This window comes from Coffea arabica, chromosome 2e (assembly GCF_036785885.1).
Source record: "Coffea arabica cultivar ET-39 chromosome 2e, Coffea Arabica ET-39 HiFi, whole genome shotgun sequence".
In the NCBI taxonomy this organism is placed as follows: Eukaryota; Viridiplantae; Streptophyta; class Magnoliopsida; order Gentianales; family Rubiaceae; genus Coffea; species Coffea arabica.
In genome coordinates this window covers 18,225,475-18,362,420 of record NC_092313.1, presented here as the reverse complement: position 1 = coordinate 18,362,420, position 136,946 = coordinate 18,225,475, and the positions used below count along the sequence as shown (strand labels likewise).

The 136,946-nt window shown below is 36.8% G+C and overlaps 14 protein-coding genes, 2 long non-coding RNA genes and 7 other non-coding genes across 47 annotated transcripts; 13 read left to right on the top strand and 10 right to left on the bottom strand.

The window, feature by feature from the left end:
• Window positions 1-9,013: 9,013 nt before the first annotated feature.
• On the bottom strand, window positions 9,014-11,292 carry LOC113731537 (cyclin-D4-1-like). Its single transcript, XM_027256857.2, has 5 exons — window positions 10,767-11,292; window positions 10,530-10,616; window positions 10,060-10,396; window positions 9,810-9,922; window positions 9,014-9,576 (listed from the first exon to the last, which is right to left on the bottom strand). Exons 1-5 carry the CDS (start codon window positions 11,004-11,006, stop codon window positions 9,295-9,297), a joined length of 1,059 nt encoding a protein of 352 aa, XP_027112658.2. The 5' UTR covers window positions 11,007-11,292; the 3' UTR covers window positions 9,014-9,294.
• Window positions 11,293-12,760: 1,468 nt separating this feature from the next.
• LOC113731536 (nucleobase-ascorbate transporter 7) lies at window positions 12,761-17,396 on the bottom strand. The gene is made up of 14 exons (XM_027256856.2): window positions 16,988-17,396; window positions 16,540-16,637; window positions 16,256-16,432; window positions 16,043-16,143; window positions 15,839-15,914; window positions 15,433-15,492; window positions 15,137-15,321; window positions 14,884-14,980; window positions 14,528-14,614; window positions 14,379-14,437; window positions 13,943-14,034; window positions 13,763-13,840; window positions 13,414-13,574; window positions 12,761-13,282 (listed from the first exon to the last, which is right to left on the bottom strand). The coding sequence occupies exons 1-14, from the start codon at window positions 17,082-17,084 to the stop codon at window positions 13,064-13,066; spliced, it is 1,587 nt and encodes a 528-aa protein (XP_027112657.1). The 5' UTR covers window positions 17,085-17,396; the 3' UTR covers window positions 12,761-13,063.
• Window positions 17,397-26,874: 9,478 nt separating this feature from the next.
• Window positions 26,875-28,524, top strand: LOC113731535 (uncharacterized). Its single transcript, XM_027256855.2, has 3 exons — window positions 26,875-27,080; window positions 27,210-27,381; window positions 28,265-28,524. The coding sequence occupies exons 1-3, from the start codon at window positions 27,032-27,034 to the stop codon at window positions 28,308-28,310; spliced, it is 267 nt and encodes an 88-aa protein (XP_027112656.1). The 5' UTR covers window positions 26,875-27,031; the 3' UTR covers window positions 28,311-28,524.
• Window positions 28,525-34,728: 6,204 nt separating this feature from the next.
• On the bottom strand, window positions 34,729-39,617 carry LOC140036785 (telomere repeat-binding factor 1-like). Its single transcript, XM_072079531.1, has 7 exons — window positions 39,404-39,617; window positions 38,230-38,438; window positions 37,844-38,061; window positions 37,428-37,512; window positions 36,228-36,311; window positions 35,676-36,038; window positions 34,729-35,105 (listed from the first exon to the last, which is right to left on the bottom strand). Exons 2-7 carry the CDS (start codon window positions 38,377-38,379, stop codon window positions 35,091-35,093), a joined length of 915 nt encoding a protein of 304 aa, XP_071935632.1. The 5' UTR covers window positions 38,380-38,438; window positions 39,404-39,617; the 3' UTR covers window positions 34,729-35,090.
• An 859-nt stretch (window positions 39,618-40,476) lies between these two features.
• LOC113731532 (uncharacterized) lies at window positions 40,477-49,381 on the top strand. Of its 9 annotated transcripts, none has more exons than XM_072079528.1 (18): window positions 40,477-40,703; window positions 40,871-40,943; window positions 41,399-41,492; window positions 41,605-41,713; window positions 41,792-41,830; window positions 42,037-42,120; window positions 42,631-42,692; window positions 42,881-42,983; window positions 43,702-43,851; window positions 45,020-45,088; window positions 45,216-45,272; window positions 45,354-45,635; window positions 46,288-46,371; window positions 46,445-46,555; window positions 46,929-46,999; window positions 48,068-48,289; window positions 48,443-48,536; window positions 48,775-49,381. In XM_072079528.1, exons 2-18 carry the CDS (start codon window positions 40,883-40,885, stop codon window positions 49,066-49,068), a joined length of 1,986 nt encoding a protein of 661 aa, XP_071935629.1. In that variant the 5' UTR covers window positions 40,477-40,703; window positions 40,871-40,882; the 3' UTR covers window positions 49,069-49,381. The 9 variants fall into 9 exon arrangements, with proteins under 9 accessions (XP_071935629.1, XP_027112652.1, XP_027112648.1 ...); XM_027256851.2 differs by having other exon boundaries at window positions 40,478-40,703; window positions 40,874-40,943; window positions 41,610-41,713; XM_027256847.2 differs by having other exon boundaries at window positions 40,478-40,703; window positions 40,874-40,943.
• A 448-nt stretch (window positions 49,382-49,829) lies between these two features.
• On the bottom strand, window positions 49,830-51,714 carry LOC113731533 (LIM domain-containing protein WLIM1). The gene is made up of 5 exons (XM_027256852.2): window positions 51,184-51,714; window positions 50,937-51,033; window positions 50,782-50,825; window positions 50,537-50,620; window positions 49,830-50,337 (listed from the first exon to the last, which is right to left on the bottom strand). The coding sequence occupies exons 1-5, from the start codon at window positions 51,316-51,318 to the stop codon at window positions 50,116-50,118; spliced, it is 582 nt and encodes a 193-aa protein (XP_027112653.1). The 5' UTR covers window positions 51,319-51,714; the 3' UTR covers window positions 49,830-50,115.
• Window positions 51,715-52,768: 1,054 nt separating this feature from the next.
• On the top strand, window positions 52,769-52,840 carry TRNAP-UGG (transfer RNA proline (anticodon UGG)). The gene has a single exon. It is a non-coding gene; the product is annotated as a tRNA-Pro (tRNA).
• Window positions 52,841-53,798: 958 nt separating this feature from the next.
• On the bottom strand, window positions 53,799-58,863 carry LOC140036784 (uncharacterized). The gene is made up of 4 exons (XR_011840339.1): window positions 58,666-58,863; window positions 56,495-56,639; window positions 55,507-55,691; window positions 53,799-54,124 (listed from the first exon to the last, which is right to left on the bottom strand). It is a non-coding gene; the product is annotated as an uncharacterized lncRNA (long non-coding RNA).
• On the top strand, window positions 53,984-54,055 carry TRNAP-UGG (transfer RNA proline (anticodon UGG)). Its single transcript has one exon. It is a non-coding gene; the product is annotated as a tRNA-Pro (tRNA).
• On the top strand, window positions 54,498-54,569 carry TRNAP-UGG (transfer RNA proline (anticodon UGG)). The gene has a single exon. It is a non-coding gene; the product is annotated as a tRNA-Pro (tRNA).
• TRNAP-UGG (transfer RNA proline (anticodon UGG)) lies at window positions 55,551-55,622 on the top strand. Its single transcript has one exon. It is a non-coding gene; the product is annotated as a tRNA-Pro (tRNA).
• Window positions 56,843-56,914, top strand: TRNAP-UGG (transfer RNA proline (anticodon UGG)). Its single transcript has one exon. It is a non-coding gene; the product is annotated as a tRNA-Pro (tRNA).
• A 3,402-nt stretch (window positions 58,864-62,265) lies between the features above and the next one.
• On the bottom strand, window positions 62,266-62,337 carry TRNAG-UCC (transfer RNA glycine (anticodon UCC)). The gene has a single exon. It is a non-coding gene; the product is annotated as a tRNA-Gly (tRNA).
• A 369-nt stretch (window positions 62,338-62,706) lies between these two features.
• LOC140036136 (endo-1,4-beta-xylanase 5-like) lies at window positions 62,707-65,900 on the bottom strand. The gene is made up of 4 exons (XM_072077433.1): window positions 65,829-65,900; window positions 64,724-64,822; window positions 63,409-64,188; window positions 62,707-63,075 (listed from the first exon to the last, which is right to left on the bottom strand). The coding sequence occupies exons 1-4, from the start codon at window positions 65,883-65,885 to the stop codon at window positions 62,707-62,709; spliced, it is 1,305 nt and encodes a 434-aa protein (XP_071933534.1). The 5' UTR covers window positions 65,886-65,900.
• A 6,216-nt stretch (window positions 65,901-72,116) lies between these two features.
• LOC140036783 (DNA polymerase kappa-like) lies at window positions 72,117-79,509 on the top strand. Of its 3 annotated transcripts, none has more exons than XM_072079526.1 (16): window positions 72,117-72,309; window positions 72,533-72,705; window positions 72,897-73,070; window positions 73,179-73,302; window positions 73,394-73,494; window positions 73,632-73,718; window positions 74,401-74,496; window positions 74,639-74,759; window positions 74,850-74,978; window positions 75,748-75,839; window positions 76,136-76,247; window positions 76,555-76,886; window positions 77,117-77,451; window positions 77,733-77,910; window positions 78,082-79,006; window positions 79,106-79,509. In XM_072079526.1, exons 1-14 carry the CDS (start codon window positions 72,195-72,197, stop codon window positions 77,854-77,856), a joined length of 2,115 nt encoding a protein of 704 aa, XP_071935627.1. In that variant the 5' UTR covers window positions 72,117-72,194; the 3' UTR covers window positions 77,857-77,910; window positions 78,082-79,006; window positions 79,106-79,509. The 3 variants fall into 3 exon arrangements, with proteins under 3 accessions (XP_071935627.1, XP_071935625.1, XP_071935626.1); XM_072079524.1 differs by having other exon boundaries at window positions 77,691-77,910; XM_072079525.1 differs by lacking the exon at window positions 72,117-72,309 and having other exon boundaries at window positions 72,567-72,705; window positions 72,897-73,017; window positions 77,691-77,910.
• A 721-nt stretch (window positions 79,510-80,230) lies between these two features.
• LOC113731528 (uncharacterized) lies at window positions 80,231-84,292 on the top strand. The gene is made up of 4 exons (XM_027256840.2): window positions 80,231-80,411; window positions 81,622-81,892; window positions 82,834-82,894; window positions 83,537-84,292. Exons 1-4 carry the CDS (start codon window positions 80,341-80,343, stop codon window positions 84,130-84,132), a joined length of 999 nt encoding a protein of 332 aa, XP_027112641.2. The 5' UTR covers window positions 80,231-80,340; the 3' UTR covers window positions 84,133-84,292.
• Window positions 84,293-86,234: 1,942 nt separating this feature from the next.
• LOC113731526 (uncharacterized) lies at window positions 86,235-90,170 on the bottom strand. Of its 4 annotated transcripts, none has more exons than XM_072079520.1 (8): window positions 89,840-90,164; window positions 89,553-89,702; window positions 89,021-89,150; window positions 88,436-88,570; window positions 87,922-88,026; window positions 87,511-87,680; window positions 87,293-87,392; window positions 86,235-86,812 (listed from the first exon to the last, which is right to left on the bottom strand). In XM_072079520.1, the coding sequence occupies exons 1-8, from the start codon at window positions 89,935-89,937 to the stop codon at window positions 86,573-86,575; spliced, it is 1,128 nt and encodes a 375-aa protein (XP_071935621.1). In that variant the 5' UTR covers window positions 89,938-90,164; the 3' UTR covers window positions 86,235-86,572. The 4 variants fall into 4 exon arrangements, with proteins under 4 accessions (XP_071935621.1, XP_071935622.1, XP_027112635.2 ...); XM_072079521.1 differs by having other exon boundaries at window positions 89,553-89,715; window positions 89,840-90,163; XM_027256834.2 differs by having other exon boundaries at window positions 89,021-89,131; window positions 89,553-89,715; window positions 89,840-90,160.
• Window positions 90,171-90,300: 130 nt separating this feature from the next.
• LOC140036782 (uncharacterized) lies at window positions 90,301-96,602 on the top strand. Of its 11 annotated transcripts, none has more exons than XR_011840338.1 (9): window positions 90,301-90,937; window positions 91,056-91,180; window positions 91,455-91,518; window positions 91,669-91,820; window positions 92,965-93,046; window positions 93,185-93,291; window positions 93,905-93,960; window positions 94,053-95,359; window positions 96,077-96,602. It is a non-coding gene; the product is annotated as an uncharacterized lncRNA (long non-coding RNA). The 11 variants fall into 11 exon arrangements; XR_011840337.1 differs by having other exon boundaries at window positions 91,665-91,820; XR_011840330.1 differs by having other exon boundaries at window positions 91,455-91,545.
• A 5,681-nt stretch (window positions 96,603-102,283) lies between these two features.
• TRNAN-GUU (transfer RNA asparagine (anticodon GUU)) lies at window positions 102,284-102,357 on the top strand. Its single transcript has one exon. It is a non-coding gene; the product is annotated as a tRNA-Asn (tRNA).
• Window positions 102,358-102,375: 18 nt separating this feature from the next.
• LOC113731525 (probable beta-D-xylosidase 5) lies at window positions 102,376-105,988 on the bottom strand. Its single transcript, XM_027256833.2, has 5 exons — window positions 105,040-105,988; window positions 104,435-104,604; window positions 104,170-104,267; window positions 103,305-104,072; window positions 102,376-103,182 (listed from the first exon to the last, which is right to left on the bottom strand). Exons 1-5 carry the CDS (start codon window positions 105,811-105,813, stop codon window positions 102,527-102,529), a joined length of 2,466 nt encoding a protein of 821 aa, XP_027112634.2. The 5' UTR covers window positions 105,814-105,988; the 3' UTR covers window positions 102,376-102,526.
• Window positions 105,989-109,267: 3,279 nt separating this feature from the next.
• Window positions 109,268-113,538, top strand: LOC113731523 (uncharacterized). Its single transcript, XM_027256832.2, has 4 exons — window positions 109,268-110,328; window positions 110,776-111,021; window positions 111,117-111,208; window positions 112,189-113,538. The coding sequence occupies exons 1-4, from the start codon at window positions 109,537-109,539 to the stop codon at window positions 112,964-112,966; spliced, it is 1,908 nt and encodes a 635-aa protein (XP_027112633.1). The 5' UTR covers window positions 109,268-109,536; the 3' UTR covers window positions 112,967-113,538.
• Window positions 113,539-125,137: 11,599 nt separating this feature from the next.
• LOC113728683 (vacuolar-sorting receptor 3) lies at window positions 125,138-131,038 on the top strand. The gene is made up of 12 exons (XM_072079517.1): window positions 125,138-125,752; window positions 126,595-127,287; window positions 127,367-127,455; window positions 127,575-127,644; window positions 127,720-127,803; window positions 127,886-127,962; window positions 128,037-128,118; window positions 129,084-129,166; window positions 129,250-129,316; window positions 129,566-129,694; window positions 129,777-129,886; window positions 130,471-131,038. The coding sequence occupies exons 1-12, from the start codon at window positions 125,443-125,445 to the stop codon at window positions 130,567-130,569; spliced, it is 1,893 nt and encodes a 630-aa protein (XP_071935618.1). The 5' UTR covers window positions 125,138-125,442; the 3' UTR covers window positions 130,570-131,038.
• Window positions 131,039-131,410: 372 nt separating this feature from the next.
• LOC113731522 (uncharacterized) lies at window positions 131,411-134,243 on the bottom strand. Of its 2 annotated transcripts, XM_027256831.2 has the most exons (5): window positions 132,948-134,243; window positions 132,435-132,719; window positions 132,250-132,315; window positions 132,076-132,141; window positions 131,411-131,802 (listed from the first exon to the last, which is right to left on the bottom strand). In XM_027256831.2, the coding sequence occupies exons 1-5, from the start codon at window positions 133,635-133,637 to the stop codon at window positions 131,710-131,712; spliced, it is 1,200 nt and encodes a 399-aa protein (XP_027112632.1). In that variant the 5' UTR covers window positions 133,638-134,243; the 3' UTR covers window positions 131,411-131,709. The 2 variants fall into 2 exon arrangements, with proteins under 2 accessions (XP_027112632.1, XP_071935620.1); XM_072079519.1 differs by lacking the exon at window positions 132,250-132,315.
• Between the last annotated feature and the right edge of the window lie 2,703 nt (window positions 134,244-136,946).

Here is a 136,946-nt window from a genome sequence, read left to right as displayed (position 1 = left end):
TTGCTCTTTCATTTGTCAAGTTTGACATTGTACAAGCAATGGTTGCTTTGAAAGTACATGGCCATCGTGCTCTTCCGTGACACGCCCATGGAAGCAGAGATTTCGAGCGCTTTTCTGTGACACTGTTTTGTAACCCGCCCCTGGAAGCAGAGATTGAACCTCTCGAAGAAGGGATGGCTAGAAAGAATGATGGTTAAAGATTATAGTTGTCGGGGATTACTCGCACAATTGCTAGTTTGCTACAAGGTCAATCCAAGACCAACTACATTGAGTTTGCTCACCCGTAATAACTTTTGTTGGACTATTTTGATAAAAAAAAAAAATTTATTTTATTTTAGAGTTAATTGCATACGTTATAAAGAGAGACAAGTGGTGATGGTTTTTTGAGTAATTGGTACTTGAATGACTTTAATATTCAATAATATTAGGAATTAAACCTATTTTAGTTACTAAATTTGGTAATTACCTATAACCTTAATTTAATTAACCAATAATTCACGTCTTATTGCTAATGTAACTTATGCTTTTGAGTAGTCTTATCACCGCGTATGGACCTTGACTAGAAACTGCTACTAACACTAGTGAAACTACACCTAGTAAGTTTTTGAGAGTTGGAAGAAAGAAACATTTTAAGTATTAGTGGAGCTATAATGTTTTAGTTGAGCAATAGTTATCTTGAGCGTTATAATGTTCAGCCTCTCCCGACCCACAGAGGAATAGTTGGATCGTACGATAACCAGTCTATGGACACCAGATACCCCTGTGTTGACAAAAAAAATAAAAATTCCCATCTCCAATGACCTCATTGAGCTCTGACTAATCCGGAATCGAGTATTGTCGAACCTTTTTGTGAGATGGTATTGCCAAAGTTGTCATTTCTAGATATCTTGAACTCGGCCCAAAGCCCAATAGACCAGGAGGGCTATTTTTGGGCCTCGAGGTTTTGAACCTAAATGGGTCTGAGGTTGTGCCAATGGAAAAAAATTTTAATTGGGTCAAACATTAAAGGCTTGTGAGTTAGACCAATTACAAGCCCATTGAGAGGATAGAGAACAAAGAAAAGAAATTCGAAAAATCGACCTTTCTTAATCATTACAGCAGCAACAATCATTGTACGTTGTCAATGTGCAACATTGTGGGAATTGGTGGAACCAGAAACTTTCCAGTGTAGCATTAGTTGGTCACGAACAACAGCATTTGAGGTTTGTGTTTCATTGCATGAGCGGTTTTGTCTCTTTGCTTTTCTTATGCTGAATTCCAACTACATTAGTATTTAACAAATGCATGCACGGAAGAGATTTCTCATTATTCCATGCACTTAATGTCTTGATTAACCGGTCAATTACTTTTTCCAGTCGTGGTGTCGGAAATCATTACTTGTAATTTAAGCTAATTTGGTCTGCTTTGCTCGAGTGCTGCTACTTTCATGGGGTCCAGGAAAATTGTTGCATTCTCTGATCTTCTAGACTGATCTGGATTAGGTAAGTCGTAACTCTGCAGTGTCAATTGCACTTGCTCGTTCATGGATGGAAAGAAAGAAAGAAAGAAAGAAAGAAGAGCCCAGAAACGCCATTAAGGGGGTATGTAATATGTATGCTGGTGGAGAATGTTTTCGGGAAATGCGATCCTCTCAATGTCTTTGGTCTCTGAATGTTGAAAATTTTTACTTGAAACATATTGAATCTTTTAACGTAGACTAGTTTAGCATACATAATGCACCGGAGTCTTAAATTTTCATCATATCTCTTCAATCAATTTTAGAAAAATTTATTCTGTTCTATGATGAACATAAATAAAAATCACGAAAAATCAGGAAATGTGAGAAATTTTGAGGGCCAGAGTCTGAAGACCAAACACAGTAGTTGGTACAGACCTGTGCAGAGGTTTTAATGCTGATTTGTCTCATCTATTGGCCCTTTCTGATTCCCAGTTTGGGACCCCTGGACTCCCTCTGTGCGTAAGTCTGTAAAACTGAGAAGAGGCCAAAGTGAGGCTTCACAGACCCCTCTCCTGTTTGTACAGTACTGTTTGTTTGGGATGTTATGGTATGGGTATGGTATGGTAAAGCCGGGAATGATTAGTACCCTTCCACTCTACTAGCTCCCACAAGCTGTGGGGACTTGATGCCTCTCTGCTCCAATTCTTGGTCCTGCTCGATTCTCCTCCTGCGCTGCAGGAAAGAAGAGCTTTTAATGCAAGATCAGTTACACAGCTAGCTCAACCTCCAGCTGGATTCCCCACTCGTTTTGACCAAGAAAAATGCTTTGTAATTCAGGGTCCGCATTCAAAGAAAGTAGCAAAACAAGTTTAAATCTGTGACCGACCAAAGAAAAATTGAATCAGTACTGGAGTGCATGCAACTTGAGAAATTATATATGCAAATACTAGGTCCTAAAGATTATTATAAAGAAGAATATGTCCTGCTGTCAACTGTACGCCCACATATTCTCCAGTGTTGCCGTATTACTGCAAGTAGCCTTGTGAATGATCTTTTTTTAATATGTATGAAAAACACATGTTTCATTCTTTACATTTCGCAAAAATATTCTTTTCATCTCTCACTTTTAAAATGAAGTAAATTCATCCCTAGCATTTAAAAATTGAAGTTTTAATATCCCTGAACCCAACTTTCAATATGAATCAAACCATCCAATAACCTAGTAATAAATTTTGGGGATAGAATTGATACATCATTTGGTTAATTCCATCACATTCACATGACATTTATTGAACCAAAAAAGGAAAAAAAATTTTAAAAGTTATAACATAAAAAGGTCGTTCTTTGCCTTGCACTAGTAGAGTTTCTTTTTTGGATAAATCTTTTCATACATCGTTAGTATATGCACTTGCGAGTAGATGTATACCATACATACAAATTTTGGTATTTAAATTTAAATTGAAATGATGTGACAGGTCAGTGTATACAATGATAATATATGAAAGATTGATCCTTCTTATAATTTTTTATTTTTCTGTTTTGGATTCATTAAATTTCACGTGAATATTAAGTTGAATTAACCAACTAATCTACTAATTGTATCCCCGAAATTTGTAATCGAGTTGCTAGGTGATTAGATTCAGATTGAAAGTTGACTTCAGGGATGTAATAACTTTAGTTTTTAAATGTCAATGATAAATTTGTTTTATTTTAAAAGTGAGGGATGAAAAGAATATTTTTGTGAATTGTAAAGAATAAAAAAATAATTATCAAGTGGATGGAAATTATAGAGAGTAATTTAAAAGGAAAATTTGACCAATAAAGGAAAGAGATATAGGTCAGCTTGCCAGTTACGGATACAGCAAGACAAAAGATGCATGAAAAGTGAAAAACAAAAAGAAGAAATTTTGACTAAAAGGCCAAAAAAAAGGGTAACAGTATACAAATTAAAAAAGAAGAAGAAGTAGTAGTCGCAGCCAATGCAATTGGTTCATTTGATAACGTGGGGTTGCTTTCAACTTTCTCAGCAAAAGTCACATATTCGAGTGTTGTTTGTGTGAACTGAGGACTGCTTCCTTCTTGAGAACGTTCATGAGTGACCTGCGACTTTTAATGTTTTGTGGTAAACTAATCGGAGCTCAATAATTTTTTACTGCTAAAATCTACGAAGGCGGAGGAGATAGATCGTGGATGAACAAGAAGTCGGCATCTCCCCGGAAGCGAGTTATGGCTTTTGGAGGGAGCGGCCCTGTTTCCGTACAGTCCATCGCTGGGACGGACGTAGGATGTGACGGGAGACAGGAGACAAGAATGAAAGCTTTGATGGACATGAAATCTTCCTCTTTACAGCTGGAAGTCCGTCATTGGTATATCCCAGCTGTCTCCCATCCCCAGACCCTCCCTCATATTTCCCACTCATATACTATGATATAACCACCCCCCCCCCCCATCCACTGGCGGAGGGAGGTTCCGCCATTTTCATTCTTGAAGTTGAGGCCGCCTCTCCAGTCTCCACTTCCCACGTCACGGCTCATGCATGCATTTTGGAGTATCATTTCTCCAATTGCGTTTGCGAGTTGAGTTGAGACTACTTGACAGAGTGAGACCCCCATTATTTATTATAAATACTAAAAAAGGAACAAGAAACGCGCTCATTTCCACACTGTTGATCAACTCGGGCAGCGTTGCCCAAATCTTCTCTTTGCGTCGAAATGTTGCTCAAACCTAAAACAAGAGAAACTGCATCACTCGCATCTTCTCCTACCTACTTTTTGCTCTCCGGTCGTCGCAGAGCAGCATGTATCCAGATCCGGGGATTAATCCATTTAGCCAAGCAACAAATTAAAACTGGTTAAACCCTTTCATGCACAGGATTTTGACATTCATCCTCAGTGGAAACTCTGGGGATTATGTTTAGTACTGATTAGCTGAAATGGTGAATTTCTGAAGCTTCATTTGCTCTTGTTTTTCCGTTTCTATATATTAATTGGCTTTTTAAAGGCCTAACTAGAATCCCAGAACCAGCCAAAGGCAGCAGCAGAGTTCTTAAAGATGGATTTCTTCCTTAACCTTTCATGTCGAAATCCAGGGTGAAGTGATTGAACTAGACCTGACAATTATACCCAAAACCCAATAATCCACCCAACCCACTCACTAATTTGAGAGGTTGGATTGGGTAAATTGGGTATTGGGTCAATTTTAGGTTGGGTAATAAAAATCCATACATATTTTGGGTGATTTGGGTATTTGTGTTGGGTATTCATTACCCAACTTAAATTAAAAAATAAATAAACAAATTAAACACAAAATGCATGATCACGCACGCAGGAGTTGATCTGTTAAGTCAACGACTTTCCCAATATGTGGGGCCTCACAGATCGTATAATCAGGTGTAACCCCAGTGCACGAAATCTTGACCATCCAAACAAGATCATATCCGCACGTCGGCTTTTAGTTTTAGCAAGCGGGAATCTCATGTGGCTAAAGTCTTGTAACGGCTCGATGGGATGCAACCTAATGACTATTAAATGTTGGTGTTTGTGAGTTGTGTGCACTGGGAACATAAGATCATAACGGTGTCCAATTGCTACACAATACAAATCCAATGGCAGCCCAATGTGAGATACACGCGCCTTAATGTGTGTATTGTTTAGATGTTTCTAATTTCTCCATTTTACAATTGCTCATATGTGTTATCATGCATAATTCTTTTGTGTTTATTTTTTGGGTCAAAATTTCAGTTTATAACTTTCTTTAAAGTGTGATTGGGTCCAAGTAGTTTAAACAGTTGCTATGTGTGTGTATTTATGAAAGTATATTAGTGTATTTGTATGTGTAAAAATAACAATGTATTTCAAAAGAACTTAAAAAGTGAGTGTGTGAAAATATATCTATCTATGTGAAAATGTATTTATGTGTGTGATTTTTTTTTTGTATTTTAAAATATATTTGAGAGAGTTTATGTATCAAAATCTATTATTTAATATATTGGGTCATAGGTTTGAGACAACCCAATATGACCCAATTCAAAATTAACCAAATATAAAGTTGGGTCGATTGGGTGTAACCCATTTAAATGAAAACCCAATATCAACCCGCCCAATTGCCAGGGATAGATTGAACTTGTTATAGAAAATGCGAAATAGGGCATCATCAGGGGTGGCAATCGGGTTGAGTTCGGGTTGGCGGGTCGAGATGAGATCCGAATATAACAGAAAATCCAATGACCCGAACCTGACCCGCCAACCCGAAACGGGTCAGGATACCTGACACGAATCCGAAAATTTCGCGTTGGCGAGTCGATCCGAAATGACCCGAAATTTAAATTTAAATTTTAAATTTATCACTGTAATTTTCTAATAAAATATTAAAATCAATTTCTGACAAAATTAATTACATAATCAAGTAATAAAAATTTAAATAAATAATTTCAAACCAAATCTAAATTAAATTAAACACCGTAAAAGTGTTTTATCCCAAACCAAATATAAAATAAATTAAAACAGTATAAAAGTAAAAAATAATATAATATATTATTTGTTCAAATATAATAATTTCAACTTCACACAAGTTAAATAAATTCATTTAGGATTAAGTAATTAATGCCTTTGAAAAAAAGAATAACTTAGTTTAGTTAGATAATAATAATTTTTATGTTTATTAAATTATTTTTAATTCGTAAACGGGTCATATCGGATCATATCAGGTCACAAACGGGTTGACCCGAAATCGACATGTTTTCTTTTCGGGTTCATTGGGTTCGACCCGATTCTGACTCGAACTCTCGAAACCTCAATCCAAACCCATTAATTTCGTGTTAGATACGTACCGTGTTTTCGAGTCGTGTCGAAAATTGCTACCCCTAATCAGGAAGAGCAGTTATAAATAAATTCCATCAACTTGCACGGTTTGCTTGTTCAATCTCTCATATATATCCAAATCATTCAATTTCTTTCCAAAACTCCCAAACAACATTAAAATCTCTTCTCTTCTTTTCTTATCCTTTATTTTTTCTCATAACTTACCCTTTCTCTTCTTTTCTTTTCTATCCTCAACTCACAAACTAGCTATAAGAGATCTAAACTAAGCTATTGCAAAACTCGCACTTTTGAAATGCGAGGTCTAGTAGTCTTTTTTTTTGACTTTGTAGGTTAAAAATTTAAAATGACTTCACATTTAGCAAATGCGAACTACTACTGAATGCGAAGGCCCCTCGACGAAATTTCATATTCAAAATGACCGCTTTGCAAATTTTTTTTAAAAATCATCATAATTTTAAAAATTTCTCTTTAACGAGTCCTTGCGATATGGGTAAAGACATCCAATGGACTAATGGAGTAATGTAGTCCGAAGGAAAAGAAAAGAAAAAGGAGGAGAGAAAAAGCAAAGAGAGTCGATTGGGTGATGGACGGGGTTGGAGAGAGGATGAGTGACTACACGAAGAAAACAGAAAGCTGATGGTACAGTTCAAGCGCGACATTCACGTAGATGGTACCCTACGTTGACGTACTCAGATGTCGGAAACGTGGCAAATCCCCATGCATTTACTCATCCACCACCAACGGACTTCTCTGTTTCAGCCTCAAGCGTACAGACAGACGAAACTGTAAAATTTATATTAAAGGGGCAAATTTAAATATATATATATATATCTAAAACTAAGACTAAGAGTATAACACAATATAATTTCAAAAATTTTGTGGCGTAATGTTTTAAAATTCTAAAGGCAATTTTTATAAATTTCAACCTTTTAGGAAACAAAATCATATTTTCCAAAACTTGGGGACACTGAGGGTCCGCCCTTGCATGCACACGAACTAATATGTTTTCTTTTCATGCATTTAACACCTAATCTAGTACCATTCCACCCCTTCCTTTTTAAAGTTTTTCTCTGTCTAGTACAGAGTAAGTGTAGGTGTAGAATAGATTCCATCATATATGAAAAAAAATTCAACTACTCTTAGAGTAGTTCACCGTTAAGAAAATTTTGAATCTATACTTGAATGAAGGTTAAATGATCAAATCTTTTAACCTGCATTCTAAAAATCCAAATTTTCTTAAAGATTTCATCAACTAGTGCATAAACACTCATCTAAACCGGCGATGATTCAGTTCCTTTTGAGTTCTCCTTGGACCTCTTCACGTCTATCTTCCCTTTAGTATAAAGTAGGCCGATCATAATTCGGTCTCCTCTGAGTTCTCCTTTGACCTCTTCACGTCCTCCTTCCTTTTAGTATAAAGTAAGAGTAGATTTAGAATATATTGTATCGTGCCCGGGAAAAAAACAATAATACCAGTTGCTTAAAGACAAGGATAAGTGTTCGTTAGGAGGTGTGATGGCTTATTAAAAAGTATTTCACGTAATAAAGTTTTCAATAAAAGCACTTATTTATGCATATTTCACGTAATAAAGTTTTCAATAAACAATAATAAAGTTTTGTTTAGATGCATATTTGAAGGAGTGCTTATTTATGCTAAATAATGGGTGATTTTGAACTTTTGAGATATATTTTATTTTTTAAAAGACAAAAACTGTTTTAAAAGAACTAATTTCGAACTTTTACTAAAATTACTTTTGACACCATAATATTTACTTCTAAATTTATAGAAGGATAGTTACCAAACACTTTGGAAATATCTTTATCATCTAAAAGTACTTCTTTAGCAAAATTATCATACTCAAAAATAGCTTACCTCATGACAATTTGGATGACCATTTTTTTTTAAACGCTCAGCTCATGACAAATTGGTTTTTTATCATCTGAAACAGGGCCTTAGGCCCTCCTGAAGACCCAAAACAAAACAAAAAACACACAAAAAAAAAAAAGGCGTGACAACTTGGATGCCCATTTTTTCAGCTCACCTCGTCTAGTTATCCTGGCAGAAAACCATTTCATGTATGGGAATCAATCAGGACTGCAAAACCTCAAATTTAGTAGGCTAATTCATGGTTATTTTCTTTGGTAGCAGAAAAGGGCATCGAATAGATTGGCAACGAGCCCAATCGCTCTATAATGCCACTTGGAGCGTAAATTTCATCGAAATCCACTGGTTAGTGGTCAAGTACCATTGATAAACTAATGGAGACACTGACGAAGCCATTTCCCTTGCTCCGCAGAATGCCTTGCACATTTATATTCTAATTTACCTTAAACGAACAATTAACTAATGACACACATGAATTACCAATAAAAGTTAAGCTGAAATTATCTTTTGGGGAACATCCTTTAGCCTTACATCACCCTTGTTGTAACGTTGTGGAACTCTACATATCGATAGGAAAGAAATGCACTAGAAACGGATTCACGTGAGCGTAATGGTATGACACGCTAATACCCCTCGGATGGAAGGATTAGATTGGATGATAAGGTAACAAAGATCGAAAATAGGAGATTTTAGTTTAAGATTCGAAAAAAAAATAAAGGAAAAAAAAAAAGGGACCAAAAAAACATGAAAGAAGATGCCATTGAAATTTTTTTTTTTTTAAAAAAGAGGAACCAAAAGGTATCAATCATAATATGATTGGAATGGAGAGCATAATTGAAACATCAGGAGACCACATGCAAGCAAATATAATTCACAAAATGGGTCCTTTTATATAGGCTAATCCACTGACTCAGCCTGGCCAAATATGGCCGCCATAAGACTACAAAATTCATACAGTTTTTAAGAAATTACTGAAGATAAAATATACATATTTCCTCTACTCTCCTTCAATCCAAGCCGTCCAAGGTGTTATAATCCAACGGCAAAGAGAGCTACGAGCGAAAAAATATTAATAAAAAATAAATAAAATTATTAACTGTAGATTGCAAACATGAAAAGGAAGGGGAGGGCAGCATATGAATACGGCTGGTCTAGCGTTGCAATTCCTGTATATCCCCAACAGAAGATCGCAACCGCTTGGGTTGCGGCGGCTCATGCTCTTGAGCGGCGCCAATAGTCCCGCTCCCAGCCGCCGAACAAGGATTCTCGGAACGCGTGTCGCAGCTAACACAAGCCGCAGACTCGAGGACGCCGACTGGGCTCGGCGGCGCAGCAGCTAGAATCTGCATCCTTGACCTGACTTTACGGTCAGATCTCGGACAGGTGTCCACCAAATACTCTTCCATTAGTTGGTGACAGCTTCTCACCATTTCCTGTCCCCAAGAAAAATTACGACCGGACCAACACAGAAGAGGAAAAAAAAAAACAAAGGAGAAATCACCACCAGATTTTCACAGCTTACGATGCTTCGACTTTGACGTCAAAATCAGGGCAAAGAAAGTACGCCATAATTTCATTTTCCTTTTTTTTTCCTTTCAATCATAAAAACAACCACACTAAAACTGCGAATTTCGAATTACGACCACAAATGTACAAAATTCATTACTTTTTCCACCCTCTCGTAAAATGTGAGGGGTAATGACTCCAATTCCTTCCCGGCGGCTGATACCACGGCAGCCGCTGCAACAACCGACGGCGAGATTCTCACGAAGTCTATCACTGTTTGACATACATACCCAAAATGAAAAAAAAAACAATAAATTCAATAAGTTTTAGTACCACCGTAAAAGAAAGAGTAGTTATACCACAATAATTCAGAATTACAAATATTGATCGAATTGGCTAAAAATAAATACCCCGGATGGTGTTTAGAACAAGATCAGAAGATGTGGATAAAATGTGAATAGCAGTAGGAGTAGGGTGTGGGGGCTGTGGAGAGGCATGATGATGAGCAGAGAGTGGAGAAAGTTTGGAGATGAAGTAGTGGAGGAAGTCGAACGGAGTAACGGAGGAGAGTCTCCAATCCAGATTGGCCATCACCAAAAGCTCCATCCTTTGAACAGTCTTGGGATCGAATACGTAGGTGGGATCCATAATCTGGAGGTCAATGAGAAGGGGGACGCGTGGTTCCTCCATCTTAGCAGCCAGGGAAAGGCAGGCCACCGATAACAGCTGATATTGCCACCCATTTCCCTGCAATCAAACCATACCCACCATCACCCGCCCATCTTGTATCCACTACCACTACCAATACATTGTCCCCACAATGTACGTATTTATTTACACCAAATACAAACTACGTATCCAAGTTCCAGTATCAGCATACCGGGAGATGGTAAGAGGAGAGGAACCGGTCAAAGTAATTGACGGCGAGGAGAGCCGTTGCGGGCTTGAAATCGTAGCGTGCATGGACCTGTCCTCCAGGCTCCCCCAACAACATCCTCGGTTAAAACTTCCCAAACCTTAAAAGTTTATGGTACTAAATTACAAGTAGACAAAATTTTTTTTTTATAAAAACTATAAAAATGTAGATGACGTGTATATCTGGTATATACTAGACCACCTTGAGAATCCAGTTGATGGAGTCTTGGCGGGAGGTGAGGTGGTGGAGGCAGAGGCGGCGGAGGAGGTAGTCAGGGGAGGGCATATGGTGGCTCTCGGAGTCGAAGAGATGGTTGATGGTGGACTCATCATCGGGCTCCTGATTGTAGCGGATCGCAGCGTCGGGATGGGATTGGACCACTTCATCGGTGTCCTCGGGGCAGTAGAGGGGAGCACTTCCGGCAGCTGAATGCTCAGACATGGTGATGGAGGGCAGTGGTCAGACAGCGAGGCAAGTTATAGATGGCGGCGCGTGATGGCATATTTGGGGGGTGGCCAAAGCAGCTAAGGTCGGAGGAGCCGGAAGGGGCACTACTACTAGGCGGAGGATTAAGAAGGTTTGTGAAGCATTCGAGAGACACATGGCAGATTACGGTTTGACAAGTGAGGACATGTTTTTTACAAGGTGTGTTTTTAATTGTTTAGGGGGAAGAGAAGAGAAGTGAAGTGAAGAGGGTGCGTTTTCATGTTGTTTTTGTTCTCTTGTCTAAATAAATACATTTTTTGGCTGTAAAATGCTGGCCTTGTTTGTATTCTATTTTTTCTCAAATTTTTTTTTTTTTTATGTTTCTAATAAACACATTTTTTGATTATTTTTTTTTTTACTTCGCATGCATTAACTTGTTATAATATATTTTTCTATAAAAATTCAAGAAACTAGCAATTGGAACAGAAGTACGTGGTTTTCGATTTTTGTTTTTTAAACACGAATAGTTTTGGGTTTTTGCAATATGGTCTGTACGAGAGAGCAGGAAGATTAGTAAAAAAAATTTTTGATTGCAGAGAGAAAAGAAGAGAATGTGAAGAGGAGAAGAAACGGAGATTCTTGAGAAAGGGGGAGGTGCAGGAAACTTTGGTGCGGGTAAGATGTGATCCCTAATTCATTCTTGTTCTGTAGGGAAGAAAACAAACTTGATATGGGCACTTGAAATGACAGCATAAAGAGGTACGGCTTCCACTCTCTTAATTTGATGGGCAATGGAAGATGGGATTATTATTGTTATTGTGATCTGTGGACTTGGGTCAATGATAGGATACTGGTACGCATAATGCTCCTCCTCCACCTCATGTTAGAGGTAAAAGGAGGAGCGCTTTGGGCCTCCCTTGGTTTTGGCACCTTGACAATTTACGTTGCGTACATTTTGGATGACAAATTAGTCCTTTCCTTTGATCAAACTTAATCTTATTAACCACTGAAATGCCCACAGCTGATTGGAATTTGCACCTCCCTCCCATCTTCTTTGCTTCTTTATTATTGTGTTGTGTCTACACAATTAAGTATTAACCCTAGGGCTGTCAACGGGCCGGAATTCATTATTCCGGACCCGGACCCGAATTACTATGCCGGATCCGGATCCGACCCGTTTATCCGACGGGTCTTTTATTCTATGTTCCGGATCCGGATCCGGGTCTACCCGAACAAATTTACCAAAATTTATAATTTCTAATAAAAATGAGAAAAAAATATATTTGTAAACTAATTTCTAACTAATGCAAAGAAAAAACCAAATAAGAAAAGAAATCAAATTAACTTTATTAAAATACATCACCCTAATCAAATTATATTGATAAATATATATTTTTTAAATTATTAATTCATTTATATCCGGATCCGGGTCTAATACGGGTCGGAATACTATATTCCGTATCCGACCCATTTTTTTGTTTGGCAAAACGGATCCGGATCCGAATCCGGGAAACGGAATTAAATCCCTACCCATACCCGCAATAATTTCACGGATCCGATTCGGATCCGGGTCTAGACCCGACCCGTTGACAGGCCTAATTAACCCCACGTAGACATCCACAAGGGCATCAACCTTTCTTTCTCCCTTTTCTTCTCTTCTTGGTTTGGCCCATAGGCCATAAATTTTTAGTATCGTCCATAAATTTCTAGGGTCACACAGGAAAGGCAAATGAATTTTGGGCCACCGATGAGAATGATCCACAACTACCTACAGAAAAAGGGGATGAAAATAAAGGAGAGATTGCGCTTGCCTCTAGCAAGTGAAGCAGATGCACAACACCACCAAAAGCAGAACAGCTTTGAAACTACTATCATCATCTGTGTACCGAATTACTTTTCCATCATCTCTAATAGTATGAGAAATGAGGTTTCTTTTTCTTTTTTCTTTTTACCTCCCAAGTATCCCTCTACCATTAATCTTAACAGGGTATAAACCAGAAGAAAATAAGAATGTCACTGCCCATTGTACTGCTGCGAGTGTATGATGAAGCGGCAATGTTGAATGTATGTGATTAAACTGAGGGGAAATATTTTGTAAGGCCAAAAGGGAGACCATAGAATTCTTCACTTCTGGGATCTCTCTCAAAGGTCCTGTACTTTGCCCACCAGTGCCTACCGCTGTCTTTCCTGGTTAGACTGTGCTTGCGTGCCAGCGTCATGTCCAAGAATAAGGCCACAATGCCCGCTACGGTAGCCGGGGATGTGAAGATCACCGTCATCAATTTGTTGAACTGCAGATTTAAATTGTGTAAGACAAATCTAATAATCTTCTCCGAGTTGGAAGATTTTATGATGATTGGTGACCTTGAAAAGCTAAACCTATGGACGTACAGCCGAGAGCATGGAAAAAAAAAATACATACCCAGAGGGAATGTGTGTTGACGGGGCCATGGCCGCTTGTTAAAACATAGCCGTTAAAGTACTGCGGTACTGAAAGGCCCATGAAGAAGGAGAAGCCTAATATAAACTTGGTTCTGAAGCTATTGAGGTTGCAGAATTGAAGTAGACCAAGACCTGCAGAAGCTGCATCGAGACAGAGAGAAGAATCAACTCGAAAGGAGAAAGAAACAAGCTGCAGAATTACCAAAAAGCGCGCCATTTTTTTTTTTTCCTTTTCCTGTTGCTATACAATTCTTTTCTTCCTGTTTCAGGGATACTAATAACCGCATGGCTTGCTCCATTCTAAACAATAACGTTGAACACATACGTACACATCAAAGCGAACAACACGCAGTAGAGTGCTCCAACAATAGGCAATGGAATAGAAGCGAGAACAGCTCCAAATTTCCCTGTTCACATATGGCAAAGGTTAGTCCAAGTTCAAAACAAATTTAGGAGAAGAAACAAAGTTAAATCATGTCTCCCTTCCAAATATTGAAGCAACGGCATACCTAATATGGAGAAGAAAAGCATAAAAACAGCTGATATTTGGATTACTCTTCTGCTTCCAACACGCGTCAATGCCAGCAGACCAACATTTTCACTGAAGTAACCACAAAGAAGTGAGGGATTATCAGAACAGTTTGAGTTTTTAATAGATCAAGAAGTGAAAATCGTGTGATTAATAATGAAGTTAACTGAAACATTGATATCAGAAACTAAAATAGGTGACAAGATTATAATTTCTAATCCAGACTCGCCACATTGTTCAGTAAATCTGCTCTTATCTGTTCTGTTGCGCGTTACATATGTAATGTAACTGACCATTACATATTGAATTGCACAGATAAAGACTATCTTCGTTGACTGACGAAACTTATGGCGCTTTCGAAACATGAGCAAGCCGGATTGTGCTTAGTGCTGGTTTAGGAAGAGTGTTGCACTTACACTGATACAGTCGATCCACTTCCTGTCCCCCATAATCCATCAAACAAAATGGCTATCCCCTGACAACCATATAAAAGAAATGAATTAAACAAAAAAGCTTGCGGAGGCTGAAAAGAATAATCATGATTTATAAGGGGATTGGTATCCACCAGCCAGCCAACACCACGGCTCAAAACGGAAGGCGGAGTATGAGTTGCGCTCCCAAATCTTGCTGCTGCGATAAACGCCCCGGTAGACTGCCCAAAAAAAGGTCAGACATTAGAAATCAAAATTGTTGTTGGAGAAAACTTATCATAAAAGGATACAAGTACAACAGAAATGATTAAGTACATCTTCTGAACACCCAAAGAAAAAAGGGGATGGCAAATAAAAGAAGTTTAGATAGAGAATAATAAAGGTATTTATGTATATAAAGCTTTGAATTATGTTGGCAACTGAATCAGAAGCAACTATCTTTAATGTCTCTGAGCTAAGCAACCAATATATGCGTTTGAGACAAGCCAACCTCAACAACAGAAACAAAAGCAGCTGCCAGCATCAGAATAGCTTCCCCAACGTGCAGACTGGGAGTACCCCATTGCCATGGATACGGGAATCTTATCCTACATATGGAAGGAAAGAAGGAGAAGTGAAATGAAATGTCCTAAGCATAGAACCCGTGCCAAAATCATTACAGCTGATACTACTGACACCAGTGACGCCAAACATGATAACTGACGACCCAATACAAGTAACCACAGATATCAATTTGTACTCACCATGAAGCTCCACTTATAAGCCCAGATCGATCAACACGACAACTGAACTGAGTTTGTGGGGGGCTATTTTTGTATGCACCAGCAACAGTCAAAAGTGCAGCATATGCCCATACCAGTCCTACAGCGATTAGGACAGCAAATCGATCGAAGATGGGGCGGTTCAATTTATAGAAGTGAGGCGTATACTGCAAAGACATCAATTGCACGTACCATGAACACTTGGGCAAAGCATTCAAATCGAGAGAAAACACAAATTAAGATACAAGAAACTAACATGTTTGAAAATTAAGAATTACCTGAGATAATAGAACCAGAATAATTAATTCTGGAAGACCAATCTCGATACATTGCGCCAGCTACAAGCATGAAAGAAGATAAAGATGAGAAAAACTTGTCAAGATGAAAATAATCTGTATTACTGGTAAGTGACAGCAAAGATAAAACACAAAGTAAAGCACAAAAATGAAAAAGCTATAGTGAAACAGTGCGCTATTTTTTTTTTCCTCAAGATAAACCCATGATCGGGAGCGAGGAATAAACTTCCGTTCCAACATACACAATAATATTCCGTGAGCGCAATTTAACATCACAAGATTACCTACATCTATTAGTTTGGTTGAGCCATCCCATGTAAATTCAATTGGCCAATCATCACCTTAAATGAAAAAATGAATTGGACATAGAAATTGGATGAGCTCTTACCAGAGGGAAGCCGTGTTCATAAAGCCCAAGGCCAACCAGAGTTACCAAAGGAACAGCGGAAAGAGGGCTAATGAACCTACAATATTAGGCGAAATAGAATTGAGTTCTTTTCTAGAATATGAATGAATAAAACAAAATCGAGCAAATTCTACTAGTACTAATATAAAAAGTAGTAGTACTATTAAGTAACAACTAAGACATCACCTCACGACAATTCTCCAAAGACCCAAAAAACCAATCAATATTGGGAGTATGGCTGATAGCATGACAGCCCCTTGAACTGCCCTCATCGTGTTTTTGAATCTCTGGGAAAGTTTTGATGACAGAAACAAATGAAGACATGGTAAATAAGATGGATTATCGGGACAAAAGAGTATCGTGCGCGTCTTGCTCTGCCAATGCTTGGCAGACGTATACCTGACGAGGATTAACATATACGTTGAATCTAGTGGCTAAAGCAACAAAAAGAGCTGGGATTATGTAAGTGAATGATCCCCGCATCACGACCGGAAGCCGGGTTCCTAACCAAGTCTGTAACAATGTATTCACTCCTGAGACAAAGAGCATAGTTTGTATCACTTGAGCTTTCTCTACCTGCAGGTGGTACAATCAAAAAACAAGAAAACTCCAAACGGATTAGCAGCCAATCAAAATTGTTCTATTTGAATTGGAATTGGGCTTTCTAAATGCAAGACTCTTACATTACCACCGCCCATTTGGGGAACAATGATGGTGGCGATGATGACTGTAGTCCCTATCATCACCAGGAAGTGCTGAAATCCCAGAATTACTGCTTCGACTGCAATTTTATTGTTGGCAAATCAACGGTTACATTTGCTCAGAAATTTTGAAGTGATCGCTTGAATTTTCTTAATTGTCAATCATGTTATCAGCATTACTAGCATGAAAAAGAAAGTCAATTCGACAGGCCAACCCCAGCTTCTCACAGAAGTTCTAAATTGGAAACTGAAAAATTGACATTGAGCATTTTGCAGTCCAACAAAGCCACCATTGCATACAAGCAAGCAAAAAATGCAAAACCAGAGTGTCAACTGGGGGCAATTTCAAACAAATTACGAGCCGCTAAAATGGGAAGAAGAAGAAGAAGAAGAAAAGTAGGGGTGACAATTTTTCAGAAAAATAACGTACGCCAAGAAGGGTTGCTGTTGACACAGTAATCAATGCCGGTGAGCTGGTCTTTCACCGGGTGTGGCACCAACTCATCCCCCTTCGCCGGTACCGTCATCCCTCTCTCCAAGAAGTCTTAAATCAAATAACTGCAAAACCAAAAAGTCTTACAACCCTCAATCAAACATTGGGCTACCCAATATCTGAATCATGCAAAAGTGCATGTGCATGTAGGAGTTAAGTTGTCAGTTCTATTGATGACAAAGCGAGGAAGCTGCTGCTCAAAGGAAAGAGCCAGTTAGTACTAGTCCGATAAAAGAATCAAAGGAAATAGGCAGATGATGATGATGATTGATGAGATGCTACTGCTAGTAGGAAAGTGATGGTTATTGGTTAGGCTAAGGCAGGCAGCTGAAGTTATGACTTTGTTACTTGGAAGCCAACGAACTTTAATCATCTCCTTCTACTACTTCTTCATTCTGTATCTACCATTATATTAATTAATCTGTACAATTATGGTAGCAGTATACTACTATCATTTTCTTTCCCCTGAAAGGCGAACCTAACGATGCAAGCAACATACGAACGTCATGACAACCTTTATCTAGGAACCACCGAGCCACCGAAGGACTAAATTCCTCTTTTGGCTATGTTGTAGGTCAAGGTTCAAATTACATCTGTAACCAAAAAAAAAATTAAATGAAGTGTTAGAACATTTTTTTTATCTAATCAGATTTGTATACCTGCTAACTCTCCTTACACAGGATAAATTAAATTATAAAAATATTATCGCTGATGTAAAAGAAACAAAAAAAAGATAGCCTTTATTTAGGACATCTCAAGGTTGGGGAAAGAATAATATTGACTACATGTGACATAAATGATATTGTGTTGTTATATTACGCACTATAGACATTAATGTTTGGATTTATGTGTTATGTATTTACTAAACCGACAAAGGAGGAGTGAGAAAAAAAAAAAAAAAGACGTAATATGAATTGCAAGAATTGATCAACCCTCATGATCAAGACAAAAAAAGGTCACTTAATTGATTCTTATGAAAAAATACTACTATATATTATTGCCTTTGGGTTCTTTTTTTTTTTTTTTGTGTGTTTTGGGGCGAGATTAATAGGTCGTAAGCTAGGTCAAACGTTATGTATCCGACCATTCTTGAGAGTAGAAACTACTGTCCTGTGGCACGTCTTTTGCAAGGTGAATTCAATTAGACATATAGTAGTACTATAATCATAGCCTGGAAAGCTTTAATGTTGACCAACTTAATATTAAGTTAGGTAATGTTGTTGTAACGCAAAACAACATAATGAGTTGAATTAGTGGTTGACATTCTAATCATTGGCGATTCAAAGGATTATTCCAGGTGCAAGTTGGATTAACATTAATATGGTATTTTTTCGTATTGTACAAGGTGGTTAGTGTTACTTGTCTGTGTTTGTCAAAAATAAAAAAAAAATTGATTGTATCCTTTGTAAGCAAATGTCAAGAAATGGTTTTTACTTTTTATTCGCATCGTTCAACAATTCCCTATCTGCTGTGACGAATGAAGTTGTTGCGGACTGGGGTCCTTTCTCTTTTTCGTTTCGTGTTAGATGATCCTCACGGAGATGTAACGCTCCTCTTGACCCTAAAATTCTTTTAGATTTACACATTTAGTTAATATTTGGCACACTTCTAATGTTTGTTCTTCATTGATGAGTTTTGTGGATTTGTAGTTTGATGAGAAATTGAGGATTATTAATTATGTTTTTAAAGGGGAAAAAAAAAAAAGAGGAAAAGAAGAATAACAACAACTCTATTTGAAGAGTAAAAGTTTAATGCAATTCTATAGATGACGCTGGAAAATATAAAGGACTGAATTTGATGAAAAAAAAGACTAGTGATCTAATGGTGCTTCTTTTTTCTTTTTTTTTTTGTGTGCAGCATTAAATTTATTCATTCACCTCACCTGTGGTTCTGTAGAAATAAATACTAAACAAGTAAATCTGTGAATAAAATAAAGCATACAATGCTTATCAAAATTCTTAATATCCCACGAAGGCTTAAAACTTTTGGAAGAAGGATTTTGATGCAAATTAAACAGATGACGCACAAATTTTTTTTACATAAGACTACTCCCGAATCGTTTCACATAAAGAACAAACTGTATTTAATGGCATAAAGAAATTATAATAAAAAAAAATTGTCCTTCAAATTTGTAAAATTCAAGAATGGCTATTTTCCACAGAAAGAAAATTAAATCATTGTCGAACACGTTAGGAGTTAGTTGAAAAGAAAATTTTTTTTTTTGACTGATTTATATTTTCTTCAGTCGATATCCCGTAGGGTCGTTCGTGGTCAGAAGATGGTGAACCAACCTGGATCTGCTAACCCAATTCCAGCACGAAATCCCTCAATATGCATTAAGGTATTAACAAAATTTTAAAAATTGTAGGAGTCAAAGTTTTAGGTTGGAGCATTAGGCATTCTTCGCATTAATTCAGTCAGTTTGAGGACGCATGTCCCAGCTTGCAAGTTAGCACAACCTGCAGCCCCCATCCTTCCTTCAACTACAAGTTATGCGATAAAACGAAGGCGGCCAAAAATATGAATTCCTCAGTCATGGCATGATGATTAAAAATATGAAGCCAAATTATACACACGCATGGCATCTCAAAACGATCAATTAGGAGGAGGACCAAAGGAGATAATCTTAGCATTAGAATTCAGCCAAATTGACAACAAAGCGCAATTTAGTTTGTAAGACGTTTCAATTATAATTAATAGGTGACGGGTTCGAATCGTCAAAAAAGATGAGAGAGTGAAGAACTATTATTGATCGTTTAAAAAAAATGAAAAGAGTTTAGCCAAATTAATTACCAAAAATTAAATTGACTGTGATGATATATAATTTATTACAAGAAGAACATTTTCAATATTTCTACAAAAGAAAAATAATGGTCATTTTCTGGAAAAGAAAAAGATGTCATATATAATATTTTTTTGTCTTTTTTTGGGACACAAAATTAAATTTTGCTCACAACACAAAATTTATGTTCTTTTTGCAAATTTTCACAAATTTCCAGATGTAATCTTTCCCACAACGATATATGTATATATATATATATATATACATATATGCGATTCTTTCAGCATCATTTCCTAGTGCAAATTTATTTTCATGTATATAACCTGAGGGAGTATTTATTTTGACAAGGAAAAATGAGAACAAATTTTAAGTTGTGAAACTTATAACTGGTTGAAGAAAGAGCTCGGATCATGCAACTGGGCCTGTTGGGCTCGAAAATAGACAATTCATTTGTGAAGCAATTAGAAACCAGCAAGGCATCCACGTTAGTTACAGATCACAGTGCCGTTGTCAAAATAAACAAACCAAATTGTTTCTGAATAAAAGGCCACATCTACATTGCAATTGGGCAATGAATCAGATTTGCATTAGAAAGGCAACCGAGTGTCCAGCAGACTCAGCTCTAATATTGCGCCCCTGATGCCAATTCAAATAACGCTAGAACAATTTTGACTCGATGCTAATTCTTGTGGACTTTGCTTGTTTTTTTATCGTACAACCTGCAGGCAGAGAAAGCTCATTGTTATGCGGACTTTGCTCGTTGTCTCAGGACCTGATGCTAATTCTTTTGGACTAAATACATTATTATTGTTTAGTTTTTTGTTAGATCTAAGAGTTTTTTCATGTTTATATGTTAGATTTAGAATTTTTTGCATCTTCTCGTCAGATGTTAGCATCAGTTTTGAACTTGAACCTATTGCATACTAGATCTAAAAAAATGTACATGCACATATTTATGGAATAACTCGTGCAATTGGTCTGATCTGAATTCACAGTGTAATTTTTCTTATATTGCAACTCCTAACTAGAGGCATGTTCTATTCATTTTCTATTATTAGCATAGCATTTTTTTGTCAAGTGAAAGAGCTAAAAAAGGTGGAGCAGAATTGAATCCAACCACGGAGATGAGGGCGGCCAGTTGACCTGCAAAAGACAAAATACGGGACTAATTTCCCATTGTAACTTCGACGCTCAAGTCAGCTGTGGCTAACTTCCCATTGTAACTCCGATGCTTAATCTAGTTAGGACTAACTCCTCGTTGTAATTCCGACGTTCAAGTTAGTTGGGAGCTTAATAGGTAAAATAAGAATTGTAGTGATGTCTACCTTTTTATGAGTTCACTTCTGTTATTTATAGAGCCTTACCAAATAAGCAATAGGAAGATTAGGGCTGCGTTTGGATTGAGTGTTTTTGCACCTGTTTTTGAAAAACTGTTTTTCACATTCCAAATGCTACAGTAATGTGTATTTCAAAAACAACTTCAAAAACACCATATCCAAACAATATATCAAAAACAACTCCAAATATATTTCAATTATGTATATTTAATTTGTATATTTTAATAAGTATATTTCAATTTGTATATTTTAATTATGTATTTTAATATGTATATTTCAATTATATTTTAATATGTATATTTCAATTATGTATTTTAATATGTATATTTCAATTATGTATATTATATATATTATATTAATATAAATATATTTATTTCAATTATGTATAATATTATATATATTATATCAATTGAAATAAATATTATATATTTATATAAATACATTTATTTATATATAAATTTATAAATATATTTATTCAATTTTGTTTTATAATATATATTAATATGTATATTTCAATTATGTATATTATACATAAATTATATTAATAATAATGTATATTATATATATTATACATTTCTAATATTATATATTTATACTTACATATTATAAATATTTTATTTTATTTATAATATATTTTTATATATTTATAATATATTATATATAATATAATATATATTATATTATACATTTATATAAATGTACATTTATACATAATATATAAATATTTATGTATATTTATAATATACATTTATATTATGTATAATATATAATATAATACATTTATACATTTATATTAATATACATAATATTAATTTTACATTTATACATAATATTAATACATGTATACATTTACATTAATTATATTAATACATTTCAACATAATATTAATATATATTTATAATATATTAATTTATACATTTATATAATATTCATTTATAATTTATACATTTTTAATAATATACACTTATACATTTAAATATACATTTATATTATGTATTATATATAATATAATACATTTATACATAATATCAATACATATATACATTAATATTAATTATATAAATACATTTCTACATAATATTAATATATATTTATAATATATTAATTTATACATTTATAATATTCATTTATAATTTATATATTTATAATAATATACACTTATAATTTATAATATATTTATAATATTCATTTATAATTTATACATTTATAATAATATACACTTATACATTTATAAATATATTTATATTATGTATTATATATAATATAATACATTTATATATTTTTATATGAATATATAAATATATTTATTTATAAATATCTATAAATGTATTATAAATGCATAAATGCATATTTATATAAAAATATAAAAATTATAATTTATACATTTATACATTTATATAATATTCATTTATAATTTATACATTTATAATAATACACATTTATACATTTGTAAATATAAATGTATTATAAATGCATAAATGTATATTTATATAAAAATATAAAAATTATAATATTCTAAAAATACTCAAAAATATGTTTCAAAAATACCTCTAAAAATAATCCAAAAAAATCTACAGTAAAAGTTTTTCATATAGTTTTTGAAAAACAACCCCAAAAATAACTAATCCAAACGGACTTGTTTTTCAGATTCAAAATGCTACAGTGGTGTTTTTGAAAAACAAACCCAAAAACAGCTAATCCAAACGAAGCCTAGGTTTCTTTCTTTGTTTCGTGATAATCGTTCCACCAGATAATCAAAGGTTTATCAGGTGGTTATGGGTAGAATTTTGGAGACATTGGAGACAAATAACTCCCTTCACAAAAAATATTCCTAAAATGATTCAATTTCATACTTTATTCCCATAACAACCTTTTCTGTTATCCATCTGATCAAATTCAAATGGAAATGAGAAAAAGGGTTAAACCTTTCATTAGCCATTAATCTAGTTCAAAAATTTCCTACATGACTATAATACTTTAATATGAATATATCGTCTCCTTTCTGACTATAATACTCTACTCTGTCTTTACTTGATATTCTACTGTCCAAAAAAGTCTTGAATACTTAACATAAACGTGACGATATTTTCAAAGATGAGAGCAAAATCTAAAATCTGACGGTTCATCTCTGTTCCAATTGCAGTAATTTTCTCTTTGTGATCCTTTCCTTTTTATTAAGGAAAAGAAAAAATGAAAGAAAAACTCACTATAAATCCAGGGAAATTGATATTATCACTAAACACGAAAGCAAAATCTAAAATTTTGATTATTTATTTCCATTCCAATTGCAGTAAATTTCTCTTTCCTATTAAAAACAAAAAAAAAAAAAGAAAAAACTCACTACAAATCTAGCGAAGTTGGAATTATTAGTATGTTTGTACAGGACTCTCCATCACTTGTTCATTCAATTAACTCTTTCCGGAGTTTTAGTTTTGATTTTGTCATACTGCATTGAACGAGAACTGACCCAAATAATAATAGGACACTTGGCAGAATGCTAGAGGTGGCATTGAATTGGCATAGGAAACTTGTCACCGAGGATCCCAAGTGATACAAGCGAATGCCATCATTGGTGGACATGAGATACACATTAGTAGTGTATTATTGTAGCAGTGGCATTCGTGTTGGGGGAGGGTCTTCGTGGTGCAGGTAGAGAACCTGTGTTTGGTTGTTTAGATGATCAAGTTCACATCCAGGGGCGGCTGCAGCTGCCTGCCGGACGGCCCCACTTTATTTTACAGCTAGTATTACATTCTTCGTTATGTTGTTCGACAAACCCAAAATTTCCACTTAACTGGTTTTATGAAACCTTAGCATCAATAACCTAAGCTATTTCGATATGTGCTGATCGTGGAGCTGGTAGTCTTTGAATTAAATTTGTAAATGTGCATAGGATTTTGTCCTCTCATTAATTGATGACAAACATAGGATTTATAAGAAGTTAACTTTAAAAAGAGTAGTGTTTTATCAGAAGAAGATGAGATTACGGAGATGGATTGAAAGCGACGCCAATAAAGATCCCAAGAAAGCGCCCATCAAGTCATGTCCTATTCCTAACCTAACGGGGGCTCCAAGGAATCTGACAGTTTTGCCAGCCTTCGTAGCCCATGCATGATGAGATTAACCTTCACTTAGTTGGAAGAGTTTAAAAAAGTTCCAGGACCGTATACTACTACTAGCTAGGGGAGTACTAGTTTTCTCCTGGGAGAGAAGTGAACTAGATAACAAGAAACGGAGAGAGCAATAGCCAGCGTTAGTATGAGGGTTCCCCTTTCTCCTTTCTCACATCGGTTCAGGAGTACGAGAGGATCCCCTCTTTAAAGGTCCATTGAGCTCCCTTCTAGTCAGTAATTACCTGGACAGTGGAGTTTAATGGATCCCTCTTTGGAGGAGTGATTTTCAAGCATTGTTGAAAAGAGTCCTGAACTAGATATATAGTACAGGGACGATTCTATGGTGTTTCCACCATACCATACGAGTTGGAGTTGCTTCTGGAAGTAGAGTTCAAGACGATCAAGTCTCAATATAAGAGGTGCTATCATCATTTGGAGCGTATAAATATTCCGGGAGTTGCTAACGTACGTAATAGTCGAGCATTGGAAAGTTCATTCCTTTTACTGGCAATTAAGGAGTATTTGTCCTTTATACTCGAATAAATATATATATTTGATCCCTGAGCTGACATTCTTATTCTTTGAATACGATTCTAACCAACTATTAGTGATTACCATTCGTTCGCCCGGACAAACATATGGAATAGAAGTTTGCTATTACAACTAGCTACTTCATTGATTCATCATTTCACTCACCAGTTACAGCATGAATCTCCTCATAAAAGAAGTATTAGGTTTGGAAGTCCATACTAACTTCATCACAGTAGTATCATGCAAATTAAAAATTGTTATGGAGAAATTGAGGATCAAAAACATCTATCTATATACTACTACTCCCTATTTAATGCAACATTTGTCCTATGCTTTTTTTTTTTTTTTTTTTGTGGTGCAGCAAAGACGTCAAGTCAATACTTAAGAAGAGGTTAAAACAGGCCTATACAGATGTCACTTTATTAGTTCCTTAATCTTTGTAGTTTTGTATATTGAGTAAATTTTATATACAGCGAAGGTTTATGTACTATCACGGTTGGATATACGATACATATGCAAAATTTAAGTTTTAAATTCAAATTTATATTATATGTTGTGCATCTAATGGTGAAAATGTATACGCTATCAATAATTAGAAGATTAATCCTTATATATTCTAGTGGAAAATTTCCACATAGACAGACGGGAGTTTTACTTAACAAACCCCGTAGTTTATTCTTTTTTCCAAACAAACTCAGAAGTGTATATGAGGTTGGAATTTTAGAGCTAACCAAATCTTACTAAAGATCAAAGTTGACCTGTTGGAAGCTTCCAAGTCGCAGGGAATTTCGAGGAATCAAGCCAAAATGTAGACGACAATATATTAAGCTTCAATGAAAAAAGGATTATTCTATTCCGTGCCTTAATAAGAGGTGGGTAAGGAGCCTAGTTTAGTTGCCAGGACAAGTTTAAATTTTACAAAATGAGTGATAAGTTTGAAATTTATAGCATGCCTTCCGGGCAAAGAATAGAAAAAGCCATAACTTAATTGGCATGACCTGGGAGTTAGAGTACGATTCTTTTGGTATATTATTACAAGTAGGCCACAAAATTGGGGGTTTAAAACCAAATGAGTTACTGTATTATTCAACAGCAAGGAGATACCTGACTCGTGACACAGAGGTGGTGTTTGGATTGCAATTTTTCAGAGTTTTTATAAAAAATATATTGTAACAATTTGATATATGTGAAACAAAAAGGTGATTGAAAAATGTGTTTACGGAAAATTTAGAGATTTTTTGGTGAAAAATCTCTTTCCAAACAAAAATTTTGCCCTGACTCGTGACAGAAAATTTTCATGTGATTTTTTTTAAAAAAAATTATATATTCAACCAACAACCCAGAGATTTGTGCCGAATTTTAGGAATACGTTTTATATCTACCAAATCAAAAGTCTATTTTTTTTATCACAATAATAGTATTTATATAATTTATTCTAATTTAATCTAAAAAAAAAGGCAACGGATTCCCATTCGAGAGCGCGTCACTTATAAATGACAGCCACGATTAAGTGACAAGGGTTGACCTACCACACCCGTCAAAACACTTGTGCCCAAGCGGCTGCCCAAGAGGCTGTTGGCAATCAAAAGTCCATTTTACTTAGCATTGAAGTTGTATTCTGCACGCCGATTTGACGCGTAGTGGTACGTAACTTCAAAAACTACTGTACTAAAACTAGTACAGGTCCTATATGCCTCTCATCATGTACAATGTATTTTTCTATGTTAAAAAATTACTAAAACCAGTATAAGTCCTATATTTCTCTGCCGCAACAGCCTTGTTTGGATTGTTGTTTTTCAGAGGAAATTTTTTTATGATTTTGTAAAATATATTCATTTATACAGTATATTTTCCTATGTTCTTAAGAAAATAATTTTATATTTATAATTTAAAAATTTTGAGATTAATTTCGCAATAACCGCGGGAAACTGGAAATTACTACTCCTTGTTAGTGGGGCAGTAGCAGTAGGTTTTTTTTATCTTCTTGTAAACAGTTGTCAACTTCCTCGCAATTTCCCCAACCATCAAATATATAAGACTACCCCATCCCGCCTGCTCCCCATTATCTTTGTAGCTTTTCATCCTTTTTTTTTTGTCCCTTTCCTTGGTTTTTCCTCCCTTTCAATTTTAGTTCCCCATCAAATACCAAAACCATCTTGAAGCCCAGATATCAAAACCCAACAAACAAAAAATCCTAGAAAAAAAAAGAGGATAAATCATGAGTTATTACAATCAGCAACCTCCTGTTGGTGTTCCCCCTGCCCAAGGTTGGTTAATCTTCCTACTTTTCTATCTGCTTTTGTTGAATTGATTCGATCTAGTCGGAACTGTTCGGTTCTTTTTTCTTTTTTGGGGTTGAATTTTTGGTGTGATTTGTTGTTTGTTGCATGGTATAGGTTATCCACCGGAAGGATATGCCAAGGACGCATACCCTCCGGCGGGGTACCCTCCACAAGGATACCCACAGGGGTACCCTCCTCAGGGATACCCTCCCCAATACGCTCCCCAGTATGCTGCTCCTCCTCCTCAACAGCAATCTAGCGGTAGCTCCGGTTTCATGGAAGGCTGGTCAGTCCCCTTCTCACCTTCGTCATCATCATCTACGCTAGTATAAAATTTTTTCCCCTAATGTCTTTCCCGTGGAGTTTTATTTGAATCGGTGGATATACATGATTGGATCTGTTGTTCTGATCGATTCTGTCGGTTTTCGGAATACCCTGCTTCCGTCGACTGCGACGGTTGTTAGAGATTTTTTTTGCATGACCATTTTGCCCCCAGTATTCTATCTCAATTTCTTAGAGTAGCCCTTCAATGATTTTTGACTTGTTTTTTGAGGGAAGGAGGGGGGCTGTTTGGTCATTACAGTTGGAGATAGCAGGGCATGGTTCTCTGTTGACACCTTTTTTCTTTTCCATTTTTTTTCCTTTCAAGATTATTTAGAGGAGATGAAGTTAGGAGTTTCTTGAAAAAAAAAAAAGAACGGAAAATATGCGTTTGTCTTTAAGAAAGTGGGATGCGTGTATTCAAATCCTGGGCCCCAATTATTGGCACCGACATGATGCGTGATGCGCAAGCAACGGAAAGTGCGCGTCATCAACGTTGTTGGGCTTTTTTTCGTTGGCTTGTTTCAGTGGTTTTGCTTTTAGTGTGGTTTTTGTTTTCTCTTAAATTTAAATTAAATGGAGGAGGAAATCAGCGGAAACCTTCGCAGAGCCCACTAATATAGAGTACTGTAATAGTTTACTTGTTGTCTTGTTGATACAAAATTCGTTGATGGCATTAGGCATGTGCGCAGCCTAGATGACAAAATTGAGGTCAAACAAGTTAAGCTTCTAGGAAATTGAGTAGCTGAGAACATTGGATGTTGAAAATAACAACTAGTATAATAAGTGTTTTTGTGCATTTGTACTTTGGTATTATTTATTGTAACCTAATTGTCCTAAATCTGCAGTTTGGCTGCTCTGTGCTGTTGCTGCCTGCTGGATGCTTGCTTCTGATGGGAGAAGAATTGGGTCGGAGCAAATTTGGGAAGGGGGATAAGAAACTTGGGGGGAAAAAATTTTTCTTTGGGCATATATTGTCAATGGATTTGATTGGACATATGGATGATTAATTTAGCTATGCTCTATTTTCAGTTGTGTGTTTTGTCCTTTTTTATTTTGTGCCAGCAGCTTTACTTCAAATTCAAGGTGGTTGTGATTTGACCTGGTATATGCTTCTGAATTTCTTCGTAGTTTATTGCAAGTGGTTCATCACTAGTAGTGCCCAACGCCCCTGGATGAGTGAATTATGATGAAAGCCTGATCATGTTATGCACTGCCCCTGATGAATTTCTGTTTGGCTTTGCATGACAATATTTATTATTCTAGTTTTGTTGTCGGGGAAAAGAAAATGTTCTCCCTTTTCTTTTATTCATGGGAATCAGATGTTTAGCTATAAATTAGATGTTTTGATTTGGGAGGTGGGCCGGGGGTACAAAATACTCGGATTTTGTTCCCTCTTTTCCATAAAATTGCTGAGCATGCCATGATTTGATGGCTGTGATCGGGATATTTATAAGAAAATGCGAGTGTAGCACTGCTTCGAAGGAAGGAAGGAAGGTGGAAAAACTTGGCTCCTTTTTTCGCCATCACCGTATTACTTTTCTTCATTAGTTGCCAATGTTTCCAGAATTGAAGTATTTACAAGGTGTGCTAGCTAATGGTACCTTACCTTCTAGTTGACTAAGAAAAATAGTTTTAGCAGCCAAGTCTTGTTTGTCTATTGGTCTGGTGGGCTTCCTTGCCAAATTGTAAGCGCCGTCTTTCCAGATTTCCCATCAGCGCCCTCCTGTTCATATCAGCATTCTAGAGGAAATAAAGGGCAGATCCTCCCTTAACATAGAAATATATTCTTACGAATCTATAGATCAGATTCATTGCGGTGTAGTTTTTTTTTGATTTGATGTCATGCTATTGAGTCGTCTCGTCTGTGTCTGCATCTCAATAATCTTATGGATTTCACCGAATGTCCTAACAAAGCAACTGAATGTTCTAACGAAGCTAATGTTGACCCTGAATGTCCCAAGTCTCTTTTTTCAAAAAATAAAAAAATAAAAAATTCAAGAGAACCCCGAAACTTACAAGAAGGGAGAAAAGAGTATGCTTGAGGGTTGAATAAAAACTCACACAATTATCCGGGGTTTGCACCACCGTATGAGATAATTCGGGGACGGGTTCATCATATTCTTCGCTGTTTAATCCTTTGAACGACGAAACAAACATAAATGCGCCAACCAACTTAGAGAGGAGTTTTGACTCGGGCATTCTTTTCTCCAGTCTGGCAGGGGTTGAATGCCGAAAGATTAAATTTTGTTTTGTTCCGGTCACGACTCACATGCTAATGCCATCTAGGCTGTTGGCCAAGTCTTCAACACGACACCACCTTGCTGTTTTGTTCGGACCGTCTCAGGCATTTGAATTAAAAAAAACAAAATGTATATCTATCTGTTCATAATGTAAATTAATTTGAATAGTAATACAATGTAAATTTAGTTCATTTTTCAGCGATCCCACATACATTATTATTATTGTTGTTAGAATCGCTGTACAACTTTTGCTTGACCAATTAAGGCCGGGAAATGTCGAGAAGAGGCCCCAGATTCTTGTTGAACGAACCTTTTTCTGGTCCTAAAAAAGCCCCCATCAAGTACGGCAAACAACCCACAGAAAAATATCTTCAATTCCACTTGACAATCAGCGAACTTTAGAAGTGAGGTAGAAGCAAACTTGAATAGGTTTGGCCAGCGAGAGGAGGGATGGCCTTGTTTGGAAAGGGATTTTTTTATCAAAAAAATTCTACGTTTTTGTGAGTATATTTTTCAATTATTTTTTTACTTCACATATATCAAATCATTACAGTATATTTTCTATAAAAACTTTAAAAAATTACAATTCAAACACGACCTTCATGCTGCGTACTTCCGCGTTTTGCTTGCATGAGAAATTGTAGCTCTCTTTGCCTCTCTGTCTGCCGGTCGATCACTCTGAATCTCATGTAAGCGTAATTGTGCCCGGGTAACTCAGAATCCATGTAAAAATAGCTGAAGTTTTCAACGCAATGGAAAGAGAATGGAGGCCGTGAGTCACAATCCAAGTTTCTTGACTTTGGTTGATGTGTCTTAAATTCTTAATCCTTTTCTTATCGTATACTCCTTGTAATGTAGAATACTCACCAAACCAAACCTCCTGATCAGCAAAGTGCTGAGAGCAAGATACTTCCCCAAGGACTCAATCTTAACATGCAAGACTCACAAAAATGCTTCCTGGATATGGCAAGGGTTACTAGGAGCTAGGAGCTTAATTGACAAAGGAGTAATCAGAAGGATTGGAAATGGGAGGAGTACAACCATCTGGGACCATAGATGGATTCCTGGATGTAGCTCTGGAAAGCCAACCTCCCCTAGACCTCTAAGGAGTGACTTGAAGATGGTGCATGAGTTACTCAGTCATCAAAGATGGAATAGAAACACTATCTTTAAGTCTTTCAATCAAAGTAATGCTTAGAAGATCTTAAACATCCCCTTAAGTTTGATGGGGAGGGAGGACAGCGACTATTGGCAACATAATGCAGGGGCGATGTACACGGTCAGCTCAGGCTATAAACTTCTAATGACAGAAAACTCAAATGCTGAGAAGGAAAAATCAGAGGCAGTTGGTCCAAGTATCACAGAAGGAAGTCAACAAGTTCGACAAATGTAGAACACCTTATGGAAGCTCAACATCAAACATAAAATAAAGATCTTCATTTGGAAATGCATAACAAGTGCTCTACCAGTGAGAGCAGCAATATACAGGAAGACAAGATTGGGAGATCCAATGTATAGAATCTGTGTGGAAAAGCAGGAAACAGTGGAACATTTACTGTTAAAATGTCAACACACACAGGAGGTTTGGAAGGCAGCACCAATACAATGGCACGGTGCTATAGACCAACAAGGAGATTTCAAACGTTGGTGAATCAGAATTTCAAAGGCAAGGAAAAGGCCAAGGGGGATGGAGCATATTGAACTGACTGCGAGTGTTTTATGGCAAGTGCGGAAAGAAAGGAATAAGAAGGAATTTGAAAACAAAAGCAGCTGCTCACCAGCTAGGACAATTGGTAAAGCTTATAAAGAATGGCTGGAACAAGAGGAAATCATGAACACTAAAGCCAGTCTAAGCACAGGAGAAACAACCTCCAACCAAGAAGAACATCATCAGGGTCATGTAGAAGAGGGTACCATTATTTTGGATGTGGCTACAACAAGTCAATACAGTCAGGTCTCACTGGGGATTGGAGTTACAGCTAGAATGCATCCAAACATTAGGATTGCGGAATGGGCGCTCAAAGAGAGAAGCCTAGGAGATAAAGTCATAAATGAAGCAGTGGCCATTAAGCTGGTTTTGTGTAAAGCTCTAGAGCAGAAATGGAGCAGGATCACGATCCACTCTCAGAACCAGGTACTTATGAGACAGATAAAGTACAAGAGCCCCTCCAATAGTAGTATAGCTACCTTGATAGATAACATACTTAACATGCAGAAGTTGTTTCGTATGTGCTTGTTTTGCTTGGTTAAAGAAGATAGCATAGAAAGAAGTAAAAGATTAAGTTCCCATGCTTTAGGCATTTTTGTGGATGAGGAATGGAATTTCCTCAGTGCTTTTGAGCACTAGTTGTACAGTTTTTTCGAGTCTTTGCTCGCACATGTAATTTCTTGTTACAATGAATGAAATGATTCAAACGTTTTGACAAAAAAAAACAAAAAAGTATACTCCTTATAATGCAAGTCTAGGATGGAGTATTCAATGGCTCTAGATAATCTGAGAGATGTTCTTCTACCACCACGAAGCTACAACAGAGCAAAGCCTCGAGGTATCCCATCGTTGGAGGCAATTCGGGAAGCTGTAGTCAACGTTGTTATTATTTCATCTATTTGCACAGTGATTCTTATGTCTGCCCATTGATTCGAAGCCAAGGGGAACAAGACGAAAGAGAGAGAGAGAGTTTCCACGCTTGATTCGGTGCTGCAGCTCTGATACTCCATTTTAAGGTGACACGCGACTCCCTCGAAGAGCAACAGTTCAGCGGTCTAATCTTGTCGTTGTGGATGCATACACAACTGGAATTTCTTGCATATTTGCACTAGTACAAAAAGAATCACACAAACTGATTTGAGTTGCTTTTATCTACTTTGCTTCTTTGACTGCATACAACTATACAAGGACAACTGGAAGAGCAACTCTTCAAGAAGCGGATCATGGAGTAAGAACTTTGAATAATATTTTGGGATGCATAGAACAGGACTTATATGATACTATCATTTACTGTTGTATGTATACATCTTAATATCCGCCAACGGCCACACTTCTTCTTTCACCCTCTGGATAGCTATCTGGAATTAGTAAAAATAGATGAGATTAATAAAAACTACTCTTCCAGGACGCCTCATGTTCATGTTCTGCACCTCATTTGTATCAGTTTTGATGTTAGCTTTATTCGTCTCTAGGTTCATGCTGCATGCTTTAAAAATCAATCCCCGCTTGAGCTCCTTTGTTGTAATGATTGGATTCAAAAGAAGAACCAAAAGGAGACTGTCCCTTCTGACTTTACCCATTGAAAGACCACACTTTCTGGTCTAGCAGTCGCCCCTTTCCTCGACTTAAATATATATTATTATTTACAACCGACCAATTGAATCATGACCGATCCAAGACCAATGCAGTGTTCACCATTCGACGAAATTTTGTACTTGATTTCAGTGTACAATTGATTCGACAAGATTACATTACCATTTCGGATAGCTCACGAATGGAGAAATAACAAGTACTTTGTAATCATGGGAGCCTCAATTTTCCACTAGTTTATTAGAAGGACCCAAAAAAAAAAAAAGATTTAAAATGGGATGTTTATGATATGACAATTTAATAGAGGGATAATTTCAGAGACCTCCCTTGAGGTTTTCAGCAATTATAGATAGCTCTTCTCAAACTTTAAAAGTTATACCTACCTCTCTCGCTTTTAAAGTTTACGCAATAATATAGACCCAATAGTCTATAATTTTTCACAAATATCTAAAAATACCCATCTTCTAATGAATAAGATAAAACAAAACAAGGTTTTAATTTTTAACTTCTTGTACGTGGCGTACTTGCTGAACCAAATAGAGTCCGGCGAGTCCAATTCATCTCAAAATTCATTACTTGCTAATTCTTGCCTAATGCAACTCACTACCACCACTACTAATACTAAACCAAAAAAAACCCCATATCCCTAAGAACATAATTCATCATTACTCTAACACTCTTAAAAATAGAAACAAAATTGTATCTTCATGGCAAAATCAAAATCAATAGGTAAATAAAAGAGAGAACCAATGAGTTTTTTAATTACTAGATTTTTTTGCTTAAGAAACATAATAGTCACTTCTTTATCTTCCAACTCTCAATTTCATTTTTCCCCTATATCACTGCCACCTTTTTCATCTTCCTCTAATTTGACAATAAAATCCATAGTTTGAACCTTGTTAATTTTGTAACTTCAATTGGTTAACATTTGTAAAGAGTAAAACTATTGAAACAAAAAAGAAAGGGTCTAAAATTTTTATAGTAAAAAATAGACAAGAAGACAAAAAAATACAAATAAATAAATAGACAAGAAGACAAGCAGACAAAAAAATACAAATAAATTTTAAAAATGGCAAAAAATTATTAGTTGTGTGATTGGTAAGAATGGAGTGTGGTATTTGCTGAGAGGTAGAAGCGATTGTAAGAAAAAAAAAGAGAAGAGTATGAAAGAGAGATGGAGGGAGGGAGGAAGAGATTAAAATTAGAAAATTGATGTAAATTGTTATTTGAGATTAGAAAATGGCAAGTAAAATAATAAGAAGCATTTTTCAGCTTTAAATGTCCCCTTTTAGCCATTTGATTGGACCAAGAGAGGTCTATATAATTATTGAAACCTTGGGAGAGTTGAGTGAAATTGTCAAAAACCTTAAGGGAGGTTTCTGAAATTATCCCTTTAATAGATGTGGAAATAGAAAATAGTGCGTAAAGCGCATTTCCACTATCTACTTGTTAATCCCAAATGTCAATGCAACGCTTCTTCCAGAATAGGCAGTTATTAAGGAATCCCCTAAACCGAGAAACTAAAAAGGAACAAAAGGAATGAGAGAAATCTTCTTATTCTTCCGAAAACTAGCGCCCTGCCCATTTTGGTTTCGTGAACTTTCTCCTGAAATGCCAATGTAGAAATTGGATTAACCCGAAGTTTACACAATCAAATGCGTCTTTCTTCAACTTAAACAAGCTACTTGCTCAAAGAAAAAAAAAAGCTTGGAAATTGTCATCCCTTACACTTTCCATCTCAGAAATCCAATGAACAAAATTAACACAAAAATTGAAGAATTCCAGCCTTTTATGTTGGATTCTAACTCCCTCTGTTCATGTGTACATCCTACAAGGAAATCTGCAAGCTGTCTAAGCTTCCAACACAAGGATACACATCAGCCCCAAAGCAAAAAGTTCATAGAATATGCAGTTGCCTACAACATTCTGAATAAGTTACAGAAGAATTTTATGCCAGTCTAAGTTCGCAGGATATCCTGGTAGAGCTACATCCTAGATTCACAGCTCAAGAAGAAAATATTTTGCCATATTTACAGCTACAGGTCGAGTATGAGAAACAGTACAATTATTGCAATGGATCTCACGGGCTTTCAACTAGGAAATCTCGATACACCCACGTCAAAAGCTTTATCATCATGCACGAACCATCTGCAGATTCATAGAAACAAGATTAATGTAGTTATCTCTACGCTACTAGCGTAGAAAACTCACTTTGTTGAACAGAAATGACAGAACAAAGATTAAAGTAGGACAAAGATGAACAGCCAATCACTGTTTACGATAACAATAGGCGAGCAAAAGCTATAGCTAAGGATAAGAACACTATCCCTAACCTCAGTGATCCCCTAGCCAACCATAACCCAGAACCCCTTAGCAGTGCTCCTTAGGTAATTGAACACAAAAAATTTATTCTTCCGTCTCATTTTAATACTTATCCTCAAATCAAGTATATGTTTCTTACAAGAGCAAAACTCGGGAGAACCATTTCATTTATTCTTTGTTATTCCCTGCAGTTTCTGCAAGAACAGTTATAACCAGTGCGCAAACAAGAATAACTTCATTTTGAAATATTGAAACAAGCTTGTAAAATGAAGTCAAGTTCGAGAGCATAAAGCCAAGTTTGCAAAATAAAGGAAAAATGCCCCAGCCATTAAAATTTAGCAACTTAAGGATGTAATCAAGCTAAGCCTAAAAAACAGATTACTTTAAAGGTCATACCATCCTTGGAGTACTTCTCCCTTTAAGTGTCTTCATTGCTGCTTCAGCAAAGGCCTGTGCTGCTTCTGCATCTGCTTCTGCTGCCTCTGCTTCTCTTGCAGCCTCTTCAGCCTCTGCTATGGCAGCTTCTGCTTCAGCAACTGCTTGGGCAGCAGCTGCAGCAGCTTCTTCCGGTGTCATACTCCTCATTTTAGCTAACTCTAAATCAATCTGAGATTTAGTCAAGGCACCCATGCCATCCTGGTCAATGATAGGGGAAACCCTCTGCCTCCCTTCAAGCTGTCCTTCCATGAGCGGCGTGGAAGGCTTTCGTCTCTTGTCAGACAATGCTGAAGTTGGTGCTATTCTATACTTGCGTTTCATCTATGAAGACAAAATATATTTTCCCTAGAACCAATTAGCTTCTCAAACACAAATTTGGCAAGACACCTCCAGGGGAGGGGAGGGGAGGGAACAAACTAAATCTATACTCGCGACATCAAGTGAATATTAGACAAAGCAGACCAATACAAGAAAATTTCTAAAATGAAGCACTCAGAATGAAAAATCTACCTTTATAAGTTTCCCAGTTGCAGTCAAGTACTTCAACTTAGACGACAGTAGCCTTTTGAAGTTTGGAGGTGCCCAGTACTCATCCTTTAAGGCAGACGAGAAAACAGAAAACTTTAGACAAAAGTCTTAACCAGTTTGCTTCGTGCAACTACTTAACAATTTCAATAAAATCCAACATTAAGCATCCATTTTTACATGGCTTATTATTACAGCTCCAATTACAACCAATTACCAAAAAAAAAAATTTTCCATTCCTTTGACCAACAACTAAGCATATGTTGCATTATACTACATGCACTGTGGCATGGAACTCTTGTACAAGCTAATAAAGTTTCCAAACTTACATTACTATCAGAAACAAGAGCTAACCAGTATCATGATGTGGGATTCCATAATATGTCTAGAAACCAGACAGGAGGTCCTCGTCGTTATCCTAAACTTCCACACAGGATATTGTAATTGAATTTGATTTCAAGAAAGAAAAGATTCACATGGTCCTTTTGCATGTCGAACCACTAAAGATGTTGGCTACCTAGGTGAATTAATGAAAAAGCAATTGAGTTTCTGATTGCACCAGATGAAAGACAAACAAACTGAAAAAATCTTCTTGAACAGGAATGGACTTTGGTTCCTTTGTACATTAGCTTGGCTTGAACACCAATAGTTCTGAATCCAGATACCAAGTGAATTCTGTAATTGGCTTAGACTGCAAAGAAAACTGTGGAGAAAGAAGTGGAAGAGAAAGAGAAGTACTTAGAAGACGGCAAGATATATTAAGGTAGCTCCAAATAACTGCGAGACCCATTATTTCCATTCCTCTTTAGTAACACAACATAGTAACTATTAAAAATGCACAAGACACAGGTTCATGTCTACTCTATTTTTTCCTTTTCCCTTTTTCGTATATAACTAAAGACCACCTAGAGAAGTTGGATACCAGTAAACATGTCATGCAGAACTGTAAAGAACTGCAACACTAAAAGACAATGCCGTTGTAGAAAAACTTAAGCAGTGGCATGAATATAAAAAACCATTTTTTGATAAACAATCCCAAAGCCATCTGCTGGGAACCAAATTCCAGAACATAAGAAATATATTTGACATGGAAGGCCAATAGAGCAGGATAACAACTATGATGAATTTTACTTTCAGTAATGTGGTATTTTGGAGTATTGTTCTTGAAATATTTAAGACAAAAACCTCTATGTATGCAGCAATAGTTGTCTTGTTAGAACCACCAGGCTCCCTCAGGTTGTTTATAGCCTCCATTATAAGATTGTCCAACCTGTAATAAAAATGAAAAGAATGAAATATCCAAGTGTAAGGAATGCTGCCAAACAAAGATAAGGCTAAAAATTGAATCTAATCATGCCATGAATTGTGAACCCCTTACAAGAGTGTAAATACTAGATAGAGCAATTGTGAGACTCATATATCTATTCATAACTACAATACAATCACAGGAGACAAATAATAAGCAAAAGTCACATTTAACTTCTTGAAACTAGTCATTCATCTTGAGCATGAGCTGTTTCTCACAAACTCAACAGAAGGAAAAAGAAAAAAAGAAGAAGAAGAAGAAGCAGGCTGTGATGCTCTTATATTGACATATTAACCTTATGATTGATCTTTTGGAACTACCAATCTGTGGAGAGCCACTGGAGGTTGCATGGGGCCTTGGATCAACATTATCATCATCACTTTGAGCTAAATTGCTGATGGCCATAGGGCTGTCATCCTGTTTAGCAGCCTGGTTCATTCTTTTGAGTGCCAGCCTTGCCCTCTCTCGAGAACCCCATCCATTTGCCATGACACTCATGTTCCTCCACTTGTCCTAATCAATATCGAAACTAAAATTCAATGTCTACATACAACCCATATAAGACAAATCCCAATGACAAAAAAGATACACGGCCAACAGGTATTCAGCCCCTAAGAACGGTACGCTTACTCATTTCAGTAACATAATTTGATATAACAAAAAATAGGAGGAGATTAGTACCTTGAGATCTACATTCGAACGCAGGCACAGGACACCACTATATTCTGGATCTTTAAGAATTGTGCGCCACTTGCCAGGCCCATGCTTAAGGACTCCAGCTTTGAGAGCTGCTTCTTCTTCAGGAGTCCACTTCTGCTTTGGTGCCCCCATAAATATTCAGCTAAGAAGCTGTCCAAATCATACACCCACAAACCTAACCAAGACCCAATCTGCATTAAGACACAAGAATACACAACAAATTAATGGTTATTTAAAAGCATTAAATAGATTGAGCTCCATACCACCAGAAACCTGTATTTAGCTCATAAACTCTTCACGCAAAGTCATATAAAACTTTGATAGATGCAGAAGAAAATGCATATCCAAGCTAAAGACATAAAATGTTGTCTTGTAGCTTCAGAGCAAAAAACACAAAATAAAAGGTCTTCATGTATGACGAACCCTGAATAAGCATGTGATCTTTGGGTAACCCCAAGAAAGAATGCTAATCACAGAACCTCCTTCACTTAACAGGAATAGCATTGGTAGTCGCCCCTTCTAGCAACCATAACAACAAGACAATTCAGCTAATTACTTGAAATTCAGAAAAAAAGAAATGGTCCTGATACATTATACAGCAAGCATTTCCACATAATTATGATCAATGCACTCCAAATGTGGTAGCCAACAAGCTAACAAACTAACATCACTACTCTCCTGCAGTAATAAGAAAGCCCAAAGTGTTTGATTGTCAACTCAAGCATCACTAAACGCAGAAAGTTTCTCACATCTGAAACAATCCTTTCTCATACTACCATTTTTAACTTTTTGTACACATGGCAAACCTTTCTGAAACAAAAGGCTGAAGGATCAATCTAGAAAACTCGTTCTAAATTGAATTGCAGATAATTTCTCTTGTAAAAAGGAAAAAAGACGTTTATATATACTAATCAGAAATAAAATTCGATCAAGAGGAAAGATAAAAAATCAAATCTTGTACCTAATTCAGGTAAAAATGCATAAATTGAGGAAAACCCAGATCACACAAAAGAATGAATTTCTTTTAGAATGAGGGATTTGACAAAGGCAAAAATGGAAACCCTAGCTGATCAAATCAACAATAATAATTTGGAAAATCGGGACTTTTAATAGAATGAAAAGGTAAATCGCGTAAGAATGAGGATGAGAAACGCACCAAAATGGATTCCGAGATGTAAAGCTTAATCGATTTGATAATTAGAGTTCCGAAATTTGAATAGGTTGAAATTGTGTCTCCTCCTTCTGATACGTTATACTGACATACAGATGTTGCCATCCGGCCCATCCCTTCCCTATTTGGCATTCATGAAGGCGCGGTGGGGTTTCACCGCCTTTGGCTAAATTCATGGCAAAAGGCGTAAGTAGCTAGCACTGCTTCTTTTATTCTTTTCTTTTTTTTCTTTTTTTTTAGGTATAATTAGTTGGTACTTACTTAGCAGTCGCTAGAAATTGGGGACAACGGTTCCGACTGTTGAGCCACGTATAAAATGGTTGCATTAATTGTAAGCTATGATTTATGCCATCGTAAAGACATTTTATCACAAAGTGTAATTATGAAACTCTTTGATAAGTTAAGAGCATCCTATTATAAAATGGGTTTTTCTAACAGCCATCTAATCTATCTTTTATTTATATATATTTTATAATTATTATCTCTCCTTGCATTTATATATTTTTCTTATTTAAATTTATCTATCATCATTTGTATTTATTTACATTTTTTACTTAATATTATATTTTGAAAAATATAACGTTTGAAATATATTTTAATGAATGCTTTATAGTACCCGTTAAATAAACCGTTATACAATTATTTCACATTATTTGGTTATTTTTTGGCCAAATCTTTACCATTAACACTACCATACAATTACCTTAATTGATTGCGCCTCAGCCCAGATTTTTCCACCAAACCCCGCATTTTGCGGAAATGTAAGAAATGTTTGGCCTAACTCAATTATATGCCATATATAAATAAGTTCTCGTGTTATGTAAAGTATTTTAAGAGGTTGTAAAAGAATTTATATTAAAATTTAATTCTTTTTAATTCTTTTTTAGTAATTAGACAAGAGAAGTCTTAAACCATTTAAATTATTTATGTGAAGATTTCAAAATTTATATTTATTAAAGTAAAACTTAAGTCGAGAACAAAAGGTTATTGCAGGTTTGATTAATAACACTAGTATCATAGTACAAAAGTATAAATGGAAAATGACGCAACTATGTGCATTATGTCATTATCATGAAAATGGCAAAAAATAATTAGGGAAAGGTTGGCTTGGGAAGTCTGGGTTCAAAACCTTCCAATTATCAAAAAAAAAAAAAAAAAAAAAAAAATCGTTGATATCCCTCCGGCACTCGTCTCGCTGGCAAAGGAGACAAGAAGGCAGCCAAAAAACAAAAGCTTCTTGTTCCAAGAATCTTCTTCGGACTACGGAGGCCTCTGCCGTGTTCAGGTAATATCCTCCCGGTAAAGTGGTAGAGTCCTTCGTCCTCCTTCCTACCTGGGTTAGTATTTTGATTGTCGCCTATTATTGCTTTGTTTACTTTGGAGAATTCGGTTCCTGCAAAGAGTTAAAATTGTATATTCTATTCCTAATCTAATGTGACATAATTGTTTTAGCAGCTAAATTAAATGGACGAAATTTTGGATAACAGCCAGTCCTTGATTGCTCGCATCCAACAGTTGGAACGAGGTATGTTGCTGGCTATATTCTTTGGCAAGGTTGATTAGATAAATGCCAATAGATATCCCATATTTAAAAAATTGGTTTTACGGGTTTTCGTTCTGGTTATTCTTTGTTGTTCAGTTAACGTGTTTAGTAGTTTCGGAGTTTACAATTATCGAGAAATGCCATAAAATTTAGCAGAAGAATGGCAGTGCCACCTATTTAGAAAGCTCCGAACTTTTTTCTATTTCATGACCAGAAAGAAAGTGGAATTTTGTACCTTTCGGACTTGGTTTTGAGTTACTGGACATCTTTTCTTTCTTGTAACGGCTTAGGATAAGTTGACGAAATCATTCAACTTTACTGGCCTGGATGTAACAAATTGATGAGACTTCAAATTAAAATGGAGGCTCTGCATGAGGTTCTGCTGCCTCAAGTTCTGTGTTGTCTGAGCCGATTTTGTCTTCAAATTCTTCCTGCAGAGCGTGATGAATTACACAAAGATATTGAACAGTTGTGCATGCAACAAGCTGGACCTAGCTACCTGGGAGTGGCTACTCGAATGCACTTTCAGCGGTAAGATGTTTGTTTAAATCTCACTGCGTTAAAACTTTCTCCTTGTTGGGGTTTCGTGTACTTGTCTCTGGATTATGAAGTAAGAGGGTTCCTTTATGCTTTTGCCAATTAGGACAGCTGCGCTGGAGCAGGAGATTGAGAGCTTGAAAAAGAAGTTAGCTGTATGTACAAGAGAGAATCAGAATCTTCAAGAGGAGCTTTCTGAGGCATATCATATAAAAGTGAGATTTGGTAACATTATGTAAACATTAACTGCAGTTCACTCCTACCAACTTACATGTTTTGCTGCTGTTTTTCAGAGCCAACTTGCGGAGCTACATGGTGCTGAAGTCTCAAAGGTCTCTCTCTCTAAACCTGAAACACCCTCAAAACCCCACAAATAAAAAAGAGTTCTCTAAGATATTTATATGTTTCGCACTCTTGTCGAAAGCTATTAATGCACCATGGGATTTTAATTTCTTATAGATGCATATCATTTTGAAGTACCTCACAGATTACTCATGCGTGATCCTTTTGTGCTTTATACTTGAATAATTTTTGCCAGAATATAGAAGCAGAGAAGCAGCTTAAATTCTTCCAAAATTGTGTTGCAGCTGCTTTTGCTGAGCGGGATAATGCGATTATGGAGGTAATGGTCTTCATCTTTGTCTTTTGTATATTTGACTATTCACTTGAAGTCATGATGTGTGATAATGAAAATACATGATGAAGGAGACTCTACATCGGCTTGTTTGTTTAAGGCTAAAATGGCTGTCTTTTTCTATTCTTCTCAAAACTAGAAACGAAAAGGAGTTGTGCTGATGAGTACTTCATTATGTTTTAGTACAGAAATGTATATAAACAATATTTTCTGTGCTTAGCTAATTTTATTCTGACCAAAAGGGTCATGGTTCTGAATACACAATGGCTTCTCTGCTTGAAGGGGTAAAGCTATGTTCACTTAGACCTCTATACCCAGCAGTAGCAGGAGCATCAATTTTTTGGTCTTCTCCTTGAGAGGAATTGTATTTAGAAATCTGATATATTAAATCTTTTGTCTTAGTAGTGGTAGCTGCATGAGAACAACACATAAGCCACACATTTTCCCTTTTTCTCTAAGTGCTGATGTGGTTAATAGTATGTTATGTTGCTGTTACAGGCAGAGAAAGCAAAGGAAAAAGAGGAGCTTGCATCACTGGAATTGAACAATTACAAAAAGAGGTATTACAAAAATTGATTTGATGTTTTATTTTGTCGGATTTCTTTTTTCCAAATACGGTGCACTTGGCATGTCATCAACTGATTAAAAGTGTTTTGCTCTCATGGTGTGCCTGGCAACTCAAACATGCTTGCATTGTCTTTTTCATTGAATCATATGAGTTGAAGTTTTGTTGTTCTGCAATGGATAGGATTGAAGAGCTCACTTGTGAATATCTTGAAGAAAAGAAACTCCTAGTTGCAGCACAGGCTGATCAGGAAACACATGAGAAGCAGATTGATTCTTTCAGAAAGGTAGTTAACTTTATTTGTCTGCTGAATGAAATCTTTCTGTTCATACATGGCAAAGAATTGATACAAATGAATCATATGGAGAAAGGTTTTAGCATTTCAGATGCATAGCTGGGCATCAAGATAAGAACCAAAGTTCATTGTGGTTTATTGCAGGTTGGCTATTAAGGCACATGATGAGGGTGTAATTTAACAATAATAGGGTACTTTTGGACATCTTATTATGATAGCTTGTTAGAGTTAACAGAGTAGACAGTATGACATCTTTGGAGAGTGGTACCTGCTTGCTTGTTTTGTTTTGTGTTTTAATTGGTTTCAGTTTCAACATGTGGTACTTTATGCCTAAATCTTACTGAGAAGGATTTGATCTCTATAATCCATTATGGGGGAAGAAATGGAAAAATAAACAAAAAGAGGGGTAGCAGATGATGAAAGGAACACTGGCTTGACATAAGGGTGCAATAACTCATTACAAGTTCTTCTTAGAAACTGCAATTGAAGTCCTGGAAGATGAAAAGGAAAAAAAGCAACTTTTTGATGTGAACAGTCTTCTATTTATGACGGGTTGTGGATAAGGTTTTCTTAATTTGCTGACTGCTATTGCACTTTTCTATAGCTCATGGGAAATGATTTGGTGGCTTTTTTCTTTTAATATTGGGTCAAATTTCTTAGTATTGGCAAAAGTCTTCATTTTGGCTTGTGTTTTGATGATACGTGACAGGTTATTGACAAATTTTATGCCATCAGACAGCAAACCTTGAAGGTTTTTGAGGACACTAGCTGGGAAGATAAATGCAAGCATCTTTTGAATGATTCTACAGAAATGTGGACTTTTTGTAATCAGGAAGAAGCATCCACCTCAAAATATGTTGTGAGTTCAGATGCACTGAAATCTTAGCTTAGTTTTGCTCTGATTGACTGATACCAATTTGATCTGATCATTTATCAAGGACAGAAATGTAATTGCAGTCTCTAATCTTCTGCTTTTCTGTTCTTTTTATCGTTTTCATGATAATTCATTCACCTTCAGTGAAGCAAAAAATCCATGTTTAAAGAGAGTATATTTAGTGACATAAAGGTAATTGATAGCTTTTGAGAGAGAGTCAATCATTAACAGTCAATTCTAAATGGTGGTAGGCTAAGCATCTCCAAGGTAATTCATTTTATTTATGGGAAAGGAAAGAGGAGTCTTCGAAATTTTGGTAGGGTTGTTTACAAATTCTCATGGAATTTCACCTTTTTTTCTCAGTTAAAACATATTTTTCTATGTATATTTGTTTTGAATTTCACACTTAAATTTCTAGTAGGAGCCGAAATTATGCTAATTTTGAGATTTAGGTCAAACAAGGAGCTTTAATTTTCCTGATGGTGCCAAAACTGATTAGCTCAGCGAACTAGCACATGCCTTGAAATGGACAGAATGCTTGAAATGGACAGAATGCTAGTTAAATAGATAAGCATGAAAAACATGCCAGATAGAGCTTGACCTTTTTCTTTGTTGTTGGAATTAATACTATCATGTGTTGCAAAAGATGGTTTTCTATCTTTTCAAGCTCATACTGTGCCAGGATTCTTTAATCAATTTTATGAACATTATAATTGTGCAGTTCTTTTGGGTAGATCTAACAACAATATATATGATTATGCTTTTTGTTAGGCCAGTTAGAAAATACAGGAGTAACATCATTTAAAAAGTGATAGGTATACATGTGTATGCTGTATCCTTAGTGTTGTTCTTGGTAGGCCGATCAATTAAATCATAGATCTGATTGCGTGTATATGTTGCTTCTGTTGGGGAAAAAATAAAAGTTTTACAATGCTACTGCCAGATCAGATTATAATGTAATTCTTATCTTCTATTCACAAGCACAGTGATATGTGCTCTGCTCTTTTCCTTGCAAATGGAGATCACTATATTCTTTTGCTGAACTTAAAAGTTGGTTTTCTCTATGTTCATGCTATCAACAATTGTACTTTATAAAGCAACTTCATTTTTTTTTTTTTACTTTGTGCAACTTGATTAACTTGTCTTCAGACAGAGTGCTTTGCAAGAAGAAGTAGAGACGCTGAGAAAGTCTTTGGATAATCTTCATAGAAAGCTGCAAGTGGTACATTTCTTGTTCATTCTCCTCATATTTTTCTCTCTTTTGGAAGGAAATTTACGTCCAATGGCTTTTGCTGTGTTTTGCTGCTCACTTTTGAAGCATATGTTTTTTGTGTACTTTCTGTTTTTAGGGACTGGAAATTGAAAGTCATCTGAAGAGGAAAGTTTTCGCTTTGGAAAAGGAGAAAGTAAGAATACTGTAATACTCTCATCGCATATAATCAGTCATTTCAACTCTTCAAATATGATGAACATTTTGATATTTCTAGGTTGTTTTACTGGAGAGGATCGAGAACAGGATATCAGCATTGCTTGATTACCATTCCAAGCACAGGACAAATGTAATGAATTTACTGGATGAAGGGTATTCCCTTATAGAATCCAATATTATTGAAGTTGAAGAAAAGCTCAGGCAGCTTGAATTAAGTGGCAAACAAAGTCTCAGATCTTCTCAGGCAGAAGATCTAGTGTTACATGAAAGTGACTGTCGAGATGTACATGTAAATAATGATGTAAGCTGGGCTTCAACTGCTCAGGCAAGTTTCTGGAAGGTGAAGGATGCTTTATTTCTTTATCTCATTTTGTCTACATCTATAGATGGAAAAGTAAAATGGTATTGGAAGCAATCTAATGAAAAGTGAATGAATGAGGTTCTCGGAGGCTACTTAAAATGATTATTAAGCACTTTTATTCCAAATGATACATTATCCTTGCGAGGTCATTGGAAAATCATATAATATTTTAGAGAACAACTTCAAAATATTGATAGAGGAACAGACATGTGAATGACATTATGTTTCAGTATTAGGGAAAGTGAGAAGAAACATGAAACATTCTAATGGGTTGGGATTCTAAACATGAAACATAAGTTTTACACATTTTCATCAGCTCGCCTTTTTTTTTGGAAGTTTATATATATATATATATTGTCACTCAGAGTCTGGGGGCAAGGGATTAAAGAGAGATTCCCAGTCAAAAAATTTGTTAAATTGGATGAGCAATTTTCCCTATTTCACTGAATTCTCCAGCCCATGAAGCAAATAATCAGTTGATTTTGTCCCTCCTGAAGTAAATTTTAAGAGTTTGTAAGAGCAATTTGTGGCTAAGTGATAGCACTTAAATGATTTATCTGTCACATATTGAATCTCCTCACATGGATTGAAGCTACATAATTTTGAGGACTAAGTTTCCAATCTGTTGCAGAGGGATGATCCTGGAGCCACAACAGCAATTAGTGTCAAAACTGGGGATGTCTCTGAACCCCTTGCTCAGGCACTGCAAGAGAAGGTTGAACAAATGTTCTCTTACTCCATACTTTTTCAAGAACTTCTCTGCTAATATTTAATTTTTATATATACAGGTTGCAGTACTGTTGCTTCTTTCACAAGAAGAAGAAAGACATTTGCTAGAGAGAAATCTGAACATAGCTCTTCAGAAAAAGATTGAGGAACTTCAGAGAAATCTACTACAAGTAACTATTTTCCCCATTTGCGGACTTTCCTTACTGCTGCTACTACTACCACCACCACTACATATGGGTTCTTGAGCTGGAAAACTTTGAGTTTCTTAATGTGGCTCTGCTATGTGTCTGTGGTTGCATGTGGGTTTGTGTCCAGCATGTTTTTGTATAAAAATTAGCTTTTTTGGATTTTCTAGTTACTGGGAGGGGGCTAGGGGACAAAATCTTGCAACTGATTCAGTGTCAAAGGTGAAAGGATCTGATTTAGACAGCTTGGATCCATTGGGAGACACGATTGTGACATCCTTGATATCATTTTTGTCACGCTTATAATATTTCCTTTCATGATGAATGTCTGTAATTGAGCTGAATCTTTGTTGGTTAGGTTACGCATGAAAAGGTAAGAGCTCTTATGGAGCTTGCACAGCTGAAGCAGGAATTCCAAGTTCTTCGAGAGTAAGTTAATTGAAGCGTCTTTTTCCACTAATTAAAAAACGATGATACAATGTTCTGATATTCATCATCTGTGTCATTTTCATGCTCATGCTTTGGCATCAATATATTCGTGATATTTGGAGTGCCTTTCTCCGTCACTGGGAGGTTGGATAAGGGGCTTTTGACCTTGACTGGTTCATGACTTTCTGATATTAAACTGAAATAAGTGGTTTTTAGTTGAGTGGCCAAGAATTTAATACTTTAAGCTTGCCTAGGATTTGTAAACTTTTGCTTCAGTCAAAACCTGCCAAAATTAATTTCTATTAATTGACATGAGTTCCTTGCAAGAGACAAGCTGTTCTATATTGAACATTATATTTAGCTTGTCCTCTGAATAACTTGAGTTCTTGTAGATCTGGAGATGCTAGAAAGCTTCTTTTAAGATTTTCACACTTTTGAACTCATAATCATCTTGAACAAACTAAATTGACTAATCTGAGATGCTGTCTGCTGCCAACCCTATCATATATCCCTCTGTCGAGCTTTTCTACTACCACCACTGGAAACTCCTCACCAACCCCACTCCACCCCAAAAAAATAGGGGGAAAAATGCCCCAGAAACAGCAAATGGGAAATGAAAAAATTGGTCACTAGCGTGGCCAGGGAAATTGATGACAGTATCAGACATGTAATTGCTCTTTCGTGACGGCAATCAACTTGCAAAGAGATATTATAATGGGGACATAGCGCTACCTCAAACATATTAGTGACATTGTGATTGTCGATGAGATGCATATAAGGAAGATCTGGTGCTTTATGTTAAATTTTCCATGTCAGACAATGAATATTTTGTTAGTTCTGTTGGAATCCTGTCGTAGATTTTCGGTAAAAAATATAGTAGCAGGTCACTGGAATATTGATTTCACTATGTACAGCATTCAATGCAGCTTTTGAGTATATAGGTGTTTGGCTGGTTATAAATTTAAGGGAGTCAAGTTTGCCTTGCATAGTTTCTTTATCCTCCTAGATTTTAACTGCTATTATTTTTTTACCCTGGCAAACATACTAAATGCAGCAAAAATCATGCAGGAATGTTAATCAAGATAAAAGAGAGGGCCAAGCCTGTGCTGCAAGTGGGGGACAAAGGATAATTCAGGATAGAGATGGAAAATTAAAAAATTTGCTGAAGAAGACTTATCTGAGACACTGGGTTGGTAATATTGATTCTGACACAGATAATGCTGATACTCACCTGAATTATGAGGGGAACTTCAACCAAAAAAAATCCACCTCTAGTGTGGATTTTGCAAGGTTCATGGAAAATTTTTTCTTAACATTTTATTTTAGTGGCTTACACTGATGGAAAAAGGCTCTATTATTGCTGACAAGCATGGTAGTTAGCCAAATGGCATTTGAAGAAAATCTGCTTACAGTTTTTCTCTTTCATCTGTTCTTGTTTTCCAGGATAAAGATTGAAAATGCAGCCCTGCAGGAGAGCCTGGAAAGTATGGAGTATCTAACCTCTTCAGTACGTAAGCTCCGTCTTGCACTCTTGAAGGTAATTACTGTTTCCAATTTTCTAATAATTAAGAGGCAATTATCCATCTACTGAAATCCCTGAAATTTGTTGCTGTTATTTAACAATGATGTCACTGACAGAATGAGAACAAAACTCTCTTTTTTTTTCTTTTTGGGGGAACATAACTTTAGCCCTGTGGAATGGAAAAGCATTCATTTATGGCTTCTTTGGGTGTTCCATTTTTGATTTGGGAATTTTATCTTGCTAAAACATCTAGGCAAATGAGTCAGCTGTATTAGAAGGCATAAATACTGGTTTGGCGGAAGCTGTCTATGACATCATTACAGAAGCCAGGTTGCTTAAAACTGCTCTTGGTAGCTCACTTCCAATCAGTTGGTCAGCTGAGGCAGATGTAGAATCACAGGTTGACCGTTTTGAGGAAGCAATTGGTTCAAGTGATGCAAATTCTAGTAATGAGAAAGTAGATTTTGTCTCTGCTGCTGGACTTGAGATGGTGGACCTCTTGCTTTTTGCAGCTCGATTATGCAAAGAGCGCCTTGCAAGAAGTTAGAGTTCTTGCACGGGGAAATGATACATTGTACAGTTTGGGATAGACCTCACCATTTGGATCTCTGGTTGAGTTTCAGTCTTGCTATAGGGTGATGAAAGGACACGTACAATTTACAATCTGTACATGGTGTGGTTCTTCCAACTTGCTTGTGTACTGATTAACATGATGTATTACTGCATACTGTACAGTGGTCGGTCAATTCTTTGATATCTTTTCTGATATAAGTTGAAATGTTGTAAATTCAAACCTTGTAAATATTTCTTGAATAGCATATTAATTTATTTGTAAAATGAAGGCTGAATTTCTTTGTCAATTTTGGATAATTTTTTCAATCCTGGGCTTCCGTTGCTAAGTTAGATTTAACAGGTAGAAATTGTGGCTTCTGAAATGGCTCAAGTGTAAACAGATGGGGCTTCAGTTACTCTGGTTTAGTAACTTTGAATGCGTGGAATTGCACACGTACACAATCGAAAGTTGGCGTTTCTTTTGTTAAAAGGTTTGCAGATTGTACCTATGTAAGTTTGGCATCTCCGGCAGGTGAAAGAAGAAGGCTAATGGTCTGCATTTAACCATCTTCGGATTGAGATCAGGCTGTCCATATTCTACCATCCCTCCTTTTTTGTGTCCTCATTCTCGGTTGAAAGTCGAAGAAGGATGAGATGTTGCGGTGAGAATTAGAAAATTTTTATAGTATTAAACGTAAAAGCAACTTGTCTAATTATTCTGCAGCCTGTAGCTATTTAACCTTCGCCGGTGAATCGTTGGACTCGCATAAGGTCTACCTATGTACATCTTATTAAGCAAATAGAGAATTTACACGAACAAACTCAGGAACTGCTTGCAAATTCACACCACAACCTCAGGACAAATGATACACCCCGCATAGCTAGAGACCGAAAGTTCTGCATAAAACTCATCCACACTACAAAATCATCCTGGACAACAAAGTTAGCAAACCGTTCTCACCACCGAGAGAAAAGGGACAGAGAGATTAATAGAGAGAGAGAGATCAATCTAGCAAATAATAGTAGTATTTTCCTTGTGGCCTTATGATTCTGCAGCTATTTCCATATGAGCAGGAAGCGATGGCTCCTTGTCCATGTCATTTTCCAATTGGCTGTAGTTGCCTTTTTCCTTGACGAGTTGGGCGTGATGGTGCTTGCAGTAAAGCGTTCCCTCATGTGCAATATAGTTTGATGGGCTTATTGTACAACCGCCATGAGAGCATTTGAAGCAACTTCTGTGGTATGGTTTTCCGTTGACAGTAACCTTGGAGAGTGAAAAAGGATCCAGATTACAAACGTATGGCGATATAAGCTATTGTCATGTCTTGCAAGTTATTAAAGAGTTGATAAAAATGGATGACTAATAACTCTGCAGATCAAGTTCCAAGCCGCAAATTCTTAGATTTGCCTTGTGATGTAAATCACATTAGGTGGAAAGAGATTTTTCTGCGGTTTCTGCATACCTTCTCAATTGGATAGACGGTTTTGTCACATCCAATACATTTATCCCTGGTGCCCACGAACAGGCTTGAGACTTTGGTCGCGTTCTGTTCAATGAATGTGGATTGGGGATTAGCTGTTGATAGGACGAGAATACAAGAACTAATAGCTAAGGATTTAAAATGAAGTTGATGCTAAAAAAAGCGCAGCAATTGATAATTCGCCCTCTTCCAGAAGAGCCCGAGTTGTGAAGAACAAAGAATAATACCTCATGGTCCACAGGCTTTTCTGGTTTCACAAGTTTTGGCGTTCCTAGAATAAAATGAAAACGAACTCAAAATATCAGAAGAAAAAATAATAATAGTAATTCATTAAAAAAACATCTGACATGAAGCTTGGACTGGAATTTACAGTCACTCGTACCTTCAAAACTCTTGTCAAGACTGCCGGTTCGCTTGAACAGCTGATCAAAGTGAGGCCTGCAGTATAGGACCCCATCAAAAGAATTGAAGTTGCCAAGCTGTTCCAACAAAATGCGAAACACATTAGACCAAAACACGCCTAGGATCATGAATCCAAAATCAAGGACTACGTTAAATGATTTATTCAGTCAGTTTCAAAAGTCAAATCAATTCCAGAATGCCACTGTCGATCAAGATTACATGTTTACCTTGAGGGTACGTTGGCAATGGTGGCAGCGGAAGCAAGCTTTGTGGTAAATGCGGTTGTCTGCTGCCAACTTATCAACCAAATAAACTGTCTTTTCACAGACGGTGCATTTTTGGGTTGTGCCAACAAATGCCATATTAATATGAAGGAATTGCCAATCTTTTATTAAGTTCAAGAACGAACCAGCCGGCTAGAGAAAGAAGTGATCTTTCCAAGAAAGAAAGAAACCACTCTTTCTCTAGTTGCTCTCTCAATCTTCCTCTATGACCCCTTTTGTTTCTCCCTCTCCATTAATGGTGGAGCATAGAGCATAAGGTTGAGGGGTTAAAGGGGGAACGAAATGCAAAAGAAATTTGTGGATCGCAGAAATTTGCGGGGGATAATCATGGGAGTTGGAACATTGGCGCCATTCAGTAATCATGTTGTCCGAACTTAAAGCAATTCCATCCCGCAGACTTGGTACCAAACTACCATATGCTCCTTTTGGATGGCTGATTGGGTGAAAGGAAATGATGTGAAAATGGAGGTGTCAGCTATTTTCTCAGCATTTTCTCTGGTAGCAAATTCGTAGTCTCTACCTGCGTACTTAAATAGCGAGGGTGACTTAAAAGCATATTATTAACTACGTCCAAATACCATTTAAAATTTTTAATTTATTTTTCCCTTCAAACAACAAACACATGAAAACCATTTTCCTAAAAGCTAAAACTTGTAGGACTAAAAAGGCACTATGAGAGAAAATAGTTCATATATTTATTTGAATTTTTCTAACGTGCACCCGTCAAATAACTAGTTAAGATGTTTAAATCACATTTAAATTATTATATAAATATACACACTCGCAATTATTGCACCCTTAAATTGTGACACTTTTTCAAATTAACTATTTTTTTTTCTAAGAAACTAACACCTGAGTCTCTTATGGAGTTCACGTTATGTTAGTCAAATCATTTTTTTTTTTACTTTCTATTTCTCATGTGAGACTCTAGGTCACAATCAATATTTAGACCTACATTAGCAGTAACTACATTTTCTAAGTTCCCTTCCAATTAGCATTATATCATTGAGCGACAATTATGACCATTCTCATACTTAAACTGTCCCGTTCAAAGTTTGACGGCAATAATTGTGGTCGTAACAGCACGTTGTCATCCTATATAAAAAGAAATTATGCTTTCTTGATTTCTATTTGGAGATGAATCATGTCTTTTGTAATGAAGCAGTTCTAACATGAGTAGACAATGGACCCTCGGTCTTAGAATATAAGCATATTCATCATGAAGCATCTGGAATTTTCAGTTATTGGTTCTTTTATGCCTCTAAAATTAGCCTTTCTATCGTTGCTTTTTGTTTTCCCCATTAAATTTTTGTATTTGAATAAATTATTGGGCTAGAAAAGTGAATCAGAAGGCGATTACTATCGATAATTACACCTGTAACTTTTCATTTCCTCGACTCTGCCTTCCTCTCTTTCAACTCTAGGACGGTCAGCAAGCAAAATATGCCTTTTTCAAAACGATAAAAATTCCAATTGCAGAAGTAAGTTTCAGAACTAGTGGCATTTTAACTTATTCCCTTGACCGTCCGGGCATTTGGTCTAGTGGTATGATTCTCGCTTTGGGTGCGAGAGGTCCCGAGTTCGATTCTCGGAATGCCCCCACCATCAATTCACTTTTTGCAAACATGCATTTCCATGATCATATCTCTGTCATTTCTCAAACAAACAAGGCCTTTATGTAGATAGATAGTTCTGAATCAAGTAGCAGAAGTTAATTCTAAGCACTTTACAGTTGACAATTTTATTCTCTCTTGACAGGTCCACAAAGCCCGACATTGTCCGCTAGCTAAAACATTTAAAATCAGCATCTACTCCTTGCGGATCCCGGCTGCAAATAACAATTGAAAGCTCAGATCTATGTTAAGAGATCGGCTTGATCTGAGTAGCCCATTTGAAATTTTGTATTCGAAGGCCTGGATTTGTTCCGAACCCCTATGGTAAATCAGGGGAGGGAGTCAATTGCATGGTGTGGTTGCACCTGCAACCACTACAACCACCCCAGCCCCCAATTGAAGCATCCGCACTTGTCGAGCCAGGTCAATTTACCCACATTTTGATCACCTGTTTGTTTTCTCTTCTTGCAAGAGGAGGCATATCCTGACTTTTCCTTCCCATTTAAACAGTCAAGATCAGCCAACGAAAATGATGCCTGACCAATTAAAGGGCACACTAAGCATGCTCTTCTTGCTTAAGGTGCAATTCTCCCATCAAATAGATCGCATCAACCAAGCTGATTTACAAAGCTATTTGCCCAAGTTTAGGTAGATTAGAGTTCCAGAATCCAGGTCTCTGATAAAGGTGCGGTACGGCAAGTATAGAATTGCTGACTAAGAACAAATGTTTTACAGCCAAAGCCCCTCATAAAACTCCAAAGTCAAGCCCCAGTAACCCAATTATATGATGCATATGAATGCTCCGGTCCAATTTCAAGGAAAGAAGCATGATGAAATGGGTGAATGCTAAAAGAGGGCAGAATAAGATAAACAAACAAAGTCAACAAGGATAGAGGCAAACACATTTCTAGATCAATCGGGTCATTACAGATGATCTCTACTAGATTTGCCCTCCAACTTTCACTTTTAACACTTGTAAAAGTAACTGTATATCGTAGAATAAAACATCAAGGACTTGGGATGATGCTTTTTTTTTTTTTTTCCACCAATAAAAGAAAAAGGTTTTTATATAAGAGTCAAACTTACCACTCTCATTCATCAATAAAGGAACACAATCATCGTCAACAACTGGGCATTTGGTCTAGTGGTATGATTCTCGCTTTGGGTGCGAGAGGTCCCGAGTTCGATTCTCGGAATGCCCCAAATTCTACAACATTTTTTGCTCAAACACCCAAGTTCTTTGACCTTTCTTAATTTCCAGCTGGGAAGATCTGCAAAGCCATCAATCAAAAAGATGTATAAAATGTATACAATCCTCGAAAGAGGTTTGTCTGTTTAATAAGCTGACTCAACTTCAGTGGCTTATTGATTTCTACTCTCACAGCTGTACAGCAATCAGATCAAGTATTAGGAGTGAGGAAAAAGAGGACACAATATTCCTTAAACAATTCTCTGCTTATAAGACTCCACTGTTACGGATCACAGCTTGCCAAGAGTAGAAAGAATAAGTCCTCAAAACACATCTGATTACATTTTATCTCAAATGATATTTCACCTCCACAAAGAAAAACTGTTTACACATTAACCATGAGAAAGTCAATGGTTTAATATTGCAATTATTCCACCCATTATACATGACCATCCGGGCATTTGGTCTAGTGGTATGATTCTCGCTTTGGGTGCGAGAGGTCCCGAGTTCGATTCTCGGAATGCCCCTACTATCATTTCATTTTTGCAAATATACATTTCCATGGTCTTCTTTTTGTCATTTCTCAACAATCAAGGCCTTTAAGTAGATAGATAGTTCTGAATCAACTATGAATGAAATAGTAGATATTAATTCAACCGTAGCTCCTAAGCAGTGTACAGCTAAACAATTCACAATAGCGTATTACCTCTTGCGTACTGGTATAGTACTAGTATGTAATTGAGGCCCTAGATCGTACACTGGCTAAACATTTAAATTCAGCATCTGCTCTTTTCAGGCAAAGTCAGTTTGCCCACATTTTGATTACCTGTTTTTATTGTAAGAGGATAAGTGAGGCCTTTCCTGACTTTTCTTTCTATTCAAATGCGTCTTGAAACAGCCACGACCAGCCAAGGAAAATGATACTGGACCAATTAAAGGGCACTAAGCATGCTTCTTGCTTAAGGTGCAATTCTCGGACTCTCACATCAAATAGATCACATCAACCAAGCTGATTTAAAAAGCTATTTGCCCAAGTTTAGATTAGAGTTCCAGAATCCAGGTCTCTGATAAAGGTGCAGTATGGCAAGTATAGAATTGCTGACTAAGAACAAATGTTTTACAGCAGTAAAACTCCAAAGTCAAGCCCCAGTAACCCAATTATATGATGCATATGAATGCTCCAATCCAATTTCAATGAAAGAAGCATGATGAAATGGGTCAATGTAAAAAGAAGGCAGAATAAGATAAACAAACAAAGTCAACAAGGAGAATGGATCTAGAGGCAAACACATTCCTAGATCAATCGGGTCATTACAGATGATCTCTACTAGACTTACCCCCCAAATTTTTTAACACAATGTAAAAGCGACCATATATCGTAGAATGCAACATCAAGTTCTTGGGATGATGCTTAGTTTTCCACCAAATAAAAGAAAAAAGATCTTATATAAGGGTCAAACTTACCACTCTCTTTCATCAATAAAGGAACACAACCATCGTCAACAGCAGGGCATTTGGTCTAGTGGCATGATTCTCGCTTTGGGTGCGAGAGGTCCCGAGTTCGATTCTCGGAATGCCCCTATTCTACAACAATTTTTTGCTCAATCACCCCAGTTCTTTGACTTATCTTAATTTCCAGCAAGGAAGATCTGCAAAGCCATCGATCCAAAAAACATATGAAATGTATATACTCCTCAAAAGAGGTTTGTCTGTTTAATAAGCTGACTCAATTTCAGAGCTTTGTTGATTTCTATTCTCACAGCTGTACAGCAATCAGAACAAGTAAATTGGGAATGCAGAAAAAAAAAAAGGACATAATATTCCTTAAACAAATCTCTGCTTAAAACTCCATTGTTAGGGATCACAGCTTGCCAAGACCAGAAAGAAGAAGTCCTCCAAACTGATCTGACCACATTTCATCTCAAAAGTTATCTCACCACCACAAAGAAAAACCATTTCCACATTAACCATGAGAAAGTCAAAGGTTTAATGTTGCAATAATTCACCAATTACATTAGCTACATTTCCACATTAACCATGAGAAAGTCAAAGGTTTAATGTTGCAATAATTCACCAATACATTAGCTATTACAGAAGCATTTGTACAACATTTTCAACTCCCCATCTCTACGTTGTAATTTTCGGTGGGTATTTTCTTGTCCATTGGGTAGGCATGGTTTTGGTTTTTTTTTTTGTTTTTGTTGTTGGGGGGGGGGGGGTATCTGTTGTCATATACTGGCACCGAAAGTTGAAAGCAACAGACTTAGCATCAACTACAGACAATAATCTAGAGTCCTTTTTGTCATTTTTGGGGGCTAGAGGTCCAGGCATCCTGTCCTGAACAGTTTTCAACAGTAACTCTTATTTTGCAGCAATTTAACCAGGAAATACTATAGTAGCTAAAGAGAAACATCCCTAGGCAACATCTTTGATACTTTACATTACTACTTACAAGATTGTGGATCAAATAAGTATCAGGCATAGTTGAACCTCAACACATTTCCATTGCTGGCAACAAGCACAATACTTTAGTAAATTAGTAATTTACTCTCATTGCTTCCAATTTTCCCTTTTGCTGAGATGACTTGCAGAGTTACCTAAGAGACCAACAAAAGATGTGATAATTAGTATTCCTCCAATAGCAAGTAAGATGAAGTGCACTGAAAACAAGCAAGCTAATATGGCAAAGTAAACCTGCCAAATTAAATGAGATCCTAAGAATCTCAAACAACCACTATTTTTTTCCTTCAAATAAAGGAGAGCTATTTTACCATCTATAAGGAGCTTCATAATAAAAATTGGGCATTTCGTCTAGTGGTATGATTCTTGCTTTGGGTGCAAGAGGTCCCGAGTTCAATTCTCGGAATGCCCCAATTACAAAATTATATTGCACAACCACCGATATTTTTACACGTCATTTGTATGATATAACTGTTGCCAAGAAAGATTCAAACCCTAACCTCTATTAATGCAATATATTTTCCTCGTAGAAGATTTATCCATAATGGAGAAATACTCAATCTGAGGCCCTCATTTTGTTGGTTTCTGAAAATTTTCATAATCAAGAAAGTGAACTATTGGATTCTTAACAGAATTACATAATAATACAGTACAATTTCTGCTGACAAACGGTCAAGGTTGCCAAGACTGGAATGGACAAGTTTACCAAATAGATTCACCTAATATGTTGAAGACAAAAAGGGTATTCCCATAGTAACTGTAACAAAATCCACAAGTGTGAGAATTCTATAATTCCAAAAAAGCAAGTTTAATTTCCCAACATACTAGAATTTAGAATTTGTTAAACCTTCTCATTCTCAATGTCCAAGGATTATTCTCATTCTGAAGCAAGATTCTCTGCATGTCCCATTCCAGACTATTGACTTACCCATCCTGAATAGTTTCTATAGCCCTTTGCAAAACTTGTATTAAGCTAGCATGAAACCTTTCAGCTAATGAGTCCTCTCAGATAGTAACTAATGGAAAGAGTGATGTCAACAATAGCATATTTGGTCTACTGATATGATTCTTGATTAGAGTGCCAGAAGGATATGGTTGTGAGTGATCTAGTGAAAGCAAAGCTGCAACTCCCACTAAAATGAACTAGTCACGAAGGATATGGTTAAGCAACCAGAGGGTCTTTCCACTCCAAAGAACAATACTGTAACACATTAGATACCAAGTCCATGGATATCTAGTGGGACTGATAGACTCCCTACACTTAAAATTTATTACAATGTCTGAAGTCTGAACCATAACTTAATTAGCAGTCAACACTCCTTCTGTGACTGAAAACCAATTATGAGCAAAATGAACAAGGATACTACAATCTGACAAAATATGTTTACTCGCCTACTACTTGACCTAAAGAAAGCGCAATGCAGGGATCAAAAGCTGGGCACTTGGTCTAGTGGTAAGTTTTTCGCTTTGGGTGCAAGAAGTGACTTCCTTTCCAGGAATGCCCCCAACCTTAATGCTTTTACATACTTTGGTTTCTACACTGTGCTTTAACAGAGTAAGTTGTTTTTTGCCTTCTTTAAGAACTAAACAGACATAAAACCATTTCCTTTTCTGCTGTTATGGTCTAAATCAACTGGTTGTTTTTCCCCTTCTTTAAGAACTAAATGTTCTGATTGGTCAAGGCAGTTACACGTTACATACAGAATAATTGGGAATAGAAATTACCAACTAGGAAGACTAAACATACAGTTTTTAATTTTATTTTCTTTATGTTCTCCAAGAAGGGTTAAACCTCCCAAAAAGAATAAATAATCCTTAAAATCCGACAGTCAAACCTAATCTCCTGAAAATTTCTTGATTAATCAATACCAGCAAAATAACCAAACTCACATACACGCAACCAAATACACATGCACAGGTGCTTATACTCGCTGCGGAACCCAAGTAGGAAACCAAATGACGAAGAACAACACTTCCGAAATATTACCCCAAAAAAGGAAAAAAGAAAAAATTGAGCACGACCCAAAAAACAAACCCGTTAGACAGACTAAAATATCTTGGTACTTATGTGAAATATATCGAACGAGATAGGGGGAAAAACAAAACAACCCAGGCTAAAAGATTCAAACAACGCTAGTATAAAATAGAAGATGGCAAAAGTACCTTCTCGAACAAATTCTTCTGCAGAGTGAGAGGTGGTGAGGAAGTGAAAACGCCCAGTAAGAAGAAAACGAAAGGCCAAAATTAGAAATTTGAGTATCCCATTCTTACTTGCAGAATGATCTTAACTTAGGAGTTGCGATGGAGGCGGAAGTAGAATCTACTGGATACTGCTGATTACGATAATTGCAGAGGTGTGTCGCACGGTACGATGATTGATTTCCATTAATGTTGTCTCACTCTGTTGTGGGAATTTAATCAATAATCCACTCTTCCGAAATCACCCTTCAGATAAGCGGGTGCACACTCTGAAGTTGGCGGGAACCGAAGGGCTTTTCTGTCATTCAGATCAATTTGTAAAAATAAACAACTTTATACGTTGGTGGGCTAGTCATCTTAGATAAGTTTTTGGTCTCTAGATCGATCGAAAGTTAAAACTCGCACCTTACACTTGCCTGTTTGGCACTTAAAGTTTTTTGTCAAGTGTTATGAGTTTTTTAAAAATTTTAACTATAATAATTTTTAAAAAAATTTCAAAATTTTTAACCTATACACTTCAAAATATTTAAAAATTTACACTCTTCAAGAATTTTTTAAAAAACTTCTACAGTAAAATTTTAGACAAACATCCAAAAAACTCACTTGCCAAACGGGATTAATTGTAAAAATAAATTCAAGGAGCTTACTAGAACAACCTTTTAAAGAGTGTGCCATAACACCCTTTCAGCCTAGATAAATTTGTCTTTCCTCTTACTCCTTATAACCGAGAAATTTGAATGGGTTCAAATCGAAAAATCTGAATTGATGTAAGCTGAAAAAAAGGATAATCAATGTGTAATTTTTAAAATGGGCCCAAACCTACTTAGAATTAGAAAAATAGGTTAACCTATGTTTGGATATCAATTGTTTTCAAAATAATATTTCGCTTGCATCATAAACACATTTTCCAACCAACATTTTTATATTTCCAACCACCTTTTTATCTCATATACATCATATCACAAAAGTGCTACTGTAATTATTTCAAATAATTATTTGGAATAATGCTGATATCCCTGACATTGTAATTGCAGAACTTTTACAACTTAATTGATTTGTTTTCCAAAGTATGGGAATTGCAAGTTTAGAACCTTAGGTCCCATTTGGATTGCTATTTTTAAAAGTATTTATAAACAAATATAAGATAAAAAGGTGGTTGAGAAATGTGTTTGTGGAAAACGTAAAAATTTTTCTGTAAAAAGCCACAATCCATTCAAGACTATATGGTTTTCGATTTTTAAGAATTGCAATTAATTCAAACCTACCCAAATATGTGTAAGGTTATAGGGCTCGTTAGGATAATCAGTACCCAAAACTCAATCCAAAATTGTTTAGTCATTTATTAATAATTTGACTTAGAAAGACCATTATACATTTTTTTAAAAATTTATGAACTTATCTACCCAATCATAGCTCCCGTTTACCTTTTTCATATCCCACTAATTTCATTTACTTTGCTGTTTTTTTTTCTTCTCCAAAAATTCTTTTGATTTCTCATAAATTTTATCCACTTCATCACTTCACTAACTATTTTGTTTTTAATTTTTAATATTCACATGCTGGATTGTCCTTAATTAAAAAGTTGATAGCTTTTAAGATATAGAGAAAACGAAGACAAATTTCTGAATATATCAGTGTTTTAATTTTCTATTTTGCTAGTGTGTTTTTAGAGTTGCAGGATTTTGGAAAAAAATGTTGTATTGTATCATTTGTTAATCTAATTCTTTGTTTCCCCCAAAAGTAGAAGAATATTATGTTACCGGACTCTATCTCACAGGTTAAACGGTCAGTAGTTAATCGATTGAATTGAATCAAGGTATGTAATGCAAATTTGTCGAACCAATACATGAGATTAAGGTCAGCAAAATTGCAAATAAACTAATTACTAGATCCATAAATACCCTGACTCGAACCCCTCTCTAGGAAGTGCTACTAGAAATTACTCTAGAATGCCCAGGCAGAAGTGATAGTAGGGGTCATCACAAGCTAGTTTAAAATTCATTTTTGAGTTGAAGTTCGAATGTAATGCGAGTTTAAAATTTAAGATAAAATTTGATTCAATCTAATATTGGATAGACTCAAATTTGAACCAAGAGTTGAAAATTTTATTTAAAATTTTGTTTTTTTGATATTATTTTATTATTAATAGATATACAAAATCTATATACTAATATAATATGTGCAAACCTTTATATAAATCTTAAAGAAAATGTTTAAATAAAAATTTTATTTGAATCTTCCATTGTTTGTCGAATCTTCCCGTTCTCCTACCGCCGTCCTCCTGTTCCTCCATATTCTTCTCCTAAGTCTCGCAAAATCTAACCAGATATTACAAGCTGAATATAAGCAAAAATTAAAAAGAAAAGAAAAATAGAGATTGTGTTTGCAGATCTCAAAAACGGGGGTGAGATGGAGTGAACAAAGCTGGAAGGACCCCTAACTTGGAAAATTGTTGCAATTGAATTTTTCTTTATGGTGGTAAGTGTTTCAAAATGACGAAAAAAAAAAAGAATGGAGAACAGGCGCCAGAGCGGAAGCCGAGGAGTTCCTGCTATAGGATTTCTGAAATTTTTAGTAATTGTTACGAGGATGTGGCAGATTTTCCACCACATGGTCAAAGGATGGGCCCACAAACCGGGTTCACCCAAGTTTTTTTTTTTTTGCCTATTTTCAGAGTCTAAGAATACCGAATGATATTTAGTTGGTGAAATTTTCCCAACAGAAAATCTTAGAGTAAAGCCGAAAGACGTCCTTTGGCAAGCTTCAGTGTCCGTGGGCGCCCAGGGGAACCTTCCTTCACTCTGCGCCAAAACAGGATGCTTCCCGGAAGCATCACAACTTCGCAGGTTTCGTTATGTGCTCAAACAGACGAATGATATGATCCTGATCACCTTAGCTCTCGGGAAGCGCTAAAACAACTTCTCTCCAGATTGCTATATATACGTCAGCTTCTCCTGAAAGAGTTGCACTATTTCCTCGTTCAAGTACTTGTATCCACTGATTCTACTACTTGTATCCATTGATTCTACTGTGAGTCTAATGCAATCCAATTAATTAATAATGTTAGATAGTCACAAGTTTACTGTGGGTGGGCAGTAAATCAATAAAATTCATGGGTTATTTGACGGCGATTCTTGATGGGGTGAGTTTCTGCATTTCAACTATATGGCAACTTCAAGAAATGCGTTTTGCAGCTATTTTTGCTGACTTTAGTTGGGTGGCCATGTCCCTGATGTCGGCTGCTGTATCATGCTTTCTTGCCGGGAGAAGTAGAAGACGAAGAAGAAGAAGAAGATATCCTGTAATTCGTTACTTGCCTTAGCTCGTCACGGCTGCTGTATCATGCTTTCTTGCCGGTAGAAGTATAAGACGAAGAAGAAGATATACTATGTAATGCATTACTAGTCTTAGCTCGTCTTCAAAAAATATTTTCATGTGCATGGAGTAATGATATAATTGAAAAACATATTTTCTAATATTTTCCAGTGCATGGAGCAGGCAGTCTTAGCTCGTCTTCGAAAAAAACACTTTCGTGTACATGAAGCAAGATATCGTGACATGAGCTGCGTCAGCCGGGAGTCGAACCCGGATCTATTGCTTGGAAGGCAATTATCCTAACCGTTGGACTACTGACGCGCTGTGGGCACTGTAACAGTTTTAAGAACCAAACGTATTTCCGAAATCTGATGGCTACTAAACCACTCGTTTCTCGACTTTCTTTTGCATGAACGTGACGTAGGACGTAGCACGTTCCTTTTTCCTGCATGCATGTAGCACTCAAACAATGCATTACATAATTGATAGGAAATATTAATGTTAACCAGATGAAGATATTATGGCTTTCTTTTGCAGATGATTAATAAAATTAGCCTGATACTGTAGGTTCGGCGAATTCTTCGACAGATTAGAAGATAATCATCCACTATTGTTCAAAATTTCTCCCTACATAAATGTATTGCTTTAACCTTGGCGAACAAGTCACTAGTTCAGCGTGAATTTCTTAATTCAAGAAAAGCTGATGGAGGAGAACTTGACATCCAAAGTTTCCTGGTTTGTTGTTGGAGCCACATTAAATTTCATTCCCACTGAGGAGGATGAACTCGTCATAGCTGGATGACTTATTATAGCTTCATAATCTCCATGATAAAGTGAAGTCTCAAAATGGCCCTCATCGTCTGTAGTGCCTATCAAATCCTCATGCTTCAATTCCTTGATGATCTTGTCAACAACGTCCCCTGTTGGAAGGTTTCTGAAGTTATTGTCCGTCAAACACATTCTATAACATCCCTGAGGAGACCATGCAGCCCAGATTAGTAGCCCTTGAATGGCTGGATGTCCCCGAACCTCCCTTATTATTTGATCCAAGTACGTGGCCTGCCCCAAATAATACTAAGTAATTAAGAGAAGTCCTGTCTCAAGTTACAAATTCTAATCTTTAATCATGTCATGTGCACTCTGACTAAATTTACCTCTATCAGTTTAAGATGTGTAATAAAGAATTTGATGAAATGAAAAGACTTATTAGATGACATGGTTCTATCGCCGAATACGTCAGTAGATATATGCACACAATTTCATTATTCTGACATTGTCTTAGTACGAGGCTTATCTCTTCAACGCTTCTTGCTGAATGCATGTTCACCATCCACATCCAACCAAATTGGCCGAAAAAAAAAAAAAACAGATAAGAAAGACTATAAACTTTACCTGATTGGGCTGGCTAGAGACATCCAATTCCGTAACCCAAATAGGTAATTTTGTGGAAGCAAGCAAATCAATTGAAGTCCTTACATAAGCTAGGTCCGGAGCACCGAAGTGTCCCTCGAGTCCAATTCCAAGCGGTCCCTGGTAACCCTGTGACCGAATTTCTTTAATTTTTGCCAGATACTTTGGAGGACTCGATGTTTGGTCATCTTTCTTCTCAATTGTATTGTAGTCATTTAAGAAGGGAATTGCCTTTCCATCAATCTGATTAGCCTGTCCATAAAACACAGATGATGCAGTTTCCCCCAGCTTACTCTCAAAGAAATTGTGGTGTATATTTTCATTAACCACGTCCCAGTGAATGAGCTGTCCCTTGTATCTTGTGACTATAGAATTTACTCTTTTAGTGGCCGCTGCTTCTAGATCACCTGGGGAAAGGGCTTGAACCCATGATGGATTATACTGAGGATCGTCCCACAACACGTTGTGGCCACGGACTACAGCCCCGTTCATCGTGGCAAACCGTAGCAGGGTATCAGCGACTGAGTAGTCTTCTTTACCAGGAGACGTTTCAGTGCTGTACCACTTCATTTCATTTTCAAACACTGTTAACCTAAATCTCGACGTAAACCAACTTTTGTATGCTGGATTTGGCAGGATGTTCTTGTTAATCGCGCAACCAAATGGAAAGTTGCCTATCAGCTGTCGTATGGATATGCTTGCATTGGCTAATGGCCGACCTTGAGGATCCACTGCCCGGAATATCACCTTGCTCTTGCGTACCTGCACGTTGAAAAAGTTAAATAAAATAAACTTGAAATGGTCATATATTGATGACATAATCCCGACAATCATTTTTTCTCATTTTAATTCTCCGTGTTTCTCATGTGGTATGTAAGCTCTAGGGATGGATCTATGAGCACTGACTTTTTCTTTTTGAGGTAAAACGAATGAATTTTTATTGATTAGGAACTAAAGCTTACACACAGCAGCAGAGAATACCTGTACATTTTAAAGAACAAACCCTATTCATGTACCAAGAAACTGACTTTTACTGAGCTAAAATTCTCTTTGATTCAGAACATTTCAATACTCAAACTTTGTCTACATTATTTACAGTTCAGAAGTGTAAAAAAATTACACCATTTCAAGTGATGTTAATTTTGTCTTTTCTTAACAAAAATTAAACATTCAAATGCACACTAAATATTAATTAATTGCTCGCGCAACATGATGAAGTTATATATACATTTTATGACATGCGACCTTTCGACAATTTGAACTTTAAATTTGTGTGAACCAAATTTAGTTGGTTTACCTTCTCAATGGTTTGATCTTGGTGAGCTTTCCATTCATCTTCACTGAATGGTTGCAATGAAATGCTATCCACCCACAGCTCAACGGTTGCATTTTCACTCTGGATAACCCGTAGCAAGAAAACCAAATAGTACGAATTAGACCCGTAATTTATATTTGCCAAACCTTTTGTGTATGGACGGCACAAAATATAATTAATTGTCCAATCGTAAAAAGATAGAAGTTTTTACAAGAATTGATAACTATGAGTAGAGGTGTCAAAATGGGTGACTTGGGCAGGTTTGGATTGGATAAAATGGGTAATGGGTATAAGTGAGTCAACCCATTTATACTCATTTAATTAGATGGGTATAAATGAGTAAGTCAAAAAATGAATTGGGTAACCCAATTACCCATTTATAACCCATTTATTTTAACTTTTTGTAAACTCATTTAAATTCATTTTTGCAAACTAAATTATCAATTTATACCGCTCTTTGCACCTTTAAATATTTACTTATAATGCTCAATAAGCCTAATTACCAATTTTTTTCACATCCATACTCTATGTCGCAAAATTACATATTATTTAATAATTGAATAATAAGAATATAAAATTTTGAACTAAGTACTATGAAATTTAATATAAAAACTTAATCCAAAAATTTTGAACCCCTAACATTTTTTTCATATATAAATTTAAAATTTCATTTTGGAAAGATAAGAAAAGAGGCTAAAACTTATCATAAATTGGTAATGCTGAAAAATGAGCAAGTTAACAAACTAAGAGAAAATAAAATGATAAGATAAAATCAACAAATAATAATAATATTGAAACAAAAGTAGTTAACATCATGACAAAATGAAAAATTTGAAAAAAAAAATGGGTGGGGAAGAGACGAGACTTGGGGAAGAAAATTTTAAATGGGTTAATTGGGTTTGATGGGTTATTCAATAATACCCATTTATTAAATGAGTATTATTGGATAACCCATTTATATCCATATACAAAAATTTAAGATACTCATACACATCTATTCATGAGCAGATATGGATAAATTTAGTTAAATGGGTTGGTTTGCCACCTGTAACTATGAACATATGACAAAAAAAAAAAAAAGACATACACGAAAATGGAGTTGGGCAGGGCCAGAGGCATTCACAACTAGACCGCCCTTAAGCATAGACCAACAGCCAGATTGCGCAAAAACTGTGCCAGCATTTTTAATGCCGGTAGATGTTTTGAATGCTGCTGTTATTGGAGAGTTTCCCTCGCTAATCCGTAGCCAAGCTGCAATAGATGAACGGAATATGCTAATAAGAACCATGTTTTCAAGAATCATATGGGACAAATACGAGTTAATTGGAAATGGGATAAGAATTAATCATCCTCATCGCACGAATTTATTAGAATAAATTACCGGAAATAACGTAGAAAGTTCCCTTTCTCAAGAAAAAGGTCTGCGATGGACTGTCGTGCAATGCATTTCGATCAGAAGCAGCAATGAACTTGTTGCCATCTTTTGAAATCCTTAGTTCTAATTTTGCATCTCCAAACTTGGACCAGCCGTTTAAACCTTCACTTATGTCCGGGTTTAGAACAATTCCGCCACCATATTGAGGTTGAAGGGGATTCGTCAAACACTGGAAAATTGATGCGTTCATTGTCAAAGATAGTATATTGATTTACATTCGGAGAAATCAATTCATGTACAAAAAACAGCGCTCAAGTCACAATAACTACAGTCAAAAACTTGCCTCTGAACTGAAACTGTAATCATAATCGAGTCCATTAACTTCAATCCCTGCAAAACATACCCAAGAAAGAGGGAGGGATCACACACACACACAAAACCTAAAAGCATTACTGGCTAGACTTCAACCTAAAATCTGCACGACCTCCAATAGTGATTCGACTCTTTTTTCAATCTTTTAATGCTTTATATTGGCTCAGATCCTATGAGTTTGGCTATTCAGATTATGAGTCTGATAGTGCAGAGATGATAGAGAGCAGGGTTCAAGACAAGCTCTATCGGCTGCCATTTCCAGAACCGTGGATCATTACCGTGTGCGATCCTTTTTTGACAACTAGGACCAGGACATAATAATAACAACAATAATAATTATAATAAACAAAAAGCTACGATAGCTCCTCAAAGCAGCTACCAATGATGATGAATCTAATATGAACTCAATTGAGGATGAGGATTTTGCAATTAATGGTCACTCGAGATATCAAATGTTTATATATGAAGTACAGAAGAAATTCCTGCATCAATTGAGCCTTTTAGAGGTCAGTTATGAAATTTATTCTATTACTACATCTGATAGTCTTGTTGCATATCCAATTCTAATAAGGATTTATTAAGCAAGATGAGGGAAATTAGCATTCGGATACATAGGGTGGTCATGTCCCGTCCCTTCTCTAGTCACTCCTTTTCTTCTTTTCTCTAAATGAAAGTACAGGCTCTCAATACGGAAGTGCAATGGAAACAAACCTGAAGAAACAAGATCACACAACAGCCATAGGAGCACATGCTTGTAAAGCTTCAAAGTCGTCATGGTGATTTTAGCGTGTGATGCTACAAGACAAAGTTAAAGTAGGCAGAAAAATACATAATCATTTATATTCAGTGAGTGAAGATATCGGTAATGTGAAAAACATATTGTTTGTACCAGGACTGGATTATAACACAAAGTTAATGCTTTAGTTTCTTTCACAGTTGTAACACGTCTATACGTACATAGCCAATGCTCAATATATAGAAGGTTTCTAATTTCCCTGTACATGCGCTTCACCTTGCAAGGCTGTTTGCTGTATAGGCTCAACTTTGTCCTTTAATTTAAAGAGTTACTCCAGATTGATTACCAATAGCATTATTTTGAATCGTGAATTTGGTTCGTGGAAATTGCAATATTGCACGACGAAAGATTGGTCCTCAATATTACTTGCCTAGAATGAATCATTTTATGATCCTGCTTCCTATTTACAACAGTTATTTTATGGTTATCACTTGATTAGTGGGATATCCTAGAATTAATGGTCCCAATATTTCTTTGGTAGCTGCATGCATGATTACCATTTTGGTTAACAACCACCTATATACAGGTTCAGAAAAGTTTTATACAGTTCAAAAAGTTTACTATATATTGTCAAGAGAATCTCCTATTGAAATTAATATATTACCTTTAATCTGGTACAAAAGCGTTCAGATTTTTTCCATAAGGAGCTTATTACGTTGTTTTACATTAATAATTGAGAATTAAGAAAGGAGTTGGGCATGGAGTTGGGCTGTTGGGAAATAGGGAAAGCTTGGACTCACACATATGCATATTGAATTCTGATGTGCAAATTTTTTCTTTTGATGCGCAGTTAATATAAGAGCTTCGTTTACAAATTTACTAACTACATTTAAATTGAAAGGTGGCATAAGCCAGCTTTGTCGAGTCATAAGACGGAGTTTTTATGCTCAACGTTTCTTACATTCCCTTCAGAGATTTAAGTTTTTATGCTGTTCGAGGTTTCCAAAGGGCAGCTACCTGATTATGAGAAGCGGTAATTTTTCCTTCTAGGGTTGTGATGGTGGACCAACAGAGTAAATTCGCAAATTCAGGTGGTTGTTAGAAGGAGTTTTCGAGTTGTTAAACTCTGATCGGATAGTGAATCGGCTAAATTATTAGATCAGGAGTCAACTCATCGAATCATTTAAATCGTTCTCATAAATTTGTTGACGTCACCATGATGTCAAAATTATTTTACATTTTTATAAGTTTTAGAAATATTAAAATTAAAGTTCTTGGTTACATTCAGTCAATCATACATAATGTTCCAAAAATATTACGCTTTAAATAGAAAATACACCTAAAAATTATGCATGAAAATGTGAATTTATGTTTACAATATGTCCATTTTCTAAAACTACTTGAAAAACTAAATTAAAACAAATCATACCTAATTTGATATTTTTTTTTTGTTGAGAATATCGCTTTATAATGCAAGTTAGAATCATTGATGAGAAATTGATAAGATGATAGGGATGGAAACTTCTTAATTTAGATATCATTTAGGAAAGCAAGTGATTTAAGTGTTTACACAAAGTGGGTGGCATTTTCTTATTCCTATTAATGAATGAAAGTTTTACAATTTTGGTAATTCAAATTATGTTTGGAGAAAATAAGAAAAAAAATTTTGTGAACCGGATCAAGCAATCGAATCAGGTTAGTATTGCCTAATTTTTTATGGTTTGAATGGTTTTTGACCAAAACGATTTTGTGCTACTAACCAATTCGAGAAAAAGGTCAATTCATGGTTGGACCAACCGATTCGATCTGGCTCTAACAACACTTCATTGCATTTGCATTCAGCAAATACATTTTTCACCTTTTGAGAAAAGGTTAGAAAACTGCCATCCTTTATGAATTTCTTTAAAAAATCAATTTTCGAGAATTTACTGTGGACGAATACTCGTCATATTTTAGGTGTAAAATTTTTTTGAGTTCCTTGAGCTTCTGCATACTGATTCATCTTTGATTAAGAAGATAACAGTCATTGTGAAGAATTCTTATCTACTTGGGACTACGGGTGATAAACATACATTTGCTCTAGTTCTTTTACAATAATGCAAATGTTAAGTTAATTTTACCTCTAGTTTTATTACAGATAAAACGTGCTCTTTTGTGTGAACTTTGTAAAGTTGGCATATGGTTCTTCTTAATTTAGTTTTTGCTCGTTTTATTTTTCCTTATCATCCATGCACACTTCATCATTGAAATAAAATTTTTTTTTTACACATACAAGGATCACAAATAAGTGGAGAAGGATCTTCCACTGTACAGGTAGTAATTAATTGACCAAAATGCAGATTTAGGTAAAGAGCAGAACTGTTATAGTAGTTTGAGATTTTTTACACGATCGATTGTTGCAAATCCCTTTGCTAGAAAGAGAGGAATATTGCAGCTTCAGAAATAAATATATATACATTATTATTATCATTTTTTTTCAACTCCAGTAAATGACTTTTGTTGAAATAATTAAATCTAATCTCAGATTAACCTCCAAAAGCCGCAACTCTTGAAGACAACCCAGGAACTTAACTATCCAATCCAAACCTCTCCCAGAACTGACGTGGGACTACTAAACTAGGACTGTGGGACTACTAAATATACATTACTACTATCACGCTGTAAATTTTTCTTACTGGCTATTTAATGCAGCGTACATCTTTAGGAACTGTTAAGCTAAAATGAAAAGCGAAAGATAGGCGGATGTAAAATGGGCCACACAATGGGCTTCAGTTTCTTGTATGGACTTCAGAATGTTCTACCAAGACCAAGAATAAGCTCAGACACTCCTACAGGCCCAAATGTTCTACGAAATTTAACACCCGCTCAATTCTGTTGGTTTTTTCGCGGCTTTGGCCCTTCCCCTTCCTTCTCTTCCCAACCAATTTTCGTTTCAGATTCTCTCTGTCTCTCTGTAAAATGGCCGAAATTTCGAAGAGAACCAAAAGCTCAGAGGTCTCAGTCTCGGATGACCGATCTTCTCAGCTTAAGCCATTGGGCATCCTATCACGCTTTCTATACTGACGCCAACGCGGGTTCCAATTTATTGTTGGATCAATTGCTGCTTTTGATTTTCATGAGGTTCAAAACTTCATACTTTGGATTCTAAAACCTAAGAGTCGTAGGAAAAATAGCCAAAACAATGTTAACTAAAGTTAATAAAATGAAACTTGAGTAGTGCTTAATAACATTATTCTAAGAAATTATTTTAGGAGGTTGAAATGTTTTCCTAAGATTAAAACAAGCTTTCTTCTTATTATAAACAAGAAGAATTAGAACTGGCAATGTCAGCTCACTGGAGTGTCAGGAAGGTTTCCACTGTAAACTCGATGCAGGGGATGCAAATTCATCAATTTGTACTGAAACGGACCAACTTAAATTCCCTCTTATACGCGCGAGGTTACACTAGTTACCAATCTAATACAAATCCAATAAAAAATAAAGTATTATAAAATGATGAGAAGTCTATTTGATTTTTCAATGTGGGACAAAATCTCTTGAAATATTCCTTTATTAACAACAGGAGTTTGTTGTCTCATAATATAATTTAGATTTTGATGTGGGAATTTTGTGATAAGGACCTACGCGTGTGAATTTTGGGCTGAAATTTGAAGGTATGGAAGGGGTGGATAAGGAAAGAATGCGGGCAATAGTTACGAGATGGAGTAAAGGTTCCAAATATTTTGAGAATGAGGAAACAAAGGAGGCTCGTATGAAGCAGAAAATGGAAAACATGCGTGCCCGTTGCACTAAGCTCAGTGCTGCTGATTTGTCCCACTGTCACAGGGTAGAGTTTAAAAAGATTGGTACTTTTAGGAACAGAGTTAAATTAACTCTTGATCATGTTCAAAGTAAAAACGCATCAAAAGTTCATTATGTAATCCGGCACTACAAGGCCAGCTTATGGCTGTTGATAGCATGTCTATGATCTCTACAGGCAATAATGAGGTTTGATTGGGTGTGCTGTTTGGATTTAGGTTGTAATTTGATCTGGCCCCGAGGATTCTATTTTCGATCACCGTTTTTGGTCTGGTGAGTCTATTTTTCTGGTAACAGGCAAGGAAATTTGGTGTATGGGCTGCTTTGCCTGGATTTATGGTATCTAAATTAAGTCCTTTTATGTTCCTGATGACTTAAAGAAATACCATAACAGTGAACTAACAAGAAAAGTCTGTACTGTGGCCTTAATATGGCTTTGATTCATTGATGCACCGGTCATCTTTTTCTGCTGACCCTATAATATTCACACGCGTTCGAGAATGTAACACATATATATATTTATGCATCTAGTCGGTGAAAATGTTGTCAAAGATTAGTGTAAGCTTGTAATGTTTTGATGTACTATCTTTTTACTGAGTTAGTGTATGCCAACATTTATATAAACTGATAGTGTATATATTATCACTATTAGATTCATGATATGTGTATAAAAGTTAAATTTCAAATTTAAGTTTCGCATAGTTATCATTCATCCAATACTGATGGTGTATACACTGTCAATGTAGAAAAGATTAATCCATATATAAAACAAAAAAGTGATTAAAAAATACGTTCAAAAAAAAAAATATATATATATATATTTGTAAAAATTTACAATCCAAAACAAGCCCATTAACACCGTTGATTGTCGTAAATGCTTATACTAAAGGGAGAGAAAGACCGCAGCATCGCGCTGCAAATTTTTCATAGATGCGTAATGAAAAGCAGAAGATAGGCCGATATAAAATGGGCCATATGACGGGCTTCAGTTTTGGACCGGACTTCTAATATTTCCAACTACAGCGACAAGGCAGCGAGACAGCGCCCAGGCCCAAACGTTCCAATAAAATTAAAACTTCACCGTTTTGTTCATTTTTTCGCGGTTTCGGCCATTCCCCTTCCTTTCCGTCCCTTCCCCACCAATTTTCGTCTCTCATTCTCTCTCTCTCTAAATGGCCGAAATCTCAAAGAGCAGCGAAAGCTCACTGGTCTCAGCCTCGGATGCCTGCTGTTCTGAGCTTAAGCCATGGGAATCCTATCACACTGTCTACACTAACGCCAAAGCAGGTTCCAATTTATTGTTACATCAATTGCTCCTTTTTTTTTTTAAAAAAAAAAAAAATTTCGTGAGGTTTAAAAATTGGTACTTCAGATTCTAAATTCTGAAAGTTTTTTCTCTTATGCAATTTGAATTTTGAAGTGTGGATTTTATGATATAAGGACCTATGTGTGCCCAACTGATTTCGTAGTGAATGTGCTCATGCCATGAATTTTGGGCTAAAATTTGTAGGTATGGAAGGGGTGGATAAGGAAAGAGTGCAGAGAATAGTTTACGAGATGAGTAAAGGTTCTAAATATTTTGAGAATGAGGAAAGAAAGGAGGCTTGTATGATGCAGAAAATCGAAAACATGCGCTCCCGTTCCGCTAAGCTCACTGCTGCTGATTTGTCTCACTATCAGAAGGTAGCGTGTAAAAAGATTGAACTTTTAGAAACAAATTTCAATTAACTCTTGATCATGTTCAAAGTGAAAACGCAACAAAAGTGTGTTTTTTTTTTGTTTTTTGTTTTTTTGGGTGTTTGGATTGGGGGAGGGGGAGGGGGGGGGGGAAGAGGTGGATGTTACTTAGAATGTGCCTGTTTGGCAACGTACAGGTTGCTGATAAGAAGATTTTAGAGCTGGAAGCGCATCGTGATTTATCGAGGATTTGGCTGCACGTAGATATGGATGCTTTTTATGCTGCTGTTGAGACATTATGTAATCCGGCACTACAAGGCAAGCCCATGGCTGTTGGTAGCATGTCTATGATCTCGACAGCCAATTACGAGGTTTGATTGGCTGTGCTATTTTCATTTAGGCAGTAATTTGATCTGGGACCATGAATTCTATTTTTGATCAGAATTTTTGGTTTGATGAGTTTAGTTTTCTCGTAACAGGCAAGGAAATTTGGTGTACGAGCTGCTATGCCTGGATTTATAGCACGTAAATTGTGTCCTCAATTGATTTTTGTTCCTGTTGACTTCAAGAAATATACCCATTATAGTGAATTAACAAGAAAAGGTCTGGTACTGTGGCCTTAAGATGGCTTTGATTCATTGATGCACCATTCATCTTTATCTGCTGACCCTATAAATTCACCTCTTGACCTTAGTTTTCTATGAATATGATCCCACCTTTTTGGGTGCAAGTTTGGATGAGGCATACCTGGATATAACAAATGTCTGCCAAGAAAGAGGCGTAACCGGTGCAGAGGTATGTTAGTGCGTGTCTTGATATTCTCAAGCGCTCTGTCCTTGCTGTCTCTTGGCCATTTGGTTTCACTTCCTTTCATCAATATAGATGCTTTAGTTTGATTATTAACTTTTTCTCTTTTGTTGTGCTTTTGTAAGGTGGCTGAGGAGCTCAGGAAGAATGTCTACAATGAGACGGGCCTTACTTGTAGTGCTGGAGTTGCACCAAATCGCTTACTTGCTAAGGTGTTCTGGACTTAAGAAAGCAAATCACGAGAGATTAATCTGCATATTACATGTTCACACATAATTTGCACATTCATCTGCTATAACTTTTACGAGTCTGGGATTAGATTGTCATGCTCTTAAACTAAACCTGGCAAACTTGTAATACAAGCTTCTAGAGCATATGGTTTTGGCAGGTTGTAAGCAGTTTATATACACTTCAGACAACAGTTTTGTGGAAGAATTTTTGCATAGTGCAAAGATCTTCGGGGATACGTTGTTGGAGGTTGATTTTGTTTGTTTGAATCATGATTAGCTTTTAGATTTTTAATTGAGCAACATATCAGCAAGGTTTAATGCCAAAGCATCTGCCAAGCTCCACTTTAAGAAGTTCTTCTTCCCCTTTTTTCCTTGTACTGATTCTTTGAGGTTGTATAGGCAATTGCACCTTATACGTGAGCTACAGTTCCATGTTGTTTGCTAAAGAGTTTATTGTAGATTTTTGCTTAGAGAAGTTGTTTGTTTTTTGAGTTTATCCTTGGGAAGGAGGGAGTCGTAAAATTCTAGCCTCTTTCACTATAAATAGGCATTGAAAACAGTTACTTTTACCAAGTTCTCAGATTCAAATCTCCTTTTCCCTTTCTCTATGTCAAATTTGCTTTATAAATATCGTGATATTGCTTTGTTCCTTCTTTTTCACCAGGTTTGCTCTGATATTAACAAGCCAAATGGTCAATTTGTACTACAGAATGATCGCATGGCTGTCATGACATATATTTCTTCACTTCCTATAAGAAAGGTAAAATTCGGCATTCACTATTTCCCTTTCTCTTTTTGGCTGCTCACAGCATTGATGGGTTAAATTTTTGCCCAAGTTGGCAATGTTATATCTTTTCTGAATTTTGTATTCTCCATCTTATTTGCCCAAATGTCATATGCAGATAGGGGGGATTGGTAAGGTAACTGAACAGATCTTAAAGAATGTCTTTGGAATTACAACATGCGAGGAGATGCTGCAAAAGAGTAGTTTTCTCTGTGCACTTTTCTCCCGCTCTTCATCAGGCATGTTCTTGTTTTGGCTTATGTTATGATTTTTCTTGAGCATTCTGCATCAAGTTCACATGTACTAATGTTTTTGCCTCCTAATTGCAGACTTTTTCTTCTCAGTTGCTCTGGGACTTGGGGGAACCGATACCCCTCAAATTAGGTTTAGGAAAAGCATAAGCAATGAAAGGACATTTTCTGCCACTGGTGATGAGGAATTGCTTCACAAGAAAATAGGTAAATGTTTTATGTGATTTTCAATTCTCTCTTGGTATGCTATCTAAGTGGTGTGTATCCTGTAGGAAGTGAGTGAGGATTTGTTGTCGATTATTTTTCTTTGTAATGGAGCTTAGCGTGGACAGAAACTAATATTTAATCAGACGAAGGTTTACAGACTGGTGAAACTTAAATCAAAGACCATATCACTTAGCTTTTTGGCATCCTCTGCTTATGTTTGTGCATTGACTTCATGGATTTTTTTTCTTATTTGACTATATTGTGAAACGTTTATTGACTGGGCTTCAGGACATGCTTGGATGTTTGATACATAAACATCAAGAATTGATTTGAACATTTATAAATTTTTATCTCTTTTATGCCTACCAATTTATCACTATTTTATTCTCTTGATGGAAGTTAAAGAATTTCGAGTGCATTTCAAGGCATTGATGACCTGCATAGGGACACTGCTTGTCTCTCTCTCTCTCTCTCCCCACATGTTCTAGATGCTAACAGACATTATGAATCCTAAAAACTGACTGCAATTGCCTTCTCACAATTTGCTTTTAGCTGCATGTTTTGGTAGAATGCTTTTTCCTTTTTTTTATTGGACATCTAGATTACTTTATTTTCACTTGTAGATTTTAGAAAGTTAACCGGGGTTTTAGTACATTATCGTTGTGTTCCTTGAAATTAATGCTTATCCTGTTGCTTTCACTGCCTTTTCTTTTCAAAACCCTTTTATCACTTGATCGTCATTCAACTACTCCTCAACTTGTCATTGCAGTGGATCTTGCTGAAATGCTTTCTGCTGACATGAGAAAAGAGGGCATTAGTGGAAAAACATTGACGTTAAAGTTGAAAACTGCATCCTTTGAGGTACTTCTGCAGCAATGTCAAAAGCTCGGGCCTTGTATTAGAATGTTGCAGTAGCCAGCCTTCTACAAGCTGGAAGCTGACTATCGTTGCTGCTTTCCTATTTACGTCTTCACCCTAATTCTTTTTTTTCCCCTTTTTTGCAATGCTTCTGTCGTTTTATGCAGTCTATATATCTCTGCCATCTTGAAAAGATTTGTTTTTTTACTCTCCAAACTGCTTAAAGTAATAACTAGTGGTCCATCACTGTTTATTCAAGGAATCAAATGTCTCACTTGACTGAAAATTTGCAACCCCAGGTCCGGACGCGTGCTGTAACTTTACCAAATTTTATAAGCTCCAGTGAGGATATTTTGAAGCATGCTTCAAAACTATTGAAGGCCGAACTCCCTGTATCTTTGAGACTGATAGGTATGGAAACAATTTCATGGTAGTACTACATATGGTTATACCAAGTGAGGAATTCTCCCTTTATTTTCTTATAATTTGTTTCCTCTCTTCTTGCACTTCCATATACCTTCACTTTCTAAACAAGATGAAGTGATTATGAGATTCTTCACTAGGTATCTATGTGACTCCATCCTCACTTCCTCCTTCCAGCAAAGCATCTTGGTAGTAATGATGCCACCCTATAGGGATACTGCAGATGTGTACATTCATGGAGCCTTTGTTATAATCTAAAGATGATTGACAAGAATTTACTTTTTCTTCTTTGTAGGACTCCGGATGTCTCAGTTCAGTGATGACAAAAATGATGTTCCTTCTGATCCTACACAAAGAACTCTTTCCAACTATGTCATTCCGGGAGGTCCTTCCAGAAGTAATATCAATGACAGCATGCAGTTGGGCTCGGAAATTAGTGATAGTGCTTTTTCTATTGACACAGATGGAGATTTTCCAATTGACAGCCATGAGAGATGTTCTGAATCAGTGGATGCAAGCAGTTATGACCAAATGACCAATGTTCCTGTTGGGAACTGCATCCTGGGGCAGAAGACTGAAGAAGTTTGGAGCAATGTTGAACCTACGACCAATGAGGTGACAGAAAATGTATACTATAGCTTCAGAAATTCAATTTGCTGGTCATGACTTCATTCTCTTATGTGCTGAATCGCAAAGTTAATATACCACCTTTGTAGTCCATGTAGAAAGTAATCTTCATTTGTTGGTTAAAACTTGAAAAATCAAAAGATGAGCAACTTTCCTGGCTTCGCTTTCTGTATCATCCTTGCAGTGCTAATCTTCTATGATGTTTCCTCACAAGATTTATCCTTGCTCAGGATAATGAACCTAGTATAGTAGGGAAATCAGTTAAGCCATTTGCAAATGGAGATTCTCTTCCAGTAAAAAGGGATCCTTTTCTTGGAGGGTTTGATGGAAGCCGTGGACATACATCAGAAAACAGGATCCACCATGAAGATCTTAATGCAGGGTTTTCATCACATCAGAGAGTATCATTTTTCTGGGCGGAGGATTACAAGTGCTCAATATGTGGGGTGGAACTGCCTCCAAGTTTTGTTGAGGAAAGGCAGGAGCATTCGGATTTCCATCTTGCTGAGAGGCTTCAAGAGGAGGAGTCAGGAGACAATGTTATAAGCCTTACGGTTAAGCGGAGGTATCAAGTTTCTCTCCTCTCTGTGACTTTTGCACGACTTATTTAATTTGTTTGGTTTTCTTTACCCCTGCTTGTTGTCCCCCGCTCTCTAACTTGTACCATGATCTCTTTGTCCTACTTAAATCTTTTGTAAGTGGACCGTATAGTATTACACACTATAACCTTACTGTTGTGCTCGATGCTTCTATGATTGACAGTCTCATATATTTTTAAATATATTGAGGTTCTGCTTTTTGCAGTGCCTACTGGAGTTCTGTTCTAAAGAGTTCAATGTGTGCCAGGTTGGTCCAGAGAGAACATACTATCCAGGACAGGAAGACAAGGAAAAAGCAGAAACCATCTCCAACAGGTGGTAAACATGTTCCAATCGATGTCTACTTTGCAAAGACGAGTCAAAATTTCTGATGCTGTATTAGAATAGTCTGTTGAGGGGTTTTACAATACACGCACATAAAAGAGGTAAATGTCTCCTCTCCCACAAGCCACAGCCCAAATGTATCCAGTCGTGTACAGTGTTCCAGAGAAACCAATCATTAGATGCAGTATGTACATATCTTGTAAGCCATGTAATCGTTATTCATAATTACTGAATGGGGTATTTATGATATGCACATTCCGTTCTTTTGCCAGTTTCCTCCTCATAATTATCCGTCAAGGTCACGAATCCATCTGGGAAAATTGAAGAGAAGAAAGGTTGGAATCTTGGAGGCAAGCCACCGATTACAAAAGCATATCACGAGTTTTTGAGATTTTCATGAAAATGGAAAACAGTGAAGCGGAGTTGCAAATTGCATAATCAATAGACATTTAGAGGCGGAAAGTTGGGAAAAACGACGTTGGATCATCGTGCGGTCTGGGTTCAGCGGTTGGTGGTTAATATCTGCCCACGTGGTTTAAAAGCATCCCAAAATCTTCGTCTGCTTGTTTCAGTGGGTAATGGTGGTTACTCCACCAATCTCCCGCCGGTCGGGTGACACAACATCCTTTTGCCTCTCGTTTTCCATTTTTGGCAGCTATGGTTTTAACACACGCTATGAAGAATTTTTCGACTTATATTCCTCATCTGGAAGCACCCACCTTGAGAACCCACTCCATTTCTTTATTCGCTTCATCTCCTAATGCAGCAGTTTCCTCCAAACTCCGTTCAGCTTCCCTCCTCAAAACTGAGAGAGAGGACAATTTTCTTGATGGAGTAAACACCGCCCCTACTGCTGACGCAGCTTTACCAACCATGGCTGACATCATTGAAGCATCAAAAAGGCAAAATCTGGACCTCCACCTCCAAAGTTTAGGACCCTTTTTCAGAATAACGGCTAAAAGCTTGAAAACTGGCAATGAGCTTGGCAGGGCAGAAGGACTGTTGAGGCTGTGGCTAGGAGGAAAGATTCTTCATTTGGACTCCATCAAACTGCGCAGGGAGACCTTGGAGATGGAAAAATCTATTTTTGGGATTGGTTTGTATATTGGAGCAGTTGCAATTAGATATGGATACGATTGTGGCTGTAAGAAAGCTGAGTTACTTGCCATCAATGACACTGATTTATATCATTCCAAGGTTACAGCTGCTGTTTTCAAGAATTTTAATGGTTTTACAAATGAATATATCTAGATGATTTGCTGTCTCTGAACTTGAATTCTTGAATTTTGGCTGCAGCTTGTTAGGTTTTACAAGAGAATTGGGTTCAGGAGTGCGTACGAAGTGACTGGTTCGTCCTTTGGGGATTTAGCGGACATGTTGGTGTGGGGAGGAATTGGGACCAGGATGGATGCTGATATTGAAGAGCTCATGATCAAATGGTGCACCAGATTCAAACCTAAGATCTTAGATTAAAATAGGCTGGCCTTTGATGTTGTTTTGATCAGTAGAAGCAGAGATTGGCTTTGGGAGGAGGATGAAAAGATGGTTTATGCGAAAGAGTCCTAATAACAAATGCGATGCTTTTAAATGGATAGAGAAACAGGCCAGGGTTGAGATCTTTGTCATCTTGTTATGTGGTTCCCATTTTGATTCAGGTTCTTGTGCAGGAAATGAAAAGAGCATTCAAGATTTTAGATTCTCGTCTGTTGAGTTTTCTACTTTTCTGAATAGATGAATGCTGATTGTTAACTCAGCCACGTTTCAATTTTGTAGGAACAATACAATCATTATGCGCAAGCACCCAACGAATTCGATGATAATTGTGAACTGAACTTGAAGCTTGATTTGGTGTCTACATAAAGCCATTGCTTCTTTGGTAAAAGAAAAAACGATAAAAAAAAGTTAATAAATAAATAAATATGTACAAATATACAAAAATAAAAAATGAATAAATATGTACAAAAACATGTAGATAATTTAAAAACCTATTTTAATAAGAGTGGGATGCTATGTTATCCATGCTATGCCAATCTATCATTGCTAGATTTCTTTTTCTTTTTTTTTTTAAATCTACCGACCTTTAATTTTATCGTCAATAAACAATTTATCATTGTCTTTTTTTATTTAAAAAACAAAAAAATTGTCCCTTCCTCTATCAAAAAAAAAAAAATTGGCGGTCCCATTATTTCCTGATTTAGTGAATCTTCTTATCAATCCTGAGCAAATTTTCGAGATTATAGTTTTTGTAATTCTTTTTTTTTTTTCCTCAGTTCAAGATTGTGCTGACTATCCAATCAGTGCAAGTCAAGCCCAGAGCAAGCACTTAACGAAACAGGCCATGGTACTACACAGTTTAGATCTTATTGGGCTCAAGCTGCCTCTGACAGCCCATGTCACTATTGAACGAGTTCTCCTGACAAGGCAATGATAGGTAATTAGATACTAGTACTAATTTGTGGTCGCTGTACGACCCTTGTAGCCCTAGTCTGTCTTAGGTGAAGCTGAGAGCAAAAGAGGTGGTCATAATAATCATGTCTCGTCGAGAGGGCCGGGACTCGGAATCAAGGCGCCATCGTTCCAGGTTCGATGAAGAACCACCCAGGTAGTTATGTTTTCCCGCCTATACTCACGTGATCTTCTGTCTTTTGTGAGTTTTCATTGTTTTATTTATTGTACATTGCAATTTGTACCAGACATCATTTTGCAGATTAACCCAAAAATGTTTGTGTGGTATGAGTTCTTGCATTATGAATTTGCATGTTATTATAGCTCTCAAGATTCATTTTTTAGAGCAAAATATTTGAAAAGGGTATGAGGGGTGAAATTTGAGTATTTAGAATAATGTTTGGGGGTTATTCTTGATGGGATTTGATAATGGTGAATGGCGATCTAGGATTGGTGATTGAAAGGTGGATTTTGTGGGGCAATTTGCAGAACTTTTCTGTTTTTTTTTTCTTTGTTGTGGGTGCGTGGTGGGAATTCGTTGGGAGATAGAAGAATTTAAGTAACAGTGAGGAGCTTCGTGTTTATCATCTCGGGAAATGCAGCAGGATGTAGCTTCATCTCAGCCCGCCCGCCTTGCTTCGGCTTATAATTATTTACATCTTGTACATTTTAATTGCTGTAAACCAAGTTTTGTTTCTTTTTATTATTTTTATTATTTATTTTTTTTGGGATTTGTTTTGTGGGGGGGGGGGGGGGGGGGGGGGTTGTTAAGAAAACTGTTCTGGTTTGATTTTACGGATAGAAGGTTGGCTACTTTGACTTCAAGCTTTCAGACCACTAGCAGCCTTGGCTAATATATTTTATAAGGAGTTCTTTTGAGGAGATGTTATTGGAACTTATCTGTACTGATAATACTTTGGCATTATGCAGTGACTATTATACTGTCAATCCATGGTTGAAGCAGAATTAAAGATAAACAAATGAGAGATAAAATTGATATTTAAAGCTAGATTCTACTTTATAAAGCTTGCTGCTTGTCTCCACGTCTGGCGAATTAGTTTGTTTGCACATTCCATAAAACTTATTGATATCAAAACTTACTACTCTGAGGTTTCATATAGGGCATCGACAGGAAGTTGCGTTAAAAGAGTTATCTTCTCCAGAGCTTGATTGAATCATGTTTTGATCTTGACATTTTTTTAGAACTCCATTGCATTAGCCTATTTGTTTCAATTGCATTTAACTTGCTGAGATTTCCCAGGTGAATGACACGCAATTATTGAATAAATTATCTAGTTGGATATTAGCACCAGTAGTCACATATAACCTCAGATAGAGAACTTATTTTACCTGTTGGTCTTTCCTAGTCCCAAGAGATCTAGGAGGGATGGCAAACCGGAAACTGAAAGACCACCTGCCAATAGTCATTTGGATAATCGAGACCATTCGGACCGTGATCAAAAGCACCGTCGTCGTCTACAGGATGCTTTACCTCTTGAGGCCTCATCAGAACAGGATTCTAAAGTAGGAGGAGCAGCTTTGAGCAAAGAAAAATCTGACAAAGCTAGTTTAGATCATGAAGGAACCAAGGTTTCTTTGGATCCGAAGGATATACCTCGGTCACGGTCATACTTTCAGGTGTCATGTCTAGTAATAAATCTCTCATCTTACGCAAGTTACCGTGGCTTTTTGATTGATTTTTTCCTTTACTGGTTGAGGAGCTGATATCTTGTTTCTTTTGCATTTTTTGGATTCCCAGGTTTACTGTTTCTCCATCTGCCATAATTAAACATCGTGCAAACTAACAGCCGCAATTTTGGTGGCTTTATTGATTGTCATGCTATTGTTGTCACAATAGCTGAGAATTCTATATCGGCCAGTTGTTTTTGGGGTAGTCTTAGCATTTATCACCTGTTAGATATAGGTCGGTGACTGTGTTGCTGATGGGTGCTTGCTGACTAGTAATTGTGTTGTAATATGCTGTTCATGTGGTGTGTGTATGGGCTTGCTCTCATTTTAGCTCATTATGGATTCAGATTTTGGATTATCAGTTATTTGGATGTTCTTGTTTGCTTTTGTATTTAGATTATAAATTTTTAAGTAGCCAAAGAAAAGGTAAAATCCATAATCCACCAAAGGATAGCTTACTGATTCTGAATTCTCTATAATTACTTTCCATAATCAGATTTTGCAAAATCTAAAGCAAATCAGAACAGGCCTATGTGTATTAACTACTTCCTCAGTTAAAACTGGTAGACAGGGTAGACCAAAGAAGCATAGATTGTTTTTTAACATTACCACATAGTTTTGACAGTATAGATTGCCAGTTGTGTTCATACTTTGCTTCCACCTGAGCTTGTGTCCTAGTTTAGTTTGTGATTATATCTCCTACACAATTATATGCATCTGAATGTTTGACTGCTTGAAGCCCAAAATGTATCTCTAGCATATGATTGTTACTTGGTCCTTTAAATGTCTATATTTGGGCTGATATATGGGGATACTCTTTCAGCCTGGTGACTTGAAGTAGCTCCATATGTATAACAATGTTAGGCTTGCCTGTGCATGTCTTATAACAGCACGATGACCGTGGTAATGCCGGGCAAGTTGGTAGAAGTTTTGGTCGGAGAGCAGCTACAGGTAAGTTCAATCTTTCCTTAAGTGAATTTCTTTGATTATCTGAATCGTCTTGTTTCTTGCATTCAGGAGGATGAGACTAGGCATCATTCTACTTTGGATTTTCATGTACATTGTTCTGAACTTTATCTGCATATGTTAATTATTATTTATTGTTGAACCTGCCCTTAAAACTGATTCAATAAATAGAATCTGACATCAAGCTGTCCTTTATTATATGATAATGACTCCCTGTCTACGTGCAAATGTAAATATGACTTGCACTGTAGTTCTTTTGATGGGAGCCTTCTGGCTTCACGCTCTTCTTATATCCTGGTGTTCAGTCTTTATTGCTTGTTTATTTATTTGGTCTTGTACATTCAAGATAAGGGACTTGGGTTATCAAGTTTTTTAATGGTCTTACAGTTGATGCAAGATGCAATTGCATCAACTGGGTGCTTAGCAATCTTCAGCAGTATTTATCCCCCTTTTCCGGGTTTTCACCATAAATTGGCTTATATTTTGGTTACATTATTAAAGATGAAGAAAAATATATCCACTAATGTTCACCTGCGAATCAGTAACAACTTGTGGATCTACTTAATATGCATCTTTAATCTTGGCTTTCCTGAACTTGAAAGAACTCCTTGTTGTTTTCTGGCAAAGAGCGTGGATGGTGGAGGGATTCAAAGGAGCAACAGAGTGAAAGGGGAAACAGGATATCTACTGGTGACGTGCAGAAGAAAGATGATCGGGCACCTAGAGTTCATGGAGAAGTCAATGATGCTTGGCGCCATGATAAGTACTTTCAAGTGGAGGCAGATCCCAAACAACCTGCAAAGAAAAGGTCATTCAGGGAACAGAAGGATCAGGATGATTCTGGGAAGGCTGGCAAAGAAGTGGAAGAGCTTTTGAAGCCAAACCCTGAAGAGAATCCCGTGTCAGAGAGTGCAAGAAGGGATGAGAGAGGAGGCTACACCTCACGTCATTCAGACAGGCCTGAGCAAGGGTTTGCTGGGGACAGGGAGGCAAACAAAGGTGATGCGTGGAGAAGTCACTTCTCATCTAGAGATAGGTATGGCAACCGTACTGGAAATTACAGGGGAAGAGATCGATTCACAGCAAGGCAGGGGTATCGTGCAACAACAAGAGGCCGTGTTGAGAAATGGAAACATGATCTCTATGACGAGGCCAATAGGAGTCCTAGTCCAAAGAATGAAGAAGATGTCGTTGCAAAAGTTGAAGCACTCTTGGCTTCATAGCAAAATATTGCTTGAAAAGTTGGGAGTGCAATGAAGATAGAATTGTCGTTTGCATAGAAAGTTTCGTGTTTTCTTGTTCTTCCGCTGCTTTTTGGGTGTCCCAACCTCACTACTGCTCAAGATGCTGAAATATGAAAATTGTACTGTTCTTGTTTCGTAATTTGATTCTGGTTCCTAGCATAGCTAATAGCTGCTTCTCGTGCTAAACTTGATGACAGTGTTGCAACCAACTTGCAGTGAAGGGCTTTGTTTCTTTATAGGTCTCTAGCGGGGAAGTGAAAAAAACATTCCGAACATCTGATGCGGCCTATCCAACACGAGGCATTTGAAGTTTTAATTATTATTATGATTATAGTCTTTAAAGGGTTAAATGCGATTAATCATAATAAATCAATCTGTTGTTTGCCCTGTTATTCACTTACCAAATTATTGTTCAAGAAAGTAAAATCCAAAGCAAATTAAGGACGTATCTACAAACAAAAGATACCCATCTAAACTATTTGCATTTAAAATAAATAGATAATATGAAAGTCGCCTAATCATTTAGGTGCTGTATTTTTTTTTTCCACAATAAAGTAGAAGACCCTTGTTATCCATTTTACCATAAAAATTTTATACTACTCCACTTTCTACTCCTGAGAACAACGAGAAAATGCAAACTAATCATACGCTAACTCGGCTATGATCAAGGCAAAGAAGAGTCCAAACGAATTTTATGTATACGTCTTAAAGACTTCTTTTTGAAGCGGATATTCTAGAGGCTCAATATCCAATGCATAATTTTCTACATGTCTCTGATATTGGATGATGCTTCATCGTAGCTTGGTTACAAGCGAGTAATGGAAGTTCTAATGTTGCTGCGGTCGTCAGAACATCAAATGATTCCCATTATGGTGGTGTTGGTCTATTGCTCAATCCGGACCTTTATTTTGAGGTATATTCCCACTTTAAGATGTGCATTCTTCCCCTGTGCTTCTCATCCTTGTTTCGTGGTGATTCTTTCTCCGCTCTTGCCCGGAGTGGAGTGACCATCCATCCGTTGAATTATGGATAGATAACGTTTCATCGCAACCATTTAGCCAAGAAGAATGGATGTCTCACCGGCTTCGAAGCATTAATTAATTGAAAAGGTAAACTGATCAATCACAATCTTGAACAAAAATATGGTACAGTGGATCACCGACTATTTTTACTAATTTGCAGGCCCGCAAAAGCAGAGCAGTTGATATCAAAGGCGCTCCATTGATTAATGCATCATTGGCTTTCAATTGATTAATGCATCATATGGTGACCATGATATGGTCACCACCAATTTGTTATAGAATGCGTTTAACTGATGTCAATTTCAAGAACCTGCAATAAGTAGTGGATAGAGTCCTTGGTGAGTGGAACCACTGCCACCACGGATACGAATGGTTACTTTCAAACATGGCTATCTCATGGAGATTACGAATTGAACATCAACCATCCTAATGTGGCAAATTCATCCCAAACTTACGGGGGCACCGCACCATCCGCCAAGATTATAAACTTTGAATTGTCGGCATGAGCGGTCTTAGACTTTGAGAGATGTAACTAGTCTCTGATTTCAAATAAAGACCTAAACAAATACATAATAAATTTGTGGTGCCTTCACTTGTTTGATAAAAAATGTAAAAGCATTAATATCACGATTATGCTTTAGGATGGGTAAGAATTTAATCATAACCAACCACCCTGAACTCCCTGAATAACTTTAGGATGGGTGAGGATCAACTGAGAAAGCAATCGGGTTGAGCCCCAATTCAATCCCTACAGGCATGAAGAAGAAAAGTTCCACCATTTACCAGTACCTGACAACCCATTCCTCTGGCTGCAAGAAACTGCTGTCCAACTGGCATGACAGCTCTAGGTGCAAGAGTGATACAAGAACACAAAAATCGAAAATTGTGACCTAATATGGATGAGACTGTTACACTAATTTTGGAACAACAACATCCTTGATAATTGGAAAAGACTACTTATTTTAAATTAGCTAAGATGGCCGTCACGCGAAACTCAACAACATCGATTTTCCATCGCAACAAATATACATATATAAAGCATTTCAAGAATCTTGAAGATTGCTGCAATTCCTTCAGACGGCATTTTAAACGGATCTAAAGCGCATGAAATTGTGAACTACACACATAAATGAGTAAATGTGGTTCCAGAATCTAGACTGCAGTAAAGCAGTATGAATACTATCTTCTAAACAAGGACAATTTGGTAGAGCTACAGTCTACAAAGGGTACCTACTGCTGCAAGCCAAATATCGGATCAATTTTGGGATTCTAATCCACAACCAGAGAAATACCATGATTTCTGAAACCAAGCCAAATTTGGTTGACCCACTGTGAAAGAAGCAAAACTGTCATTGGTACCTCGTCAACTAAAACTTTGAACCCTAAAACGTTCTTGATTACATTTTTAGATCTTCAATGTCAGTCACCAGATCTCCACTATTAAACCTTTTATTTGGTAGGTCAACCACCAGCTGACCACATGCGCCACTTATATCTTGGCCCATTTGCTTACGAACTGTCGTTCTAATATTGTAGACTTCCCGAAGTATTTTCTGGAATCTGGTGACTTTGTCTTCCTGGCTGGTTCTGAAGTGACTTAGATCACCAATTGGATTGAAAGGAATCAGGTTCACAACCTGCCGTACATGTTGGAACGCATTGCCCAAGCTTAAATGCAATAGAAAGTACATGGTCCACCAAAAAGAAAGACAAACATTTTTTTACAAGCCATTCAAAAGAATGTAAATGAAACACTTGCAGCATATGGCCAATATTCGTTAAATGCCAAATCAAATACAAAAAAGGAATACACACACACAAGCACTGTGTGTGTGTATGAATATATATACGCATGAACGTGTGTATGTATGCACGAAATTTAGCAGATCTATACAATCATACAACAAGCATGGCATCTTATATTTTATAAAATAATATTTAGCAGATTCACGTTCACTAAAACCATCAAAAATCTGAAAAATATCTAAAATCATATACAGTATGTGGACTAGTTTTATCTGGCAAATCCAAAATGAACTCAATATATGAAGCTGCTATAATGCTCTGAAAGCAGTAAAATAATAATATAGAACGACAAATTGGAATTTGAAGCTCACCACTTGAAATGTCTCGAGCAATTTGCCAAGCTTGTGAGCGTGCTGCTCCTCATCATTCACACCATCAAGCATTATGTATTCGATAAAAATTTTCTGCTGACTAAATCATGTACAAATTATATATTCTGACAATCTGAAATCAGATTAGATAACAAGAAATAACAGAATACTATATGAAGATGATTCTTGTGAAAATAGAGATAGAGAAAATTAACAACCATTTCTTTTGATATTCTGCCAGTGCATCCATTAGTCTATCCAGAGGAAAAGCACGTGCTGCAGGCATGATTTGGCATCGAATGTCTTGAACAGGTGCATGCAGTGAGACAGCTAAGTTTAAATTTGGGATATCATGCTGGAGCTTCTTGATAGCATGAATAATGCCAACCTACAAAAGGTTAACGTATAAGAAAAAAATAAAATGTCTGCAGTAGTAACTTTAACTCAAGACAGGCAAGGAGCATCACATTACATTCTACACTTTGAAACCAAAACCTGTAAAGCAGGTTCCAATATGAAATAATAAAAGACCAAAATTATTATAAATACTCACAAGTAATCTTCAACAGAAAAATAATTGAAGCTTTGAGAAAAGGTGCCGAAGAATAATATCAATGTAAAACCCCTACCGTCGAGACAGTAATTTTCCTTGGAGACAGTTGAAATGGTGAAGCTGTCATAACTCTAATAGCTTCAACCAGGGCGGAGTAATTATTCAGTGGTTCCCCCATTCCCTATCAACAAAATGAGACATTAAGTCGAACGTATTGAGTTTGGAATAGTGCCAATTTACAGATAACTCCAGAATATGAATAAACAGCACTAATATGTTGAACATTGGGCCCCCAAGGGGGGGGGGGAGGGAGGGAGAAGGAAAAACACTAGAAGCAACATTAGCAATCATGTTGATCAACCAAAATCACAGAATTTCAAGCAGATCACCAAAAGTTTACAAATATCCAGGAAAGATTAGATTTTTGTTATGAGACGGATGGAGTTTAAAGAGACTAACGATCTAATTTGCATTTGTAAGGAAAACTATGGCATTTTAATAAAAGAAAGAGACGTAAGCCTTTACAACTTACAGCAGGGGAAAAAATAATAATATATGCTTGAATGTGCAAAGAAAGAGAAGATATATACCATGAAAACAACATTACGAATAGTTGACAGGTGAGAGGCATGCACCAACTGTTCCAATATTTCTCCTGTCGAGAGGTTGTTCTTGAATCCCATGCTTCCGGTTGCACAGAACTTGCAACCCATTTTGCATCCGACCTGAGAAAGGTTAAGGAAGTCATAAGTTATCTAGTCTTCAACAAATTACTTTAGTGTACAATACACAATAAGTATGCAAACTTAACTATTTCTTTTGTCTGCAAATTTCATGGATATGATAAGCCACAGAATGAATTCGCCATAAGCATATAACTGCAGATAAAGCTTAAGAAAATCATCTTAAGCACTAAAAATAGCTCCTATAACTAGGTCCATTGACTCTCAGGCAAGACCTTCTATGGCTTTGCAATTTGTAGGATCCATAACATGGTAACTCGGGGGGAAAAAAACCCTTGAGCACATTACAACATTTAAAAGTTACAGAAGACCTGTTTAAGCAACAAATTAGGTCCTATAGTGAGTTACAGGCTATCAAAATAGACCTTCTTTATAAGAAAGTTGCAGAGAACTTAATGAGAATTAAGAAACAGAAGAAAGAACAGGAAGTACCTGAGAGGATATACATAAGGTGGACCTTGGGCCACCAGGACGAGCCTTTCCATTATATTTTCCCAAACGTGTGTCGTATCTCATGATCACAGCCTCCACAAATGCTCCATTCTGTTGATTATGTACAATTCTGAACGCATTCATACATACTTTCGAAGAATGTAGTTGCTCCTAGAGACCTTTCAAGTAATATAAAACTAAACGCCCATGAAAATGAAGCACTAATTTAGATTAATAATCCACAGCAAGCCAAACTTAATACTTGAAAAGATCAAAACCAAAGAGCACTAAAAATTTTAAGAAAAGGTTTAGGACAAAAGATATCACTGTTTTAAGCACCAATTGTGGCATTTACATTCTTTATAACAATATAACCGAGCTACTTCACTCGATTTCTTTTTTTTTTTTTTGGCCTAAGTTTCATCAATTCAATGGTTAAAGTACATAATCTACCAAACTATTTTCACAAACGAAAAGGGATTTTCATGGCACCTGCATTAAAAGATAAGAGGAGTAGTAGTAGTAGTAGTACCTGTAATTTGATGAGGAGCTTGGTGGTGACCTGGTCGGTGGAGTGAATAACAGAGTGGAGGGTGGAGGTGGAAGGCTTGAACTTGGACCGAAGCAGAGGGTAAGCTGACGCAGGCAAAGATGGAATATCCTCCCACTGGCAATTAGGGTTCTGTAACACATACCTGTACATTATTTTGCCCCCCGCCCCCGGGGAATTGCTTGTGAAAAACGCCTATACAGGTGTGTGTAGATACATCTATAGAGAGAGAGAGAGAGAGAGAGAGAGAGAGAGAGATGTATGTATACCTCCAGATGAGAGGGATGAAGTGCGCGTTGATTTGGGCATTCTGGAATTCAGCAGTGATTAAGGAAGCATCGAAGACGGACTTGAATGTCCCCGCCATTATGTTTAAAAAAAAAAGATAATCTGGATTGCCTGACGGATTTCCCAGAATCCTCCAATTCTATTCTTATACGTTGGACCTTTTCAGCTGAGCTTCGTCTCCAATTTTGCAAAAATTAATGACAGCTGTTATATACTCCATCTATTTTCCGTCATATTTGTTCGTTGCCGCCGCTGCTCTTCTTCTTCCTCTCCTTCTTCCCGGGGGAAAGCAGAGCGCAGGCTGCGACTCTTGCGCTTTTGTCATACTGTTTGTTGGGTTGCTTAGCCGGCTTCTAATCACGTGCAATGCACGAGTCGAATTTATTTATTATTTTTGTTTTTCAACATAAGTAGATAACGTCCCACCAGCATTCAGCCAAAACTTTCGTCGTCCTCTCACGTACCCGGCATGTGGATTGGAAACATTCAGTCCTTCGCGCCTTGCGCGTTAGCTTCCCACCTGGCCTCGCTGCCAGTATCCCATGTGCTTCTGCTGCATTCTCTCTTCCCGCTGCCTTTTCTCTCTGCAGTTGCTCTCTCTGTCTTTCTTCTGTCATTCTTTTTCCTCTTTCCTCTTTCTCTTCTTTTGCCACAAATTCGGGTTTCCCTAATTTATTTAGAGGCTCGCAAAGCAACGAGCTGCAACATTTTTCATCATTTCTCCACAAAAGCCTCCACTTCCGTTTTATCTCCTTATCTCCCTAGGGTTAGCTACACAAAATACAAAAACCTCTCCGCTGCAGCGCCGCTTCTCCTCTCTAAAATTATAATGCCCAAATCTTCAATACCCTTAAGACTCTTTGTTCTTTGCTTATTTTCTTCTAAGTTTGCGGCTTCCTTGCTCTAAGTTTGCTTATTTTATTTCTCTTAACTTTTGTCGGTGATTTTCCTTCTTCCTTTGATTTTGCTTTTCTCGTTGGCTTGTGAAGGCCACAGAATTTCTCATTTTCTCTTAAATGTGGTCTCAAACAACCTTTTCCATTCCAAACCTGGGTGGCTCCGCAGAACCCTAACCCACAGTAAGCTCTCAAACCTTCAGCCGCCGCAGCTTTCTTCTTCTTCTTCCCCGTGCTGCGCTATTCTTTATAGATGCTTGCAGATGGATAGCTGATTGTGATTTGTCTGTGAAATGTGCAGGTTAAGGAGGGAAAACGTAAGAAGAATCAGCAGCGATGGCGGTGCCTTTGCTTTCGAAGAAGACAGTGAAGAAAAGGGTCAAGAAATTCAAGCAACCCCAGAGCGATCGAAAAATCTCCGTCAAGGTATATCACCGTGATTCACTTGAAAAAAATTGTCCTTTTAAATTTTTTTAATATTTTAGGAAATGCACTATATAAGGCATTTGCAGATTGATCTTTATTTTCGTGTTCTATTTGCGAAATGGGAAAATGATTGTAGAAGCTTTAAAGAAAATGATAAGACACGTAAAGGAACTAGCTTGGAATCTTTGATTAGGTTTAAATTTTGTTTTGTGTTTTATGATTTTCTCATGGCTATTACAGATCCCTCATTCTTCGTTAGTTTTTTTTTTCCCAGAAAACTCCCTCTTGTCTGCTGCGGCAATATTGCTCTGCTGCTTAGGCAGAGGTTCTGAACCTTGGTATAGAATACTGTTGGGGTATCTGATGTAAGTTTCACATGCTTCCCATGTGCCCCTGTTTCCCTATTTTTCTGGTTCTGTTGCTTTTGCTTTCTTCCCACTAACTTCTCTTTCTTTTTCACTGGCAATGTTGCTCTGCCGCTTAGGCAGAAGGTTTTTTTTTAGGTTCCCGATGATCGAAAATATGTGGTCGTCTTGGGTACATGCTGTTTACAGTGCAAGGAGCATCGACTCTCTGCTCTCTCGCTCTCTGGGTTTGAGTGGTCTGAATCCTGTCCCGGCCGTTGCTGTTTTCCTTCGTTGTAAGTTTTTTCTTTTTTTTTTTTTACAATCGCATCCGTCATCTGTTTTACGAAGCTAGCCTGCATTCTTTCCTCTTTTAAGCCATTTTTTGTGTTTTAGATCTGTCGTGAGTTTAGCTGGTTTTAACTGGAAAGGTCTGCTATGTAGCTTATGTTCGTCAATGATGTGAACCGTCTTCTTGCTCTTTCAATGCTTTCCTCTTTACTGGTTTGAGAAGTGATTCTTGAGATGAATATGGGATTATGTACTAAATTTTAGTGAGTCCTAAAACTTTGGTAGTATATGCTCTTATTAGGTACAACAATGTTCACAAATGATAATGAAATGGGGATACTGCCTTATCTTTGAATTCTAGCTTCACTATAAGCTCTGATTTGAAATGGGGAAAAATACATCCAGTTATCTCTATCTTTAATCGGACTTGAAGATTTTATTCATCAAGAAAGAACCCTGACTTGTGCTTTTTCAAACTGATGTTGTGCATAGTGCTTGTCCCCTTTGTGGGAAGGTCTTAGTGTAGTGTTTTTTTAGCCTTATTAAACGTAATTCAAAAAAATTTATCTATTTATGTATAACTGCAAAGTAGCCTACTTATTGCAAGAAAAAAAATTCTTCTGTCATTTGAAACTTTGCTAGCAAGAAGTCCTATATTTGTGATTTGCTAGCCTGTTTGATTTCATGTTGTGGCAGATGGCCATATACTGGTACGTCAAGTGTGTTTCTTTTTTGTCTCCTAAATAGCAATATCCTTATTGTAATTATCTGAGCAATAATATTTCCAGTTCAACATTCCTCTGATTCACTGCTTTCAGCGCTTCTCTTCCTCAAACTTCATCTATTTTCTCTCCCATTCCTACCTCTGTAATTCTCCTGCTTCTGCTTTCGCTTGTCCCCATCTCGTTGTATCAAAAAATTTTGGTATGTTTCTATCCATCTCATCATCTTCCCCTCTTCGATTTGAGTTCTGTTCTCTTCGATTTGAGTTCTCTTTTGCCTTTTAGATGGTTACATGAATTTTGATTATTGTTTGTATTTTTGTTATCAGATCATTCTGGAATGCTTAGCTTCCCTCTTTCTTTTCTTTTAATTTTATATTTTTTTCTTTTTAGTCCATAATTTTTCTTTTTCCTCTCAAATTTCCAGCCAAGCATATATGGCCAAAGAAAGGAAAGCTGGAGAAGAAGTTGCTCTAGAGAAGATACGCATGGACAATGAAAAAGAAGGGGTATTGTTATTCTACTCAATTTGTTATTTTCTTAGCTTGTGACATTTTAATTTCCTTAGTGGATAAATGGTTATGCCTGCTCTTTTCAGAACATTCATAATTGAAGCAACCACTAAATTCAGATTTTTTTTCTTGTAGTTGCCTGTAACTGCCATGCATGAAATAAAAATTCCAAGGAAGCTGGATTTGTGCTACTTTGGGACCCACCCTTTGGTGTGTAGCTTGTGTTCTGAAAAAAAACTATGGTGTGTGCCTTAAAAAATTTAAACTCTATTGTACTTTGTTGCTCTTTTCCTCTTTGTGTTTTGGCTAGAGTTGTTATGTTGCTGTTTATACTAACCACTACAGTTAGGGATCTGCTTCATGAGAGAAGTGTGGGATTATGTATTACTTTTTGGTTACCCTTTGTAGTGCAAAGGAATGTATTGATTCCCTTTGGTTACCCTTTGGTTCCCCCAGAATATGTATTGATTACCCTTTGTAGTTAGGCTAGCACATCTAATTGCCTTATCTCTTTTTTTTTTTAGAGACCGAAGTTTTAGAATGTACATGCTCTGCTTACCATTCCCTTCCCGCCAAACCCCCTTTGCAGGTCCCTAAATCTGGGATGAACTGAACTTGATTTAGTCGCACCTTACCTTTCATTTAGCTGTCACAAGCATATCTCAACTCTCTACTCCCGACCATTTTTAGTCAACGATAGAAATAGTGTAGCACGTCGCTATTTTATGCTTAAAAGTTGCTTAGTGATATGATTGCTTGCACATGTGAATCAGTGTTTTCATTCTGCTACTTCAATATCACTTGAAACGGTACCTTTTATTTGCCTACAAAACTAAAGATACTTTCATATTGCAGCTACAGATCTTGTTACTCGATCCATTAGAGTAATGATGGATTTAGGGTGTGAAGAGGTATGTCACTGGTCCTGCTGCATTTGGAATTTATTTTTTTTTTCGTTTTTTGCCTTTGCTAATGCATTATGGCTTTCTACTCTTCTTTGCAGTGCAAAGGAAATTGTATTGTTGGAAACTAAAAACAAAAGGGAAATGTAGGGAATATTACTGGGAGATGACTTTAGTAGTGGAAAACTATCAGCTTCAATTTAAGGATTCTCACTAAATTCTACCCGAGCAAGTACAAAGCTCGTAGTGTCAAGAATGTATTAATCCCGTGATCCACCTTTTGGCTTCTTAGGATTGGAAGGGGGTGATTTTTAGCTACATGGTGCTTGTCAATCATCCCACTTGTCAAACCTCTATTATTTGACCGAGGCTAGAATAGTTAGGGCTCGTGGTAACCTTTTATACTGCAATCAAAGAATCGTAACCATACTCTACCCTCTCTTTGATTAATATACCCTTCTTTTGTTACTGCATGCTTTCCCTCACGTTTGCACAAATATACATAGACACACACTACACCAGTAGTGCTAATAGCTTTTTTGGCAACTACTAGCTTTGGATGGCGTGAGGAAGTTGTCTTATTTATTCAATTGTTGAGCTTATCCCAAATATATATATATATATAGAGAGAGGGAGAACTGTCATTGGTTCCCTGATATAATTTTCCTTTTTCTGTTTTTAAATGGACTAATTGGTCATCTAGACATGGTTGTCAACACTATTGCAGATGCAAGCATCTTTGACAGGTTCCTTTTCTTTGTTGACTTGGAGGTTTCTTTACTTTGTTGACTTGGTTTAGGACAAGTCGAGCATTAGGTATATCTTGAACAGATGTCATGCACTGGTTTACATTAGCATTTGATCTGATATCAATGAAAAAATCTGTTTGCATTTTGGTTGTTGATTTTGGCAGAAAATGACCATTAGCATTTTGGGTGAAAAGAGGAGGAGAGGTTTTTTTTTTTTTTTGGCTAGAAATTTTTGAGAGTACCGGACAATGTAACACAATCACTTTGTAGTTTTAAGTGGAAATAGCAAATCCATTTTGGATGAGTTTATATAGATGTAAACAATAATAGTTTTATTTAAACCCAAAGTAGTTACTAAAAAGTCTTTTAGACCCCTTGTTGAAACAAAATTTCTGCTATTTGCTTATATTGTGTTCTTTCTTTTTTATTTTGTTTTGTTTTCCATTGTGTTTGTTTATAAGCGTTTGTTCTTGGTGTTTTCAAGATAAAGTTCTTGATGTGGTTGCCAAATTTATAGCTACTCATCTTCTCAACAACAACTTGATTTCCCTCATCTTGCATTGCCTTTGCCAGAGTAGATACAAGCAAAGGGTGGTATGACAAAATGAAAATTGGAATATGAGAGAGAAGACACTCAATTTATGTCGAGATGTAACAGAGTAAGAATTGTTCTCCATCTAGAAAAAATCCAAGGAGAAAAAGAGTACTTGCTCCATATATTCTTGACTGGTTCTTTTTGCCTGCATGTCTTATATTCGTTCTCTTCTTTTGAACTATCCATCTGCCTAATGTGCCACTTTATCCTCTATTGTAAGTCGTCCATTAGTTATTAAAAAATATATAATTGATATTTTTTCCCTTTCCATATATTCAAATGAGAGAAGCTATAAGTGATGCTGCTCTAACATTACCCTACTGGAATAATTACAACAAGATGCAGAATACAGATCTGAGGCTTATCCTCCTAAATTCTTAAAATGTCCATCTCAATTTTAAGGTTTATGCACAAGTCTAAGTAAAGTCTATTTGGATGATTTTTTGAATATTAATGTTTGGCCTTTTGTTTTGCTGGGAGTCAGACTTGGAGTAGGTTTCATGAGAACGAACTTGTTGGATTTAGTCATTGCTTTATGAAGGCTAAAGAAGTGGTGTGAAAAGGGTAAAGAAGTTTTTTTCTAAATGACAAGCTTCTACCTGTTGATTAGCTATATATTCTTGCATTTGTCTCTCTTTAATTCGAGGTTGTTTACTCTATCTCTTTACCTCCTTAACCCCCTAAAGAAAATGGTGGGTATTATTCTTGTTGTCCTTAATGAATGAGTCCAATGTTGCGTTTTATAATAAATGTTAGTTATTTACTACTTTCTATTTTATAGGTGGATAGCAATTACCCAGTGAGTCCACCATGGTATGGTCTATGCTCCAATAGGATACACATTTGGAGCAGGAATGTTTTAAGATAGACGGCCTGAGAGGAGGTTCCCCTTATGGAGCAGGAGTTTTCTTAGGAGACCACACAAGAGAACCCACTAAAACAAAGCTCACACTGGTGGAGCACCTGGGAAAGTATATGGCATTGATGGCGAAGAGGTTTGCCCTGCCTCATTCCTTCACAAATGATCACAAAGACAGTAGCTAGCCCCTGCAAAAGCCGTTTTGGTTGTTATGCTATTGTATATTGTAATTCCATTTTTTGCCTTGTATCTATACCAATGGCACTTTACCTTTGTGATTTTGGAGGGTGTGAGAGCATACTCCTTGTGTGTAAATAGTTGACAAAATTGGTACTCATTCCAAAGCGGATCGGTATTTGTGCATTCTTTGTTCACAGGAAGTTCCCAAGTATGCAATGTAGAAGACTCCATGAAACAAGGACTCGTTGATTTATTCCCCATTTTAGAATTTCTTTTGCTGTTATTTTCGTTAAGAGGAAAGGCATATAAAATTTTACTCCTGTTGTTTTAGCTTCAGAATTTATCTTTAGTCGGATTATGTAAACTAAGAAAGTGCACCACAGTATGGTGATTACTGATTTTTATATTGTTAGATAAAATTTGTACCCGTCCCTTCATGATTTTCCTGCTCTCGGTATATTTGAGTTCTCGTATTTTTCCTGCTCTCGTATATTTTATCTCATATGAATCACGAAGATTTGGGATAGGGTCTACTTTCTGCACTTATAGTTCAAAAATTATATTAATATAAATGTTTTCACTATTTTGAGAGCATGAAAAGATAACAAAATCTAACTCTGGATGATGTTTACAAGTTTAAGTAGTTGCATCATTGGAAAATTGATGGATCTTATAACTAAATCATAATGCAATCTAGCCTTGAGATAGCAAACGTCGATGGCAATTTGGACAAAATTCTCTAATATTCTGATATTTTGTTGAGAATAGTACTTACTATTTTTTACATGATTACATACTTAGGAGGCTTGAGCTTTTATTGATCAAGGATGCAGCCATCCTCAATAGTTAACCTCCGCTGGCTTAGGGGTGCCCTCGTTGTATTAAAGTTTGCTCTAATTTTGGTTTATCTGTACCATTAATGGATCTATTTTGGATTAAGTACAAATCATTTTACTGGACTGGGCATCTCCATCTATTTTTCCCACCGTGCGTAGCACGGTTTATACCTCCTAGTGCCTATCTAATTTTTCGTTGTTCGTCATAAGTATGCAAATACTTCTGTTACGATACAAAGTGTAATGATAGCAATGCCTAGCAGTAGTATATAAGTTACCGTGTCTCTAAATTTGAAGCGCCTCATTTGCGAATGAGCCATGAATTTTTTTGTCATATATATAAAAAGATACTAAGTAGTATTAGATTAAAGGGTTTTTATCAGTTTACCCCCTTAAACTATGCCCCAACTATCAATTTAGTCCCTAACGTTAACTTTTAGTCACTTAAGTCCTTGGACTAACGGTCAAATGAGAAGGCATTTTATAATTCACATAAAAAGACATGTTTAGATCCAACTTAATTATAAATGGACAAATATATCCATAAATTGCCCTGCTAATATGTGAGAATTGCTTCAATTTGGAAAAACTCGCATGTTCTTATAATTTGGAAAATTATGAAAAGAAAAGAACCAGTAGGGAAAATTTTTTGACTAATATATCACTTGAGAAAAAATAGACCTTATAATGGAATAACTATAAAATTTTCCTTCTAAGATTGTATTTGCTCGATGACGTGCAAACAAGTTATGAAATTCCACACTTCGATATCATCATATTTGCAATATCTTGACAAGGTATTGCGCAAAATAAAAAATTTTGTAAACAATTTAAGAAAATAGAGGAGAGAAAAGCTTTCTAATCCTTGTTTTATACTTAAAGCACAAGGAGAGGGTATTTTTGTCATAAAATTTTTCACCAAACTTTGGGCCTGTTTGGAACCTGAGAGTTTTTTGGGAGTTTGTCTAAAACTTTACTGTAGTGCACTGTAGAAGTTTTTGAAAAAATTTTGTAGAAGTTTTTGTAAGGTGAAAATTTTTTTTGTAGAAGTTTTTGTAAGGTGAAAAATTTTGTAGGAATTTTTGTAAAATGAAAAACTTTTTTGATTGCTTTTCTTTTTTTTCTTTCTTTTTCTCTTTCTCTTTCTTTTTCTTTCTTTCCTTTTTCTTTTCTCTCTTCTCTTCTTCTTCCTTTTTCTTCTTCTTCGTTCTGTGTAGCCTCCCCGTTCCCTCCCAGCACCGACCCCCTCTCCCGCCACCCCTCTCCACCCTTTCCCCTTCTCCTCCCCTCTGCCCGCGACCCCTTTCCCCCGCCACCCTCTGCCCCAGCGCGACCCCCTCTCCCCGCCACCCCTCTCTGCCAGCGACCCCCTCCCCCCGCCACCCTCTGCCCTTTCTGCCCCCGCCACCCCCCTCTGTCCCGCCACCCCATCCTCCTGCCACTCCCCCTGCCCTTTCCCCAACTTGATGACCCCCTCCCCCCGCCACCCCCCTCTGCCCGCGACCCCTTCCCCCCGCCACCCGCTGCCCCAGCCCGACCCCCTCTCCCCGCCACCCCTCTCTGCCAGCGACCCCCTCCCCCCACCCTCTGCCCTTTCTCCCCCCACCACCCCCTCTACCCTTTCTCCAGCCCGACCCAGGCGCCACCCCCCACCCTTTCCCCAGCCCGACCCCTCCCCCCTGCCCTTTCCCCAGCGTGCGCCTTCTCCATAGCCATCAACAACCATGCGTATCTCCGCACGATGGGGGACGAAACGGCGGTGGTGGTCGACATCGGCGGTGGTGGCGGGTTGGGATGGGGGTGGAAGAAGAAAAAATGGGAAGGGAATTGTTTTTGTGTTGAATTTTTTTTTTGTGTGTTTTGGGTATTTTGAAGTGTGTAGGTAAAAAATTTTGAGAAGGTTTTTTGGGGTTCCTGTAGCAAAAGTTGTTAAAAAACTTGTAGGTAAAAAACTTGGCCAAAAAACTAGCTTCCAAACAGGCCCTTTAGTTAGTTAGCATGGCAATTTATGGGTATATTTGTCCATTTATAATTAAGTTGGATCTAAACATATCTTTTTACGTGAATTATAAAATGGGATTTTTATCAGTTTACTCCCTTAAACTATACCCCAACTATAAGTTTAGTCCCTAACATTAACTTTTAGTCACTTAAGTCCTTGGCCTAACTGTTTGACAATTATTGTATTCTCTGCAATTGTTTTCAAAATACTAAAATATTTTTTTAAACAACTAACACTTGTGACCCTATTAACGAGGGCGGACCCATTAACCAAACCGATTAAATTCCGTGCGCCTCGCGTCTTTGTAAGCCCGCGTCATGTGATGTCAAATGGAGTTGGCTGAAATTTTGTTGGCAGGCGAGGCTGGAGAGTTGAAATATACGCATTTTGCATTGAAGAAACGAGCTAGGGTTGGCAAAAAATGCCGCCACTATGAAACTATTAACGGTTGTCCTCTTTTCAACACGTGCCTTTTGCACCCAGAAATTCATCGATTGGATTGGAAGCAGCGGCAACAGCCAACAGCACCTTGATTTCGAGGTCTCAAATTCTCAGTAGTATTAAACCTTAGCCCTGTTCAACTGGACCATATCATCAACCGCCCCTGCCAGCTCATCATAAACCGGTGTATTTAATTAGGTAAGTCTCTTTACCCCAGATAAATCTCGTCAAACATTGACTTTTTTTTATCCCTTCCTAATCATTTGGTCATCGGAGAGCTGGCAGGAAATGCATGCATCCCTTCATTTTCCAGTGATTTTGTTTTGATTTTTCGTTTTTTCCAGCCTCAGCCGCCGCCCCTCTTCATTCATTAGTAGCTAGTGTTATTCTCGATCTCATCCCATGAGCCCAAGGAAAAAAAAAAAAGCAGTCAAAACCTTAATTACGTGCCATCCATAATACAACACGGTATTGGCCCATTGCATGTCCGATGATCCTTCACTAAGTCAATTTTGCTGACTTTCGTTGCTTTCCGTTGCCAATTTGTCCTGCACTACCTTAGTAAGCATTAAGATAAAGATGACAAAAAGAAAACTCCTGCAATTCATGGTACCCAAAACGGGTTTGAATTTTCAAACTTCACACGAGTTTTGGATGATTTTTTTTAAAAAAAAAAAAAAAAAAAAACTTTTCTTTAGTAATTTGCTTCTTAAAGGATAAGAAGTCTTGGTCGTTAACTCATTATCCTTGAATTTTCCTCCTGCCTGAGGAGCAGTATAAATAAATGTCAGCTTTCAATTCTCTCATTAATACATCCAAACACATCAAACTAGGCATCCATCGTTGTTAGTCTCAAAAACAAACTTTACTAGGCTGTTAAGAGCAGAGCATCAACTAATTAAGGCAGGCAATGGAGGGCTTAATACCGTTTATCATCCGCTCCTTGAGGAAGCAAAGGCCTGGGAATAGCTACAGATCCCTGTCCGACACCTCTAACCGCAGCTATCACTTGCTTCTTGGAGGAGAACAATCAGTTGAACTTGAGGGTTCATCTCATCGTCGAACCAGGTCAGAATTTCAGCAACCGAGTTCTGATTTCTCGGAGCAGCGTTCAGGTGGTACTGGTTTGGATTACATTTCCCATGCCAAGAGCTTCACCGGTAGACCCACTTCCGTCCTGAGCCCTTTGACCACTCGCGTCTCCCAGTCCCCCCACATGAACTCCGCTGCCAATATGGCCAGGTACAATAATGTTCCCATCGGAATCAAGCCTTAAATAAGGCAGAACAATAATGTTCCGTAATTATCTGTTTTTTTCCCCATAGCCCATAGGTAGGTGCTTGTTGGATATAGATGATGAGTCTGCTCTGATTAGATGAGGTTCGCAAATCTATGAAGGATCATGTGGTGTTCTACTTATTAAATTCTTCCAATTGTAAAAATATGATACGAATACTTTGTCGTAATATTTCATTTGCTGGTGATCAATTGTTTTCTTTTGCAACTTGTTTTAGTTTTAGTTTATGCTTTAAGCTCGAGCAAGTAACTTATCAAACTGTTCTGCGGTATACGCTCGGAACACTAATAGACGCCTTTCGCCTGTCAGATGCAAAAATTTTATGCTGCTGGGCCGGGAACACATAGACTAGTTCAATGTTCTTGCATCCCAATATTTGGTCATTTGTCAGAATTCCCTGATCCCAGATTGCGCTTCATAATTATCCGATTCCTAAAAGTGAACCAAAAGGCACATAGTTTTATGTTGGTTAGATACTGCAACAATACTTGAAAAGACAGGAATAATCTACCTCCATATTCTTGCAAATGCCGGATGATTGCGTGCATTTCTTGGGTTCGTATGGCCTATTGACTAGCGTGGAATATTGCATGAGGAACGCTATTTGGTTGTCTTTTGGAAGTCTAATGTAGGTGCGCAGAAGATTCGAGGTTCTTGCGCGGGTATAGCTCCGCAACAGCTCAACTTGAATTTTGTATTGACCAAACTCGAATCAAGTTCGAGTTACTTGTTTGAAATCACTAGTCGAACTCATAATTCGAGTATTGAGAGTTGCATTTTTTTAATTAAATTATTAATATTACAAAATTACTCTCTTAGATATGTTGTTTGTGAAATTTATTAAAGAAATTAGAACCACTAATAGAGTTTGAACTCGATTAGACTTGGCAACTATTTCGAACATTTTCAAGTCAAGTTCAAACTCGATCTCAATCGAAAATCTTTTAAGTTGAGTTTGAGTTCCAACTTTCAAGCTCGTTCAAGCTTGAGAGCACTCCTTCAGCTATCAAATTCAAACTTGAGCATAGTGATAATTAAGTTCAATTCGATTGGACTCGGATGGACTCTTAGTTTAATGGGAATGCTACAACTCCTTTTTTTAACTTTCCTCTGTTGTTGGTTGTGTACTCTGTATTCATGAGTGGAAATTTATATGCTACTACAAAATTTCAATTTCACCAGAAAAGAGAGATATAACCCATCAAAAAAATAGTTTGGAAAAACAAAAAAGGGGACTTGAACGTCATTTGCAAATTACGATAAATGACTGAATCTATTTCTGTTTTTTGGTTTTACTCGGTCAAGGTATCCGTCTTTTTTGACAGATCAAAGGAAGGTTATATAGGTTATAATTAATTATCAAGCAAAGCACAGCTGGAGTAGCTCAGTTGGTTAGAGCGTGTGGCTGTTAACCACAAGGTCGAAGGTTCAAGCCCTTCCTCTAGCGAAAGTTTACCGCAACAGATTTTGCAACTGATAATCCTTTTTAATGATATTGATAAACTTTATATTGAACAAGTGATAATCCTTTTTGGCAAACCAACTTTTATTTATCACAAGATCATATATGCAAAAGAGCCATTGGCCCCATTTTCTGTGATCAAAGTATTATCATCTCAGAAAGACATTACTCCTTCGCCCCAACCAGCATTTCCCAGCTGCATATCAAAACGATGCTCCAGTTGTTGTTCACTGGGAGACCCAATGACAAGGGTGTGCTGCCCGGCGACCAATTTCCTCTTCCCCTCCGCGTCCACAATGCTCAAATGTTTGCAAACATCCAGCTTCACTGGGACTGATTCCGCCTCCCCTTGCTTCACCTCTACTTTCTCAAAACCCACAAGTTGTATATTGGGCGTTCCTGTCACTCCTTGTGCAACTGCAGGCTTCCAAAAAACGAGCACAACATGAGATCCATCCATTTTCCCTACATTTTTCACACCGACAATCAATTCAAATTGTAAATTCTTGCAATTCACTTCCGATACGTCAATCACTTGGTTGGATTCAGAGGCAAGGTCAAGATGTCGAATGTTGAAAGGTCGGTGAGAAGTTTTTGGCTGTATAAATATGTTGCCAGGTGCTACTATGATAACCTTGGAATAGTTTGAGTAACTTAAACCATGCCCAAAATCATAAACCGGCTTGTCTGTGTAAAATCTGTAGGTTCTTCCTGGAAAGCTTGCGCAGGCATTCGCTCTCATATGCATGTCATCCATGGGCACTTTCTCTGCATATTCTTGTGGATACCAAGTAAAAGGAGACCTACCACCTGAAAGTAATGCATTAAAAAAAATGTAACGTCGAGAGGAGTACCATGATAAAGTCAGTCATTCATTGTAATTCCGTTTATTGTATAAGAGCTTGTTTAAGATAAAGGAGAGAAATGAGCACCTGGATTGTAATCACCATACAGTACTTGAGCTATAGCATCGCCTCCATCTTGACCTGGATATCCAGCCCACAAGATTGCCCCAATCTTACTATTGTTCTTCGCGAAAGAGACATCAACAGGACCAGCAGCCATGATAACTAGGACTACAGGTCCTGGTGCTGCTTCAGACACATCCATCACTAGCTTCTCTTGAAATCCAGGTAACTTTAGGTCCTCCCTATCTAGTCCTTCCCTTTCTATTGACTGACTTAGCCCCACTGCAATCACCGCTGTATCTGCTGATGCTGCAGCTTTGGCTGCAGCCTCAATTTGGCTTGCATTTTTGCACTCAACATCACTACATCCCGGCTCGAATGTTAAGCTCTCCCCATACTTCTGCTCAAGAGCTTGCAAAAGGGTAGTGTAGCGGCAGGGTATACCAGCATAGATGCTTATCATAGTTGTGGTCGCATTAGCGTTGGGACCTATGAGGGCCAACTTCCTAGTGATATTTTGGGATAAAGGAAGAACACCATTGTTTTCTAACAAAACTATACCTTGTCTTGCAACTTCACGTCCTAAATTTTGATTGTCATCAGTACATACATCAGATGGCCCAAGTTTCCCAAAGGGATGCTGTTTGGGGTCCCCATCAAAGAAGCCTAGCCGCATTAGAACAATATAATTGTATATCAGGGATTCATCTACTGTAGCCTCCTCAACCTTTTTTAAGTCTATAGCTTTCTGTGTGTAATCCGGGAGAGAGGTTCCACAATTTAAGTTCAAACCTGTGTGGTCATGTGAGACAGATGAGTATGTAGTCCAGAAGAAGAGTCAATAATATTTCCAAATCATTTATTAGAAGATGGCACAAGTGATCAGTACCTGCTTTCAGAGCGAGTGCTACAGCATCCTCAGCTGTATCAGTGTAATTCATTTGTTTGTAATACGTGCTAATGGAATCGCAATCTGAAACTATATATCTGCATCAGAGCAAACAAATGTAGCCTCAGGACATGATCAACAAAATTGCCATTTTCGCTATATTTGTTCTCGAGTAATGTATCATAAAAATATTGATGAGGTGCTTTTCCAGAACTGGTATTACTATACAACACAAAAGTTGTAGACTTCTGTGGAAGAAACATACCCATCTAGTCCCCATTGATCTCTGATAATTCCTTTCAGCAAATTGGGGTCTGCACAGGTTGGGATCCCGTTCACCTTGTTGTATGAACACATTACACTGCTGACATGCCCCTCTTGTACGCAGCTCTTGAATGGTGGCTGATAAGTGTCCTCCAAATCCTGTGCTGTCACCTATCAGCAATGAGGATGTCTTAACTTGTCAAAACGTTTCTCCTTTCCCCAATACTTCTTAAGAAGAAAGAGGGGAAAATATATTTAAATAAAGACACAAAAAATTGTAGGCGTCTAACTGGAAATGAAAATATTTTATGAAAACTATGCAGGAAAACACAAAAATAATCTGAAACATTCTGCACGATCATGAGCAGTGCCAATGGTACTTTTGTTTTTTTGGGATATAAGTAGTATTTTGAAATACCAAAGGGATGTGAGAGCATATACACCTTCAAAAATAGTAAGTTGGATAAGAAACATCTAAAAAATGCTCTGTCAGAAAAATGGATTCTCATTAACTTATAGAGTAATTATCGGCAATAAAGTATACAATAGACATATTGTAGATAGTGCCAATGGAAGAGAAGGAATCCACAATACTATATTTCATACCTTTGCATCAAAGGTAAAACGAGTAATACCCTTCCAATTATCAATGTCATAGGCAGTATAGTGCTTACAACAGCTGGAAACTTTGAGTGGCCTGTTGGGTCCTGACTTGTTCACTTCCTGATTTCCTACCTCTTGCAGTCCCCGGACATAACTGACTGCATACTTGGAAACCACAAGAGGGTCTTCTCCGGGGGTCTCTTGAGCCCTTCCCCATCTGGGATCACGAAGCACGTTTATAGTTGGACTCCAGAAAGTTAAACCAGACAAGCCCACATTGTACATTGCTCGAGCTTCGGTTGACACAACTTGTCCCATCTTGTACCACAGGTCAGTGTTAAAACTGGCCGCTGAAAGAATTACTGCTGGGAAACTAGTTGCACCAGGAACTGTTTCATTAAAACGCACACCCTTCCCGGCATTTGAGACCCCATGAAGTGCCTCATTCCACCAATAATAGAAAGGCACCCCAAGCCTTGGGATGCCTTTAGCTTCATCACCTAGCTGTTGAACTTTTTCTTCCAGGGTCAAGCGTGAAACTAGGTCTCGGGCTCGCTCTTCATAGGATAAGCTGGTATTACAAAATGCATAGTTTCCAGCATTGGGGTCACTCGCATCACATGCATGTGGTTGAGTAACACATCGTTTGGTTACAAAGATAAGTAGGAAAAAGAGGGCAAACAGAATACGTTTTTTCATGGCTTCCCTAAGCTGACCCATTTTTCTAATTTTTGGAACTTCGGGTGGTTGATTAATTTTGATTCTACAATCCTCCATTTATACTTTGATGCTGAGCCACATTTTTCATAGAGTGCTAGAAATATGACTTCTGCCATAAGCCGCAACACGGGATATGACTTTTTATTGAGGCAATACAGGTGTATGCCTTTAATTGCCTAGGTTGGCAATGATTTTGGGATGCTTAAGCGTGGAAGACAAAAAAAGTGCCGAACATGGCTATGGACCACTGGTTCGTCCATCATCAGAGAACCTAAATAGCAAAAGAAAAATGGCAGATAACAGACTGGTTCGCAATTCTCTCAGATTCCACGGTTACACTTACCTCAAGCAAGGATAACCATCTGTTTCGCTACATGCTTAATGTAAGCTAAAAGCGACGACATTTTCATGTTATCCCTTAGAAATAAAGCACATTTCCTATGAGTATATTGATACTGATTTCTCATTCTGATTGGTCTGAAATTTAGAAGCTGTAATGCAGTTAGCTTCTCGGTTTTCATGTTATCCCTTAGGATTAAAGCACACTTTGTATGAGTATATTGATAACGATTTCTCATTCTGGTTGGTTCTGAAATGTAGAAGGTGTAATCCAATTAGCTTCTTGGGTCTTGCTAAACCAAAAAGGGAAATGACTACTTGTTTTTAGCTGCTTGATGGATATTGCACGCCAAATTGCAACTACTGAATAATGTGCACTATGTGATGGAGTTTTCGTGGAAAAGGAAAATTGGAGGAAGCCCTTAAGAACAATTTGCACATTCTGCCACTGCACTACAAGTCTATACAGAAGTCATGGGCGAGCTTGTAGTTTTCAGGATTTCTGACGATCTTCAAGCATTTAAAAACTCCACATTGTGTGGAAGAGACAAAGTGCATGATGAAAATTAGATGAACTTTAGAGATCAAGTGAGAACAGAGTAGTGTCTTCGAAGCAATTGCTAAAGCAATAAAGTATGACAAGCCACCAAGATGTCATCTTAATATCTTATCAGCAATTTGCAGGTTTAACTTTGGAAAATGTAGTGTATTCTGATAGCAAAATGATTACTGTTCCGCGACTTAGCCCCAGTTCAAGGTATAGCAGACAATAAGGCCGTGCATAGGGTTGTCAGCAGACTGTGGATTGGGACTTTTTAAGTCTTTTGTGTGTGTGCCATGGATTCAGTTTATTTTGTAATGCTTCTCCTACTAAGGTGCTATCAAGCCAAGTGCTCGCGAGTAGCTTGCGAGAGCGGCTTAGTCAAAAGTTTGGAGTTTGAGCTCGAACTGCTCGCTCGTTGCGTGTAATGAGTCGCATTCAAGTATTAGAAGTAAATACTCGAGTATTCTTCTCGCGAGCGGCTTAGTCAAAAGTTTGGAGTTCGAGCTCGAACTGCTTGTTACGTGTAATGAGTCGCGTTCGACTATCAAAAGTAAATACTCGAATATTCGACGAGTTTAATCGAGTATTTATATAATTTATATATTATATATTTTAATTATGGAATGACTATCATGGGTTCATATTTTAATAAATTTACATGAAATAATGTTCAATAAAAAAAGTGATGGATGAAAAAATGATAATCTAATAAATTAAAATGTAAAAAATTAAAAACAAGAAAAGAAAAACTTGAGTTTGAACTAGAGTAATTCGAGTTTGATAAGACTTGCAATTTACTCGAACTCAAACAAATTGAGTTCAAACTTAATTTTCATTATGTCGAGTTCAAATTTATATACTCGATCGAACTCGAACTCGAACTGAGTTCGAAGGTGTTACTCGAGTTCGACTCAGCTCGATAGCATCCCTACCTCCTACCTTTACAGAAAAATAGAATCTACCAAGGAAAAAAGAGCAAGTCGGAAAAAGCAACATGCAAAACTCACAAATGAATAAACGAAGATGTATTTGACCACCCAAAAAATGACTAATGAGTTGCATCAATGATGTCTAATATCAGTGGGAGTAGAAGTACTTACATAATTAAAATGGAACAGAGATTAGTAGTTGCTTGACGTCCAATGTTGCACTTCTCACAATTCTACCTACAGGATCACTTCCTAAAATTCCCTCTATTAGTACATAAAAAACAGTCCTATCTCATCTTAACCCCCCCAGAAAAATAAAATGTTTCATCTTTTTTGTAAATAAATCTCAAACCATATATAAAGCATCTCGACGAAACCTATCATCACTTATCTTGTGAAGGGAAAAAGGATCACGTGTTTGTTAAGTACTAGCCACCAGCGATGAACGATCGCTCATTCAGTCATTCCATCCACAAAGTCGGGAAAGGGGCACCAACAATTTTTCATTTTCACTGATTGGAAAGACTGATTGCCTTGACCTGGGTCCAAATAATTTTTGAACCGAAATCTACTGGTTCAAAATGATTAATCCAAATAGTCATTAGACTCCAGTATCAAACCTTTCCTTTTCTCTTCCCACCGCCGATATGAAATACTACATTCTACTAACCTTTGAGGCTTTACGAGAAATCAATCAGAATTCAGACTATCCACTTCCTTTAGGATTTTATGAGGACATTGTATCGATCAGAGTTATAAACCCTTAGGTTCCGTTTGATAAACTAAATCTGAATTCTGAAGTCTGAATTCTGAATTCTGAAATTTGAATACTGAAACAATTAATTTGCTGAATTTTAAACACTGAAAAGAAATATATGAATGTCCGAATTTTAATATTAAACCTATTTATATTAGTTTGACAAACATTTATAACCAAATGCTTAATAAGTTAAATTTGACAAATTTGCCCTTGTATCTTTTCATCCAAAAAAGAAATAGAACCTATGATTTAATTAGCTAAAAATGTTAGGTATAAAAATGACAATATTTATTTTTAAATCAAATTAATATAAAAGATGAAATATATTATATGAGGAGTATGGAGAAGATGTGAAAATCATTCAAAAGGGAGAAAAAAAGAAATGAAAAATCATTAGATAGAGAATATTAGATTGTTTAATTAGATAAGAATTTTGAACATAATTAACAAACAAGGGTAGATTTGATAGATAAGATAAGGTAATTGAAGTAATTCTATTGATTCTTACCAGAATTAAGCATTCAGTTAGGATTCTTGTGCTGAAAAAAATACACACAAGTTCAACACTACTTAATAAGTTTAGCAAATGGATTTTCATTTATCAAACACTCAAAACATCTGAATGTCTGAAAAAATTCAGATTCAACACTTTTTTATGTTATCAAACAGACCCTTAGATTATTTCACTGTTGAAGATAGAATAAGAGTTATAAATCCTTAGATTATTTCAAGAGTTTAAAGTACCAAATAATGTGATAAAATGTGAGTGCAATAAAATTGCATCCAGAAGGGACGTTTGTATTTTCCCACAATTCCTTACTCCATCAGTTATCCCCTTATCTCCTCTACCAACCGTCAGATTGCGTTGACGGTTTGACCTGCAACCCAGATCTGTCATAACGCGCATAATTACCTTCCCATTTGACCGTTTCCCGCTTTCTATGGCTATGTTTTCTCTTCCTCATAACTCTTTAAATCCGGACGCTAGCTCTGCTTCTTTCTGCTCTTGTTTTTACAGAATTGTTTGGCTATATTCAATCATTTTTCTGCCTTATTGCGGCCTTGCCAATGTTAATGCTCGATTCTTCTAACGATATTGTTCAAGATTTCACGTCTAGATTCCCAGTTTGTTTCAACTATTCCACGATTCGTATTCAAGAATTGAATTTTGTTAGTCATCAACGATTGTTGCTAATATCGGTTTCTTGATGGTAATGGCTTTATTGAAATCTGGGGTTCTTGAAAAACATCTTCAGGAATTGAAAGATGAGGACCAGACATTGGGGGATGACAGGAAACCTGTATTGTTACAAATTAGAAGCATAATTCCCGTATTAGAGGAAGGTGATCTTTTTCCTGATAGAGGATTTTATTTGAAGGTATCGGATGCGTCACATGCTATGTACGTTTCCTTGCCTCAAGAACAGAATGATATGATTTTGAGCAATAAATTGAAGCTTGGACAATTCATTTATGTACATAAGTTGGAGAAATCAGAGCCTGTACCCTTGATCAGAGGCTTAACCCCAGTCCCAGGTAGGCGACCGTGTGAAGGAAGTCCTGAAGACATCCATTCTCCAACTGCATTGGTGAAGTTTCTTCAGGTATTGGACACAGATCCAGTTGTTGAAAAGGGAGTGATTTCGGAGAAGACAATCAATGAAGATTCAACTATTTCAAGAAAGCCACTACATAGAGGATTATCTGATTCGGAAGGCTTAATAAGAAATCATAATGGCTTGCAGCAGAGGCCGAGGGGAAGGTTTCGTTCTTTGAGTGCCTCAAGAGCACGTCATGGGGAAAGGACAGTGGGATCACGAAGCAGTAAGCCAACTTCCACGGATGATGATTCTGATTCTGATAGTACGCTGTCATCAGTGTCATTGATGTCAAAAAGAAAAAGCTGGACTCAGTCAGACATTTTGGGGTTGAAGCAAATGTTTGATTCTTCAGCCATCAAAAATGAGAGTAAACCCGTGGCTAAAAGCCTGAGTGCCAATGTGAGTGGACTGTTGTCACTTATCTTTCTTACTGATTTTCTTTTCCAGATCTTACTATATGAGCTGAATTCAAGTATCGGAAAAAGGGCTGTGGCCTTGGACGAGCAGTGGAACTGGATTATGATGGTAAACGAGATTTAAAAAAAAAGTATCTTGAAAGCTAAAACCTGTTGATACAAGGATACAGAGAGCTTCTCATCAAGTACCATGTCAAATCATAGTGTCTAAGGAAAGATTTCAGTGTCTATTTCCTCTTAAGATTTTGATTATCTGTCCAATTTATCTGGGAAAATTTATATCACAAATTGCATGTAAACACTTAGACTTGTTAATTTCCATGTTTGCTTAATAGTATTGTTTGTGAACTCTTTTGTACGCTATGAATTACGATAATGTCCATGTTTTTGGCCTCGGTTAATTTCCATCTCACAAAATCTATATAGACAGGTTTCACCTGTTCGTTCCATGAGGTACGACAGCTCAGATGAATGTTCAAGCTCAACCACACGTAGGAGAGATGTGAGTTCGACTAAGAAATTGGTAAAAGGTACCAACAAGAGCAGGACTCCTGTGCCGAAGGTGATTTCTGAGCAGACTTCCCAACCAGTATCTAGCCTAGTCCATGATGGAAAAGGGGCAGAAACTGCAATAGCTTGGGAATCCCTCCCATCCAAACTAGTAAAGCTTGGAAAGGTATGCAGTTAATCTTTCCTCACAAGACTTGCATGTACTAGTTTATTTTTCCTACAGGAGTAGCAATGGTGGATATTCTGTTGCTTGCACTGCAGGAGGTAGTTCGGCAAAGAGACATTGCTTTGAGTGCCGCTGCTGATGCTCTTCAAGAAGCTTGTGCTGCAGAGAGATTGCTTAATTCATTAAGGTGAGAAATACACGAGATTCCTAAACAAGTTTTTATCTTTTTTCTTTGTTAATGCATAGATGCAGAGAGATTGCTTAATTCATTAAGGTGAGAAATACACGAAATTCCTAACCAAGATTTTATCTTTTTTCTTTGTTAATGCATAGATGCTTACAGATAGTACTGCCTTTTCCACCTTTTCTTATTTGATAATTTGTAATGAGTGATGAAGAAACTAAGAACATATTGTTCATGTATCATGATGACGGTAATTCATTCGCTAAATAAGCTGATAGTTGGAGAGCTCATTCTGAAGATATTTCCAGCTTGCATTCTGTAACGCATATCCCTGAATTTGGTCCATGAAGTTCAGTTCGTGGTTCCTCTGTTACCATACAGTAACTTTCTGTGTTTAGCCTCCAATAGCTTAAGGTCTTAAGATACTTTCTCACTCAATTAACTGTTCGACGTTAATCTTCTCTTCTGCCTGGAATTTTTAAACCTACATTTCTTCGCATGTTGTGCATCATTAGTAATTTTGGACATCCATGTGTCCTGACAAGTACATACATGTTGAGTCTAACATGATCCATCCCAAGGTTTTCGCGCTGCAGTATACGTGTTCAACTTTAAGGCGACAAGGATGCATCACTGGCTAGATTTATGGAACTTGGTGTCGTTAATAACAGGACAGGAGGGCATTAGCATTTTTACGCTTTTATTCATTTTTGAGAATTGGAGTGCCAAGTAGCCAGCTGTTAGAAAATATTGTTTTTTCCTTAGAGAGTAGAAATTCAATGTACAAAGATGATCTTTGAAGTCAAACATATAACTTATGACGTTAAGCAAATTTTCTATGCACTTCACTTCCAGAATTATGACTTTATTGCACAAAAATTAGTTGAAAGTTTCAGATAGTGTTGGAAAAGCTTTATCTGGAATTGTTGATTCTGCTTCCTCCTAGACTTTCTAATCCATTTCACTTCGTTGGGTTCTTCCAGTACATATTCAGAATTCCATGTATCAGGAGAAGAAGATGTGCAGCCATATGTTGATAAGTTTTTTGACCTCCAAGATGACTTGGCTCGCACCAGATTGATTGTGCAGTCACTGACAAATATAAGCCCATTCAAGACACCAGAAACTGATGCAAATGGCACTACTTCAGTTAAGGAAGCGTTGAATATAGCACTCGAAAGAAAGAAAAATGCCACTACATGGATTAAATCTGCTGTGGCTTTTGATCTTTCCACATGCTCTAGTGACCCTCTGAAGCTCAGCGTCTCTCCTGTGGCGGCAACTGACGCAGTGAAGAAACCAAGCCGCTGTGTCAAACCAAAAGGTGCACGTATTATTAGGAGACAGAGAACTAATGATGATTTACCTCTTCTTGTGGCATCTGACAAGGATTACCAAGCCGAATGGACAAGGGGCAGTACTCTATGTGCAGCCGCCGACCTAGCTAGTTTGCTGCAGGATGAATGCAGAAAATTGTTTTTGAGTTATGTAGAGAATTACTTGGAGGAAGTTGAAAGTAAAACATCCTCGATGCATTCAGACAGGCAAGTATCAGGGATGATGTATAAGGTCAAGAGAGTAAATGACTGGTTAAATGTGTTCATCGGTAAAGAGCCAAATCTCCCAGGGGATGATGGCTTTAAAATTTTTTCCAACTTGGATGATTCTGAAAGAGAAGCTTATGGAAGGGTGAGGAACAAAATATATGAAATCCTACTAAATCATGTTGAGAGGACCGCCCTGGCTTTCGGAAAGTCTTGATGCTTCCATATGAAGTTACACCCTGAATTACCCAGTCTGCTCATTATGCACGAACCGTGAGGCAAAAGAGACAAAATCAGCAGCACCGTTACAGGTTGAAGTGTGATTGTAACACTGAAGTAATGGAGTACAGAAACGATGATATGTCACAGAATGGATCATGGGGCTGGTGGCTGTTCTCACAGCATATCACATAGAAGTGTGTTTGGATGAACTGATGTGAATAGTAGCATCTGTAAGCATAGAATTTGCCTTAAAAGTTCGTTTTATTGATTGGCCAACTCCATTTTTTAGTTAAGCCTTTGCTCTTCCAGCAAAGAGCCGCTAGGAGTTTGGACCACTTTTACAACATTCATGTATATACATGTACAGAGTCATTCATTCTGGTCATCACTGATTCATGAACAACGAGGGAAGAATTTTTGGATCCTGTGATGCTAATTCTGTCTCGGTGAGTTTGCGAGTAAACATTCACTCAGGAAAATTGTTACTTTTCCTTCCAGGAAGCATTCTCCCAATGTGCATTTAGGAGGACTCGAGTGGAAGCAATCACCATTATTAATGTTCTTTGCTGACGGACAGATTCTCTTTTATTGTTTCTGGAAACCAATAATAGGTGTTGTGATTCTGCATTTGAGCAGCAGTTTTACTCCTGATGCTTACTCAGGTCATTGTCCTCGTACCCGCTTAATATTTTATCTTATCTACTATATACTACATATTGGAATCAAAACTAGACAATCAACAAATTGTTGAAGAGGCAACAAATTCTTGAAAGGGCTGGATTCACGAATCCGCAAACAGCGGCAGATGAACCCATCATAAAATTACACTCAGACGATGACGACTTCTTTTGAAAATGATAGAAATGTGGAATGTGAAGCCCAAACACTTTATTCACCTTTTACTATTTTATTTTACCCACGACTTGAGAACGTAAGTATTTCTATTTCTATGAGTTCTCTAGATTTAGACTCTATTATTTTTCTCAAGGTACTAAAAGTTTTTTAAAACAATTTTAAAAAAAAGGTATAATAGTTCGACTAATTCAATAATTATGTATTGGCGTCAATCGAGCAAGAAATTCTTCTATGGTGAATGTGATTGCATTGACTTTAGGGATAATTTCAGAAACCTCCCTTGAGGTTTCTGACAATTGCAGAGACCTCCCCTCAATTATATTAAATTACACCTACCTCCCTTGCTTTTACTATTTATATAACAATAGAGGCCCAAAAACTTATATTTTTTCTCAAAAATCCTAAACTACCCTTTTTGTACAAAAATTATAAAAAAAATTATTTTGTCAATTGCCTTGTTTCGTATTTCAACCAAATCCACTGTACTAACAAATTAGTCTAACAAATAGTCTAATTTCAAATTCTAAACCCAAGCAATTCCATCGTCATAGTCATAAATTTGCTTCTCCCAAAGCATGCATTCAATTCTAAAGATTTGTTCCATTCTTCAAAAATATTCTCACCATATGGTTCCATGGAATGGTTAAACTCACAATCAACTGCCCTTATGTTTGCATAATTTTCAACATAGGATGCCATGGTTTGGTTCCATATAAGTGGCTTAACTCCTACTAAATGAGCCATATTATGGCATTGAAGAAAATCCTTAGAGGAGATTTAGACATGGATGGGATTAATCAAGTTTAGAAAAAGGAAAGACATCATTATGACTATAGAGATATTCAAGAAATTCATTTTCCCAAAAATCAAAATTTTATTTACAATTAATCACACCCCAAACATCAAATCCAAAGCCCACAAGGCCACACCTTCTCAAAACAAAATAATCTAGCCTACTATTAAATCTCCAAGCATGGTAACGTCTTAAATATAGAGAAAAAACTCTATTTTCATAGTGAAACCACAACCAATAATTGTCAAGCATGAAAAGAAATATAAATGTACTTATTAACATCTTAAAAAGTTTTTTGGATAGATCATAGACAAATTAGTAAATTTACCAATTTCAATCCCTCTTCCTCTTTTGGCCAATGATTGCATTATTTGTTCCATTATTATTGTGTGCCTCTTCATCTCCTTTTAATTTGACCATGAAATTGAATTTTATTTCAATCATCAAATCTAATCCCTAATTAAACTTGTGATTTGGCAATTTCAAAGAAAAGAAAGGAAGAATAGGAATATATAATAAAGTTTGAGGGATCACTTGTGGTGTGATTGGTTGCAATTATAGGCAATGGTTGGTGGTAATTTGAAAGCAACTTATAGGAGCAAAGGGTTGATGGATGAAAACGGAGTGATAGTAAGTGGAAGAGAATCGTCATCAGCTATAACTTGTAAATTGGATAGTTAAAGAGATCAGATTTATTTTTTTCTTTTTAGTTTCATTTCATTATATTATGAATTATTTATTAAGTGAAAGTCATTATAGTCATTTTATGGTGACAGGGGAGGTTAGTGTAATTTGTAAAACTTGAAGGGAGCCGAGTGAAATTATCCCTTTTCTTAATGCAGAGTACGGGTGGAACGTCAAAAATAATTGATAGAGCGTCAAAATGATTGACGTTTTCCTTCTGTGCACATCAGACGTGGTCCTACTGTGTGTATAGTCTACAGATTCTTAATGGTTGGCTAAGGAAAGGAAAGTAACGTAGGGATCTGGTCCTCGAGATTCAGATCATTACAAGTTTCATTTCGTTCTGAAGACCGCGAAGGACTAAGAAATCAAGAAAATTTCCGGAAGTAGTTTGAGAAAGAGAAACAACATTAAAAACCATCGTAGAAATTCAAAAACTAATAAAATATGTTCAGCTCGACATGGAACATCTCTTTCTTCTTGAATGCTATTAATTGAAATGCATAATTTCAGAAACCTCCCTTGAAATTTTTGACAATTTCACTCAGCTTTCCTCATGTTTATACCTAAATTTCTACTTTAGTCCTTAAACTTAATAATGGTATCTTTAGTCCCTCAATTATAAAATTCATCTCACTTAAGCAGATTTTATGCCTAATTGGGTATACTTTAGGGACTAAATTGGAATAAATTTTATGCCTAATTGGGTATATTTTAGGGACTAATTGGAATAAATTTATATTTTAAGAACTAAAATGGATAAATTCTATATTTTATGGATTTAAGTACAATATATTTTATAACTTAGGGATTAAAGTGTCTCATTTTAAAATTTAAGAACAAAAGTGAAAATTTGAGTATAGTTAAGGAGTGGAAAGTGGAATTAACCCCTTTTGAATGCTAGACTGATTTTAATTTTTCCTAGAAAGCCAAAAAAATGCTTGTACTCTTATGTTTTTATGACTTATATATTTTGTGATTATAATGTATGAGCAACTTTTCTTATGTCCTTTCTAATCAAAATCATAATTATGTCACATCGTGACTAACATGAAATATAATAATAAAAATCCCGTGAGGATTCAAAAATGGTTTTTTTTTAATTAAATTTTAAATCCAAAACATTTTAAGTTTTAACTGTACTTATATAAAGTTCTAGTCACTAATCCGCAATGTCTACTTGAGATGTTTATAATTATCGATTATAAACCAATGGGTTAAAAACAAAAAATCCCCTGTGATATATTTAATACATAGAAAAATCCCCTATAGTTTCAAAACTTACAAAACAACACCTCATTTTGTAAACTAATAGAATTCGATAAATTTAACGAAAAATGACAGTTTTGACTGTTAAACTTACCGGATTCCGTTAAATTTACCATTAAGTTTACCGGATCCCGTTGAATTTTCCGTTAAGTTTATTAGATTCCATTAAGTTTATCAGATATCGTCATTTTTACAATCTAGTTTAAAATATAAGGTGTCGTTTTTGTAAGGCCTGGTGCAACCCAATGAATACAAACAATTTCACAATGATGCACAAAGATATATCAAATTTAAGCACAATAAAGAAAACTTAATTAAAGAGAAAAGATGAGAAATGCAAACCAAATATCAATCCAATAGCCTCTTCAATAGATGGCGATGCTAACCAAGACGTACAAGTGAAGGCTCACTCCTTTCTCACCCCAAACACACTTTGGTTGAGCCAAGGAGTTTTACAACTATTCTAGTTAACCCTCAACAACCTACACTTGAAAGATCACTCACCCAAATAAGAACTATTTTATACAAATGAGGCAACCTTCACCAAGGTTTTACCACTCCAAGTGATAGGTTCACCTTCACCAAGGTTTTACTCCACCTAGAGAGTAACCTTCACTTGAGCAACCTCACAACCCAACTTTCCCAACCCCTTATACAACCAACAAAGAATCTTTCTACTCAAAAATCTCACTTGTAAGCTTGTATTTTGTGTTGGCAAAAGTCTCTTGTCTTCTTGTGCTTTGGGGTATTTATAGAAGGTGAGAAATGGCTTCAAAAGGCTCTCTAACGGTCAAATATTAAATGCTGTCAAAACTAGCCGTTGGCCTGTCGGACGTCCGAACCACCTGTCGGACGTCCGAACCCTGCGTCCAAACCACCTGTCGGACGTCCGAACTCTGCGTCCGAACGTCGTCAGAGAGTCATCAAATCTTTGCGAAATTTCTCGGACGTCCGATGCGATCGATGTGCGTCCGATGCGTGCGTCCGATCCTTCCGGACGTCCGATGCTTCCTCACGAGCGTCCGACAGAGTTTCCTTCTTGATGTTCTTCATCCTTTCGGACGTCCGATAGCTTCCTTTCGGACGTCCCACATGAGTGCCCTGTTTTTGCTTCTTCTTTTGTGCCACAAGAATCTGTTCTAACAAATTGCTCACATAAAAACATTAGCCCAAATCTACATTTTAGTTTGTTAATCATCAAAACCAAGGATTGATCGACCAAGGTCAACAATATCCCCCTTTTTGATGATGACAAACAAAATGAAGATTTCTTTGATCAAATAAGTTCAAATAAAACTCTCCCTTAGAAAATGCCAACATACAAAGAAATTTCAATAAATCCTACTCCCCCTTTTGACATCAATCAAAAAGCAAACTCCCCCTTTATTTTCCAAATCAAGACCATATAGAATGACAAAACTTTCATGATACCAATTGTAATTTTTTATAGGGTTCTTGGGAGTTAGTACAACATGATCTAGCAATCCACATGGATTTCATACCTTTTCTCATATTTTTCTTTACATAGCAATCATTTTGCATATGTCCAAATTGGCAACAAAAGTGACACATGATAGAAGTATTTTGCACATAGGTGGATTTAATGCAACTAATTTTCTTATTTCTTATCATAGCAAACTTATTTGTACCTTGAAAAGATTTGCTTTCTTTTGTTTGAGAAAACGTTTGTTTTTCATTTTGGAGAAACTCGTTCAAGTCATTAATTCTTTTCTTTAACACATTTTGTTCCTCCAACATTTTTTCATAAAACTTTGTTTTCTCTTCCAACTTCCTTTTCAAATTATTTTTGCAATCAAAAACACTTTTTTGATTTTTTAAATCATCATTTTCCATTCTCAAACATTTGTTTTCTTGAAAAAATTTGGAGTTTTCTTCCAACAAATCATTTATTTTTGTTTTCAAATCTTTATTTTTAGCATAAGATTTTCTCAAACTTTTATGCATTTTAATCATAAGAATTTTCACATCATCATCTTCATTATTTTCATCACAAGAAGAGTGATAAGAACTTACCTCATCTTCTCCAACGGCCATTAGTGCCATTTGGGCCAATTCTTCTTTTTCTCTTTTTGAATTGCATTCATCCCATGTAATTTTGCAATCTCCTCTTGAACATCTCTTGTTGAAGATCTTCTTGAAACTTTTGATGTGAGGAGTTATATCATTGTCCACTTCCATGATTTCATTACCCATGAAGGATGGGTTATCCCCCACTTGAGATGCTTTAAAAGTTATGCCTCTCTTATACATTCTTGCATTTTCTTCCTCTTGCACTTTGAATTTCAGCTTTAATTCATAAGAGGTTAGGGTATCCACAAGAGATTCAATGGACATAGAATTTAAATCCTTTGCCTCTTCTATAGCATTTATTTTGTTTTCCCATTCTTTTGGCAAGGCATTCAAAATCTTTCTATTTTTCTCACCCAAAGAATATTCTTTTCCAAGCAATTTAAGATCTTCAATAATGTCACAAAATCTACTACACATCTCATCAACATTTTCAAGAGGATGCATTTTGAAAAATTCATATTGAGAAACAAGCAAAGATTTCTTTTGTTCTTTAATATCTTGGTTACCTTCATGAAATACACACAATTTATCCCAAATATCTTTAGCTGATTTACAACCTTTAATCCTACTAGATTCATTTACATCTAATGCATTGTACAATATACACATGGCCTTGGCATTCAAAGAAAGGTATCTCTTGTCTTTTTCATTCAATTCTTGTCTAGTCTTTAATCTACTCAAATTGGTGGTAGAGTCAACTATTCTAGCTTCATAACGACCATCTTCTACCACATACCATAATTCAATATAAACGGATTGTAAGAAAATCATCATTCTTTGTTTCCACATGCTAAAATGAGAACCATTAAACATAGGTGGTCTATCAATAGATTGTCCTTCTAAAAAAGAAACTTTTATGGTTGCCATGATCTTTACTCAAAGCGGTTAAGCTTGATCAAAAGAGACCAAGCTCTGATACCAATTGTAAGGCCTGGTGCAACCCAATGAGTACAAACAATTTCACAATGATGCACAAAGATATATCAAATTTAAGCACAATAAAGAAAACTTAATTAAAGAGAAAAGATGAGAAATGCAAACCAAATATCAATCCAATAGCCTCTTCAATAGATGGCGATGCTAACCAAGACGTACAAGTGAAGGCTCACTCCTTCCTCACCCCAAACACACTTTGGTTGAGCCAAGGAGTTTTACAACTATTCTAGTTAACCCTCAACAACCTACACTTGAAAGATCACTCACCCAAATAAGAACTATTTTATACAAATGAGGCAACCTTCACCAAGGTTTTACCACTCCAAGTGATAGGTTCACCTTCACCAAGGTTTTACTCCACCTAGAGAGTAACCTTCACTTGAGCAACCTCACAACCCAACTTTCCCAACCCCTTATACAACCAACAAAGAATCTTTCTACTCAAAAATCTCACTTGTAAGCTTGTATTTTGTGTTGGCAAAAGTCTCTTGTCTTCTTGTGCTTTGGGGTATTTATAGAAGGTGAGAAATGGCTTCAAAAGGCTCTCTAACGGTCAAATATTAAATGCTGTCAAAACTAGCCGTTGGCCTGTCGGACGTCCGAACCACCTGTCGGACGTCCGAACCCTGCGTCCAAACCACCTGTCGGACGTCCGAACTCTGCGTCCGAACGTCGTCAGAGAGTCATCAAATCTTTGCGAAATTTCTCGGACGTCCGATGCGATCGATGTGCGTCCGATGCGTGCGTCCGATCCTTCCGGACGTCCGATGCTTCCTCACGAGCGTCCGACAGAGTTTCTTTCTTGATGTTCTTCATCCTTTCGGACGTCCGATAGCTTCCTTTCGGACGTCCCACATGAGTGCCCTGTTTTTGCTTCTTCTTTTGTGCCACAAGAATCTGTTCTAACAAATTGCTCACATAAAAACATTAGCCCAAATCTACATTTTAGTTTGTTAATCATCAAAACCAAGGATTGATCGACCAAGGTCAACAATCTCCCCCTTTTTGATGATGACAAACAAAATGAAGATTTCTTTGATCAAATAAGTTCAAATAAAACTCCCCCTTAGAAAATGCCAACATACAAAGAAATTTCAATAAATCCTACTCCCCCTTTTGACATCAATCAAAAAGCAAACTCCCCCTTTATTTTCCAAATCAAGACCATATAGAATGACAAAACTTTCATGATACCAATTGTAATTTTTTATAGGGTTCTTGGGAGTTAGTACAACATGATCTAGCAATCCACATGGATTTCATATCTTTTCTCATATTTTTCTTTACATAGCAATCATTTTGCATATGTCCAAATTGGCAACAAAAGTGACACATGATAGAAGTATTTTGCACATAGGTGGATTTAATGCAACTAATTTTCTTACTTCTTATCATAGCAAACTTATTTGTACCTTGAAAAGATTTGCTTTCTTTTGTTTGAGAAAACGTTTGTTTTTCATTTTGGAGAAACTCGTTCAAGTCATTAATTCTTTTCTTTAACACATTTTGTTCCTCCAACATTTTTTCATAAAACTTTGTTTTCTCTTCCAACTTCCTTTTCAAATTATTTTTGCAATCAAAAACACTTTTTTGATTTTTTAAATCATCATTTTCCATTCTCAAACATTTGTTTTCTTGAAAAAGTTTGGAGTTTTCTTCCAACAAATCATTTATTTTTGTTTTCAAATCTTTATTTTTAGCATAAGATTTTCTCAAACTTTTATGCATTTTAATCATAAGAATTTTCACATCATCATCTTCATTATCTTCATCACAAGAAGAGTGATAAGAACTTACCTCATCTTCTCCAACGGCCATTAGTGCCATTTGGGCCAATTCTTCTTTTTCTCTTTTTGAATTGCATTCATCCCATGTAATTTTGCAATCTCCTCTTGAACATCTCTTGTTGAAGATCTTCTTGAAACTTTTGATGTGAGGAGTTATATCATTGTCCACTTCCATGATTTCATTACCCATGAAGGATGGGTTATCCCCCACTTGAGATGCTTTAAAAGCTATGCCTCTCTTATACATTCTTGCATTTTCTTCCTCTTGCACTTTGAATTTCAGCTTTAATTCATAAGAGGTTAGGGTATCCACAAGAGATTCAATGGACATAGAATTTAAATCCTTTGCCTCTTCTATAGCATTTATTTTGTTTTCCCATTCTTTTGGCAAGGCATTCAAAATCTTTCTATTTTTCTCACCCAAAGAATATTCTTTTCCAAGCAATTTAAGATCTTCAATAATGTCACAAAATCTACTACACATCTCATCAACATTTTCAAGAGGATGCATTTTGAAAAATTCATATTGAGAAACAAGCAAAGATTTCTTTTGTTCTTTAATATCTTGGTTACCTTCATGAAATACACACAATTTATCCCAAATATCTTTAGCTGATTTACAACCTTTAATCCTACTAGATTCATTTACATCTAATGCATTGTACAATATACACATGGCCTTGGCATTCAAAGAAAGGTATCTCTTGTCTTTTTCATTCAATTCTTGTCTAGTCTTTAATCTACTCAAATTGGTGGTAGAGTCAACTATTCTAGCTTCATAACGACCATCTTCTACCACATACCATAATTCAATATAAACGGATTGTAAGAAAATCATCATTCTTTGTTTCCACATGCTAAAATGAGAACCATTAAACATAGGTGGTCTATCAATAGATTGTCCTTCTAAAAAAGAAACTTTTATGGTTGCCATGATCTTTACTCAAAGCGGTTAAGCTTGATCAAAAGAGACCAAGCTCTGATACCAATTGTAAGGCCTGGTGCAACCCAATGAGTACAAACAATTTCACAATGATGCACAAAGATATATCAAATTTAAGCACAATAAAGAAAACTTAATTAAAGAGAAAAGATGAGAAATGCAAACCAAATATCAATCCAATAGCCTCTTCAATAGATGGCGATGCTAAAATGAGAACCATTAAACATAGGTGGTCTATCAATAGATTGTCCTTCTAAAAAAGAAACTTTTATGGTTGCCATGATCTTTACTCAAAGCGGTTAAGCTTGATCAAAAGAGACCAAGCTCTGATACCAATTGTAAGGCCTGGTGCAACCCAATGAGTACAAACAATTTCACAATGATGCACAAAGATATATCAAATTTAAGCACAATAAAGAAAACTTAATTAAAGAGAAAAGATGAGAAATGCAAACCAAATATCAATCCAATAGCCTCTTCAATAGATGGCGATGCTAACCAAGACGTACAAGTGAAGGCTCACTCCTTCCTCACCCCAAACACACTTTGGTTGAGCCAAGGAGTTTTACAACTATTCTAGTTAACCCTCAACAACCTACACTTGAAAGATCACTCACCCAAATAAGAACTATTTTATACAAATGAGGCAACCTTCACCAAGGTTTTACCACTCCAAGTGATAGGTTCACCTTCACCAAGGTTTTACTCCACCTAGAGAGTAACCTTCACTTGAGCAACCTCACAACCCAACTTTCCCAACCCCTTATACAACCAACAAAGAATCTTTCTACTCAAAAATCTCACTTGTAAGCTTGTATTTTGTGTTGGCAAAAGTCTCTTGTCTTCTTGTGCTTTGGGGTATTTATAGAAGGTGAGAAATGGCTTCAAAAGGCTCTCTAACGGTCAAATATTAAATGCTGTCAAAACTAGCCGTTGGCCTGTCGGACGTCCGAACCACCTGTCGGACGTCCGAACCCTGCGTCCAAACCACCTGTCGGACGTCCGAACTCTGCGTCCGAACGTCGTCAGAGAGTCATCAAATCTTTGCGAAATTTCTCGGACGTCCGATGCGATCGATGTGCGTCCGATGCGTGCGTCCGATCCTTCCGGACGTCCGATGCTTCCTCACGAGCGTCCGACAGAGTTTCCTTCTTGATGTTCTTCATCCTTTCGGACGTCCGATAGCTTCCTTTCGGACGTCCCACATGAGTGCCCTGTTTTTGCTTCTTCTTTTGTGCCACAAGAATCTGTTCTAACAAATTGCTCACATAAAAACATTAGCCCAAATCTACATTTTAGTTTGTTAATCATCAAAACCAAGGATTGATCGACCAAGGTCAACAGTTTTATATGTTTTGAAATCATGGAGAGCTTTTCTATATATTAAATATATCACATGAGACTCTTTTTTTTTTAACCCTAAACGAATTGTTAATGCCTAATCTCTCACCTTTTAGGAGGCACGCTACTCGATATTAGGCATCCAAGTTCACAATCGGAAAAAGGGTCACCCAAATTTATCAGTTAATCATTAGTTTTGGCCGTTTTGATGATCCCAGGTCAACCACTCAAGTATCCGTTTCAAAAAGGAATAAGAAAAGAAGGGATAAATGGAGTTTTTATTCTCAATGTTTGGCATATGCATTATATTGATCTCTAATATTTTGATGAAAACAAATTTGGTTCTCAAAATTTCAGATTTTAGGGAAATTTAAGATAATAACAGAAAATCATAATAACCAACAGTCAAAATTAAATTGGTGTCAGTCAAAATTTTGAACGTGCATTTCTTGTCCTTAATATTTGAAGTTTCGATCAATATGATCCCTTAAATTTAAGTAGTTACAACTAGGTGTTTAAGATAAATGATATATGAATTCAATTAAATATAAAACAAATATTTTTCCAAATTTTTATAAAATTTCATGAAAGCACTTTATATTAGCACAACATCGACGTAGAGTAAATAATATATCTGTATTATATAAGTTATAATTGGATGAGAATATAATGATAATGTATAAAATAAAATAGAGGAAGAAAAGAAGAATTATAGTTTTGAAATATATATTTATTATAGTTATTATTACACAAAATCTTGTGTATGTTGTGCACGTAAGTTTCAAATTCTTGTAGTTAGTTTTTATGATTATAAAAATTAACGAAGGTAAATTCCAATGTGAAATATTTTTAGGATATTTTTTGAAAAATTTCTTTTATTTTTGGTTATCTTTCCTACAAATTAATATTTAACTTTCCAATATTATAGTTTTAAAATATTTATTTTAATATTTGTGTACATTAATAATTATTTAATAATTTAAGTAATTTTACAAAAAATTGGCTTCATTTCAAACTCAATTCATAACCTATTGAAATGCCAGAAAAAAAAACTCAATTTATAAATAGTTTATATTTTGTATATACTAAAGGGAATTTAATTAAGTGTTTAATTATCACTAAAAAAAGATAGAACTCATTATCAGTTAATTATTAATAGAGAAGAACAATCACACACATGTATTATACCATATTTGAGACTAATTATGAAAAAAAAAAGAACAAGTATATGAGATATTAGCACCATAAATTAATAAAATAAAAAACAACGAGAAGGAAAAGTAGTTTACTTATTCAGGTGCCCGTCCATATATTCCTAGAAAAGGAAAAGAAAATAAAAATAAAAATGTGAAAAATATCCCTCTTGACAATATCCCACGTGACTGCTCTTCAGATTATTATCCTAAATAATCATTTGATCGAATTTTTTATTCTGAACTAATTTTTTTTTTTTCCCTTACATTTTCTTACAGAACTAATTGGAGAGTATATTTAATGCATTTTACGGTACCAGTGCTTTCAATGTCTCCCCTGCTGCAACTTTTGCTGGAGAGACGTCATTTAAATTCACGAACAAAACCCTATAATTCACCCAAACTATAGCAGTAGAAGTAATCAGTACTAGTATTCTAGCTCAAAACCCAATTTCCAGTTTCCACTTAACCCCACCAGCACACAAAATTCTGTAGAAATAAATTGAGTCATCAGTTTCCGTTCAAGAGTTCTTTTTTGGTTTTCTTCTCGTTTTTATTTATTTTGGAAATTCAGAGCAAATGGGCCGTTATGAAAGGTCAAAATCTGCAATCTTGCTAGGGTTTTTGGTATTGAACTTGACCCAATTAGTGATGGGTCGGTTCGTGGTGGAGAAGAACAGTTTGAGAGTGACGTCACCGGATAGTATCAAGGGTACTCATGATAGTGCCATTGGGAACTTTGGGATCCCTCAATATGGAGGGAGCATGTCTGGGACTGTTGTTTATCCAAAGGAGAATCAAAAGGGTTGCAAAACTTTCAGTGATTTTGGGTCTTCTTTTAAACCCAAGTCTGGAGCTATGCCCAATTTTCTTCTTGTTGATCGAGGAGGTATAACATATCATGCACCTTTTTCCGCATTAATTTGCTTGTTTCTTTATCTCATGCTTTGGTAATTTATTTATTTTTCAGATGATTTGCTGCTTAGTTAATTTTTAGTTGGAGCTGATATGATCAGTTTCTTGACTTTTGTGTGGCTTGCGTAGGATAAGCTTCTTTAGCTTTGATTATGGTGCTCTTATTTTAGTTTGGTTAAACTACTTGTTCTCCGCTCGTCTAAAGTGATTATAAGCTTGATGGCTACAGTAATCTGGGCTTGATTGTTGTTTACATGTTTATTGTTCTTTTATACTTACTGGTGAGTCGTGGAGGTAACCAGTTTTTTGTTTTCTCGCATAAGTTACAACTGTTTTGGTCTCTTCTGAAGGTTATTGTTGTGCAGCTTTCTTCCTGTGTTGTCTGACTTTTATGGGGTTTTTGAATACTTAATTTTTTTGTGGTGCTTCTGCGCCTGAATTCTGCTTTTTGTCTGTAATTGGTTAAATATTTCTTTGAGCTTTGCTTTAGATTTGGGTTGCCAATAGGAGGACAATCATTTCCGGCTAAATATTTAGATTTGAATGTCATGTGTGGTCATGGACATTTGGTTGGGTTTTATTGTTATGTCTGTCATTCCTTTTGTTTGTTCTTTCATCTTGATATATAGAAGATTATTTGCCATGTCAGCTTATCTGAAAGTGAGAGTCTTGTGAGTGTTATCTTAATTACTACTTAAATTTTCTAGTTTAGCTTCTTTTTATTCCTTGTCAGGAGAGATAATTCCAAACTATTTTCGTACTGGAAGACTGGTTCATATTTCTGATCAATTCAGGAACTGGTGTTCCACTTTGCAGATTGCTTATTTGCTTTGAAGGTATGGAATGCCCAAAATGCCGGTGCTTCTGCAGTACTAGTTGCAGATGAGGTTGATGAAGCACTAATAACCATGGATTCACCTGAAGAGGAAAGATCTTCTGCAAAGTATATTGAGAACATAACGATACCATCTGCACTAATTGAGAAAAGTTTTGGGGAAAAGCTAAAGAAGGCAATAAGTGCAGGGGAGATGGTAAGTGTAAATCTTGATTGGAGGGAAGCTGTCCCCCACCCAGATGATCGAGTGGAGTATGAGCTGTGGACGAACAGCAATGATGAATGTGGGTTCAAATGTGATATGTTGATGAATTTTGTGAAAGATTTCAAAGGTGCTGCACAGATTCTTGAGAAAGGCGGCTATACTCAATTCACTCCTCATTATATAACTTGGTACTGTCCTCAGGCATTCACTGTAAGTAAACAGTGCAAGTCCCAGTGTATTAACCATGGGAGATACTGTGCTCCAGATCCTGAACAGGATTTCAGCACAGGTTATGATGGAAAGGATGTGGTCCTTGAGAATTTGAGACAGTTGTGTGTTTTCAGAGTGGCTAATGAGACCAAGAAGCCATGGATTTGGTGGGACTATGTAACTGACTTCCAAATTAGATGTCCTATGAAAGAAAAGAAATACAATAAGGAATGTGCGGACATGGTTATTAAATCTCTCGGTAATCAATCACTTGTCTCATCCTGAGATTTTGAAGACTCGCTGATGCTTACCCATCACTCATGTTACTCTCTGTGCAGGACTTGATTTGAAAAAGATTGAGAAGTGTATGGGAGACTCTGATGCTGATTCGGATAATTCTGTATTAAAAGAAGAACAAGAAGCTCAAGTAAGTGCCTGATCTTTACTTAGATGAGTTCATTCATAATTTTTTCATTATATGGATCCTTAGAAGATTGAGAAGCTGTTCAACCTTGTGAAATTCCCTTGCAAAATGTCCTTCTGCAGGTTGGGAAAGGATCAAGAGGTGATGTGACAATTTTGCCTACGCTTGTTGTTAATAACAGGCAGTACCGAGGTTGGTTTCATCGCCTGTTTTGTAAGCTGTTAGAAAGTCGAATTGTTCTGCTTCGAATTGATTTTTTTTTTCCAGGCAAGCTGGCGAAAGGTGCTGTTTTGAAGGCTCTTTGTGCTGGTTTTGAAGAAACTACTGAGCCAGCTGTTTGTTTGAGTAATGGTAACTTCCCAAGCCCAGCATTAAACGACAGTGTTGTTGATTGATAATTGCTTATTAAAAGTTAGTATCTTCTTTTCTGCAGATGTAGAGACAAATGAGTGCTTGGATAACAATGGTGGCTGTTGGCAAGACAAAGCAGCTAATCTTACAGCCTGCAAGGTTCTTACTTGAACTAGCTGCTCTTTGTAATTCCTTTTGTGTCTTCTACGTCTAACCTTATTCAAAAAATTCAGGATACATTTCGAGGGAGAGTTTGTGAATGCCCTGTGGTCAATGGTGTGCAGTTTAGGGGGGATGGTTACAGCTCCTGTGCAGGTAAATAGTTGTTCCTTTTTCATTTCTCTGCCAAGAAGATAGTTTATGGAAAACTGGCTTATCTTTAGTTTGTTCTTTCACTGAACCAGGCGGGTTTAATGAATGGGGAATATATATGTTTAAGTGCAATCTATATCTGAGGGGAAGTATACTTATTCATGATGAGATAATGTATCATATACTTTGAGGGAGATGCATATCTATCTAGTGTAGGTGGATTTGATGAAATAGTATAGGGTTTCTTTTGAAGTATGTTTGAGAGTTAGATGTGTCTTAACAACTTTCTTGAGTTAAAAGTACCATCTAAATCTGCCTTTGGAGTGCACTTAATTGATACTGTATAAAGTGTGAGACCCATTCCAGGGTTAACGTTTTCTGTCAATTTTTGCAATGTCACGTTACCCCCCATTATTAACTATAAGCACCTACAAAGTAAACCATCTCTTCAAAGGCTAAAAAGCCCGAAGCTTATTTAAAAAAAAAAGATATTTAATTTGGTAGTTTTGTTTAGTAAATAACTACCCATCTCACATAATTCTTAATTTTATATGCACTCTTAGGGGTCTCTCTCAAACACTAGTAGGTATAAGTTACATTGTATTGTCACTCAAGGGAAGTTGTGCTCTCTTCACTTCCCTGATGCACCTTAAAAATGCTGAGCAAAATGGTGCTTCAACTATATAGGCATTTAAAACTGTTTGGATAACTAGACAGTCAATATCTTTTGACAATTCAGGGAGATTTGGTAGCTCGTTCTATTTCATTCTCTGGTTCTAATTCTCATGACAATCTCATGTTTTGTGCATTTACTACACAAGACATGAGCTCATGTCTGGAGATGGTGTTTGTTACCCTTGCTCTTTTCAGAAGTCTGTCTTTGTCATTGTTCCCTTAATGGTTTGGAAAGCTTTCCTTTTAAACATGCTCTATTTTGGCTATTGATTTCTCTTAGTTTACCATTTCAGCAACTGGGCCCGGGCGATGCAAAATTAACAATGGAGGTTGTTGGCAGGATACTCGAGATGGACGCTCTTTCTCTGCTTGTATGGTAGGAAACCATTTTGATTCTGAGCAAGTATTCTTTCTTTTGCAAATTGGTTCACAGAATAATTATCTGTTTGACTTTAACAGGATCACGAAGGAGGAAAGTGTGCATGTCCTCCAGGATTTAAAGGCGATGGCGTGAAAAGTTGTGAAGGTGAGAGATGCCTCCCTCTTTCTCTCTCAGAAACCCACACACACAGCCAAAGCTTGAAGGTTCTTGATTCTTTGGCTGTGATTGATTGACAATCGAGTGCTCTGTGGGAAAGGCTACCAAAGGGGGAAAATTAGAAGTACAAAAGAAAAAGATCTTAAACAACCAGCTTATAGTTCTATAACATGTTTTATGGGTTTGTTTTTTTACTCAATGTTTGAGCTTATGGAATGAGTTGCACTTCCTATGCAGATGTTGATGAATGCAAAGACAAGAAAGCCTGTCAGTGTGCTGAATGTAGCTGCAAGAATACCTGGGGAAGTTATGATTGTTCATGTAGTGGGGATCTGTTGTATATCAGGGACCATGATACTTGCATAAGTGAGTTCAAACCAAGACTCCCTATCTATATGTCATCATGTTTGTTGCCTCTTTCTATTGTTACCGGAAATGCCAAATGCAGGTAAGCGGGCTACTGAGGTCAAGTCTGGTTGGGCTGCTGTTTGGGTCATTTTGATAGGGCTGGGTATGGCAGGTGGAGGAGGATTCCTTGTCTACAAATACAGATGGAGGGTAAGTTTGCTGCTTTGTATCTCCTCCAATCTTGGATCTCTTGGTTAGGTTGTGGTTATTTTGGTTGAACAGATGCCTTAAGCAGTGATTTAGTGTGATACCTGGACTGAGGCACACATTGGGCAGAGAACGTTTTGTAGACCTTTAACTCTTTTGTTGTCTTTGGTTAGTGGAAATTGATGTGAAGGATACAACGAGTAATTCAATGATGTCTATTGGAGTATAATCTGATCTTGGAATGTTTTTATGTTTAGTAAATTGCTGATTTGGTTGTTTGGTCTAGACCCTCAAGAAGATAAAAGGAGTTCCCGAAAAAGGACCTGTTTTCCAAGGTGTCCCACATCAAATGTTAAAAAAAATAATAATAATTATAAATAATAGAACCAAAGAAGATGGGGTAAAAGCGAAACGCACTTTTGATGAAAGTCTTTTCTAAGCATATGATTAGTATCAGATGCATTAATGGAAGTGTTTTATATGGTCATAGAGATGCCTAAATACTGTCTTTTGTTCTGTCATTGTTCCTCATTTTTGTTGCCCTGTTATGGATTTAAGTCATGATCCATCTCTTATTTAAACTGCAGTCATACATGGATTCGGAGATAAGGGCTATCATGGCACAGTACATGCCCCTGGACAGCCAAAATGAGGTTCCAAATCATGTGAGTGATGATCGTGCTTGAAACAAACACGACTGATATTGCACGTAGAAATTTCAGTTGCTGTGGAGAGTTGTACTTTTTTCTTTCTCGACCAGGGTTCTTGAAGGTAGACTTTGTATCTGTGTAAAATATACTGGAGAATAATTTGTGGAAATCAAAATTATCTAAAGGGCGAGTTCATATTGGTACAAGCTAAAGAGGGAATGATTAGGTCATCTGCCTTGGTAGGGGACTTCAGTACTCTCATCACCAACGTGACTTCTTGGTGCAAGAAGAGTCGAACATTCTTAGTTACGGGTAAGAGTTAAATTGTAGCAGAATATGAGAATTTGTGTCGTTCTTCTTTGTTATCTTGGTTGACTTTTTAGGGATGGAGTATGATATCTCAATACTGATAATGTATTTGCACTGCTATTGGCTTTGACATTGTACCTTTATCTGGAAAGTTGTGAAATTGTTGTATCAATATGATAAAATTGATCATTGCTGATGCTTGAAAGATATTTCCTTTGGCTCAAAGGGATAGTAAGTCGAGCCTACCGTACGTTGAATGGGTTCCAAAATTGAATTCCTACTCCAACCTTTGTGGAATGCATCATATGCTTGCTTCAGTTTGTGTGAACCAATGATATTAGTGACTTTGGTTGGAAGACGAAGTAGTAGGTCGGTCATGTCTGATACAGAAATACGAGGGCATGGACCTTAACTGGATCTTTTGGTTTTTTTTTGGCAACTTTGATCTGATTGCGCTGGAAAGATGGTTTAAAATATAACGGGTGCTCTGTGATGCGCATAAAGATCGATCGGATCGGAGGCAAAGGGTTTGGACGTTCCGAAATACAACAAATTTTGGTACGAAAAGGGTCGAACGCTTCTCTAATCAATTCATGTACTATTATTGATTTGATTAATTAAAAAGTATCATCAATCCAAGATCAAACACAGGCCCATAACCTAAATTTTTCGTTAGCAATTGAATAGAGTCCGTTGTTCCCAACAAGAATCAGATACGGATTTCAACCCCAAAAAAAAGAAAAACCCGCGAGCCATCATGTATCCTCATTTGAAGTGACAAACGCAATTGAAACTTCGTTACTTAAATGCTAGTATATACACCAAAATTGGGGAACCAACACGCATGCATGATTTCGTCTTGGAAGATCAGGATTTTAGAGTAGCGTCCATATCCAGTCCCAAGTTCTTTCCGTTGTAAGCAATGGGAGCATACATCCATAGATCATCAGAGCTCAAGAGCTGTGAACAATTAGAAAATGGAAACACCAGTATTTGAGGATAGGTATTTGAATTAATTTTCTATGCACTGACAGTCACACGATTTTGTTTCCATAATTTTAAAAGGTCGTTGGCTAATCAGTACCTAACCCTAGGCCAACCTCATGCACGCTTTGCTTACAATATATCCATCCAGTAACACTACAAACGCTGCGATATCCTTTCAGGTAATCACTCCGATTAATTAAGTTTGACGGGACGTATCTAAGAAAATAATATATACTTTCTTTATACCTTGATTTGGAGTTGCAAAAATTTCACGTACTGGACTGCCTCTTCAAGCATGGTGCTAATGTCAACCTGCCATCAGGAAGAATTGGTTCTCAGATTCTCTTCATCTCGCATGGCAATGATTTAATGATTCAGCGCAATAAAATTCATTGATATATGTATAATGTACTTGATCACCTTTGTTCCATTAGGGATAAGTTTCTGCAAGATTCTCAATCTCTCATTTATTTTTTCTCTTCTTTTCTAGAAAACAAACAAAGAAGATCTTTCAGGACAATGTTCCAAATCAACTTGCAAATGGAGGCAAAACAGTTTCTGATACAACAAAGAATAGGCTGAATAGCAGGTATACTCGTACGTACCCTGGCATATAAGCTCTGGTGATCAGTTGCTGAGCCCCTGCTGGCCCTTGTTTTGCCATTTAAGTTGAATGCTGTAATTGCTCCTTTTGAGTCCGAACATGATGCTGGGATTGGTAATACTCCTGCATTAGACTCGTGAAAAACATTGGAGTCATCCTCTGAGAGGTAGCTGCTCGAGCTTTGGAGGCAAAGCATGGGATGGCCACCTTCAGCAATCTTACTGTCATAAGGATGAAGCTTTTGATGGTTGGTCTTCGCATTTATCATTCTCTTATTCTTGTGGACCTGCATTTAAGGATGTCATAAGAAAGAGAACTAGACAGAAACATATCCCTGCATGTAATTATTCCTGTGAAAAATGTTAGGATACAGTTCCAATTTCACTTTCGATTACAATTCTGACACAGAACAAAATATGGATGGAAAGAATTTCACGTTCTTCTGTAGCACTTCTCAGTCAGAAATGCAGGTTGCAAAATGCTTCCAATCCTTTCTATTACGGTTGTTACTTACATCTAGAGGTGTTGACGGTCTTTTCTTAGAACTCTCCAATAAGTTGTCTGATTCATCTTCTAGTGATTTTTCTGAAGCGAGAGAATTTATTTCATGCTGATCCTTTCCTTGTTGCAAAATCATTCCTCGAGAAAAAGCCTCAGGCATGTCGTTTTCGCCAGACTCCATGCTGCAGTCACTGCTCACATCTTGGTTTAGGAAGTCACGCCCTTCCTCCATTAAGATATTGTTCATACGAATGATCTCATGATCACACGAGTCCATTTTGTTCTTGCACTCCATCATAGCATAATCTGCACAGACCGAGCTATCATTTCTCGTCACAATCGGTTGTGAAATAATACTGTTGCTGTTGCAAAAGTAGATTTGTGACAAGGGACAAAGAATGCTGCTGCCTTCGCCACTGAAACTGCTCCCTTGTGAAAAAGAATAGCACACATCAGCATCAACACTAGTGTCATCTGAAGAATTGATTGAAGAATCTTCCTGGACCACGGCCTTGTTTACATCTGATTCACTTGCAGGCCAGTAAGTGGAGGAAAATTTGACATTAGAACTGTTTGGCACGTCATTTGGAAGTGAAATGTTGCCAAGCAACCGTACCATGAAGTCAGCCTCTTCAGTAGTACTGGAGTAGATTGCATTGAAGGAGCTCCAATCCCCACATCCCATGGCTCCAAATGACTCCATATCACGTACCGGTAATTTTCTTCTCCAAAGCTAGAAAGAAAGCTAGCGAGCCCCTAAAAGGATGAGGGATCTAAGGGGCTGCTTATGGACTTGCAGAAGAAGCTCGAATATTTGATGGACCAGTATTTGGACAGTGGAGAAAAAGAGACCTACCTGTATCGAACGCCAAGAGAGAAGTGTGTTCGTGGGATTGGCGTTTTCTTGTGTCCCAGTGAGAATATTTTTAAATGATGCAAACTGAATGAAAAAACATATTTTTAATGTGTTCGCAGATGGCCTAGTACGACTCAGATCGGGACCAAGCTCGAAATAATTCGACATATCAGAGACTTTTAATTAAACTGAATAGGAATGATTAGAGTCCATGATCCAATCATTTTAGAAGAGATTAACTGCTATGTATGATTAATTATTAGAAAACTCAAAACTAAACTGATTTCTCTTAAACATGTACTAGCCAGTCAATTGATTGATAAAGGAAAAAGTGTAACATCATCCATGCCCACGGGAAGAAGGGAGACGACGCTGCACTGTAGAACGTGGAGATGAGTCTTGAAACTCTTAAAAACTATCTAAAAGATCAGCAGACACAATCATCTTCTCATCTGCTTCTTGTCTCCTCCAACGTTCTCTCTAAACGTATTCTGAGGCTGCACCCGGCAGATATATATCCCGCAAGATTCCATTCGATTGAGATGTCGACATATATTTGTTGTTTAGCAGATGCATGTATGCGAATTGAATCTGGTCATACATATATTTAATCACTAGCGCAGGGCAAATTAAATTTCATCAAACTGTTGATTCTGTACAAATAATCCATGTGCGAAAGATGCGTGATGAGCATTTTAATAATCTTGCAATGGGAGGTGGAAGCTAGAATTTTGACTTTAACTGTCAACTTTAAATTGACATCGTCAAAAAAGATGGCTCATCCCATGGATGGAATTTATTCAATCCGACACTGCATCTATTCCTCTTCCTCTTTGGGTTTTGGTTTGGTTGAAAAGCTATTAGCTTGCTTGTGCGTTTGCATGGTTTGTTTGTACTTTGTACACAACTCGGAAACAAGTTTCAAAGTAGGTTATGATCATAATGGGGCGGGTTTCGATCTCTAATTAATTAGCTTGGAATTGTGTGCTATAGTGCTAGTCAAAGTGCAGTATCTGTATACTCCGGAGATCTTACACATGTTGACACATATTTCTAACCTCATTTAGAGTTCGATTACGCCAAAGTGATGAGATGATAATGGTGACTATGATGAGCCTAGTAGTAGTATTGCTGAATGTTTAACCGGATGTGCAATTTATGAGGGCGAGACATATATAGCACGGTAATCATTTGGGGTAGTATTTAGCTTCCTTTTTTTTTTTTTTTTTTTTTTGGGGTCCATCTATTTTATTGTGGTTTTCTTAGATTGAGATTACGAGAATCGGATCTATATCTCTTTGTTCCCATAAAAAATTTGGACGGTGATGTTAAGAATCTAGGGACAAGTACAGTATTTGATGGACCGCTAATAACATAAAGTAATTAAACATAACCATCTACTCCTTTTGAATGCAATAACTCTTGGAACACAGCAATGTATATATACATGTGTATTTCCCTTGGACTCATGATGGTGTATTTTTTTAAAAAAAACTTTAAAGTCACTGAAAGACCTTCGTCAGTTTAGATTATTACTTCCTCCTTAAGAGGGTTTTTTTTTTTGCTTTAAAAAAATTCAACTTTATAGTTATTTAAGTTATTCAAGTGAATTAAGAGAGCGTTGGATTGGACGGTAAGGTGAGAGGAATTGTAAATAAAAGATTTTAAGTTCAAATTCTCTCACTTACAAGAACAAAATAAAATTATTCAGGCGAACAATTTTAGAGCGGTGAACAAATCTTAAGAGGTTATTTAGGTGAACAATTTTTGAGCGGCAACCCTCTTCCCGGGCGGATGGATTAAAGGGAAAAGACATGCATGCAATGCAATGGAAGGGGGGCCGAATTGAGAAGGCTGAGAGAAGCGTGTCTATGGATCCCTAGGATTCCGGCACAAGCCACGCTTTCAACACGCGGAGGCCTTCACCAATTTTGTGCACTATTTACCTATAGGGAGTAAGTAGCAGAACCTAATCCAACAGTACTTTCGGAATTTGAGCCGGCCGTTGCACGAGCTACAGTTCTTACACTAATATTAAAGGCCATTATGTATAACATGCATACTTTTTTTTTTTTTTTTTTTTTGTCGAGACAGGGCTGTCCGGGTCAATTCTTACGAGGCCCGACTAATTCCCTGCGGCTCGGGAGAGGAGGCCCCACTCCACACCGAACACGTTAACAACGGGAATCGAACCCTGGACAAGTCAGGAAGGTCGCCATACCCTAAGGAGGGGGAACGGACATGTATAACATGCATACATATACATATATATATGTATAATTCAGGTATAAATATTGCTAGTTATAAATATTTATATCTGAATTATACATATATATATAATTCAGGTATAAATATTGCTAGTACGTGTGTAGAACAAGATCAGGCTTTCTTCCAGAATTATGTTATGGCCTTAAGCTCCTTACACACTCCAATTAAAAACCAGCTTGGGAAAAATAAAAATCTCATTGTGCTGTTGCCCGGTGGTGGGCAGGGCAGGGAGAATATTCAATATTCATAGCCGACCTGCACGTTTTGGGACATTCTTCTTTTTAACTTAATTCCTATCCTTGGGTTTGAAATTCATTTTCCTACTACACTCATCTAGTACTAGTGCTGCATGTATGTAATAGTAGTTGTAGTTTCCCAGAGTTTTTGAACAGATTAGCTGTCAAGTTCCCCGGCATAATCACAACAAAAGCTCATCCACTACTGGTAATTGAGCTTCAACTGCATGCATATGATGGCTCATATTTTGATCTTGCACCCTGGTGTCTGTTGACAAATTTATGTTCTTCCTTCTTTATATATTACACTTTTTTGTTTACCATTAATTATTCTCCACGAGCGAGAGTATAGGAAGAAGGTGACATTAAAGATATATAATAACTGAATAGCTTCACGGATTATCATCAGACTTTTCCTTCAAAACCCTTCAGATTGGCTTGATCAAGAAAGAATATGCAGTAACACTTTTGGCAAATTAAAGAAACTAGAGAAGACTTTTAATTTCTAGGTAGGAAATGGCGTGGAAAGAAGACCCTCAAATTTACAACTTATTAATTTCTATGATTTTTACGCTTTTATTGCTCTTCTATACACACTATACATACCAGATCCACGGATAGATATAATATATAGCATTACTTATGTACGTAT

What these genes read in the sequence shown, in the direction of transcription:
- LOC113731537 (XM_027256857.2), bottom strand. Translation starts at nt 11,006, where the DNA reads ATGTCTGAGCATTCAGCTGCCGGAAGTGCTCCCCTCTACTGCCCCGAG. An exon ending in TGTTCTAAACACCATCCGGG is followed by an intron (nt 9,923 to 10,059) that starts GTATTTATTTTT and finishes TATGTCAAACAG; the next exon opens with TGATAGACTTCGTGAGAATC. An exon ending in TTTACGAGAGGGTGGAAAAA is followed by an intron (nt 9,577 to 9,809) that starts GTAATGAATTTT and finishes TCTTGGGGACAG; the next exon opens with GAAATGGTGAGAAGCTGTCA.
- LOC113731536 (XM_027256856.2), bottom strand. Translation starts at nt 17,084, where the DNA reads ATGACGGTACCGGCGAAGGGGGATGAGTTGGTGCCACACCCGGTGAAA. An exon ending in CTTTGGAGAATTGTCGTGAG is followed by an intron (nt 15,915 to 16,042) that starts GTGATGTCTTAG and finishes CTAATATTGTAG; the next exon opens with GTTCATTAGCCCTCTTTCCG. An exon ending in AGTGGATCGACTGTATCAGT is followed by an intron (nt 14,035 to 14,378) that starts GTAAGTGCAACA and finishes TGGTTACTTCAG; the next exon opens with TGAAAATGTTGGTCTGCTGG.
- LOC113731535 (XM_027256855.2), top strand. Translation starts at nt 27,032, where the DNA reads ATGAGTTATTACAATCAGCAACCTCCTGTTGGTGTTCCCCCTGCCCAA. An exon ending in TGGTGTTCCCCCTGCCCAAG is followed by an intron (nt 27,081 to 27,209) that starts GTTGGTTAATCT and finishes TGCATGGTATAG; the next exon opens with GTTATCCACCGGAAGGATAT. An exon ending in TCCGGTTTCATGGAAGGCTG is followed by an intron (nt 27,382 to 28,264) that starts GTCAGTCCCCTT and finishes CTAAATCTGCAG; the next exon opens with TTTGGCTGCTCTGTGCTGTT.
- LOC140036785 (XM_072079531.1), bottom strand. Translation starts at nt 38,379, where the DNA reads ATGGGGGCACCAAAGCAGAAGTGGACTCCTGAAGAAGAAGCAGCTCTC. An exon ending in TCCAAAAGATCAATCATAAG is followed by an intron (nt 37,513 to 37,843) that starts GTTAATATGTCA and finishes TTTTTATTACAG; the next exon opens with GTTGGACAATCTTATAATGG. An exon ending in CTATTGCTGCATACATAGAG is followed by an intron (nt 36,312 to 37,427) that starts GTTTTTGTCTTA and finishes TCTGCCTTAAAG; the next exon opens with GATGAGTACTGGGCACCTCC.
- LOC113731532 (XM_072079528.1), top strand. Translation starts at nt 40,883, where the DNA reads ATGGACGAAATTTTGGATAACAGCCAGTCCTTGATTGCTCGCATCCAA. An exon ending in CTGAGGCATATCATATAAAA is followed by an intron (nt 41,714 to 41,791) that starts GTGAGATTTGGT and finishes GCTGTTTTTCAG; the next exon opens with AGCCAACTTGCGGAGCTACA. An exon ending in ATGGTGCTGAAGTCTCAAAG is followed by an intron (nt 41,831 to 42,036) that starts GTCTCTCTCTCT and finishes AATTTTTGCCAG; the next exon opens with AATATAGAAGCAGAGAAGCA.
- LOC113731533 (XM_027256852.2), bottom strand. Translation starts at nt 51,318, where the DNA reads ATGGCATTTGTTGGCACAACCCAAAAATGCACCGTCTGTGAAAAGACA. An exon ending in AAAAGCCTGTGGACCATGAG is followed by an intron (nt 50,621 to 50,781) that starts GTATTATTCTTT and finishes TTCATTGAACAG; the next exon opens with AACGCGACCAAAGTCTCAAG. An exon ending in CCGTCTATCCAATTGAGAAG is followed by an intron (nt 50,338 to 50,536) that starts GTATGCAGAAAC and finishes TCACTCTCCAAG; the next exon opens with GTTACTGTCAACGGAAAACC.
- LOC140036136 (XM_072077433.1), bottom strand. Translation starts at nt 65,885, where the DNA reads ATGCTTAAGGGCGGTCTAGTTGTGAATGCCTCTGGCCCTGCCCAACTC. An exon ending in CTGCCCAACTCCATTTTCGT is followed by an intron (nt 64,823 to 65,828) that starts GTATGTCTTTTT and finishes CGGGTTATCCAG; the next exon opens with AGTGAAAATGCAACCGTTGA. An exon ending in AAGATCAAACCATTGAGAAG is followed by an intron (nt 64,189 to 64,723) that starts GTAAACCAACTA and finishes TTCAACGTGCAG; the next exon opens with GTACGCAAGAGCAAGGTGAT.
- LOC140036783 (XM_072079524.1), top strand. Translation starts at nt 72,195, where the DNA reads ATGGCCGAAATCTCAAAGAGCAGCGAAAGCTCACTGGTCTCAGCCTCG. An exon ending in CAAATCGCTTACTTGCTAAG is followed by an intron (nt 73,719 to 74,400) that starts GTGTTCTGGACT and finishes CTTTTTCACCAG; the next exon opens with GTTTGCTCTGATATTAACAA. An exon ending in AGCCTTACGGTTAAGCGGAG is followed by an intron (nt 77,452 to 77,690) that starts GTATCAAGTTTC and finishes TGCTTTTTGCAG; the next exon opens with TGCCTACTGGAGTTCTGTTC.
- LOC113731528 (XM_027256840.2), top strand. Translation starts at nt 80,341, where the DNA reads ATGTCTCGTCGAGAGGGCCGGGACTCGGAATCAAGGCGCCATCGTTCC. An exon ending in TTCGATGAAGAACCACCCAG is followed by an intron (nt 80,412 to 81,621) that starts GTAGTTATGTTT and finishes GGTCTTTCCTAG; the next exon opens with TCCCAAGAGATCTAGGAGGG. An exon ending in GGTCACGGTCATACTTTCAG is followed by an intron (nt 81,893 to 82,833) that starts GTGTCATGTCTA and finishes GTCTTATAACAG; the next exon opens with CACGATGACCGTGGTAATGC.
- LOC113731526 (XM_072079520.1), bottom strand. Translation starts at nt 89,937, where the DNA reads ATGGCGGGGACATTCAAGTCCGTCTTCGATGCTTCCTTAATCACTGCT. An exon ending in GGAAAATTACTGTCTCGACG is followed by an intron (nt 87,681 to 87,921) that starts GTAGGGGTTTTA and finishes AACCTTTTGTAG; the next exon opens with GTTGGCATTATTCATGCTAT. An exon ending in GCAGAATATCAAAAGAAATG is followed by an intron (nt 87,393 to 87,510) that starts GTTGTTAATTTT and finishes TACATGATTTAG; the next exon opens with TCAGCAGAAAATTTTTATCG.
- LOC113731525 (XM_027256833.2), bottom strand. Translation starts at nt 105,813, where the DNA reads ATGGAGGATTGTAGAATCAAAATTAATCAACCACCCGAAGTTCCAAAA. An exon ending in GTTTTACCTTTGATGCAAAG is followed by an intron (nt 104,605 to 105,039) that starts GTATGAAATATA and finishes CATTGCTGATAG; the next exon opens with GTGACAGCACAGGATTTGGA. An exon ending in AGCACTCGCTCTGAAAGCAG is followed by an intron (nt 104,073 to 104,169) that starts GTACTGATCACT and finishes ATGACCACACAG; the next exon opens with GTTTGAACTTAAATTGTGGA.
- LOC113731523 (XM_027256832.2), top strand. Translation starts at nt 109,537, where the DNA reads ATGGTAATGGCTTTATTGAAATCTGGGGTTCTTGAAAAACATCTTCAG. An exon ending in AACTAGTAAAGCTTGGAAAG is followed by an intron (nt 111,022 to 111,116) that starts GTATGCAGTTAA and finishes CTTGCACTGCAG; the next exon opens with GAGGTAGTTCGGCAAAGAGA. An exon ending in AGATTGCTTAATTCATTAAG is followed by an intron (nt 111,209 to 112,188) that starts GTGAGAAATACA and finishes GGGTTCTTCCAG; the next exon opens with TACATATTCAGAATTCCATG.
- LOC113728683 (XM_072079517.1), top strand. Translation starts at nt 125,443, where the DNA reads ATGGGCCGTTATGAAAGGTCAAAATCTGCAATCTTGCTAGGGTTTTTG. An exon ending in AGCTGTTTGTTTGAGTAATG is followed by an intron (nt 127,804 to 127,885) that starts GTAACTTCCCAA and finishes TCTTTTCTGCAG; the next exon opens with ATGTAGAGACAAATGAGTGC. An exon ending in TCTACAAATACAGATGGAGG is followed by an intron (nt 129,887 to 130,470) that starts GTAAGTTTGCTG and finishes TTTAAACTGCAG; the next exon opens with TCATACATGGATTCGGAGAT.
- LOC113731522 (XM_027256831.2), bottom strand. Translation starts at nt 133,637, where the DNA reads ATGGAGTCATTTGGAGCCATGGGATGTGGGGATTGGAGCTCCTTCAAT. An exon ending in GACCGTCAACACCTCTAGAT is followed by an intron (nt 132,720 to 132,947) that starts GTAAGTAACAAC and finishes CCTTAAATGCAG; the next exon opens with GTCCACAAGAATAAGAGAAT. An exon ending in TTATCCCTAATGGAACAAAG is followed by an intron (nt 132,142 to 132,249) that starts GTGATCAAGTAC and finishes TCCTGATGGCAG; the next exon opens with GTTGACATTAGCACCATGCT.